Below are 115,731 nucleotides of genomic sequence, written 5' to 3'. Positions count from 1 at the left end.
GTCCACCCAGACACCCGAGAGAAGGCCAGGCCTCTCCCCTCACAGTGTCCAACAGAGTGGAATCTGGACATCTGCATCAGATATACCTGCGTTACCCACAATGCCTCCTGGCATCAGAAGACAACCCTTTCAGCATCAGGAAACTGATCCTGCTTCCTTCTGCCAGGCTGATTTCTACTCCTTGAAGTCTTCCTCCTCAAGTTCCCACCCTTATTTACTAAGCTAAACTTCAGATCATCTGGAAAACGGCACTCACCAGGTTACCAGCAGTGCAGATACCCTAATTCTAGCCTGTATCCTAGGCCCATGTCCCCTGCAGTGTTACCTGAGAGGACAGCAAGACCTGCAGCTCATGCATTATGAGGAGGAAGGCAGAGCTATGGCTCTGACTGGGGCTTGCCAAGCTGTCACAGGCAATTACAAAGGCCTAATTTACTCCCTAGCCATGACTGATTCACTGCAAGAATTTGATACTCATTCAATCAAGAATGATCTGGCATAAAATATAAAATACTTCAGTAGCCACCAAGAAGAAAAAAGTATGGAGAAAAAGCATTAACAATGGAGCAACATTCCCAAGTTAGAGACTGCTTCTATCCCAAAAGTAGTTTAGTTCTATTTTTGTAAATGTAAATCTGAATGGAAATTTAACATCACCATTTCCACCATGCAAAGGGCTTTTATAATTGCTGCCAAGTTCTACAATAGTCTAAATGCCGCATTGAATCACAGGCAGGGCTGAGGAGGCCTCACCTGTCTCAGCTGGAACCCATTCGTTTTACAGGTGAATAAGGAGTGTTCAGAAAGCAGGGACACTCCTAGAGGGCACTCCTGTCACTGCCCTCCTCTGTGCCTCAGTTGCCCCTCTGAAGTTTTCAAATCTTCCATCTCATATTTCTTTGAGTCGTGCCCACTCAAACAGTCCACTGCAGGTATCCTTTAAAATATGTGCTCTATGACCTCTTGCTACTGCCTAACACCCACAAGGGGATGGACTCTTCCACAGACGGGAACAGATGCCAACCGAGGGCGAGTGAAAGACAACATGGAAAGACTAGACTGTCTTACTGTCCAGGCAGCTGGCTCTCGGAATCTGGTGCCCTGTGCAGGCATCATCAGCCAACACCAATTCATGCTGCTCAGAAGAACATGCCTTCATAGTGGGCCAAGCCTAGAGACATCTGCCCAGCTGTTTGCCCACTACAAGTTCGTGGTAGCAGGTACATTTTTCTCAAGCCTCAGCTAGGACATAAGACCGTCAAAACATGTACTCATGGGCTCCGGCTGGCCGTATAAAGTGTACCACCTGGGCTCACTCCGGGAATCCACATGAAGTTGCAAGAAGAGATCACAAATTTTTCTTCTGACCTTTACATGAATTCTTTACCCCAACAACAACAAATCTTTTTTAAACATTTATTCTACCCAGCAGAGGAAAACTTGGCTTTTGCCAGCTCAGTATTTAGGCTTTCTTCTCCACCTTCTCTGGCATTTATCTAAGTTCCATGTCGTGGTGAAGGTTTTGGTGGGAGACTGGGCATGTGGTGGGCCTCATCCATGCTGCCATGTGCAGGAACATTTGTGTTCTCTCCTAACATTGACCTTCTTCGTGTCCTAGACCCACCCTGGTGACCATGCATGCCTCATCCTGATGTCTGTCCAGGCACAGGGGCTATTCCACCCCTGCTGTTAAGGGCTGAGCAAGGCCTTTCCAAACATCAGCGGGGGTGAGGGCACTCAGGCTGAAATACTGCACAATGACCATCTCTCCTCCATGGAGTATTACTGTGTAGGTAGCCTGGACCCAAGGCGCTCTGCTTTACTGACCAGTTCTAGAGACCATTTGTCTTTGAAGCCTGTGGGATGGGAGGGAGGCTATGGCTAGGACTTCTACCTAGTGACTTCAACCCCAAACACACTTCCCTTCTGCTGCCCTTTCTCATCACACCGGGGTCCATTTCCAAAAGATCTCCATTGGCATGAAAACTCAAATGTAGATAACTGACCACTGGGGTACTGCAGGAATCAGTCCTGGGAGTCACCAGGCTGGATAGCTTTTGTGAGTACTGGATTGGGGTGGAGACTGAGGAGAAAAAATGCCAGGCAAGAAATGGAAACTAAAAACGCCAAATGCCTTCCTGTCACTTACCTCGTGACCGATCCCGATGTTTTGTTCATCTGTTTGCCACTCCCAGTTTTTCTTGCCTGAACTGCTACAGTTAAAAGCTTTCCTGAATCTAACCATGCAGGAGTTTTGAGCCTTTCTTGAGTGTGCAGTCCAATGACTTAATTGGACTCTCTAGTGTGACTACAGTTACTTCATGTTACTTCAAGGGTTTCACCAATTCTCCACTTGGGAAAGTGGGGCTGAGGATGAGACAAGCCTACAGTCTGGGTTCTTCCTCCGTGCTGAGGCACTGAATGTGTTCTCATTTCCCCCTCATAACTTGAGTTTCAAGGGCCAACTACCCCTCTTTTACATCACAGTTTAAATGCTGCCTCCTCCAGGACATCAGCTCCTTCCATATGTGTATTTCTTGCCTTGCAGCGCTGATGTCAGACGGCTGCATGGCTCCCCTACCAGTCTGTGTGCTCTCCATGGTAGGACTGGCCTTCTGACGCACACCTCATGGGTGTTCATGAAATGATGGGTTACCAGCCAACCGGCATTAGATGCTACCAGAGGCAAAGTGGAGGAGGTGACAAGAGGCTCCTGACCCAAGAGGGAGACACTGTCCTGATCCACAACAGCCCTAACATTTTCCTATTTCTTTTCATTTTATTCCACCTTCCTGTTTAAAAACTATAAATAAATACAAATCAAGGCTATAAAGCAGCACAGGCTTTCAACTCTTCTATTTATTCACTGGTACTCCTAGGACTCAGAACTGGTCTGGTGAAGAACAAAGGAAACCACAGGCCTTCTACTGACCGCACTGTGCTCACCCACCCATGGCAGCATGCTTTACTTTTTTAAAAGGCAGTATAGAAACTTAAGAACTTGCAAAATTGGGTTTAGTGGGTTAACAGTGCTTTCCCATGACCTACTGCTGAGTCTGATCTTCAGAGCCCATGTAAAGTTGGAGGGTATGGCGGCACTGTTTCATAGTTCCCAGCCCTAGTCACAGGCAAAGATGAAGAGTGACATTATGTCAGTGAGTCAAGCCACTGACTGAGCATTCTGGGGAACACATGTGGGACAGCTCTATAATTTAGTAGGAGTTTCATCAAGGGAAGTCAAACTTTAGCTTCCTGAGTCCACGCTTTCTAAAAAATACAGGGGTTTAGAGGCACTGTGGGATATCTCATAACTGGGTACTAAATCCACCCCTAAAACTTATCTCTGGGTAAGGAAAAAAACCACAAATATATAACCTGATGTCCAAAATAGAGAACTCTATGAAGAAGAGAAAAAGGATAAGACAGATTTATATGTACCAACTTGGACACATCTAATAACCTAAAACAAGCAAACGGTAGAGGGGAAAACCCATACCTTATGATACAGTGTACCCCACAAACTAGAGGTCTCAATAACTATATACACACTGTGTATACATGCATGTGTCACACTGAAAGAATGGCATTGAACGCATCATAGCAATGACATCAACTGACGAAAGGAAAGAGTCAAATGACATTTTGCTTTATCTATATTATTTATAAATAGAAAGCACACGGTTCATTCAGTGAGATAGTACAGTGGTCTCCTGAACCCATAAAGGCAGAACTGACTCCATTGCAAGCACTGAGGCCCATATGCCCACACAATAATAAAAGCTATTTTTGAAAGCACATATGAGCCACTTTATAATTAAGACAAATCTTTTTTAAAAAAGGAGAGGTAGGGAGGTTAGAGATAAAGTAGCACATGGGATGGAAAGCAAGCCACCCGATTCTTCCCAGCAGGTTGATAAGTGCCACACACTGATAAATTTGTATAGTGCCTTTTAAGTAAGTATTTGTATGGCATGGTCCAAGCATCTGCCATGGATGGGCACAGTGCAGTAGAAGGCCTGTGTTTTCCTGATCACCTCTCACCAGGCTGGTCCCTGACTCCCGATCTTAGAAGTGGAGGTGACAAAAATACTTTGGTCCACAAAATTGCTGTGAAGACTGTTGTGTTGAGCTGGCCACACACCATGAAGTGCCAGCTGTGTGTTTATACTCCTACACACAGCGCTGGGGTTTCACTGCATGCGCATACCGTAAAATAAAGGAGACCAAGATTAATGAAATAGAAAAAAAGATGAACACGACTGATTTTAAAGTTACTGTTTATTTGACAACTCCCAAGTTGACTTGAAAATTTTATAGGATATTTTGAGCAAACTGTGGACCCCAGTGGCTACTTTTTCCTTCCTGCAGTGTCACACATGCTCAATCTAGTGCCCAAGCGACAAATTATGTCTACTCAAGGATTTCAAACTAATTTTAAATGTGACTCAAACTAGAAATAAAACTCAAATACCACACCAGACCAAAACCAAGTACAAAGAATAGTTTTTTGATACCATTTGACATTATTTCTACAAGAGAATAATTTATAAATAGTAATGCTTATAAATAAGGAGGAAGAGGACTTAGGATAACAGAAACGTAAAGTTTCTAAAGCAATGCAAATGTGAAATTACCTGGTCATAGTCATGAATTCAGTATCAAATTCACAAACTGAAACACATGGAACTGCACACTTAAACCCCAAGAACTTAGCCCCCATGATTGTGGGGAGCAGCAGGAAGGCAATAGTTAGCTTCTTCTGGCTGTAGCCTCAGTAAATAGCCCTATAACATACACAAACAATGGCACAGTGTTTAATCAGCATATCACTAAAGAGAATAAGCTGTTTTCCTAAGTGTTAAAGCGGGTCTCTAGAAGACAAACCACCTGCAGATAAAGGTCTGCATTTCGGTTCAGTGGGCACACTGAGTGTCCTGATTCCTACAGAAACTGGCTGCAACCCTTACAAACTTGCCGTACTAGTCCAGGAAAAAAAAAACAAAAAACAAAAAAACAAAAAACAGTTTACTCAGATTTCAATGTTTTTAAATGTTATACATAGTGAATCTGAGTTTGCTAAGGGAGCTTATTTCAGTTTGTTGCTTTTTTATTCCTTTAAGCCTAAGATATCAAATAAAGGATAGCAACAGAACACATTTTAAACCATTACCTGGAGACATGAGTTGATTTGTGGCTATATTTTCATGTGAATTATGGCTTTCTAGAACTCCACTCTAGGCTCCCAGAAGACCCCTATCCTGGCTGACACACCCTCATGCCACTCTTCTGCAAGCTGCATCTAGCCTAGATTCTCTTTCATTTGACATTCTCCTTATCTTCAGGCCCTCAACTGCTACCACACAGCAACAATTCCTAAGTAGCTAATTCCAGCTCCTGGATTTTCCCTAAGTTTCACACCTAGACTCAGAAGTTTTACCTGGGTATTTTTCCATGTACACTAAATTCTTTTAGAAGGAAACTCATTTACACCAGTAGCCCAACCCCCATCCCATCCTTTCATACAAGAGGAACAGAGACTAATCCACATATCTGGTCTCTGCCTTCCTGCTTTTCCTCATGTTAAACTCAGCCTTTGGTTCAAGATGCATTCTCCCAAGTCACCTAAACTCTACCTCCCAAACACTCTTCAAACACGTCATTGCATAGTTATCATCCCCAGTGCTATAGCTATCCACAGTATCTCAGCAGTGATTACTGCCATTCACATAGCTGCCTTGTCTTTTAAAACTTATTTTATTGCATTATTTCTTTGCAACAAAACCCCCTTGCCATCTCTCCATTCCCTGCAGAATGAACAATGCCCCAGTCAAACCTTGTGAATGAACTACAATGTTCCAATGTGCCTTCTGCCCCTTTGTCATTCCCTTTCCCATGTCTATGCTCCATCTGCACTGATCCACTCTAGTCTCAATGACCCCAATGCTTTTCTGTGTGACCCTGTGCATATCATAGACTTGGTAATTCTTTTACGGCTATGTTCCTCCAGCAAGAACTGGGGAGGGCTCCCCTCCTTGGAAAACGTTCCCACCCCCCTTCCCGGGGATGTCCCCTGCCAGAGTCCTCTTTTGCCACAGCACTTACAGTATAAAGAACTTGGTCTTACACTCAACTATGGCCCCCTTCCTGCGGTTTCTATTTCGGTACAGAGCCTGGGTCATAGTTAGTGCTCAAAACTGTCTGAGGAAAGAATGTGTAAAAGGCATGCGTCTGGCTGGTGGGATGCTCAAGAGATGAAAGTGCTCGCAACGCAGCCTGACAGCCTGTATTTTCCCCATGACAACGTGAAAGGAGAGAACCAGCTCACAAAAGTTGTCCCCTGACCTCCACTCTAAAAGAAGGCACATGGGTCACATATGAACCCATTACAAAACACCAGCCTATAATTTCCCTGCAAGCTCACACCTTATCCTACAGGCTTTTTTGCATTTACCCAATTCAAACCTAATCTTTTGCTTGTTCCTCACAAAGTTATACCTAGAATTGCCATATGAAATTCCTATTTATATCCTAGGTACACAGTCCCCCAACATGTAACATAGAGACTCGGGAACACATATGTTCATAGCAGCATTATTCACAATGATAGGAACAATCCAACATCCATCAACAAATGACAAGACAAGAAAAGCATAGCTACTATGCTCACAATAGAATCTTATCAGCCTCAAGAAGCAGTGGAATTCTGAGACATGCCACAACATGAATGGACCTTGAGAACATCATGCTAAGTGAAATGAGCCAGACCCCAAAAGACAAACACTGTATGCATACAAGGACCTAGAATAGGCAAATGCACAGAGGTATAAGGCACATCACCAGCGATGACAGAAAGGTAAACAGACAGTGGTGGTGATAACACCATCAAACTATTTAAAGTCACAGAACTGTACTTAGAAGTGGCTTAAATGAACTGGGCATAGTAGCTTAAATCCTAGCACTGGGGAGGAAGAAGTAGGTGAATCTCTTATGAGTTCAAGGCCAACCTGGTCTATAGAGTTAGTTCCAGGATGGTCAGGACTATATAGAGAAACTTTGTCTCAAAAAAAAAAAAAAAAAGAGGTATGTATCAGACAATATGACATGCCCTACAGCAGCCACTCACCCACCAACTCATGTCAACTCAGAGCTCTCTGTCTTCCTTCTGAATCGTCTCATTCACGTTTGCTAGGTGGTGGTGGGGCACACCTGTAATCCCAGAACTTGGGAGGCAGAGGCAGGTGGATCTCTGTGAGTTCAAGGCCAGCCTGGTCTACCGAGTGAGTTCCAGGACAGCCAGGGCTACACAGAGAAACCCTGTTAGGGGGGCAGGGGAAGGGGACTCAAATGGGAATTTTATGCTTATGTTATTTTTGTTTAAATCAAATTTGGCATAAGAGAAAAAGCCAAAAGAGCTGACTAGGAGGCCCTTACAGCTTCTATATCCAGCACAATGCAGGTAGTTTAATAATCATTTCCTGACTGTGCTTTCAGCCTTCTTCAAGATTTAACTTGCACTCACGGTTTAATGGTTAGATCAATCAGGAGAAGCCTTCGTTTCTACGGAGCCAACACTGCCTACTCATTCAGAATGAACAGCAAAGCTTATTCCATGCGCTCCCTTAATGCCAAGGATGAGTTTCCAGGAGCGGACTTGTCTTCCTAAGGCTTTCTTGATGATTGGTTTGCCCTGGCTGTTCTGGATCTAGCTCTATAGTCCAGGCTGGCTTTGTTTTATGTGTGTGTGTGCGCGCGCGCACGTGCGCGCGCGTGTGTTTAGATTTATTTATTTCATGTCTTTAAATGTTTTTCATGCACTGTCTGTGCACTATGTGCATGTCTGGTGTGTGTGCAGTATCTGTGTACTATGTGTATGTCTGTCTATGTGTATGTCTGGTGTCTGAGGCAGTCAGAAGAGACTGTTGAGGAGTCCCTGAAACTGAGTGATACATGGTTGTGAGCAGCTATGTAGGTACTGGGAATTGAACCTGGGTTCTCTGCAGGAACAAATGCTCTTAACTGGTGAGCCCCTAGTATTTTGTTTGTTTTGTTTTTTGAGACAGGCTCTCTCTAAGTAGATCAGGCTGGCCTCTAACTCATAGAGATCCACCTGTCTCTGCATCTGGAGTACTGGTGTTAAAGGCATGACCCATTGAGCCTAGTTTCTACTATTTTTTTTCATGACAGGTTTTGCTATGTATCCTACCTAGGCTGGCCTCCCAAGTGCTGGAACTACCAATATGTGCTTTCAAACTGAGATAGTATTCAAATTAAATGGACTTAAATTCTGCATATGAACAATTACTTTCATTAAATCATTGGAAATCTGTAAGCTTTTTATTTTGTTTTCTTTGAGTTGGGGCTGAAACATGGTCCATGAATAAGACACCTACAAAAGTGTGATGTGTAACTTACAATGGCAGTAAGGGTTGTAAGCATCAGGGAAGGCTGAAGAGAAAACATGAGATACGTAGCTATGAAGCATCTTAACAGATGCCAGAACTATAACTCAGTTAACAGAATGTTTCTCCAGCATGGAGCATGTATGAAGCCCTGGGTTCAATACCCAGTACCACACAGAAACTGATAGCATAGCACATGCCTAGAACCCTAGAACTTGGGAGGTGGAGGCAGACTGTCCTTGAATATCAAGTTTGAGACTATCTTGGCCTACATAAGACTTTTCAAAACACCACCAATAACAAAAAATAAAAGGAAGGAAGGAAGGAAGGAAGGAAGGAAGGAAGGAAGGAAGGAAAGAAGGAAGACAAAAACTGAGTTCTAACATATCCGACCTATATCTGTGAATACAACAGGTCCCATCATCTGAACTCTTCTTCTTTGCCCTCTTCCCCAAATGCCAAGCAATAGACACAGTGACCCTCACAAGGCAGATGTCCATTTATTTCATTGGTAAACTGTAGAGGAAGTGCCACATATCTCTAGCCATGCCTTCTGAGATGTCATTCCACGAAAAGACAGGGAGAACAAACATGTCTCATTTAGAAGCCACATAGATGGAGGTACTTACTAAATGAGCACTCAGCAAAGCAGTCACAACACACATGAGCAAACATGCTGACAGAAAAATATTCCAAAGACTTTCCCACATTACAGAGCAGCCTTGGAGTTGCATTTATTAAGACACCCAGTATCTTCATTTAATGCTACTATGAGGAAGCAGAGTAATATTTCTATTTCTGGGTGTAGCTGACATGAAAATATCTGACAAAAGTAGGTCAGAATCCCAAAGAATGGTGAGTGTGGGAGCTAATGTCTTGGAGCAGGCTACAAATCCTAACAAGTGACAGGATGTCCTTGGGGTCTCTGAAATTCCTCAGGGCAACCCCCACTTGGTTAAAAGCAGCAGCAGGTAAGTGTGGTAGCACATACCTTTAATCTTAGCACTCAGGAGGCAGAGGCAGGCATGGCTTTGTTGAGTTCTGGGGCAGCCTGATTGGTCATGCAGCAAGTGCCAGGCTAGTCAGGGCTATCCAGAGAGACCCTGTCTCAAAAATCAAAACCAACCAAACAAACAAAAAAACCAAAAAAATGAACAACAACAAAACCCTAGCAAATAAATACATAATAAATAAAAGCAGTATCAAAACAGAAAGTAAGGTTGGGGGAGGGTTTGGGGTCTGGCCTTCCCGATATGCTTCAGATAAAGAATGGTCCAGATGTTTCTAGTCGCTGGGTCTGCTTTCATAATGATGACAATTCTCCATTCCCCATTTATTTTTATTTATTTATTTATTTAAAGAGATAGGGTCTGTATTGCTCTAAGTGGTTCCCAACTCCTGGCCTTAAATTATTCTCCAGCCTCAGCCCTCTGGACAGCTGGAACTAAGAGCATGGATGGCTATGCTAGGCTTGCAGTGCAGCCTCTAAAGGGTGGAAAGTGCCCAACAAATGAGGAAATCCACAGGAAGTCTTTGGGTGTTTGTGGCCTTTTATTCTAGTCCAGATGCAATTTTCTTCATGGCTCACATATCTTTAGTAACAGTGACCTAAAGGAATTTTTTTTCTTTATTTTTACATTTCTTGTTTGTTTTGCTAAGGACTTCATGCATGTGCTAAAGCATGCCTTCTGTCTCTAACAGCACTCATGGCTACCTTGAAAGGTGCCTTCTTCTGAGTGTCTCTCTGTATGTTGTCGGGCTGTGGGTCTCTGTGTTAATCACCATCTACTGCAAGGAGAAGCTTCTCCAATGAAGGTGAGCAATGCACTGTCTACGGGTACAGTAATATATCATTAGAAGTCACTTTACTGCCACGTTCATTTAGCAGAATAATAGGAGTAGGTTTTCCCCTGGGCCCATGACCTAGCTAATCTTGGGTTCTTGCTTTCATTAATACTATCTCAGCCCTGGTTAGGGTGTCTATCATACCTCTCCCCTCAGGGCTCAGCATCCATGAGGAAAGCAGGGCAGAAAGATTATACAGGGGTGGTGGGTGATTTAAAGGAGAAGACATTTCCTAGACACAACAGGGCTGATGACCATATGAACTCACAGACTGTGACAGTACAGTGAGACCTGCACAAGCTCAGGGAGACAAACCCCAGCACTGAGAAGGGGAAGTGAACACAAAGCCCCATCCCAACCCAGAAACTATCTGCACCTGGCAGCTGCTGGGAGAGGGACAAGTCTTCACTGCAGTGACACTGAGGACACCAGCCCCAGTCCAGGGGTAAGTGGCCAACACAAATCAGATTCCATGTTTTCAGTGGCTTCTCCTTTTCCCTCTCTTCTTTCATCTCCCCCAATCTTTTCTCTTTCATTCAAGACAAAGAACATGAAGTAGGGTGGACAGGGAGAAGAAGAGCTGGGAGGAGTTGGGGAGCTGGGTGAATTCTCAGAGAATTAGGGCTGCAGAGATGCCCAGTGGTTGAGCAGTTGCTGCTTTTGCAGAGGCCCTGAGTTCAGTTCCTGGCACACAGCAGCTCACAGTCATCCATAACCCCAGTTCCAGGGGATCCAGGAAAGTGCCAGGAATGCATTTGGTAGATACATGCATGCACACAATACACTCATATGCATACTTTTTTTTTTTTTTAAGACATCTACTTTACCCGGTGGCCTAATAGGTTGTCAAGCAGTGTGGTGCTGATTCAGAATTTCTTGGGTGAAGCAGTCAGTGATGTGGACTCCCTCTGCTTATTAGGTTTAAATTTATTTTTCTTTATTTTTGAGACAAAGTCTTACTATATACAGCCTGGGATAATTTCCAACTCTCAATCCTCCTGCCTAGGTCTTCTCTATGCTGGGATTAAAAGAATAATGATTCCCAGTTTAAAACAGTTTTTGTTGTCTTTAGGATAGTAGAATGAGTGAGTCTAAAATACTACATATAATATATATATATAATATATATATATATATATATATATATATTTTCTTAGCAAATACTTATTATTATTAACCATACAGTGTACTACTTACTATTAAAGATTTTTTTTTAAATGTGTCAAACTCAACTACTTCTTACCTGGAATTTTCTTCTTTACAATTTTATATGGGGCTGGAAGGAGCTCAGTGGCAGAGTACTTGCCTAGGATGTGCTAGGTTCTGGGTTTGACCCCAAGCACCATGAAAGGAAAAGAAATGATGTTACTTTACCGCATGAATGCTAAAAGATTATGCTAGAAGTTTCAATATAGTCTATTTTATATCTTTAAGCACAAAATTTCAAATGTTACAATTATTTGGTATCAAACAAATGAAAGGCTCAAAACAATAACCCCCAAGTTTTCCCCATGTCCTGCCTCCTGTTGCAGTCCCGGAGACATTCCAGGTCAGGAGGCAGCCACCCAAGCGCACACTCCAGAGGCAGACAGAAACATAGACGGCAGAGACATACCTGCTAAAGGATACATTTAATTTTAACAGAGCAAAGACATGGCTTTTTGAAGGTCATGTGATGGCTTACCATTTCAGTGTCACCTGAAAAGATAAGGGACAAGTTCTTCTCTAACTGCTCCCAACAGTTCAAAGGAGACAGCGCATCAGAGTTTTGATGGTGCTGCAAACTTCCTTTAGGGACAAGGAGAATGCATTTTCATGAATGTTCGTTTTTAGTCTGGAGAGGCAGAGCGAGAGGAGGGAATGAGGAGAGGAGAATAAAAACTAATATTCCAGGCAGGGAAATACTTATAAAACCTTTTATGTCAAAGTTAGGATTTTAAAACATCACATACTAATGCAAAATCCAGTAGCACCTGTAGGATTGAAGGAAATGCTGCCATTGCTTAAATGCTTTAAATACCCTTAAAAGATTGAGAAAAAAAAGAGGAAGTACATTCTCCAGAGAACAAATGTATTTCAAAATAAAAACTGTATTTTTGCTTTTTTTTTCCAGTTTTTGCTTTTGTACAAGATTTCATAGTTATAATAATGTATACACAAATGGGATGACCTCTGCTCTCCTCCTGTGTCGCTGCAAGTCCACATGTTCAGGCTATAGTCCCCAACATTAGGTTCTGATCAATATGTTACCACAGTTTGATCTAAATATAGATACATTATATATTTATCTCTGGGAAAAATCAAATTTAATATGCAAATGTTTATATAATACAGCGATGGAAAAAGCTACAGTAGGCACACAACCTATGACTTAGAGGCGATGAGTTCTAAATGCTCCTCTAGTGTAAGTGAATGTTTGAAATAGTCATAAGAAGGTTTTATTTATATGTGCACTTGTGTCCACCTTCTCCCAAGTACTGTACATGTCTACTGACAAGCTGGGAAGTTACAGGTGCAGCCCTCAAGAAATTGTTAAATTACTAAAAAAAGAAACAATTAGGCTCTATTGGACATGGAAAACACTCACAAAATTTCCAATTTTAAATTTCACAACAGTAGGAAAATATTAAAAATAATTTCTGTATATACATATAGGTATATGTATATATTGAATTACACATATGCCTCACATTATCAGTACAATTCAAGTGGAGACATTTTGGTGAGTTATTTTCCCATTAAATGATCACTATCCCAAAATTTAAAAATATTTTATTACATCATTAAAATAATTCGCTTACCATATCAACAGCTTACACTGTTTTTTTTTTAAAGATTTTTTTAAAACTCTTTGTAACTAAATTCCCTGATCCCTAGTGTTAGTCCTCTATTTAAATTAAAACCTGATATTCTTTGATACTCAGAGACTCAGATAAAATCATATCTGTTTTCAAAATTCTATCCATCGCATAAATTTTATTACCTGATTTATCAGAGAAATATCTCAGCTCTGAGCATGTGTACCTAAATTATTCTCTCTATAATAAACAGGTAAGAAAAATACCCTAAAATAGATGGGGTGATTGGCATGATGTTATAGGACATATAATACATAATGATTAAGTGTCTGATACAGATTTTTCAGAGACACCTCACTGTTGAAACTAACTTTAGAAACAAACCATTTATTTTTCACTCTAATATAAATTGATATATATGTATGTATTTACATACATACACATAAATATAAAACAAAATCATTACTAAGAATCTGTTTATGAGTGAAAAAAATGGGTTAATCTGCTTACTTTGTACTTAACAATTCAATCATTTGGGGTACAAACAAAAAAATCAGTGCATTCATTGACTCCAGAGTTAGGTACTCAAGCATACACTAAAAAGAACCCTCTTCAACATCACAGGCATTGTACAGCAAGAATATACGTATTCCGATGCGATTCCTACTCAGGCAGAGCAGACAGCACTTGGCTTGCTTTTAAAATAGCTTTGTGAAAGAAATGTATCATATAAAGAAATGCATGTTTGCTAAATGTCTTAAAATTACATCAAAACAACACTAAAACCTGCTCTCCGGCGAAGAGCCTGTTGAAGGTATTTCCTGTCTGGAAATGCCTAGTTAACAGTTCAAAATATTGCCTTGTGAAGTTTGAATAAAGACATGGTTTCAGTGAAGACCCATCTGCCACGATCACAATTTAGATACAGTCCTCTGATTGGCTGCTAGGTGGAAGTGGACCTCCTTGAAATCAGCTATACACCTTAAAATTATGTATAATAAACAGTGCCCCCATAACCACTATTTTTTCATAAATTGAATTCATTGATCACTCAGAAAAGATTTCTTGCCAAATATATAAATAACTGTAACTGCATATTTTCTGTAAATATACTTAACATTGCTAGCCTAAACCACTAAGGACAGACTGCTGTATTTCAGTTGTGTGTGTCAAATTTACTATAAACTTAAAAAGAAAAATATCTGAGGGACTCAGCTGCCTTTGTTTAATTGGCTTTAAAATGTGTAATAAAGAGGGAGACAGTATCTTTTCATAAATACACGAATCAATATGGAAAAGTAAACTATACAGCAGACAAGATTGGAGAACAGCAGAATGTACCGGAGGAGCCACTTGAGTGAAAGACTCCAAGTACAAAGAGGAGGAATTGCAGACACCCATTTATAGGGCTTTTCAGTTAAAGACGTAGCTCTCTCCCACACCTGGCAAGAATTAATTGGTAATGGCCCTGCTTCTCAGCAGTGCAAAAATATCCTGAGAAATTATTCAGATAACAACAAAAGACAGGGCTCTCATTACTAAGTTTTTGCACAAACACAGCTGTAGATATCATAAATAAATTAATTTAAAAAGCAGATAATCTTCACTGTGTTGAACAAAAAAAGGAGAAAGGACCCAGATATTGTTAATTTTTCCATTGGCTAATGGGGGGGTTGATTGCATTAAGTGTTTACTTATAACTTTCTAGTTAACTATGGCCAATATACATGGAGGTAATTTGTAGTTCAAGTTTTTCATGTCTTTTTCTCCCCAACTAGCTACAAGCTAAATTCTAAAATTTATAATGAAATATACAATTCCAATTTTCAAAACACCCTCCTCCTGGAGGAAAAATATTCAAAAAATTTTGTGCAATCTTGGTGCAGAACCCAAACAGTCCTACGAAGACAGACAGTATATTTTCATCAATTGGCACTGAAATTTCACTCTCCTTAGCTGCATTCTAGTAGTTTGGCTAAATTATCTCGCAATTCTGTTAGTTCAAATATTTTCCCATCCAGGATTTCTAAGAGCGTCTTCAGGTTACTTCGGAAGGCCTCCTGCTCACTCTGGCTCTTCTCCAGGCGCTGCTCTAGGTCAGACAGCTGCCCCTCCAGGTCTTTATTTCGAATTTCAACTTCCTTCAGAAACAAAAGTTAACACAAATACACGTCAGTTCAGTGTTTAGATCAATACAACTTCCCGCTGTCCCTAGTGTCTTCTAAGTCTGACTTGCAGGCTGAGCCTCTGATGCTCAGGTTCATACATACACTTTAAGGAGATCTGGATTCAGCCATCTCAGAGAGCCAGGGCTTGACTGTGAATACATCTGTCCTCTCAGCAACACAGGGCTGCTACTCAGGGCTTCACTCAAGGTGAGGCTTCAGGCACTTCTCAGGACAGGCAGAACACCCACCTGAGCAGTATTTACATCTCACTTTTATTGCTGCGCATTTGTAACTGAGAAATCGGGTGAGAGTAGGCAGAGGCAAGAGAAAGTACTTTCTCCTAACAGGTAACTCTAAAGTAAGAGTTCAAAGAAAAGCGACAACCTGAAATGAGATTGTAAGACTGCCTGACACAGACACTGATCCTGCATTCAGGATCAAAGGGATGTTTGTGTAAGGATACACAATGGCTCAACTCTAAAGGCTATAAATAAGATACAGCAGCCGGGCATTGGTGGCACACACCTTTAATCCCAGCACTCGGGAGGCAGAGGCAGGCGGGTCACTGTGAGTTCGAGACTAGCCTGGTCTACAAGAGCTAGTACCAGGACAGCCTCCAAAGCCACAGGGAAACCCTGTCTCGAAAAACAAAAACAAAACAAAAAACAAACAAACAAACAAACAAAAAAGATACAGTAACTACATGAATCATAAGTATAAAACTGACAACTCCAGGCTGAAAATCCAGGAAGGAGAAAAGAATATTTTTTTAAAAAAAAAAGCAAAATTTTGTCATAATACAAAAATGTTTAAAAATTTTGATATTTGAATCAAATATCAAATTTGAAGCAAATCCATAAAACCAAAATTATATGAGTAATGATTTAACTTTAGTTTTAAAAATCCAATTTATAGATGGAACGATGGCTCAGTGGTTAAGAGCACTGGCTTCAATTCCCAGCACCCACATATCCTCTCACATCCATCAGTAACTCTAGTTCCATGAGATCCAAGGCCCTCTTCTGGCCTCCAAAGGCACTGCATACATGCAGTGCATAGACATACATGCAGACAAGACATGTATCGGAAGTATAAAGCTGACAATTCTAGGCTGAAAATCCAGGAAGGAGGAAAAATGACATATACATAAAAACAAAGATCTATTTGTTTTTTTTTAAAGGAAAGAATTTTGATGTTTGAATCATGAGTATTTTTCTCCATATTAATTTTTCATACAATTTTCTCAAAAATATAAGTTATCAGGGCTAAAAAGATAGCTCAACAGGTAAAAGCACTTCCAAAATTCACAACTTAAGCTGGTGTAGTGGTGCACACCTTTAATCCCAGTACGAGGGAGGCAGAGGAAGGTGGATCTCTATGAATTCTCAGCCAGCCTGGTCTACAGAGTGAGTTTCAGGACAGCCAGAGTCACATAGTGAGACCCTGTCACAACAACAAAGATGACTCACAACTTGAGTTCAGTCCCTGGGACACAGATGGTAGGAGAGGACAGAGTCCCAAAAGTTGTCCTCTGATATCCACACATTTACTATGACACACACACACACACACACACAAAAAAAAAAAAAAGTACATAAATAATAATAAATGTACATAATAAATACATAACTATAATAAAAACATTGAAGTCCTAAGAAAAAGAACTGGGCAAACTGACTTGAAAACATTAAAGAAAGTAAAAGTTGATAATTCTGAACACAATCACGTGATTTGATAGTGGTAATTCTGAACAAGGCTTGAGCAACATTATAATATTCCCCAGATAAGCTGCAATGTGTGGGAGAATTAAGAAAAAAACAGAACATGTATAATTTTTAGATGAAGAGTGTAAAGACCCGATCTAATCCCAAAGTGTTTGCTAGCTGGTGTTAGCCACATGTGTTTTTAATCATTCTTTGAATAATCTGCAGGGTGAAGATAACTAGTAAAAGAATCAGAAATTAAGTGTTTACAAATCTGGAAGCTAAATCCAGGGAGGCTGTGAACTTTTAGGGAGGAACAGATCCTGTGATCAAATGTAAAAATTCCACTCGTGACTACACAGAGTGCTCTCCTGCACTTCAGCAACAAGCTCAGGGACAGAGTGTTTCCAGCTACAGAAATAGACCAAGTGTCACTCACCAGCATGCCCACTTCACAGCCGTAGCCCAGTTTGCCCTCTGCAGTCTTCCTTGGAAATGAAAGACTCCCTTGTACTCCTTGCCAACCAACGAGATGCCCAAACATTTTAAATGGAACCACACAGAACACTATTCCCTCAGTTGTTAAAAGAGCCTTATACTCTCCAGAATGAATGTCCAACTCCAAGATTTGTCTCTATGGGAATTTTACTAGTTAAATAACCAATAGCACTGGCACAATGCAGATGGCGCTGATATATTTTTATATGGGGAGACTACATTTTGCAGGATAAGAATAACAACCTAGAAAACAGGAGCCAACTAGGTGTGACTGAAGTCACAGCCAGAACCTTTCCCCAGCCTCAGCACACACTCGTCAACCCCCTTTCTGGCCTGAGTTTGTTTCTCCAAGCTTGTCTTCTACCATCATTTTTGTCTATTGATTTCCTAGTCTTTTAAGGCACACAAGGGGCACCAATCTCAAAGTGTAGATGAAAGAAAGAAAGGAAGGAATCACTCTATTAGTCAGATTCTCAAATTCCTTTCAGAGGGCTTTAAAGGCCAAAACCCAAATTACAAAATTCTACTGGGCAAAGGTCATATGATATATGTGCTATATATTAGAATATTATAATTATATATATTACATATTATAAAAATTATAATATATTTTTAAAATTAGATAACTATAACCACCGCGATAAAGTATGTTTGATTTTCTCTACATTTAAATCCTGCACCATTCAATCTTTAAAAAAAGACAGACAAAAATTCTTTTATGGACACCCGCTTCACACCTTATACTTTAAGATATTAAGTCTGTAATTAACATTTATTAATGTCTTATTAGACTTTCCACATAACAGGACATTTAAATCAATAAGAGAAGCATCAACAACTCATTTCTACACAGAAAAAAATGGGTAAAAGAAATGTATGTATTTTGGAGAAGTTATTTAACAATTAGTTGTTAGACATCTTTTATTAGGCACTGGGAATAAATACTCAGCATTTAATACACCATGTTTTCTAGAGGAAGATATTGGCAATAAAGAAATAGAAGGTATTTCTGAATGGATGAGGTGTTAAGAATTTGTACACTGACATCTGCCAGTCATCTCCTACAAACCATATGAACACACAATGACAATAAAGTTGTGAAAATTTCAAGATATTACTAAAGACAAAGGACAACGCACTTTGTCAAATCACTGGCGGTCAGAGAACCTAAGTAACAATTTCTACAGGCCTGTTTCTCAAGCTGTCACTCTAATCCTTTCCAGAGGGCGGACGGGCTGTGCTGGGGACAGAAAGAGGAAGACCTCCGTGACTGCCCACACCAGGAACGATGGCTTGGTAGAACAGAGTTATTGTACATTTGAGGGACTTAACTGCAAAGCAACACCTCTTCAAAGAGAGTCAAAGGCAAGCAGCCTTGAGGTACAGCAAAGGACAAAAGAAGACAAAAAAAAAAAAAAACCCAAAAACAAAAACAAACAAACAAACAAAAAAACCAACTTTAAGCTCTTGATATATAAAGAAAAATTAAAACATTGAAACACATACAACCTTTCTATTACTGGCCCTCAAAGCAGGGTGTTTGAGCTATGAATTTATAAATCACCTTAAACTGCGATTCTGTCCACAAAAATGAAAAGGTATATAATATTCATTTATAAAACAATCAATAGAAAATACTAAGTAATGCAGTAAAAAAACAACAAAATATTCCCCCAATCAATTACAAAGCAGAAAAAAATTCTTAACATGATATTCCATGCTGAGTTATGGTTAGCATAAAAGTATTCAAAAGAGAGCTTGAATTAGGCACCCCAAATTAAGGGTTGGGGGCTGGACGGATGGCTCAGTGATTAAGAGCACTGGCTGCTCTTCCAGAGGGTCTGGATTTGGTTCCCAGCACCCACACAGCTGCTGACAGCTGTCTGTGACTCCAGTTCCAGAGCATTCAATGTCCTCTTCTGGCCTCTGATGGTACTACAAACATGTGATACACAGGCAGAACAAGCAAGCAAAACACCCATTAAGAGTAAAATGAAAAAAATTACTCAAAAGACAATAACAACCAAAAAATCTCCCCCAAACTACCAATGCTACATTGAAAAACAAGGGAGATGATTAAACTGGTGAAAGAAACAGGAAGAGAAAAAAAAAGGAAAACCCCATCAGAAATGAAGTATAAGGGGCCTACTAAAATAAAAAAGTTTTTTGCTAACACTTACAAATTCATTCACTGCTCCTTAGTTATATAAAAAAAATTTAAGAGAATGAAAGCAAATTAAGTAGAGAAAAACCTGAAAGGGTCTAAAATAGGAGACAAGGAAATTTACATATTAGATATGTTGCAGAAGAAAACTAACATATAAGAATATTTAAATTTATGTATGAAACATTTTATTGACTTTTGCAGGCAAAATAACAATATATCTATGTTAAAATGTTAAAAAAAAAAAAAGCTGGGATGTTCAGGTCTTGCTGGTGTGGAACCCGTAGTCTCTGGTGGTGTCACATTACTCTTTATGTTGTTGAATATGCTCTTGTACTATCTTCTACCATCTTTTCCTCCAGTGGGTGCAGGTGGGGCCTGTGATTCAGGGGGTCTCTTTTCTTCCAATTGGTGTAGGTGGGGCCTGTGGCTTAGGGGGTGAAGCCAAGACTCCAATGGTAGCACATGCAGTGCTGGGTGGTTTGGGGTGTAGGAAGGGTGCCCCCAAGTCTCTGAGGCTTCTCTCCCAGTGGTGGCAGGGTCAAGGAGTTAACGAGAAACCTGGCACTAGGGAAAGTCCAGGAATCCACAAGGATAATCCAACTAAGAATCTAAGCAATAGTGGAGAGGCTACCTTAAATGTCATCCTATGGTCTTCGTCTAGTAGCTGATGGAAGCAGAAGCAGAGATTCACAGCTAAGCACTGAGCCAAACTCCTGGAATCCAGTTGTAGAGGGGAAGGAGTGATGAACAAAGGGATCAAGACCAGGCTGGGGAAACCCACAGAAACAGCTGACTTAAGCAAGTGGGAGCTTACAGGCCCCAGTCTGACAGCTGGGGAACTCACACAGGACAGAACCAGGCCTTCTGAACATGGAGTGTCAGCTAGGAGGCCAGGGAAGTCTATAGGGCCTCTGGTAATGGATCAGTATTTATCTCTATTGCACAAATGGACTTCCAGAGCCCATTTCCCATGGAGGGTATACTCTCTCAGCTTAGATCCATGGGGGAGGGCCTAGGACCTGCCCCAAATGATGTGACAGACTTTGATGATCCCCCATGGGAGGCATCACACTCTCTGAGAAGTGGATGGGGGGTGGGATGGGGAGATGGTGGAGGAAATGGGAGGGTGGGAGGGAGAAGGAACTGAGATTGGTATGCAAAATAAGACTGTTTTCAATTTAAATAAAAAAATTTAAATGTAAAAAATAAGTAAAAAATTTAAAGTTATATATAAAATAAGTCCATAACAGACTCAAGACTATGAGTGCTATGATTTGAATTTGCCCTCTCATATTCAGTTGCCAAAACTTCATGGCCAATGTGATGATAGCTGAGTATTAAGAGATCTAGACAGCACTCAGGAGGCAGAGGCAGGCGGATCTCTGTGAGTTTGAGACCAGCCTTGTCTACAAGAGCTAGTTCCAGGACAGCCTCCAAAGCCACAGGGAAACCCTGTCTCGAAAAAACAAAAACAACCAAACCAAAACAACAAAAAAGAGCTCTAGAAAGAAGAGCTGGAGAGATGGCTCAGCGGCTAAGAGTGGAGTTCCACTTCCGGTACCACATCAGGTAGCTCAAAACCTCTGTAACTATAGCTCCAGAGGATCTGGCTTTCATGGGAACCTGTGTACACACACACCCCTACCCCACACAAACGCACACACCCCACACCACACCACACACGCACATACATACCACACACACACAAACACCACACACACACACACATACAAACACACCACAAACACAAACATACCCCACACACATACACACCCTTTTAAAATAAAGAAAAAAAAACAAGCAATCCAGAAAGAAAAAAAGTAATCTAGGGAGATTATCATCATCACTAAAAGACCATTAGTAAAATTTAACACTTCTGGGAAAAAAAGCACTCAAGAAAATAAGAATTAAAAATAAAAAGTTTGTATTTAGGGTTAAAACCAGTATTTTGTTCAGTGGAAAAACTTGAGAGACATCGCCACTAAGAGCAAAAACAGGTAAGTATGCTTGGTGGTGGCACATGCCTTTAATCTCAGCACTCAGGAGGCAAATGCAGGCTTATCTCTATTAGTTCAAGGTTAGCCTGGTCTACATAGGGAGTTCCAGGCCAGCCAGGGCTACACAGTGATACCTTGTCTCAAAAGAAAAAAAAATCACTATAAACTTATACAAAGATTTTCAGTATGTATTTTATATGAAAAATGCAAAGTATAATGGAATAATCTTGACTATGTTATTTGTATTACAAAAGGGAGGAAATACATACATATATATATATATATATATATATATATATATATTCCAGTATATATATATATATACTGGTTCACTTGCATAAGAAGAGACAAAGAAAGAACAAATCAGGTCACCCAGTGAGAATAATTACCTATAGGAGACAGAATTCTAGGCAGTGAAAAGGTGGGGAAATAGCAAGGCACTAGGTTGAAGGGATTGACAGGCCTTTGAAGATGCATTTTTGACTGGTACTGTCTTTGAGACCATGTCTGTTTCTCATATATTCAGTAAATACTAACACATTTAAAATTAAGAAGAATTGGGTAGGGGGATGACAATAGAATATAAAGATAAAAAAATTTAACTATTTTAATGAATAATTTATCCAACTGAGATCCCTTCAGTTGGGAAAACTAACCTAACTATTTTTCTTAATTTTTATTTATGCCCAAGTGTATGTGTAGGCATGTATGTGCTGATACCTGATGCCCGTGGAGGCCAGAAGGTGTCAGATCCCCCAGAACTAATTATAGGCAGTTGTGAGCTTCGTGACTTGGATGCTGGGAAATGATCTGGTCCTCAGGACGAGCAGGAAGTACCATTAACAGAAGAAGCAGCATTTCAGCTGAATTTGAAATGGTCTAGCCTCCCCTATTTCCATACTTAGAAACCTAGTTCCCATTTTCCACAGTATATCACCTGCTCAGTCCTAGACAGCCCAGAAAGTAGTTTCCGATTGACACCATGGTCAAACAAAAACAAAAATTCCAAACCTACTAACAACAGATTAAAACAATTACCTTTATCTTTAGTGTATATTCAAGTTAGTTGGTTTGGGGCTGGGGAAAGTTATCATTTGTCACCTATCACTGCACAGTATTCTACTGCAAAAGGAAGCTATAAGGATAATCTCAGCTTTTAAACACACACATAACCCTACTAAAAATGACATTGTGCAATACGGTTGTACTTAAGGTTACTAAGGAGGACTAGAAGTTACGATGCCACAATGGCAGCAAGAGCATATGTAGCCCAGATTTTGTTTCCTTTTGTTTGTTCTTTGGCAGTACTAGAGAATCAAATCCTGTGTTTCACATATGCTAGGCAAGCATTTTACCACTGAGATATATTCCCTGCCTTTACAGGCTGGCTGGCTTGCCCCCACTCTTTTCTTTCTTTTCCGAGACAGGGGTACTCTGTGCAGTCCTGGCTGGCCTGGAACTCCCTATATAGAACAGGTGGCCTCAAACTCAGAGATCTGCCTATCTCTGCTTCCCAAGTGCTAGGATTAAAGGCATGTACTACTACCATCTGGCTCAAATTAAAATAATATTTCCCAAAAGAGATTAGAGAGGGTCTTTAGAAAAAAATTGACTAATTCTGAACTGAGACAATAGTTCAATGGTTAAAACACTCAGAAGTGTGAGGTTGGAGTTTGAATCCCCAGAAGCCAGATAAATGCTGGGTAGGTAAACTGGCTGGTTTTGTGTGTCAACTCAACACAAGCTAGAGTCATCAGAGGAAGGAGCCTCAGCCAAGGAAATGCCTCCTTGAGATCCAACTGTAAGGCATTTTTCTCATTTAATGATCAATGGGGGAGGGCCCAGCCCATTGTGGGTGGTGCCATCCCTGGGCTGATGGTCCTAAGTTCTATAAGAAGGTGGGTTCAGCAAGCCATGGGAAGCAAGACAGTAAGCAGCTCCCCTCTGTGTCCTCTGCATCAGCTCCTGCCTCCAGGATCCTGCCCCATCTGAGTCCTGTCCTGACTTCCTTGGCCAAAGCTGGAACACCAATATAAACAGACATGACAAACAGATAGAACACCAGATCATGGAATGGATGGATTACTAGGCAGAAAGACTATTTGTAAATTTTCTTATAAAAGGGATTAAGGTGATTATATTTGACTAAGGCATGGATAAATAATTTCATGAATTTGATGGTTATGTAAGTGAAGATCTTTAGTTTTAGAAAAGAAACAATGAAGTATTTAGAGGGAAAATCATATGTGCCACTTATTCTCAAGAAGTTCAGGAAAGAAACATAACATAGATGCATATGGACAGTGAAAGAGAAGACAGGAAGGGGGTTGGGGGACAGCTACAAAATGATAAAACAAATAGCACAAATATATTAGGGTTTGGGAAAAGTAAGGGAAAGACATATAACTGAATTATTCTTGCAGCTTTTTCTCTAAGTCTAAAATTATTTCAAAATAAAAAGTTTAAAAATACACTGGAAATAAATAAGATCATTTCAAATGGTGATAACTACAAGATGGAGAATGAAGCCTGGTAACAGAACAAAGCATACTTGGGAATGGGGTACTTAGTAGGTATCGGAACAGCAGTGCTTAAGTGGGCAACACAGAGAAATTAACATCTGAACTAAGACTTGGATTGTAGGGAGAAGCCAGGCACTTGATGACCTGGCAGCTTAGGTTTTCAAGCAAGGACATCCCACGTGCTCTTAAGGTGAAAGCACAACTGGCACCCGAAAGATTGTATAAAGACCACAGGGCAGTGAGACGGCTCAGCAGGTAAAGGCGATTGCTATTCACCTCTGATTCAACTCCACAACTGCAGTGTGGGAGTTCATCCAGCACCACAGAATATAATTGTCTTCGTTCTCTAGACTTCTAATGGAGACTCAAGAGTACTGATACTTTTGGTAATAGATGTACAGTGTAGACTTTTCATGATAATACTTGATATTAAATGAAAGAAGTGCTAATGGCTGATACAATTTTAGGGGCTTGCCGTAAAATTAAGCTATTACTCAAATGACAAGAAGACAGACGTAGAAATATCAACATAGATGTTTAATATGAGTTTGATATGCTATGAAGATTTAAACATCTCAATTTTTCTTTGGAAGGGGGTCGCTGTCAATATGACAAAAATTTACAGTGACAAACATTTTAAAAGGAATCATTAGTAAAGTATTGTAAACACATTGCAGTGGTTAGATTGAGAATGGCCCCCATATATATGTGAATGCCCGGTCCCTAGTTGGTGGAACTGCTTTGGAAAGGGTTAAGAAGTGTGGCCTTGCTGGAGGCAGTTTGTCACTGGGGGTGGGCTTTGAGGTTTCAAAAGTGCATGCTTTTGGGCTAGTCACTCTCTGCCTGCTGCCTGTGAACAAGATGTAAGTTCTCAGCTGCTCCAGTACCAGGCTTGCCTGCTGCCACATTCCCTACTGTGATCATCATGGACTTATCCTCCAAAACTGTAAACAAGCCCCCAATTAAATGCTTCCTTTTATAAACTGCCTTGGTCATGGTGTCTTTTCACAGCAATAGACAGTAACTAAGACACATATAAAGAGTAGACTAGAATCAAACAAGAGAATCTTCAGTACTTTGTAGCTATGTGTCTTAATAACACCCGTCCTCTTCCCTCCAGCCCCAGTTGCATGCATCATACTCAGCCCCACCAGGGCCTCTCAGCCTCAGCACCCTGACATTTAGGGCCAGATGATAAACTCCGTTTAGCAGTATCACTGCCTTGACTACTAAGTGTTGGTAACACTCTCCTAGTAATGAAGCTATAAAATGTCTTCACACATTAGAAAGCGATCTTTAGGATACAGAGCTGCCAGCTGAGAATTGAAATCTAGAAATAACACTTTCTATGATAGACCCAAACAAGTAATCTCTCCTTCAGTCTGCTGAAGGGATCTGACAAGTGAAGCAAGGGAGTGGGGATGGGGCTGTTTCATGGAAGGAAACTGTTTTCTTTTTCTGCTTTTCCTTGAGACAGGGTTTCTGTATAGCCATGGCTGTCCTGGAACTCATAATCAGACCAGGCTGGCCTCAAACTCACAGAGATCCTTCTGCCCCTGCCTCCTAAGTGCTGGGATTAAAGGTGTATGAAACTATGCCTGGCCAAGTCTGTTTTCTTTCTGAAGGGTCACCACTGTTGCAGAGTTTGGTGGTCAAGGACAGAGGCATTAGAGTTTGATTGTCTTGAACTAAATATATGGGTTGGACAAGTTACTTTTTTTCTAAGCCCTGGGTTCCTCAGCATTGTACTGTGATATTCTGATATAGTATGAAGAGTGCTTGGCACAGCATCTATACACAGCAAGTACTGAGTAAACATTGCTGAGTCCTCCTATACACTGGTCATCTTTCTACTCCTGGGCTTCCAGGATCTCTTCATATGCCTCTGACAAAAAACTCCTCACTTTGTGATCACACTTGTTTCTGTTCTAAAGTACTTCTTTCTAGGGGCTGGAGAAATGGCTCAGTAGTTAAGAGCACTGGTTGCTCTTCCAGAGGTCCTGAGTTCAATTCCCAACAACCACATGGTGGCTCACAACCATCTGTAATGAGATCTGGTGCCCTCTTCTGACCTGCAGACATACATGCAGGCAGAACACTGTATACATAAATAAATCTTAGGGAAAAAAAAAAAGTACTTCCAACCCTTGAGGCAGCTAGCTTAAACTGCCAAAAGGCAGCTTACTAATGAATTTTGAAAAATCTTTCTACATTGACTCCCACCAGTACAGGATACATGTCAACTGGAGTCAGGAAGCATGTCAGCTATGCAGAAAAGTAGGCAAAATTGATTAAGGTCGATGAAAGGAAAAAGACACTGACTTGTGTTCCATTATGGTACAGGAATGCCAGATTTCAGACAGTAGCTCGGCACACTAAATGAAATCCATCTGAGATGTTTTCCCTTAAGTTTAAGATACCTTTAATGATAAAGGGAGAAATTTCCAAAGTACTATACTAACAACAATTTATAAATGACCACCAATGATTACAAACTACCTAAATGAAGTAATCAGGGAAAGTCTAGAACACTGAACATAAGGTATTAGGCATGAAGCACAGATATTAGAAAAAAAATAAAAATGAAGGCACAAAAAAAGCCATTATGATGTGAAAGAATGACTAATTCTTTCTGTATAATTAACAGAATCAATTAACATTTTTACTTAGCTCACCTGTAGTTTCTGAGTCAGAGAGTCCCTCTGTTCTTGGAGTTCTCTGGCATTATCGATTTCTTGTTTTAACCTTTCAATTTCCTGGAAAAGGTAAAGAAATGTCTTTAACAACATTTAACTTAAAATAAGGAGAGGGAAGAACTAATTTTCCCCTGAAATTATTTCCTAATTCTGGGGAAAGAGTAACTAAAAAACTACCCTTTATTGACTTTCAGAGAGATATGTGTCTGTATAGGTATGTTGCCTGGAACAGAGTAAAGTTTCCTTCTTCCTTTCTTGGAAGTGGGCAGGGTCTCACACTCTATTCCTTGAACTCACTACATACAAAAGCTGGCTTCAACTCAAGAGCTTCCGGTGTGGCCCCCAAATCCTGGGACTACAGGCACAGTATTATATGCCCAGTTCAGAAAGACTTTTACCATCAAGTATAATCTGATGGCTTTAGCATAGCACTAAATATACAGCTTCAAGTTTGAGATACAATTTTCCCCTTAGTACATAAAATAGTTCTTTTTTGACTAGAAACCAAAGAAAGCATCAACTTGCAAAAATTCATTTAATTTCTAATGGTTTCCTGTTGATTACATAACTCTCATACAAAAGGCAGCCATAGTTCAACACGGTTAATAATAACAACAGAAATATGACTGGGGAAAACATGAACAAGTTTCATAATATTCAGTACAAGTTTTATCTTTGAAACAAAAGCCCACAGTGTCACTCTACTTCAGAGTCTTCAGACCTGACAGTCTACTATGTTGTATACAGTGCTATCTGGATCATGGGGGACCAAGGAATGGTGCCTACCTCCTCCTTCACTTTCAGTGTCTCTTCCAGCTCTTGGACTGTCTGATTTAGTTCTGCCTTGTGGGTGTGCACAGCATTTGCTTGACTACTAACACACTCAAGCTCAGTGACCTGCAATTAAATGAGAACACAGGTTAAATTAAGTGGCAATTTCAAAGGGTTTCTTGAAGTCATAGTAAGCTCCTGAGAAGTTCATGAATTTTGAATTACTATATGAAAGACTATTAAGATTCTCAGCATAAAATAAATTGTTGAAAGATAAATATTTAAGGTGATGGCAAAAACCAAAGGATTATTAAATAGTTTGGGGACAATGAATTATCCAAATGCTAGTCAGAGCCAGGTTAGGGGAAACAAGTGACTAATCACTACAAAGAATCCCTGAGCCGGGCGTTGGTGGCCTTTAATCCCAGCACTCGGGAGGCAGAGGCAGGCGGATATCTGTGAGTTCGAGACCAGCCTGGTCTACAAGAGCTAGTTCCAGGACAGCCTCCAAAGCCACAGAGAAACCCTGTCTCGAAAAAACAAAAAAACACAAAGAATCCCTGTAAGGAAAGTTCCTTAGAATTTATACAAGTATAGCTATGACTGCTTTCCCCATTTGTAGTCTTCAGGTAAATATGAGTTCTGATAACTGGCCTTGCGGAAGTAAAGATTCTTTCAAATATATTTCCAAAATACGAGAGAATCTGAAATGAAAGATATGTTTAAAAACACCTTAAGAATCTGGATATTAGAATGACTTCATGTCAACTGTGCCTCTTATGGGAAAGACAACAGTTCTTCAGTCACTAAGACTATACCAAGAGCCAACAAATAATATTGTTTTTTAATGAGCACTTGACTCCTTTATAATAGAAAAGGTCAGTGTCCTTAAAAGGGATCCACCCCAGTTAATACAGGAAGAAATCATGGATACATTTATAGACACCCTACCATAACTTTTCATACAGCACACTCTCAAAGTTCTACTAACTAGGATAAAGCAAACTTGTCTTGAACCTTCAAAATAGCAAATTACCCTCTATATTCTGTTAAGTGTTTCTTTCACATCCTACTTCCTTTCTGCACAGGCACTAATATGCTTCCTAACAGAGACCTTTATTGCTTAGGACTGAACAAATGCAATGCTCCTGCAGCAGGTTTAATTACAACTGTGGTCTCTCTCTCTTCCTTGATATTCTGGAACTGCTAACAAATTAATCTTTCATTGTATGACATTCAAAGTCTTTTTATAATATTAAATCTTTTTTTTTCTTCTTTTCACCAATGAGGATTGAACGCAGGGCCTTTTACATGTGAAGCAAGCACTGTACCACTGGGCTGTATCACCAGACCACCATGGTAAATTACATCTTAGGGTCTTTCATTCAGTGGCTGCAGCCTATCTAATCATCTACTTTGGCCAAGGTGTATACTTTTAACTGTAACAGCAGGCAACTCTCTTTGACCTAAGAATAAATGGGGTTCATGTCCATCTTGACTGAACTAGAATGTGCCTCTGAAGACCATTCTGATCTTAACAGGGAGTCAACTCAGCACCCATTTTCTGAAAGCCAATCCCTTCTGTGGGAACCCTCAACACTCTCCTCTCCTTTGTTCACAATGTGGGGCATCTAATAAAAAACTACTGGGAATGGGTTGGGGGGATAGCTCCGCAGGAAAAGCGAGTGCCACACAAATATGACAACCTGAGTTCAGTCCCCAAAACCTCAACAGACGAGTGCCATCACACGAACACACCCACAACCACATGCAGACACACACACACATCTTTGCAAACACTTTATTGCTTAATGTACATCAGTTTGACTTGTACAAGTCAATATACAATTTATTTGATTAACTAAAAATATCTTAAAGGGAATTTCAGTGTTGGTAACAATGGAATGCTTTTAGTGAACTACCATTCTCACAGGTAAGAGAACAAAAAAACAAAAAACAAAAAAACCTGTGTGCAAAACAGACAAACCAAAACAAACAAACAAACAAAAAACTAACTAATAACAACAAACAACAACTAAAGTCCCAAACAGCCAATTCTAGAAGAGTAGTCACATTAGGTGTAGTGTCTAAAGGCACTGACCAGTACTGTACAGCTTGATGAACTCAAGCTGAAACCTTTAGCTTTATTTTCCTGAGTCATCCAAGCATTTTGGACTTCTAGAAATTAGGGGAATTAAATGTAAGGCAAATAGACCTCCCACAAATCTTCAGTGGACTCCACAGCTGAGTGTGCACAGTTAAAGGATAAGGGAGTAAAGGGTTGGGGTGAGGGGTTGGGGTTAGGTGTGGACAGAGAAAAACTGGACATTGGAAGGACTGAGCTGTAGTGGCATTTGCCATAGAGAAGGCAATTCGAAATCTTGTCAAATGAATGAGACCTTGAAAACACTTCAAGCTTTCCAGTGACACATCAAGCGGGTGGCATCTTAAGGATAAAGACAGCCTGGGACTAGACTAAGTGATTTTTTCCCCAAGACTGGTGAAAACTGAAATAAACTAAATCTATCAAAATAAAAATTCAAGGGATTTATTGCCTGCTGCTGCTGCTGATAATAATAATAATAATAATAATAATAATAATAATAATAATAACACTCATCAAAGGAACTAGAAGACTTTATAAAACCTCACCTATAATGTCCAATATGTACCTAAAAATGACTGCATGTGGGAAACAGGAAATGGAAGCAGTAGTCAGATAAGCCATCTAAAGCACAGCTGAGATAACTTGTTGCTGGTGTACCCACAGCACAATCCTAAAGGAACTGACACCAGCTACGAGGAGATGATGATGTAGCTGGGGCTATAGAGAAGCACCACCAGATGCTCCATCTGTGAGTCAATAAAGACTGCAGATTCCTTCCTCACTTCTCAAGTGTTAGGGTTACACATGTGTACTTTATGGATGCTTTAACATTCAATTCAACTGACTGCTGCAAGAGAACGTAACACATCTTCAATGGATATTTACCACCACTGATTTGTCATAAATTAGGTTTCCATTGTGATAAAAAAATTAACAAAAATTATCTTACTAATCATTAAGTATATCCATGTATTACAAACAGAGCTCCACAGCTTTCTCATCTTGCAAATCGAAAGTTAATTTTTATACACACGAAAGGACAGTATCTGTTCTGTTCTAACTTTGTCCCCTCGTCTCTATGCTTTTCCTATTTACTTCTCTGATATCTTGGCTCACACAGCTAATCGGTACAGTTGAAACTACAATCGGTTCATTTGTTTTCAAAAGCTGTTTAATCTTTATCTTCATTAAACTGTGAGAAATATTTTTCTTGGGACAGTAAAACAGGAAAACTTAGCTCACATATATTCCTGCTCACAAAGGGTATGCCTAGGTTTCCATGTCCTGCATCATCTCCCTTCCCCACAGAACCCTTTCTCCCCGGCGCTGTTGTGGCGCTGGCCTCACCCGCTTGTGCAGCCGCTCGGCTTCCTCCTGATATGCAGCTAGTTGTTGCTTCCATTGCTTCACATTGGCAGTGGACTCCAACAGGGCTGCAGTGAGTTTGGCATTGTTTCCTTTGAGGGTAGCTAGTTCAGCCTCCCAGTGCTTGCTGATTGCTGAACTAAAACAAAATAAGGAGAAAATTTTACCGTTTTCCTGAGTATTGTTTCTGAATGGACAACACTATTTAATTCTATTATCCAGCTTATAGATGATTTCAAAGACAACCCCAAACAATAAAAACAAAAAGTACTTCTAGAATGCAATACTTCTAACAGGCAAATGTGATACACATATATGTTAATATATATTATACACATATCATATACCCAAAGCCAAAAATAATACCTAACAATGTAGCATACTGTTTAAGGGCACCAAAGTCCACTATAGTTTCATTCCTCAGTGGGGACATATGAGGATGCTTTCATGACAATAAGGTTGGAACAGGTGGTGTAGTATTTTTTTAAATTACTGATTTGTATCTTTATATTCAGAATTTTTAAATGTTCTAATACAGAAATGTATTATAATAATTATAATAAAATGATTTCATATGATATACTAGCTCAAGAAATTAGTTCTAAGAACTTCTATTGCAAAAGCAATTCTATTCATCGGGAAGGCCCCTCTCTTGACAATTATTCTGTTAACTTTCCAACGGAGAATTGTCTTATTTGAAAGAAAACGATGGTTTCTCCTTTTCATTATTGAATTTATTCCAATTAATAAAATTCTACTAACTCTATCCCATTAACCAGTGATGCTTACAGCTTTCTTTACTCAATGATTTTGTATGTAGTATCAGTTTTCATCGAAAGGCATGTTTTATAGACTGATATTTTATAATAATTGCAATATATTAAAGGCAGTTTCCATCATCAAAATTTCTAAAGCTTAATATCAGTTTTAAGATATATCCACATTATAACCCCCTGACAGGACAGAAGAGGACAGCAGATCATTTCCAATGACAGTCTTAAAAGAAGCAAACAAACTCAAAATGTTAATAAAATAAGAAAAAAAAATATAAACCCAAATTTAAGGACATTCTTCAAAATAATTCACCGAAATACTTAAAAAATATGAAGAAAAGACTAAGGACCAGAACAGAGTCTGGAGATAACAATGAAAATGGGAAGGGAACATTGGGGCTGCAGGTGTAGTTTAGTGGTAAGGTACTTGCCTAGCATGGGAGAGGCCCTGGGTTCGATCCCCAGCACTGCCAAAGAAACAACAAAAAGAAGAATCGTGAGTGAAAGGCCAATACTTAGTTGGTATTATTGCAATAGTGCTGACCCCCAAAGTTCGATGGTTATACTGCAATCATGTAAGACATTAACTATAGAATACCGGGTGAAGGGTATTTGGGACTGCAGATTCATAACTTTGCTGTAAATCTAAAATTAGCTTTAATTATTTCTAAAGTTTACCAGTTAACAGTATCTCGTCAAAACATTAAAGGACAGAATGAAGCAATAAATGAAGTTATCAACCTAGCCAACTACTTTTATTCTCAAAAAAGAAACTCTTCAAATTCTTCCTTTGTGGAATGACATTTTAGATTTAGGTTTTGTACAAAAAAAAACATGTTAACTATTCACCTGCTCTAAAGGAATTAGTTTTTATTAAAACTACCTACCAGCTTCCCCCAGAAGTATTTCATTTAAATAGACTCTCCAATCAGATAACTGAAATCTTACTGAACTAATTTAAACATTTGCTCTATGCAATTGTCAAACCTATTTAAAATTAAAAATTAAAATGACTTTAAAGGCTTATTTCTAAAATCTACAGGTCAGAAAACAATACCATTCTAAAGATGAACTACAACATCTTTATAGAGAAAGAATGAGGGCATTTTAATACATATTATCTCAGTTTTGTTTTATATTCTATTGGTAGAAACTCCATTAAGAATTTGGTAACTATTTATTTCAATTATTATGACTGTGGTACTAGACCCATATCTTAACTTTATTGATCCTCCAGTCTTTACATGTTAAAGAAAGAGATTAGTCAAGCATTATTCAAATGTTATCCACGGCTGCATGTGGTTATTTATATTATTCAATATTAATAAAATTAAAAACTCACTTTTCAGTCTCATTAGGCACACTTCATACAGTCAATAGCCACAAGCTGCACATTACTAGTGGTTAGCAGAGACACAGAACATTTCATTGTAGCACAAGGCTTTGTTGGACACTGTCATCCTGCGGGATCTCTACATTCGAACTAGGTTTTCAGTGTCTTTTGTTACAGGTTAAGTAGCCCTACAACCTAAATTTATATATTGGAATCCTAACTTTTAGAGTATCACAGTATGATTGATACTAGAGAAATAGGGTTAAATGAGCTCTTTAGGGTGAATCTAATTTATCTGACCAATATACTTATTAAAAAAGATATGACCATCAAAGTATATATTTAAAGTAGGTTAGCAATATTTTCCAATTTATCCTAGGATTTTCTAGTGTCTTGGTTAGAGTTTCTATTACTGCAATGAAGCACCATGACCAAAACAAGCTGGGGAGGAAAGGGTTTATGTGGCTTACACCATATTGTAGTCAATCACTGAAGAAAGTCAAGACAGGAACTCAGGCAAGGCTACAACCTGGAGGCAGGAGCTAATGTTGACGCCAGGGAGGGGTGCTACCTACTGGCCTGTTCCCCATTGACCCTTCAGCCTGCTTTTTTATAGAATCAAGGACCACCAGGATGGCACCACCCACAATGGGCTGGGCTCTCCCCATCAATCATTAATTAAGAAAATGCCCCACAGGCTTACCTACAACCTGATCTTTTTTTTAAATTATTATGTATGCAGTCTTTTGCCTGCATCTATGCCTGCAGGCCAGAAGAGGGCACTAGATCTTATTACCACCATGGTGTGAGCCACCATGTGGGTGCTGGGAATTGAACTCAGGACCTCTGGAAGAGTAGCCAGTGCTCTTGACCACTGAGCTCTCTCTGCCTACAACCTGATCTTATGGAGGCATTTCTCAGTTGAGGTGCCTCCTTTCACATGACTCTAGCTTGTGTCAAGCTAACAAAAAACTATTCAGCACATCCAATATCTTCAAATTTGCTGGTTAGATTCAAGGCTCAAGTTTAAAACATAACCCTAAATATCCAGTATACTATGGTTAAATCTGGGTAAATGTATTTATTCTTTATGTCAACAAAATAATGATACGATTTTACCCATGATTGATATTTGTTTGTGAGCAAGAATGCTACGAAAGGTTCTTACCCAGCTGGTCCTGTGGCCCTTGAGCCGCAAATAAACACGTGGACGCTATATTAGTTACGAAACTGTTGGCTGGTGACTAGGGCTTCTTATTGGCTAGCTCTGTCTTAATTATTAACCCATTTCTATTAATCTAAGTATTTCCATGTGGTTTTATCTTACTGGAGAAGGGTCCGGTGAGTCCTATCCTCCCAGTCTCCACATGGTGACTCCTGTCTGCCTACACTCCCCAGAATTCTCCTCATCTCCTAGTCCAGCCTATCTCCTTGCCTCTATTGGCCACAGTGTTTTATTCATCAACCAAAAAGAGAAACATATACACAGAAGGACTTCCCCAATAACAAGAAAGTTATTAAAAAGCATCTCTAAGATTCTTGGAAGACACACACATGGGCCAAGAGAAGTGTTATACTCTCCTGACAGCTCTTCACCACAGTCTTCTGCCAGAAGCAGCATTAGTGAAAGACTGGAAGCAAAGAGGAGACAAGAGAGGCCTGGATGAAGGGAGATACCCTCACTGTGTGAAGGCTATACAGGCTGCCCAGGATTAGAAAAAGGTAATCTCAAACTGTCCCCCTACTTCTTTGGGCACAGGGGATGACCTATTACTGTTAGGAACCAAGAGAACAAACCTCTAGATCCTAGGAAGAGCAGAACAGTCCAGGATTCAGGTATTCAATCTCTGTGAGAGGGGTAAGAAATTCCCATAGAAGACCCTTGGAAAAAACAAGGTAGCATTTACCTGCTACCAAAAGGTAGTTGGGTTCTTTCCACCAAGTTGACAGCAACTTCCCATTGTGAAGGGGATGAATCATAAGACAACCCAAAAGCTAAGGAGGTATCAGGAACTGTGGGAAAATCTCTCCAGAAGGTCAGCATTGACCCTAAGTACAAAGTAATACTAGAGGTGGGTGAAAAGCTAAACAAAATCAAAATCTAGTTTAACCCCTAAGTAGAATGACTTAACTCCTATGCTAACATAACAGTCATGCCCAAGTATAGGAGGAAATATAGTAGCTGGCCTTCCATATCTATAGGTCCCATATCTGTGATCTCAATCAATTACTGACTGGAAAGATTAGGAACAACTAATTTTATTTGTACTGTACATATACAGACTTTCCCTTATCATTATTTCCTAAATAGAAAAGCATTAACTATTTATATATTATATATACTGCATCAGTCTATTTCATCTAGAGGTTAAGTGTACAGGAGGATATATATGCAAACACTATGCCACTTGACATAGGGTACTTGAGTACCCACAGATTTGGGTATTGACAAGAGGTCCTGAAACCAATCCCCCATGGATAAAGGGACAACCACTATGAACTGCTGCTGCTTTTTTTTAATGTAATATTTGACATTCAGTTGTAGTGTGTACCAAAGAGCAATAAATGAAGCCAGTGACAAAAGAGAAAGCAATGCATGGCTTTTTACTCAGAGATGCAGGAAATGCTAAGCAAGGAAAGCAAATAGCCCTCTGAGGCTTTAGTCAACAAGGACACACCAAGCTTGATCAGATTGTGAATTTCAGCAGCGAATGGGAAACTACAAGGACGAGTCAAGTGACAGTATCAGAAATAATGTAATAGAGATAAAGAATGGTTTTGACAGATTCAGGGAATGTGGCATAACTGCAGAAATTTTTAGAAATCAGTTGAACTGAAACACACAGAGAAAAAGGGAAACACAAAACATGTAGATTAATGTCAAGCTACCTAACAAAATGTGCTGACTAACAAAAGAGGGTTGAAGAAATATTTTAAGATATAAAGGCTGAAAAATAAAATACCCACTCTCATAAGAGGGTTAGTCACAGTAGTCAAAAGGTATAAGCAACCCAATGTCCCTCAGTGGTGGCTGGAAGTGTACATGTAATGGAAGGAAATTCTAAATATACTGTAACAGACGAACCTCAAGGACATCATGTTACATACAAAAGGCCAGCCCTCCAAAAGACAGATACTGTATGTCTCCACTCAATTTTGAGGTACATAGTCAAGACCAGGGAACACAAAAATGCTGCCAAGGGGTATGGGGCTACTTTTTATTGAGTATTGTATATCAGATTTGCAAAATGAAAAATAAATTACAGAAAGACAGTGGGATTGACTACAAAAGAGCACAGAGAATCAGTTAACCTTTTGTCTGTAGCTTTACAAGTGTACAAACTATCAAAATGTATACAAATTTATACATTAAAAATGGGGAATGGCTCTGTATGTAGCTCCTTTAATAAAGTATGTCACAATAAAAGGCTTTCTATGTGCTTTGTATGTCCTTTCTGTGACTGAATGGTGACAAATAATAGGAGGAGCTGGAAAGCCTCTTCAGCTCGGCAGTACTATCTCATAACAGAATTGCTCCATGAGCTCTGCTTTCTTGGCATGGGAAGAGATTGGGTGGGGAGGAAGCAGACTGGCTGTGCTACAGGATAGGAAAAGGGGGTGCACCCGACATTGGAGATGGTGAGAAGAAACAGATGGGTAGAGAAGGATTAAAGATTCAGGGATATGCAAAAGAAAAGTGACACAGACAAGGCACAAATAGCAAGTGCCTGGGGTGGCAAGAAACTGAAGAAAGGTCACAGAAATAGGATAGAAAAGGTTGAAGGTACCAGTCCCTTAATGTACTTGAGTCCCAGTGTAGTAAATGGTGAACCCTGACACTGTCAAGATGTCTAAGGGATTTTCATTTTTTTACTCTTCAGGGCCCCAAAACATAGTACGGTGCACAAGGCCACAGTGCACGGTCACACTTGTGTAGCCTGGAATGAGCACATAGGGAAACAGCTTAAAGTTTTTATGTTTTTACAATTGCTTCTTTATTGTCTTATGTGTATGATAAATGTATGTCTGTGCACCACTTATACGAAGTGCCCAAGGAAGCCAGAGAAGTGTTGGATCCCCTGGAACTGGCATTACAGTGAGCTGCCATATGGATGCTGAGAATCAAACCAGGCTCCTCTGAAGAGCATCCAGTGCTTTTAATTGCCGAGCCATCTCTCCAGCCCCAGGGTCTACACTTTCTTACACTGATTAAAAGGTAAATGAATACATGATCTAAGAGTTATTTGCCTATTAACCAAAATTCACCCCATGAATCTGAGTTTTTCAGAGAATACTCCTATTTCCTCTTCTTTGAGCTATTCCTTGGGTCATCACATTTCTCAGGCACAGTGAAATACAATTTAGTGTGTGTGCTTATCAGTCTCTGCTTTCTTCCCGTGGCTATACACATATTCCTTTGGCTACCAAGTAGGTGAAACTTCTATTATGTCTTACACAGTTTCGACTTCCATAAATGCCAAAGATTGTCATACTAAAGAAAGTTCTACAAACGAGTTATCTCAGATTCTTATGTGCATGTAAATATTTTGATATTTTTCCCAATTTTGAAAAAAGTATGTTCCTTTATCTTCAACTCTAAGATGTTTAGTAGTAATTGGTATCTTTGGATTAACTTGGATAGCGTAATTTTAAGTTAGCATTTTTCATTTCAGAAAAACCTGTTTAAAAAATGTGGGAGAGGTTGCTCCCGCCCTGTATATGCAGGGCCCTAAGTCTGATTTCCACCAACACAAAAACATTGAGGGTATTCTTGGGGGATGATTTGGTCTTTTACCATAGACACAGTTTTGAAAGTTAGATCTTAACTACCCAGGAGAAAGAAAATTTGTTCAATGATTAGAGACAACCAAAACATTATGAATGCTGGGATAAGGCAAAATAATTCTTCATTCTTGTGTTTGCTTCTGGTTGTTCAGTAAAGTTTCCCTTCACAAAGGACCACCTAGTTTTCTCTTGGCTCCAAATCTACAAGGCACTCAGAACACTTCAAAACCATCACCAAATGCTTAATTTCAAATTCAGTTTCCCTTTATTTTAGAGTCAAAGTTTTGTGAGGAAAGTATTAAGCTTCATTAAAGTATTACATTAATATAGATGAAGAAGAAAATTACTTCAAAAATGAAAGCCTGGTGCATAAACAGCATATTTATTTATTTAACCTCTGAACAAGCCAATGTGAATGGTTACTTGCAAGTTTGAAGACAGGTTTCCAGGGATCTGGAGCTGTCACTGGAGTCTCTAAAATGGTTACCCCTTGCCTGTACTCTACACTTTAATAATGTAGCACTAAGAAAAATATTTATGTAATATTTTTCAAAATACTTAAAAATAGGTTACCAACAGCCTTTTTTTTAAAATATGCTTCTCAATATCAAGAGTGAAGCCAGTTCCCAGTGGAAGTGCCCCAATGCAGTGCCTACCATTTGGTTCTTCACATCCCACACCAAATGCGGAGAATGGAAGTGACAAATACTGACCCAAACATGCTTGTGTTCTTGCTGACTAGGTGTTTTTGTATTGACTACTGGCCCCAAGCTAGTTCCACTTAAAAACAACAAAAAGATTCATTCAAAAGCTTAGGGCCAGGATCAATCTATCCTTCCTTCCTTCCTTCCTTCCTTCCTTCCTTCCTTCCTTCCTTCCTTCCTCCCTCCCTCCTCCCTCCCTCCTTCCCTCCCTTCCCCTTATTCTCCCTCCCTTCCATTCTTTCTTTGAGAGAAGATCTCTCTACACAGCCCTGGCTGTCCTGTGAAAAATCACTATGTAGACCAGGCTGGCCTCAACTCCCTGGCTGGCTAGTCTAGCCAAAATGGTGAGGCCTGATTCAGTGAAAGACTGTCAAAAATTTAGCTGGAAAGCAAAACAGGGAGACAAACAATATAAATGTTTGGCCTCCAAATGCACACATGTGCATGTACCCCCCCCCACAGGCACACATAAACCACACACAATTTTAATTTTAAAAAGTAGCTTGTATTAACATTTTTATCTGTCTAAAAGACCTATCAGTTACAATTTACACATTTTCCTTTGCAAAATGCAATATATATTTTATAATCAAAGGCATCTTAGAGATGAACTAAAATACAAAATTTACTTAGCTTTTGTAAAGAAAGTAAAGTATCACTGGCCTTAAGGAACTTATGAAATTGATAAAGTTGTTTCCAAATGTACAAGGAGGGCCTTTGTATCAGTTTAAAAATATGTCTAAGCTGTGAAGAATATACACAGTAGGCAAGAGCTGACTGTTGAAACTAGTGGGTCAAGCACAGGCTTGGGAATATGATGGCTCCAACATCCACTAGTTAGTTATGAGGTCTTGGTTTCATCACTTAGCCTCACTGTTTCATCTGTAAAACAAGGATTAACAACAACTATCTTCATAGGCTAATTCTCAGGAGTAAGTGGTGTGTATGAAGTATTAAAAAATAAGGGCTTTCCCTATATGAATAAGCAATTAATAGTCTTAAAAGCATCTTCAATGAGCTAAGAAAAGCTAACGATTTAATGTTAAATATTTTAAAGGGACTCTTTTTGATCAGTGATGTAAATGACCGAAATAGATATTTTAATTCAAATCAACATTTGGTACTCACTGAATGATTTAAGCTTCCTTCCTTGGTACTGTAGATAAATTATGACAAGTCTAAACCTTTGGTGTAGACCTCAATAACCTCAGCAAGTTAATGAAGGAGTAAGAAAATAAATGAACAGAATTCATTGTCAGAAGCACAGCCTGTGTTTGACTTCTGATGGTGAAAGGGGAGACACAGTGAAACCCAAATCTGAATCTCATGTGTTCAGCTCATAAAAGATTCAGAACTACTGTGAAGCCTCCTATTAGATTTTGGAAAGCACAAAAATATCTAGCTAGTTCTTGCTTTATTTTCACTTAGATGGAGACAGTCATGGTGGCTCTCAGAAATGTCCTGGATCCCCTAATTGTGCTCTGTGTAGCGTAAATGTTTCTATATAGATCTCTAGACATGTACTACGGATGTGTGCCACATCTGTACACTTCTGGCTTGGCCTCCTGTGGCTAGGGCTTTCTGTCCTAATGTGTCTGTGGCTGGGGAAGACTTACAGCTCAAAGGCCATAGCAAGTCCCAATTTTATGGTCACTTTCTAGTCTCACTGCTGGCACCTAATGTCAGGTATTAAATCCCACAGAGATTCTAAGAAAATTTACAACAGTCTATTTTCTGTAAGGAACCAGATGTGAACACTAAATTCTTTCTCAATCATGTTTACTTGTAAATACCATAACATAAAAATAGTTTTCCTGTATCAGTAAATTTAGAGGATTGGGAGCCCATCCAAAAGAGGGTAACTATTTACTCCATTCATTGGTAACTTGTAGCAGAGACTACAAAAGATTTGGGCCAAGCTGATACTACAAATTACAAATCTATTATATTAATAAAAGCCAGTGTTTATGTTGATTTACCTTTGGAAAACAAACAACAAAACAAGTATTTACTAAGAGCCTTCTTTAGAAACTTTTCCCCAGAATTCTCTACTGAGGAGGTCTCCAGGTCATGAGGCTTTATTTATTAGGTGAAAAATGATGCTTCTTTCAACTCTCATGAATATGTATCTATCTTTTGCAAAAGTGAGGTCTACTAAATTCAAGCCTGTCCTCTGTTTGCTAGATTATAACATATAATTATAACCTATTCAAGATAAAATAAATATTTTAACTATATGCTGATTGGGCTTACAAAGGACATGAAAATCAACTTCCTTGCAAAGCAAGTCCTTAAGGAAAATTCACTGTTAAAACTGCTTGGTGGGACTGGAGAGGTGGCTCAGTAGTTAATGGCACTGTCTGCTCTTCCAGAGGATCTGAGTTCAAGTCCCTGCAGCCATATGGCAGCTCACTACTGTATCTTTAGTTCCATGGGATCCACCACCCTCACACAGACAAACATTCAGGTAAAACACATGAAAGTAAAAAAAAAAAAAAAAAGAAAGAAAGAAGCAAAAAAGCCTGCTTGGCATGCCATTAAGTATTGCTGGAGAAAAACATGAGTAACAGAAATCATTCCAGATACTGGCAGAAATAAAGAGACAGCATTAACAGAGATTTTGTCAAAGCCATAATTGGGTGGAAGAAAATGGATATTTTATAGTAAAATTTGTTTCCCGATATTTTGCCATAAAACATTTTTATCTTTTGGAGACTAGTAGCAATCAATATTTTAATGGCCATTATTTTGTATTCAGAATCAGACTTAATTTTGCTTTTGAAGAGGCTATAATCAAAAGTCAAAACTAGATAATGCTTGAACAAAAGTCTGTTTCTGTTGTCATTAAGGCAGATTATCACTAACTGTGAGTGCACATTTAAGCTACGTAAATAATATGCAAAGATAAGAGCACTGATCAAGGCATATGCAAATGACCCAAAGGGTAAATGATAGAGAATTAATAATAGCTTAGTTTATTATGAATGCTATTATTGTCAAGGGCAGCTTTTTTGTTTATATACTTAAGCCTCCCTGATCAGCCTAGGCAGTGGCAAAAGCCTCCACAGCCCTGAAAGCTGACTTTACTTGCCAAGGTGATGGCACACTGGTTCCACCCCAAGTTAGTTCAGCAAGAGCCAATATTTCAGCTGTAGGATAATATACAACTGACATGCCAGGGAAAATTTTCTTTGCTGTTAACAGTGACAAACTTGAGCATACTTATCACAAAAATTGTCTTCCTTGATCTAAATAATCCTTTTAGTAATTTGTGATTTTTTCTTAAAGAACTTATTTTGTTTGTCTGATTTTGTTTTGTTTTTGAGACAGGGTCTCACTGTGAGCCCTGGCTGACCCGGCACTCTTATGTAGAACAGACTGGTCTCAGAATCAGAGATCCACATACTCTGTCTTCTAAGTGCTGGGATTAAAGATGTGTGCCATCACATTTACCTTTTCAAAGAATTTTTCACATGACACAATCACATTACAACTAAGTTTCAATACTATTAATTTGAATTAATACAGACTATCATATGCAAAGGCTGATGAAGACCAACTTCCAGATATGCTGAAGGACCAGGTCTTGAACTAGACGCCTGTTTTACAGTTTGTTTAACTGAGCTGTAACTTCTTTTTCACATGTTCCCTTTGTTTCATTTCCTAAAAGATAATCTATAATTGGCTGTATGTAGTCATATGGCAGGGTATTGAGAATAAATGCTATGCAGAAATCATTTAAAAACTACTACTTTCCAATGAATTTAGGATACAGATCAGTAAAAACTGAATGAGATCAGAGTATGCTGGTCAGAAATAAAAACATTCAAGCTGGGGTGAAATTCTTTTTGCTTTTAAAATTTATTTTATGTATATGAGTGTTCTGCCCGCTTGTATGTCAGTGTACCTGCTGCCCTTGGAGGCCAGAAGAGGGGGCTAGATCCCCCTAGAAACTGGAATTACAGACTGTTATGAGCTGCTATGTAGGTGCAGGAAACTGAACTTGGGTCCTTTGGAAGGGCGAGGAGTGCTTTTAAGCCTGGGCTCTCTCTCCAACCCCTGGGATGAAATTCTTAAGTAGTTTGAAGACTTTACATTATGGAAATGGACTGCAAAATACACAGATATATACATGCAAGTAAAAAGTTTTACAATATATTTGAATGCAGACTGCCCATAGTGCTATTTTACTTCTATTAATACCTGTAGGCTGGTTTCTATGGATGAATGAGGGCTGTGGTAAAACTAGGAGCTCATTACTAAACATAGATTCAGAGGTTTACTTAGTCAGCATCTTTCAAAAAGCACCCCGAAACCCACAAATTCAAAGCCTTTATAGATGATATTCACCCATATAAACAGTCTGCTGGAATGAACACCTTCTCGTTTATGCTGTGACAACTGACTGCTTACTTCTCATCAGGTAAACTGTACCTTTATAATTACCACTTTAGGTGAAACTATGAGTGCAGACCTGGAAGTCTAGCTGCCATGCTTGTTCTTTAAGAACAGACAACTTAAACCCAGGGGTTCATGTGTGTTGGGCAGTTGTTCTGTCACTGAACTCTACACCACAAAAGCATTTATCTTTTGAAAGTAAAATTTTACTTTCAGATAATTTTCATAAAAGAAAATAAATAAATATAAGAAGATAAACTTATTTTAGATGGTACTTACTGATACTACTTATAGTATACCCACAGAAGACCTCAGCAGTGCTAAATGGTATTCAGAGCTTAATATAATCAGAAGTGCTTCTCTCTCACAAAATTTCAGCAATTTAGGATTGTCTGACAAATTTGAGAAAAAATTGGGCATTTATGTATTTTTGGCTTCTGAGTTTTATATGAAGATGATGTAAACTATGTAAAGAGGTTTAGCTCAGTTAGTATCTACATTTAAGATTTGCATCTTAGGAGGAAAGAACATGCTGTCAAAGCCTCCTGGGAGCCAAGATGCTATTACCAGGAGCTGCAAAGGTTTGATAAGGGTGCTGCAGAGTTCGGCGTATGTTCTGCTGGTTTTCAGTCTTCCTGGGTATGCCCCAATTCTCCCTTTGTAGAATAGGAATGTGTACTCTAGGCCACTGTATATTACCAGCAGGTAACTTGTTTATTTTACAGGGGCTCACAGCTAAGTCTGCCATGAGTCTCAGCAAAGACTGGAACTGTAGGAGTGCAGAACCTTCAGAAGCTGAACTGAATGCCTTTGCATTAGGAGATGGCTTGAATGCTATATGGTGTGAACTCACACGGTTCCCCTTGGGCTTGTGTATTTGGTACTTGGTCTGCAGCTGGTGCTTCTGCTTTGGGGACCTTTAAGGGGTGGGGCAGAGTTGGAGAGAGCAGACTGCTGGGAAGGGGCACAGGGCGGGTTAGGGCCAGGCTCTACCCGTGTCCTGAGCTGTTTTTGCAGCTGTGCTGTCCCTGCCATGACAGACTATACACTTTCATATGGTGAGGAAAAAAAAAAAAAAATCAGTGCTTTCCTTTCCTCTCATGAGAACAGTATGCTGATCAAGCAACCTGCCTTTCCTTTCTTCTTTCCCCACTCCTTTCATCTCCTTCATTCTTTTCCTGCCCCACACTTCAATAATGGCAATGCAAGTTGAAATTGTACAGAGATTTAGACTTAAACTTGTAAATACAAAAACATCAAGTATGGGAGGAAAATAAAAATGATGACTTCAATAGATTACTCTGTACCTGAAAACAAGAAGGAAAATGAATGCTTTTTATCCCTTCAAGTGCATTTCCTTAGCACCTATAACTCAGTTAAAAAGATGGACTGAAATGAATGTTTCTGTTTGTAATTTCCAAGATGACTTTGGGTAAATGACTTATACTCTGTTCTGCAAGTTCTCCTGTTTTTAAAGTGGCACAACACTACTTATTACAAACTACAATTCCTACTGATGTTGGAAGGATTAAAACTAATGTTTTTAAAGTTCAGATAACTCCTAACTACTCAATATGCATTTGAGCACCATGGTCAAAGACTTACATTTTTATTTTATTGAGATATGTAATGTTACATTTTGATGATTACTAAGTAGTCAGCCTAACAGTTTATATATTTTACAAACTTAATTCAAGCAGTCAATGTATTAAATTAGTAAGTCAAAAGTATTTTCTAATATTTTCTAGGTGTAAGATATTTCCATCATCCTTAAGGCTTTCTACCTTAACAGGGAAGAAGAAAAAAGGTCTAATATAGAAGAAACAACCAGTCACCTGATCAACAGATGTTTATTATGCCTCCACAATGTGTCATGTACCATAACAGGCAGGGAGAGTCAAGGATGGATAAACATGGCAAAGGTCCTCAAAAAACTTCGGAGGATAGAAAACTAAAACTACATTTTCTCTCCTATTCTTTTACTCTTAAAGCTAAGCAGGAAAGAATTCTCACTTCTTCCAAGTCTTTATCTTTCCAGATGCCATTTCTATGATCTCAAGATGAGGGCAAAACTATGCTGAACTTACACAAATATACTACGCTGGTCAAGTCAAGCATGAACAGGCCTTCCTGGCAGCATCCATTCATCTATCTCAATACTTGTTTGTTAGAAAGCATGTATCAAGCATCTATGAAGGTAGATGACATTGTTCTTAGGAGTACCATGAGGGCGGTAGAATATGTAAGCAGTGTGCATAATGACTTTGCACTCATGACATGTCAAATGACATTCAGTACATGAGGTTACACACACACACACACACACACATTAAATACTACACAGACATTATTGTGCCTTCCAGATACCCCTAACTTCTAAACACACTCATTTTGCAAAATACCTTTGCAGCTATGTTGGAAGATTCAACTTCTTATGGTGTCTCTCTAGATTCTCTTGGTTGCAATATGCTTACATGAAAATCTGAGAACTCTTAGGACATGTGTGCCAATGTCCGCTGATCCTATGATGATTTCAGGAACATATCACTTAGCTCTATGCCAAGATCTAAAATCGAAGACTAACAGCTAGCTACTTGGCAAATGTACAGAATGTAGTCTTAGTACTAATTACCTAATCATAGAGCAAAGAAATCACATATTAGGACATTTACTGTGGCCTATACTCTCATAAATTGTCCAAACAAAGATCCCCTAAGAATTATCTGAAAATATAAACTAATAATCAAGACTTTGACTACAAACACAAAAGCATATACACTAGACTCTAAGATACATGTCAATTACAATTATAAAATGGACATGATGTCAAACCTTTAAAAATATTTGTTTATACCCAGAGATTAATGCTGTTCTCAACCTTACACAGACAAGTTTCTTTTTGCAGTGGGCCGAGTTAAGGCAGAACGCATCTGGTCATGGTGCTCAGAGTGACTGTTGAGTGCTCAGCTCTAAATGGGACCTCTTTTCACCACCCCTCCATAAAGAGTCAGTTAACATTAAAGAAGGGGAATAGAAAACAATTTAAGAGACAGAAGATGGGAAAGAGTATTGTGAAATGTCTTTTGGACAAGGCATGGCCACTGCCACATGAATTCAACAGCAGTAATGGTTATCTGAACAAAATGAGAGTCTGTCAACATTCCAGGATGGATAAGGGAAGAACATATGAGGCAACCCCCTTAGCTATGGAGTTAATGGCTGCTAGGGGTGGACGAGCCATTTTTCCTCAGGGGTGTAGCCACTGGTAAACTGCCCATGATCCAGTAAATTATAGTATTATACCCATGCACATGCAAACACCCCTTATTAAGTTTTGTAGGTTATTGGTGGGGGGGACGGGACACAAATAGCCCTGAAAGTAGAAGGGAAAGTAGTGGGCTCCAGAGAGACTGGGGGTGGGGATTAAGAGAAGGGGATGGAGGGAAACATGATCAAATATATTAATTATCAAGAATAAGAAATGATTAAATAAATGAACATGACCATATGGGTTTAACCTAAATGCACATCATGTCCTCAAATGAATAAATGTCTACAGACTCAATACTCACTGCACTTCAATTTTACTTTTTAGGCAATCCTAACCTATTTTTGTGCCAAATAATGAGTAAATTCTGTTAATTATTATTTTGATGTTTGGTCTCCTTTAAAGACTTAAAATTTCTTCACAACAGACCAAGGGAAAGAATAAACAGAGCCATAGAGGATGAGTCAAAGTTCTAATTCTGATTCCTCCAGATTTGTAAAAGTTCCCTAACCTGGATATGGCTAGTGGTAGGCTGCCCAGGTTCCTATAAATGGTCCTACAGCCATGCTCACTGAGACTGCATGAACTGGACTCAGTGGGTTGAGGGAAAGGAAAGGAAAGAAAGAAAGGAAGGAGGGAGGAAGGGAGATAGAAGGTGTGAAGGGGAAATTTGGGATTGATGATGACTAAGATACATCGTATACATGTATGAAATGTTCTAAGAATAAAAAAAAATACTTAAGTTAGTTTCTTTTAAATCCCTAACATTTCCATGTTTCAGTTTTTGTCCTCTGAAAAAAATGGGTAATCATATCTGTTCTATTTTTCATGAGACAACAGAAAACAAAATTTTATAAAAACACAGGATAAATATAAACCTGGCTACTCTTTAATGAGTAGATTTCTACATACTCCATTACCACTTACTCTTTAAAAGAACCTGGCATCCAGACTCTGGTACTAGCATTCATAAATAAATAATTACAAAATATCTCCCCAGTAAGAAAATTAAAAAGATGGCATTTCATTTGATATTACAAAATTTCAGTAAATTAAACACAAAGGGTGACTTTTGTTGGCCCTTGTGGGAAATACTTTACTTCTATAAACTAGTCTAGAACTTGTGCTGGACAGGTAGGTATGACTAACATGTAGTATCAATTAGTAATATTTAGGGTGCTAAAGTGTATACTACTTTTCCAGATACAGTAATACATCACTCATTAAAGGTTTACATCTTGCTTGCCCAAAGAATGTATATGCTATACCATTGTTTTCCATAGATTGGTGAAAGCCACTTTAGGGAGCAAAATTATTTTCAGCTGGCAAATTATTTATTTATTTATTTATTGTGTTGTGCACGCACACATGCTCATGCACGAGCATGTGCTTAGGACTGAACATAACCTAGTGGGGACTTCACTGAACAACATTCCCAGCCTAACTATTACTAATACTGCTAAACTCCAAATTTGCAAGTGTAGGAGATCTAATTCAACCTACAAGCTATTTATCACCTTTGTTTCAATCTTTAAGTCTAGTTACCAGATAGCAATGTTTCTGAAACTTTTCTCATTATAATAATCCATTCCAAGAGCTTATGAATTCATCCCATGTCTTAGGCTAGTGCTATAATTTTACATGAATCTATGTTGAAAAGTAGTGACTGATATATTTTACATTTTGAATCTTAGTGCCATCTGGGAGGAATTTAAATAATTTCAACTATGTGTGCACACTATGCCAAAGCATAGGATACTACTTTTTCCTAATGTTATATTTAAAGACAGAGCTAGCTAACTTGCTGTATGAAAAGGGTTCCTTTATATAGCACAGCAACATTACATGGCTTAACAATTATAAAGCCACTACTGAATCTCAGGCACAGCCACAGAAGACAGTCATCTCTTGGCTAAAGACGGGGTCACATTAAGATAATCAAGTCCTTTCTCTCTTACCTAACAGATAAAAACTGTTGCTCAGAGAGACAAAGTCATTTGTTTAAATGAACAGTTACAGGTGGCTGAGCCAGAAGAACCCAAGTACAATCCCTACATTCTTGAGATGATTAAGAACAGTCTTTATCTTTAGAGACCAAAATGATGACAAAACCATTACATTACAGGTTAAAGTAGCCTTCTCTAAACTACTTGGAACTAGAAGTGTTTCAACCTTAAAACATTTTTCATATGCATAATGATTTTCATATACATAATGGGGTATTTTGGGAATGAAAGTTATTTATGTTTTATATACATTTTACTTGCAGTCTGAAGATAATTTTACACAGGATTTTTGGTCTGCCTGAATGTTGACTATGAGTTACCACATGTGGTCAGATGCATAATTGTCAGTTTGTGGCATCATATTGACACTTGAAAAAAGTTCCAGATTTTGAAGTATTTTATATTCCAAAATTCTTAATCAAGGATATTCACTCTAAATTCATATTTTCCCATAAAATCAATTCCTTTTTTAATTAAATTAGGTTCGTGATGCATCCTACAAATTAGTCCCATGGTAAAACAGGTGGAAGAAAGCATTGTTTTAAATACTAGACAAATTAATACTGCTAAAGTAGTGATCAGTACTATTGTATGCTGCCATTGTTTCTGAAGCACATGTTCATAAACTTTAATACTGTTTCCATAACACATCAACTAGAAAAGCAAGCATATGTTAGATGCATTACGGGGGATACTTTTTTTTCAAATATAGTTTTTAAAAGATTTATGTATTTATTATGTATACAGTGTTCTGCCTGCATGTATGCCTGCATGCCAGAAGAGGGCACCAGATCTCATTACAGATGGTTATGAGTCACCATGTGGTTGCTGGGAATTGAACTCAGGACCCCTGGAAGAGCAGCCAGTGCTTTTAACCTCCGAGCCATCTCTTCAGTCCTATGATACTTTTTAAACAATTATCTTAAGCAATAATTGACCTCTTAAAGTTAAAATTACATTTTTGGCATATAAAAAGCAAGGTTCAGATTAATTTTGAAGTTTATTAATTCTTATACATAGTTTTATCAATGATCTCATGAATTGTTTTCAAATTCACTGTATAGTTCACTGTTTACATAATTTTTAGTAAGAGAACAAAATTCCCTCAAATATGCTTGTTGTAGTATTCAAATGTGTATACTAAAGTGGATATGGAAAACTACAGTATGGACCACTTTCGCCTACTTAGCTCTATAGATATACATAAAAAGTTTAAATGACTGTGGATCATAAAACTATTAAATGAGCAATCAGGCTGTGGACAAAGCTCATTGGTAGAAAGCTTATTGAACATGTAAAGATGCTAGGTATGATTCTCAGCACTGCAAAAACAAAAGCAAACAAATACACACATGCACACATAGGGGTTGGGGAAGAGAATGCAACAGGTGGGAGGGAAATTGATTAATTTTTTTTTTTCACTAAACTGAGTCAGCAAAAGAACGGTTCCTTCTATAGTTCCCATTCCTACATGTTTATCCTTTTGAGTGATCTAGGGTGCATGGGGTAGTTACGCAGTAGGTTTCTAGTGAAGTTTCTAAAGTTTATTAAAAGATATTATGGACAAGGGTATGTCTCAGTATTAGGAGTGCCTGCCTAGCACATGTGACCTACTGGGTCCTACCTCTCCAGTACTGCAAAACCAACCAAACAACCAGACCACCACCTTCAACACTATTCCCCTAGAGCAGTGAACTACTGCTGCATCCTTTTAATACAGTTCCTCATGCTGTGGTGAGCCCCAACCATTTTGTTACTACTTCATAACAGTAATTTTGCAGCTATGAATTTTAATGTAAATACTATGTTTTCCGATGGTCTTAGGCTACTCCTATAAAAGGGTTGTTTGACCCCAAGAGGCCACAACCTATAGGTTGACAGCTACTGCCCAAGAGCTATGTTTGTTTCTCTTTTTTATGGCATGTAGGTTTAGTCATAAAATAAGTATTTCAATGATGCAATCCTATAGGAAAGAATTATTTGTTTACAAATATCAGCGGATAAGCTTGAATCCTTCAATTCACCTCCTGATTTCCCCTGATTTAATAGATACAAATTTTCTTTCTCTGTATTACGAAGTATTCATCAAATCTTTATTCGTATAGTAATACCAACTAAATAAAAGGGGAACCCAGACATTTTTACTATAGCTTTTATTATTATTGTATAAAAGCTCATTTGTAAAAGAATCAATTTAATACTTCAAGCAGCCAAATTAATCTTTACACAAGGATGTTCACTGATGAATCAAATACAATGCCATTATCTTTCAAAAGGTTACCTAATATTCATTCATAGATATAATAAAAAACTTATAAATTTTTAAATAAACAGAAACTATCAACAAAGAGATAGGCATGAATTACTATTTATAAACATTTCTTGGGAAGACTTAAAATTTGCCTCACAACATCCCTGTGAGGTAGGGAGGTAGATTCACGACAACATATATACTTGAGCAATGTTACATGTGCCAAGATTACATAGAGAAAAGTAGCTATATTTGCTAACTTCCAAAAGAAATAACATCTATGAATCAGTTTTATTTAGAAGTCCGAGAAAACCAGGTTGCTTGTTCTTTTCTTTTAACTACTTCCATCAGGAAGCTATTTTGATTTTCAATAAACAGTTTTTCCCCCCCTCCATCAAGGGCTTTTCAAGTCTTCTGAAAATTAGTGAAGCAAGTATTACGGCATTTTCCAAAGTTCTAAAACATGAAATATCTTCCCAAGTCCCTGTCTTCTTTCTCTAGGTGGCGATAGTTTAGATGTTCTCCCCACACAGAATTCAAGCAGGTGTCTTCTTTAAAATAACTACTTTCTTTTCATTCTTCAATGTTAAAATTGCATGGCTGGGTCTTTTAAACTGTCATGTTTCTTTCAGGAGCTTCTCAGTCAGGGATCATTTGTATCTTTTCAATTAGAGTAAACTGCAGATCTGCTTCTTCCAAGGGAATTAGGGACTGTGTTAAAAAATAACCAGGGCCAGAAAAGTTCTCTGGCAAGGAAAATTGGCTGTCTTCACAGTAGGGGAAAAAAAGTCCATCTTGGAGAACTGATTTTTTTTTTTTTTTAAACTTGAAAAAAAAAACCACTATCCAGTAAGTATAGGATGAAAGAGAATAAAGAGTCCAACTTTTCCATAAAAAGAAAAAAATAATCAAGTAGAATTTATTTAAAAAGTGGCAGTTGGGGAAAAGGATAGGAATCTATTTAGATTTTGTGTTTTGTTGTAGATTGTGGTGTTTTGTATTTATTTCTCACTAGCAGTAAATCCCAAATATGTTCCTCTGACTAGTATGAGATCAAGGCTCAACTACTAGCAGAGCCTGTATGTGGAAGGCTTCTAAAATCCCATTAAAGATCTTTCTCTTTCTTTTTCATGGCACCTAAGACTTTGTGGCCATGTGTAATGGTGTCAAGACAGTTAATACTTGAAAAAGGTATGACTACCAGCTGGGTGTGGGTAAACTCCTGTAATTCCAGCATTTGGAAAGCTAAGATGAAGAAAATACAAGGCCAGTCTGAGCTACATAGCCAGATCCTGTCTCACAAAACAAAGCAAAAGCAAAAAGCAAAGCAAAGCACAGCAAAGCAAAGGGTATATACAACAGCAGTGTGCTTGGCACTGGACAATGCACAGTTTGTTTCATTACATAACTTAACAAATTAATACTACACATTCTCTGTATTGGATGGGGGAGAACTGTATTTTGTAGAGCATGAGAAAGTCTTTTAATAATAGGTTAGCTTATAAATAAGCATACCTTAGAAAAATTTAGTCACAAAAATGTGTTATGCCACAGGAATAAACATGTTTTCTAAAAACACATTTTCTAATGAGCAATGCCATTAACCTCACATTTATAGACACCAAAGCTATAACCTTGGATTAAGAAGTATTTTGCAGAACTACATCTAACATTGCAGTTTATGAGTGTCATGAACTACTTTTATTGTTGAAAATTTAAACAAAGCCCTTTGGTATCTCAAGTAAAAGTTTTTAATATTAATTTCTTTAAGACTTCCTATTCCACTATGCATGCAAAGCTTTTAAAATGTCCTATGAGATAACCTTTGCTTTCCTGCATTGCTTGAAGATAAACACAGAAGTTTACTAAACTCTTAAAATTCCTGTGCTCCAAAACACAAACCCTCCAAAGCAAACCGGTAGAACATTGTCAAAAAAATAAGTATTGATCATATAAGTGATCATTTAAGACAACCACCCCACATAGTACAACAAGAAAAAAGAACTGATCATATAAACGATCATTTAAAACACTGACATAGTGCAATAAAAAAGCCATTTGTAGAGCAATAATTATACTAGAAATCAATTATCTGAAATGAATAACTTTAATATACAAAACAACAATACACCTTAAAAATCAGGTAGCAAGTGAACTCTATTTATATTCTCTCTATAAAAGAACTACTTCCTCTATGATGGAGAGAGAAAAAGAAGACAAGAAATCTTCACCTTTGAACACAGTAAAAGTGATACCTAGTGCTATGTTCTTTAAAAATATTAATATTTTTGTAAGAATCTTTCCTATCAAGTTTTGTTTTTCCTTTGAAATAACCCATGGATACTGCTAACATTGCTAATGCATAAAACAGTAAAACCATAACATTGTGGGGGCATAAACAAAGAACTCACTAACAGGAATTAGTATGATGGAAAAACACTAAAAATCTAGAAATGGAGGGAAACTTGTTTACCCTAATAAATAGTATCTACAAAAACTGCACAGCTGAAATTTGGTGAAAGGCTGAATGTTTCACCTAAGATCAGAAACAAGGAAAGGGCTTCCACTGTTCTTAGTACTTAATACTGTACTAGCAGGGCCATTAGTCAGGAAAGTGAAATACAAGGCACCCAGATGAACGGTAATACAATAAAGCTATATCAATTGGCAGAAAATTAAATTTTATCCATAGAAAATCCTAAGGAATCCACTTTAAAACTACTAAAATTAACACATTAATTTTAATAAAACCTTATCAGAATCCCAAACAGTTTCTCTGTAGGAATCTAGAGGGAGTTTCATATATATATATATGTATATATATATATATATACATATATATATATATGTGCATGCATGTATTTTTATTACTTTTTAAAAATCAAGCAACACATTTTTCCCACTCCCCTTCCTTTCTCCCCTCTCCACTTCCACCCTACCCTGTCCCCCAAGTCCCCAATGTACTCAGGAGGTCTTTTTCCCCTGCCTAGGCCAATCCATATATCTCTCTCAGGGTCCTCTTTGTTACCTAGGTATAGAGGGAATTACTATAGGATTAACTTTGCTTACAACGTTTAGGGACTAAAGAGTCACCATTTAAAAAGAAGAAAAAAGCTAATCAAATCATATTTCCCAATTTGGAAGATTAATCAAAGCTAATATCATGAAGGCAATGAAATACTGATATAAGGATAGAATGTATCAATGGGCCAGAACTGATAACCCAGAAATAAATTTCCATTTTTATGGTCTTTGTTCAGAATGCCAAGATATTTTAATATTTTAAATAAAGGAATGGCCTTTAAAAAAAATAGTGCTGGGAAAACTAGATAATCACATAAAAGAATGAAGGCAAGTCTCTACCTCATATCACATGTAAAAACTGAATCATAGATTAAAACTGAAGAGCTGAAACTCAGAAGAACGTATGTGTTGTAAAGCTTTTGACTGATTTCTTAATATATGACATCAAAAACAGAAGCAACTAATGAAAAAAATATAAATAAATCAGAAATAAAGAAATGTTAAAACTTTTATACAGCAAAGCACATCAAAAAAGAGACAGCCTACTGAATTAGAGAAAACATTTGCAAATCATTTACATGGTAAGAGTTTAATATCTAGACTATATAAAGGACTCCCACAAGTCAAAAATAAAGAGACAAATCTCAACTGAAAGTGGGTAGAGGACTGAGTAGCATTTCTCTGAAGATACACAAGTGGTCTACAGGCATATCAAAGATGCCATTAAGGAAATTAAAATCACAATAAAATACAAATGCATCCCAGAGGAGGGTGCTCATAAAAAGACGAGGGAGAAGGTGCTGCTCAGTGCAGTGCTGACATTTGGGGCTCTGGGTTCAAAGCCAGCACCAGACGGGTTGAAGGAGACAAGCAATAACAAGTCCTGGTGCTATGTAAAGGAAAGAACCCTTATAGTCTGGAGAAGGAAGTGCAAATCAGTGCAGCTGCTTGCCACAACCATCTGGCGATTCCTCTAAAGCGTAACCACTGATTGAACATACGACTCAGTGCACATTATATGAGTTCTTACATGAAATGTACAGAAAGAAGCCCGCACAGGCAGAGTAGATTCATGACTGTTTATGTGTTGGAGATGAAAGGGAGTACGTATGTGCAAGCAAAGTGGGTAATCCCTGATGGGTACAGGTTTGGTTTTACCTTGGACAAGGTGCAGGAGAGTGGTGAAAATTCATTATAGTTAAGGATGCACAACTATGTGAATATATTAAAACTGCTGAATTGTACATTTTAATATGTGAATATTAAACAGCATGTTAAATATTGTTTAGCTTGTGAATTCCTTCTCTAAAAAGGGGCCATTAACAATAGTAAAGGGGGTCTGGAGAGATGACTCAGGTTAAGAGCACTGGCTGTTCTTCCAGAGGTTCTGAGTTCAATTCCCAGCAAACACATCTAGGCTCACAAGCATCTATAAAGAGATCTGGTGCCCTCCTCTGGCCTGCAGGCATACATGCAGGCAGAATACTGCATATGTAATTAATAAAAAATTTTTAAAAATACAGTAAAGGGAACCTAATGGTGGTGATGCATGCCTTTAATCCCAGCACTTGGGAGGCAGAGGCAGGCAGATCTTTGTGAGTTTGAGGTCAGCCTGGTCTACAAAGTGAGTTCCAGGGCAGCCTGCTCTACAGAAATAAATAAATAAATAGATAGATAGATAGTAAAGGGGATATTATCAGCCTTTTGTTAGAATTATGACATTAAGCTGACTATTCTTCAAATATGTATCTTTGCTAGTTCTACTAAATATGTGTGTGCATACGTTAATGAACAAGTTGAACCACTTTGATGTATCTTGTTCTATTATCCCAGTTAATAATTGGAAAAGCAAAAGGTCATTTATTTGTTCAAAAAACTATTCATTATTTACTGTTTACCTAAAATAAGTAGAAATATATGAAGGATAATTAGGAATTAAGGCCAGTGAGGCCTAGTTTGGAAGTTGGGAATTCCAGAGTAGGGAGTTAAACACGCAGAGGCAAACGTTGAAGAGGGTGTGTTTGAAAAGTGGCACTCTTATAGATTATACAGAGAGAACTCCCTTAGCCAGATTAGACTCTAATGGTCCAAACTTGTGGAGAACTCTCTGACACAATCCAGCCACTCAGCAGATAAGGTTACACAACACCGATTCTGTTCGACCTTTGTAAAATGAAGAGGCTTCTGAACTATGTAACAGCCAAAGTTCCTTCTATCTCCAAAGTCCTAATATTTTAAACTTCAATTCAGGAAAGGTCATAAAAATTAATATATTGATCAATAAGCTAAATTGTCAATGGAAAAATGGCAAACTGATATAAATGAACACAGTGTATGGTCATTTCAACAGTTTTCAGACCTGTAAGTTCTATACTCCATAAGGAAGGCAGCTGCTGGAGCATGCTTTCAACACACTTTAGCAAACTGTCATTTTATTTTCATGTGGTGTGAGACTAATGTAAGAAACGAGCATTTGTCTGATCCTTACAGGTTGGTTTCAAAGGTCTAGATGAGAAATCAGCTGGCCACTAGATGGTATCCCTGTAGCTTCACTTCTAAAAACTTCAGTATCCTGCACACTCTACTTAACCACAGACCTCATCATTCTTTACCATCACCTATACCACAAATTTCACCTATGTATGTGGCTTGCCTGCCTCTCTCTAGGTGTGTTATATCTTGGTCTTAACCCTTAATACTCTTAAAAGTAAAGTCAAATAGAAACAAAAGCATTTTCCTTATGTGTCAGAGCAGACTTGTCCAAATCACAAACCTCTCTCCAATGGAATCCACACAACAGTTTGCTAAGAACAGAAAGAGGAGTTTTTAAAAGTTTTAAAAATTATCTACAATCTCATCCATGGCCAGTTACCACATAGCTAATTCCAGCCACACAGCTGTAAAAAGAAGCTGACAGCCACTAGAGATGAACTACTCAATACCTTTCTTCACTACTAGTAACAGCAGGGAAGGGAAGGGAAAGGGACTAAAATCCATCATGAAGTAGCTTAGAAATATCTGAATCTCACAGAGATAACCTATATTGAGTGAGATTGCCTCACAAAAGGCTTTGGCAAATTTTAACATTTCTACAAAATCTAGGATGACTTCAGAAAATGAAAAGTAGTTTTCCAAAAATTTAAGAGAGAAAATTAGGTGTATCTATTCAGAAAACTACTTAACAATCTTGGTCGATGAACTATATTCTTTGTTTCATTTTATTTTAAAAGATATAAATTGCTTCTTGGCGTACGAAGAATGCAGATCAGTATTTAAATAGCAAATTAACAAGACAGCACTTGTTATACAATGCTACCCCCTTTCACAATTATGGTAAATTCTGTGTATCTAAATTGCTAAGTTATGATCTCAAGTTATCTTAGCTTTCATATTAATTCTGAAAAATCTAGTATAATTTTAAGGTTTGACAATGCAAACTCACAACTATAGCAGTTAAGGGAACTGTACAATATAAAATCTTTGTCTATAATTTTATCAGTGGTAAAAATCACTTATGAAATTAAATCAAAGCTTTATAGATTTGCCCCAACAAAAATTATCCACAGCAATTATTTTTACTTTAGCTCATAACTATAACCTTCGAAGTTCTATTTACTTCTTAAAAAGGAAGGAAATATATGCCTGGATGTACGTATGTGATAAATTAGACCCCTTTTTGAGACAATGTCCCACTACATAACCCAGGCTGGTCTGGAACTCATGGAGATCTGCCTGCCTCTGTCTCCAGAGTGCTAGGAGTAAAGGTGTGTGCCAGCACGACAGGTGGTTCTTAGACCTCTTAACACTATTCAGTTTTTCTGATTTGTAACATCTGCAAATAAGTACAAACTGTATTTAATTTATAAAAAGTACATTTTGGAATACTTTAGCTCACTTAAACATAAATACTTTAATTTTTAATAAATTGATTAAAATGTTACCTAAAATATCCAATGAAATTTAGCTTTTGAAATTGCACAAAAACCTCTACATAAGATTTCAATCTAGTCCCTTTCTGAAGCTTAGATAATACATATAAATGGAGTGGATTAACCCAGGTATTTATTATTATACTGTTTTATAGCAAAAAGCAATATACTAGAAAATATTTCTGCATACACCTTTTAATGAGTTGTTGCAAACACACAAGAAGTGACAGAAAAATCTCTACAGAATAGAAGATACATGCAGTACCTCCAAAATGCATAAAGTCCATCAGCACCATGAGAATATATTATCTAAACATTAGAAGAATTCAAATATTATCAGTGCTTAAAAGAGCCTATTGTCCATTACAGTAGCCAAACTTATCAAAATTTGCCAGTACAAAAATAGCTTCACAAACTGCTGATATTTGTTCTGAACTCTCAAAAAGATGATAGCAGTTATTTATCAATATAATACTGTATCACTGAGAATTAAAGTTATAATTAACAAAATAAAAATTTTAATTTTCAGTAGTATATTTCAGTGTCACATTCCAACAGCACTACAATAATAAAAAACTAACTACTTTTGAGAGAATTTTGGTTGTCTCAAATCTTATTAAAAAATCCAACCACTTATTGAGATGACACATTTTAGAATCCCACACAAATGACACCAGGAAGCAAACAATTACCTTAAATGAGAGAGGACAACTTTTTTTACACGCAAACATACAGGTTAGTCTATTAGGATCTAACTACATTTTAGATCCCGCTAGTTTAAGACTATGGTCTCAAATTACACCCTAAAAAGTCACTTCAGTTTGTCAATGAGTTTTTGTTCAACCTTAAGAGGATATTATCATTTAATTTAAAAATAATTTTTAAAGAAAAAAACAATTTAGAAAAGATTTAATAGCATGCCCTCAAAGAAATTAGCAAACATTTACTCTCAAGGTCTTCCTGTTTTACATCTCCTAAGCTTTTGAAAACATTTAAAGAAGTATATCAAAGAGTGTTCATTCCTCAAAACATATCTGATTAGACTATTATTGCATAGTATATGACAGAGACATAAAACAGTACTATAACACTTAATTAAATAGTACATAAGAGCCCATATGTTTACACTTTAAGAGTACAGTTCTTAAAAACCAAAGAAAGTAGCAAATGATTCAAGGTAGGGCATTATGCCACTAAATTAGGTAAAACAAAAACTGTCACAGCTTAATTATATTTCCTTAAAAGTTCAAGATAGTTTTAAGAAACTAATGTGGATGAAATTATGTATCTAGGATTTACTTTTAAAATAATACAATGGAGGCTGGGGAGTTGGCTCAGTTCGTAAGAGCACTTGTTGCTCTCATAGAGGATGAAGAGTCAGATCCCAACACCCACATGGTGGCTCACAACCATCTATAAGTCCAGTTCTAGGTGATCTGACACTCTCTTCTGGCTTCTATGGGTACCAGACATGGACATGCCTGCATGCAAAACACCCATAATTTTTAAAAAATTATTGTGTATATATTATGATATGTATACATATATACATATTAGAGCAGGGTCAGAAGAATTGAGCTATCAAATCAAAGTCATTACTAATGAGTAACTGGACCTAGGACACATAAACTAAATTTTAGGAATTGGTTTTCTCATAAGCCAAAGGCATGTGCTTTCAAACTGTGAAGCTTTACATTGTAATTCAATGTGTGTGCGCCCGCGCACCACACACACACAACACTGAAACACTACAGTGAGCTTCACTGATGTTTTCTACTTGAATCTTTTTTCAGAAGCCATGAAAAACCCATGAAGTTGATTTGAAACTACCACAGTTTGGAAATCTTGAATAATACCATCTCTGAGGATCCCTATCTTCTTGACAATCGGGAATTCTTACAGTAGCTGTAAAAAACCTACCTCCCATGAGAATCTTTTTTTCAGCCAAAGAAGCAGATGAATGCTGAATCATGTATCATTGAACTCAAAGGAATACTTTTATAAAATCCTATAGTTGGGAATTCTTAAGATAATAAAAAACTGTATGATTATAAAATGTCTTTAACATAAATTAATCTCCTAGGTTTTCTATTTAGAAAACTGTCAAATCCTCCATGACAAGTTATGGAAGTCACAGAAGCAATATCTTTAAGGAAAAAGTGATTCCCAATAGCCACTCAAAAACACAGGAAAAAAAAAGTAGATGAGGATCAATTTTAGGGAAGTAATATCAACATTAAGGATTAGTAAAACAGTAAACATTTAGAAAATTTTAAGTTTATAAACTAGAAGTATCTTCTACAAATGTTAAATTTAAAAGTTATTTCTAAATGCCACATTATTCAGTATAGATGGTTCAATTTAGGTGTTAAATTAAGTATAAAATTACAATCAATGCAGTTCAGTCTTTTAAATGGAAATGTTAAATATTACTTAATACAAAGGAAATTTTTCCTCAACTAAATTGTTAAGATATTTTAAAATTCTATCCTACAATATCATTTTTTATAATCAAATAATGTAATTTTTGTGATACTATCAAAGAATTGCAGTCTTGCTAAAAGACTGCTCACTAAATCAACATGAATATCTGGTAGTAAGATTGAGGGAATGAAAGTTTTCCTGAGTTCAGCTGTCTGCAGAGCTAGAGAAAGAAAGCACTTGCAGCTTACTTCAAAATCTCTTATTATCTTATGTATAATTAATATTAATGCATCCTTAATTCAAAATTTCCCATTTATTCTTAAAAGTCATTCCTGATTTCCTTCCACCTCAGTCTGATGTGATTCCTCAGTATTTATTGAATATGTTTAATCCTATGCCCCTATTATTTAATATAGCCCAATCAAAATTAATATTCACATAATACAGTTTGAAATATCTCACTTTGTAACTTTTAATCTGTCAAAGAATTTAATTTTCTAAAACTTGGCCCTTCCAACAAATGTGCAGTAAAAAGCATTCAAATAAGAGTAAAAATTAATATTAGGCAGATTACAGATAGCCTTTGTTAAAAAAAATATTTTCAATAGTACGATTTCACATTCCTCTCTACAGTCTAATAATAGCAGTGTGGTCAATAATTAATATAACTAGTTTATAATACATTTAGGATACACTGTATCTTTTAGAATACTGAATACTTTGATAAATTCAGAAGCAATTCAAGCTTTCTCTCCTGTTGGTACACAAAACAATCTGCCATTACTGTTCATAGCCGCATGCCTGGTCTACTGTCTTCTGTGAAACCATGCTATGCCACCTCTAGGACGATGGTAAAGCTTATACAATGTATAAGTCTTAAGTTACAAACATGAAAACAGAAAACTGGTTAACAAACGGGGTCTTTAAAAAATAGAAGGGTTTTATGTTTTGTTCTATTAAAAAAGTTTCTCCTATAACTAACTCAATTATCCCCTTTTCCACACATATCGGAAAATATTCAGTCAGCCAAAAACAATAAATTAAAGAAGTCTGACCTAGGATTTTCACTCAAAGGTTGTAACTTCAAGAGTTTCAGAAACCAAATAAGCGTCTACATTTATGCATCTTATTTAATCATGATTGCTGAATTGAACGTGTACCTATGTGCAAATGGCAATGCATTCTGAGCTGGTTCAGCCCTTGGCTCTGAGTTCTGTGTCACATCAGGTGTTCTTTCGTCATCTGTCCCATTGATGCTTTCTGGTGTTAAAGGAGACTGAAGATCTCCACCTGCTGATTCCTTTAAAACAACAGAAAGAGAGACAAGAGAGTAAGAGACTTTTAAAAACTGTTACACTTTTGTTTAAGAACACAATGTCATCTAAATTAATTGCTTGTGATGAATCAAATAGCAATTGAAATTTGAATTAGATTTTAAAGAAAGACAATTATTTTGCAGGAAAGCAACTAATAAGAAAATTAACCAAAATATAATTAAAAATTATAAAGATAGCAATTCAGAAAGTATCTGGATTAATTCAAGCAACTAGATAGAATAAATGACACACACAGAATTACTTCAGAATGAGTAATGGCAGCTGGGCACTTAAGAGGATGATGAGGCAGGAGGAGAGTGTCTTAAGGCCAGCTGAGCAGCACATCTCAGGAAAACCAAAGAATAGTACACCTACTCCAGGGTAAGGCGGGGTGGGGCACTAGTAGCTCCATCCTTCCTCACCAGACTGTACTAATTCTAATAAAGCCTGAAATGAAATTTCCTTAGTTTCATTCTTTTTAGCTAAACCAAAACAGGCCCTTTATTATTTAATAAACATTCACGAAAGACTCATTCTGCCTCATTCATACTTCAGTAAAACTGTCAATACCTCTCTTTACTGTGCACAAGTTTGACAGGGAAATCTGGGGGAGAAACTTCATGATTTTGATACATAAAGATGATAGAGTTAAGATTTCAGGCAAGCATCCCGGTATCCTCTGGTGTAAATTATTCCCTATGTTCTGTCACCATTCAGAGCCACCACTCTGAAATCCCAGTTCCTGACAACTGTAACAGTTCTTGCACAGGGCACAGTGTGTGCCCAGCATGGAGCGAGGCCATGGGTTTCCTCTGATTCTATCTGACAGGAATCACCTTTACTTTGAAGATACTGCTTCTGTGACAGCCGAAATTAATACTTTTCATAGAGGTTTTTTTTTTTTTTTTTTTAATCGAGTTCTAAATATAAAGTCTAGAAGACTAAGAAACTTTTAATTATGTTAAAGGCCTTTTATAATTCTATGTCAACACTAAAGATTAGCAAAATAATAAACATTTATAAACAATGCACCCCTTCCCTACCCCCCCAAAAAAACTGGGGAAGAAGAGGAATAGAAAGGAAAAGAAAAATAAAATCTGAATCTGAACTAACCCATATTATTTTTTAAAAAAGATTTATTTCCTAATTTAAGTGTAAATATATATGTTTGTGTGAGTATATGCATGTGACCACAGAGCCCAGAAGAGATTGCTGTACCCCTAGAACTGAAGTTACTTGGGGTTGCAAGCTCTCTGACATTGGTGCTGGAAACTGAACTCTGGCCCTTTGTAAGAACAATTAAGTGCTCTTAAGTGCTGAGCCATCTTTCCAGGCCTAATTAATATTGTAAGATGTACTAACAGATTGAAGCTGATGACTAACAGGTCAATCTTCATTCTGCTTATATAATTTTGCACCCAGTAACTGCATTAAATACCTAATGGGAGCCAGCTGTATTTGCCTTCAAGACTGTTTATGCCAACTGTACTTAGATAATTAATAATTAGATTAAACATTATGAAATTTGAAAAACTAGAGTGGTTATTTTAACTAAAACCAAATGAAATGCTTTAAAATATCTGAAAAGCAAATGGTTATAAAGTAAAATAAAATTCACAGGTGAATTAAACATATATAATACACTTTGTATTTTTACATAATATTGTATATACTACCATATATCAGAGAAATGATATAAAATAGGATATTCAGATATCTTTGCAACTGCCAAGGTTTAGCTCTATTTAACAACCTAGAATTCATCTCTCTGCCTCCTGCCTTCAGATGCAATGTATCCAGCAGCCTCACGTTCTCTGCGGTAATGAACACATATCCCTTTGAATTGCAAGCCAAAATAAACCCACCTTTAAAAACAAAAACAAAACAAAGCAAAAAGCCAACCACAAAACTGAAGAAAACTTGCAGAGAAGCCAGGAAAGTTAAGCTCACAGTTGATCTCTTCAGAGCGAAAAGACACTTGGCTAATCTCCCAGAATCGTGGGGAACATGTAGTTTACAACCTGGTGATCCTTTGCCACCTGTTGAACCAGGTTCTGCCCACAATGCTCAGAATATTACATTTGTTAATCCCAGACCTTTCCTCCTAAAACCTTGAGCACTGCTTCTAGGCCATAAAACTCATCTTTGTGAGAGATTTCATTTGTACTTTACAACTGCCCAAGTGACTTTTATGTTATCTTAGGGCCAGTTCAAATTCTGACTCCCACAGGGATTGTTTACTTTAATCATTCTCCCTAGACCTTATCTTGAACACTGTTTCTAAGTTAACAGAATAATTTCAGGGATGAAGCCTATGTACTTTGCAAAGTTTCAATGTAAACATCTTGAGTTTTGTGTACCCACGAGATTGAGTTAATTGTTATTTGAAAACTTTTTTCCAAAATTGTGCTATGCTTAAATATGGCAAAACATACAAGCTGATGTCGGACTCTAAGAAATCTTGGCCCAGCACTGGTTACCTAAATCAGGCTGAACCAAATTTCATTCTTCCCTCACCAGCATTATTTCCCTGCTGGCTTTACAGCCTGCAGAGACCTCCCACAACAACTAACTGTTGGTTTACTTAGTCTATTAGAATCAAAACATAGAAGATAAATGTAGGGTTCAAGCCAACAGCACATTCAAATATTTTAGATTAAAATATTGCAGAACTAAAATTATTGAATGTTAACATAAAAATTTTAAGTAAGAATCCTTTAAAATGTTTCCTCACATTTTCCGCAACAATGGGGACTGATAGGGCCTCCTGCATATTCAGCAAGCACTGGATCACTGAGCTACAGCTCGACCCTGTTTTTCACTTACTGCTATGTTAAGATAGGATCTCACTCATTTAAGTTCTCCAGACTGGCTCTAAACTCAGTCTGTAGCCCCGACATACTTTACAATCCTCTTGCCTCTATCTCCAGAGTACCTGGGATTACAGACCTGTTTTTCATGTCTTAGCTCTCTTTCTTGATTAACAGATCAACTGTTGGTTTTGATTCCAACAGACAAAAAGAGCCTGTACCCTTCATTCTCCTGCACTCCAATCTGTTCCACTCCCTTTCTACTGTTCTAGACTTACTGTCCATACATACTAACAGTAACAGTGCTACTTTGTCAGGCTCACTCTAGCTTTAATTCTCTCCATACTAAGGCAGAAGTATATATAGCCTTAGTTCAAGAGTGTAAGAATATGAAGTGGCTAACTTCTGTCTAAATGCCAGATTCCTTTCATTTCAGGGTTTGAAGGTAGATGGAATGACTTGTTTATTTATAGAATCCCTTACCTTAACCAGTTGCATCAGTATTTCCTGAAAAGGAATCAGAAATACAAATATCTGGGTTTCATCTTTGACCTATTAAATAAGAAACTATACTGTGCTTTAATAAGTCTTCAAGAGAATTCTGATGTATGTAATGCTGGTTGCTGTTTGTCAACTTAACAAAGCTAATCTTCTGAGAAGAGGGGATCTCAATTAAGAACTGTCTCTATCAGACTGGCCTGTAGGCAAGCCTGCTAGGCATTTTCTTGACTAACAATTGATGTGGGAGGGCCTAATCCACCGTGGGCAGTGCTAACTCTAAGCAGGTGGTCCTGGTCATGTAAGAAAGCAACTTGAGCAGATTATGAGGAACAAGCCAATAAGCAGTACCCCTCCTGGCTTCTACTTCAGTTCCTGCCTCCAGGTTCCTGCCTTGATTTCCCTCAATGGACTGTGACCTGGGATGTGTAAACCAAATAAATGCTCTCCTCTGCAAGTTGCTTTTAGTCATAGCTTTACCAAAGCAACAGAAATGCTAAAACACATGGCATCTATGTTTTCCTAACAACTGTTATGTGCCAGACACTATTTAAAGACTTTGCAATTGTTATTCTCACCATTATAACCACATCAACAGCAACAGGTGCCTATATTTCCTAAGAATGTACTATCTATAAGCATTTTCTAATCCTTACTGAAGTCTCACAACAACCCTGAGAATATGTTGGTCTCATTCCTATTTTTCGTGTGCAATCCCTCCACCCCCACTTACTCGCCTAATTCATAAAGCTAATAAAGGTTAGTGCCAAGATTCAAACCCGGCTCTAGCATGCACACCATTCACTAACCATGAGTTGCCATCATCCTTATCATACTCACCTCTCTCAATAAAGTGATATAATATTCATGCTAAGATGTATGAACACACTTGAGTTAAGTCATTCCTCCAGTCACAGAAAAAATACTAAAGTTTGTCTGACTTGAAAGTGTTTATGCTTTGTTTTGTGTTTTATTGTTTGTTGTGTATTTGTTGAGGTAGAAGGGAAAGGAAAGTTCAGAGGGACAGAGAAGCAGAGGGAGGGAATAAAGAAGGGCACATGAATGTTACAGCATGAGGGTTAGGGTCAAGAGTTGGGTCTCTCCTTCCACCCCGTGGGTTCTGGGGATCAGTTCTAGGCTATCAGGCTTGCCCAACAAGTGATTTCATATGCTGAGCCATCTTGTGCTCCCCATGTGGTTTTGTTTTGTGGTGTTGGGCATCTAGCCTAGAGTCTGGTATGCAAGCAGTCTCTTTCTATCACTGAGCTATATTCCCATCCCACACTTAAATATTCTTAACTAATGTAGCATACCTCCTCAAAATTAACGGTTTTGACCATCTACTTTCACCAGTTATTCCATTTAAATTATTCCATTCAAACAAAAAGAAGCATTAGATTGTCACAAATGCAGGGAAGAGGAGGAAGGGGAAATTGTTTTTTCTACTTTTCTCTCTGACTCCCACAGTTAATAGGCTTCAAATATTTGAAAAGATAAATTAAATCTTTTCAATGTATCTCAATGCTGATCAAATTAAGATTATTCATTCTTTTTATATCATAGCATTTTCAAGTATGATCATCTTTTCTATATCTGTTTGATCAAACCAAAAGCTTAAAGACATTCCTTCCATCAAAGACAAGAAATTAGCTTACTAACTTATGGTTTATAAGCAATTAAACACAATGTTAAGTTATAAAATGGTAACTAAATACAATGACAATGTATCTTTCACTACAATTTTATTGATATTTTTGTGTATTTACATACTGAAATTGCTTTTTGCTGTATCTTTTGGTAACAACAAATTCATTCTCCTAAAGAATCAAAATTCCCAATACACATGGGCACATAATTTTAAATGGCTTTTATGCTTAAAGGAATCACTGGAGTACCAGAGCATTTGAAAAAGAGATGCAACACAGTTTCACAAAATCACCCACATTATCCCAGGTTGCTGCAAGTAAGGAAGAATGGGCTTTGGTTTCTCACAATACTCATTTAGTCTGTGACGAAAGCACATTCAGCAGAACTCTTCTAATTAAAATAAAAATGAACTCTTTATATTTAGTGAGGCTTAGCAAATAGATGTAAGTAGATTTTAAGATCAGGAAGAATGTTTTAAATTTTGTAATGTTTTGATTTTTAAATTATTGTTATTTATTATTGTATGGTGGGGTGATGCACAAGCTATAGCAGGTATGTGGGGTACAAAGAACATGGGTATTGGGGGGTGCACAAGCTATGGCAAGCATGTAGGGTATAGACGACATGGATGTTGGTCCTCTCCTACCACCTTGTGAGTTCTGGGGAGAGAACTCAGGTTGTTAAACTTGCACATAAGCAACTCTACTCATCACAACTATACAATATGTTGTAACAGTCTGGCTAGATAAACTATTTCTCTCCCCTAGAACTAGCCAATACTTAGAGAAACCAGGAGCCTAAAGGGGAACAGGCCTTTGATGTCAAACTAACCATGCTAGTATCAAACAAACCAGTTTTCTTTATTTGCCTTGTACTGCAGAAACATATTTCTTAGTCTTAATCACTCCAGAGTTAGATTAAAGCCAACAGAAACTGAGAGCCTATGAAATTGATTAAACTAGCTAATCCTAAACTATTTTTATTGTTCCTCCACATGAAATCCCAATAGAAAGTCTGGCATAGATTTCCTTTGCTCTTTCTGCCTCTTAACTACTCCCTTCCTGCTTTCCCTTGTGGGTCTTCTTGGTGTGTCACACCTAGCTTCTAGGACATGAATGCATTTTTGTTTGTTTTCTGAGCCTCTCCTTTAGTTCCTCTAGGTGGCCAAATTTGTCTTACCATTACCTGCATAAAAGAACACGAACAAACACACAGGTGATCATCTTGTGCTTTTGTTCTTCTGTTGTTAGGTACTGTGTTGGTTTGAAAGAAGATGGCCCCCAAAGGGAATGACACTATTAGGAGATGTGGCCTTGTTGGAGAAAGTGTGTCATTGTGGGGGTGGGCTTTGAGGTCTCCTTTGCTCAAGCTTCTTTCGGTGTGACATTCAGCTGACTTCCTGTTGCAAGATGTAGGACTCTCAGCTCCAGCACATCTGCCTGTATGTCGCCATGCTCCCCACCAAAAGACTGAACCTCTGAAACAGTGAGCCCCTCAATTAAATGTTTAACTTCTTAAGAGTTGCTGTGGTCATGGTATCTTTTCACAACAATAAAAACTCAAACTAAGACAGAAGTTGGTACCAGGAGTGGAATATTTCTGTTAAAGGCCTGACCATGTGTTTGTTTGGAGGAATATAGACTTTGGTACTTTGGGTTTGGAAAGCAGTGGAATACTTTAAGCACTGCTTAAAGGGCCATACTAGGAAAACCATGGAATATGGTGCTAAGAGTTATTTGAACTATCGGAGGCTCACTCAAGAGGATTCAGAGAACAAGAACCAAGTCTGCCTACACACCACCATATTCCCCACCATAATGATAACAGACTGAACCTTTGAAACTGTAAGTAAACCACTTCAATTAAATATTTTACTTTTTAAGAGTTGGCATGGTGTCTCTTTGCAGAAATAAAAACTCAAACTAAGACAGGTACATAAAGGTTATCTGGGTTAATATTGATTTTTAAAATTATTCTTATAGACAATGATATATTTTCTGCCAGAGAATAATTAAACAGTGTACTTCTATAACTACTTTGGTAATTAATCTTGCCATCATTCCAAGTTTCACTCTGGCATAGAAGATACGAAGGTCTGAAGTGACGAAGGCTCACCCATAAAAGCAGATCAATGACACCCACCTGTGAAGGTGTACTGGTCAGTTCCATCTTCTCCTGTGACTTCTCCTTTGCAAGACGAGCAGCTTCTTTAAATTCCTGAAACTTTTCTGCAAACTGAACGCACAGAGACTATATACATTAACCAAGTAGCAGTATGCCACAGAGCCCATTTTTCCTTGGTTTTCCTTTATTTTCTGAACTGACTCTTACATAAGCAGCACAGCCTCCCAACAAGCACAGCTTGAAATATGAAAATGATGGGAAAAGAAGCCTAAACCCCAAACACTGTACATAAGTACTGTAATAAATCTTATTCAAAATATCACCACATAAAGAAGTTAGAATTTGGTCAGGCAGTGGTGATGCACACCTTTAATCCCAGTACTTGGGAGGCAGAGGCAGGCAGATCTCTGTGAGTCTACAAGAGCTAGTTCCAGGACAGCTTCCAAAAAGCCACAGAAAAACTCTATCTCAAAAAGCAAAAAAAATAAATAAATAAATAAAAATAAAGAAGAAGAAGAAGAAGAAGAAGAAGAAGAAGAAGAAGAAGAAGAAGGTAGAAGTTGGCAAGTTGGTTTATCTATATTCTCCTCTGGTTATTAAGAAACAATTTATTAAGACTCATATGAGTCGGTAGACAGGCATATATTATGCTTTTTTAAAAAGTTACTAAGTATCTATTTGTACATCCAAATACTAAGAAAAAGCTTTTAACTATTAATAGAATATAAATAATGTCTGTATTATATATCATACAGATATATATCATTATATTTATGATTATCATTAACAACTAAAAAACTCATTAGCAAAGAGTTCTAAACTGCCAATTCAGTAATAGAAAGCAATAATATAAAGTTAAAAAAGAATAACATAAAAGGTTACTAGGATGAAAAATTATTCATGAAATGCTAATTCTTAGAAACCCCTTAGAACCCTGTCACACACAGTGCCTATTTGTTCGGGACATGGAAGCTATTCTATCACTATATTCAGATGGAGTAAGGTGGGCTACAAAATAAACCTGAAAACTTTATTCTCCATATAACTTAAAACACCCGTTGGATTTGGCAATAAAAAATATGAATTATATCACATTATTCAACATTGAATCAAAACTCAAAAATGCTAGGGGTTACAACTAGTAAACATATTATAACTTGAAGAGGAAAAAAAATTCTTAAAACATAAAAGCCATTCCCAGACACACACCCCAAATAACAAATAAGAGGAGGCAAGATGAGACTGTATGATTGACAGGTTTTAAATGACTATTCCTTTACTATATTTGCTAGCTACTCAGTAACTTGGAAACATGTAATGAAGGATTTGATTTATTGTCAAAATTACTTAAGCTTAAAAGACATTTCATGAAAGTTTATTTCAGAAATCAACTTACAATTTAGCTCTTTGTTGTGAAAGACCATGAAATTCATGTGTTAAAACATTTCTCCCTATTAGCAAAGAATGTTCTATAAAGTGTCTGATTAACCCCTAATGTGTTAGAGTATGCATATAACTTTTCAAGGAGATCATTTCTGGAAGTTTAATATTCAGCCAGATTGCTTTATGAGAAACTTTAATCTAAAACTCATACCTATGTCACAGGTCAAAATATATTTAGAAAGTAAGACTTGCTAAGAGGAGTCCTATCAGGCCACACACACACACACACACACACACACACACACACACACACAGACTATAAGTGCTTTATAGAGAATGGTTTATAATTACAAAAATAATAGTTAAAATAGCTTCAAAATTTGAGCCTTAAACTTTTATATTGAAAAGGAATAAAAAGGAATGTTTACAAGAAAACCAAGTAGATTATTTCAACTACTAAACTATCTAATTATAAATCAAGTCAATAAATATTCACAAAGGTGTAAGACATTTAAAGTAACTCATTTTAAAGGATCTCAACAATTCATACAATTAATAAACTTAAGGTTTAACATACATATGAACTGCATTTATCTACAAGAATCTGTTACCATGCATTCAAATAATTTAATTTTCAGATGCTGTTTATACTAAATCTCATGAAAACATCTGAAATTCTGTTAAAAGGGCAAACTCTTTAAACAGAATAGTTAGCACAGAAGTTTTAGCATAAATCTTTATGCCTTATGGACACAGAATCTAGAGAGCAAGGTGAGTAATAGTCATCATAATCTGTGGTGATATTTTATTTATGATTAACAAATAAAGCTTGCCTGAAGATCAGAGTGCAAAGCTAGCCATACTAGTTAGCTATAGAGGTCAGGCAATGGTGGTACACACCTTTACTCCCAGCACTTAGGAGACAGAGGCAGGCAGGTCTCTGTTAATTCAAGGCCACCCTGAGCTACAGGAAATTGATCCAGTCTAAAAGAGAAACAGAGCTCACACAAAGGTGATCTCAGCACCTGGGATCCCATGCCTTTAATCCCAGCACTAGAGAGAAATATAAGGCAGGAGAAGACAGATGCTCAGTAGAGTCTGAGGTTTGGTGGAGACAGATGCAGTCCGAGGACAAGATTGCCCCTTTGGTCTGAGCATTGGTAGAGGTGAAAACTGTCTAGTGGCTTTGCTTCTCTGGTCTTCAGCTTTAATTCCAGTATCTGTCTCTGGGTTTTTAATTATTAAGACCAACTAGAATTCGTGCTACACTAATCATCCTAGTATCTTGTGATTATGTCTTTCCTGCGTACTTTTCCAACTCTCTATATCCATTCTTTCTGTATAAGATGCACAGGAACTCAAGAAGCTCCTGATGTAAGCATGGGGTGGCTTTCTTTATAGGCAGGACAATTGTTTATTTCTAGTATTTAGCCTGGTGATGCTCTGCATTTTATAACTCTTTCTGGCCATTGTAATTCATTTTATCAGCATCATCCAAGAAATTCCCTTTGGTGCTGACATTCAGAGAGTCTACATCCAAACAAATCACAGTTTTCTCAACAACTTACATATGACTGTTGCCATATTAAGGAACAAACAAGAATAACAAAATCCACTTGAAATCTATATTCCTGTCAACTGTATTTTCACAATTTGGAAGAGTTTGCTTATCTTGAAGACCATCTCCAAATGAAGGGTACTAATTTTTTTCAGCAAAATCCCTTCTGGAGAGGTAATTCCCACCTTTTACTTCCTGCCACACAGATAATTCACTACAAGAAATCTTATTAACCAGTGGTGAATATTCTGGATGTGTATAATAAATCTTCATGCAAAATTATGAAGAATCCAATTATATTTTTATGTTACTATTATGCTTGTACTTATTTATGTAACATTTAATATAATATTAATATTTGTATTTTAAAGTCACTATAGTTCTCTCACCATAGAAATTAAATAGATTTCTCCTGTATTTTGCAATTTCCAATTGCTATTACATATATAAGACACACAAATTAGAGATAAAGATTTTCTTAGAGACTACAGAAATAACTTACTTTGGAAAGATGATGCTCAGAGGAGAATCCCAATCCATAAACAGTATTTGCCCGGCTATCAGCCCACTGGCCAAACTTTTGAGATGTTTTAGTAAATGTCATATTTGGAGTGATGGTGCTATTTATTATTGCCTGAAAAATAAAACAAAAGTCACCAGGCAAAATAAGCAAATAGGTATTTAAATACAAGACCATTTCAGCTATATAAAACCAGGGTCATTTGTAACCCATAAACATATAAAAATAATTGCAGTGGTAGCAATACAGAAATACATAACTAGTAGAACTAACTATAGATACATTTTTAATGATCCAAAGACCTCAAAGGTTTTTGTGGGTATGTGTTGGGGTAAGGGTGTGTGTGTGTGTGTACATGTGTGTGCCTGTGCAGGATAGACAACCTCAGATGTTACTCCTCAAAAGCTGTTTGACTTGGTTTTTGAGACAGTGTCTCCCACTAGGTTAAACTGGCTGGCTAGCAAGGGTTTGTCACTTGTCTCCACCTTCCCAGTGCTACATGGATGCTAGGGACAGATCCATGTCTGCACAAGTAAGCACTTTACTGATTGAGCTAGCACCCAAGTCCCCTAAGATGTATCCTGTAAATCTACGCTTTTTACAAGTTGGTAATGGACAAATATTAGCAGCTACTTTTATCTTGCTTTTAGTGCAATTGGACTTTTTGGTGGAGTGGTCATCAAACTCGGGACCTTGCATATACTAGGCAAGTGCTCAACCACTAAGCCTTCAAACAGTTTTGAATGTGGTCAACTTCTTCCCTCTGAATGTTGAGGATCAATATTCATTAACTTTAGATGCTATTCTCTGGAAACAAACAGGCTTTACTCTTAAGAGAATCTTTCAGAAAAATGTATAAGGGGCTGGCGAAATATCTAAGTAGTTAAGAGGGTTAAGAGAACTGGCTATTTTTTCAAAAGACTGGATTCAATTTCTAGCGCCTACATTAGCAGCTCACAATTGTCTGGGACTCCAGTTCCAGGGGACCTGACACCTTCTATTTGAGTTTCCAAGCAACCAACATGAATGTGGTGCACTGGCATGAATGCAGGCAAAACACCCACATATGTAAAATAAAATTAAATCAAAAACAAAATAATGTATTAATAAATATACATGATTTTGATATTTTAATGTATAACCAAGCTTTTTACAATCTTATTTACACAAAACATATTTTCATACAAAAGAAAAGACTTTCAGTCACTTAGCAGGCCTTTTCTCTACTCAAGGAAACAACAAACTCTTAAGAAGTATTTTCACTTTATTTCTCACAAAATACAGATTGGTAGCAATATCATTTCTATTTCACACATAATTTCTTGGAAAACATAGCATTTTTAACATGTTAATAAAGACTAACTTAACACATTACAGTTATTATAAAATATTAATTCATGTTTTCTGCCAGTGTTGGAAAGGAAAGGATCATTTATAGTTGGGTAGTCTGGTGCCCCCTAAAACTCAGAACTATAATTGCACCAATAACAAAAACATTTATGTTGTCAACTTTGAAATTATCATCTAGCAAACTAGTAAATGTGCAATGAAAGTCTGACATTTTCTGAAAATGTAAATTCATTTACCAAGTGAAACTCTACAAATATAAATGTTCATGTACTATCAGGAACTGATAAAGTTTTAGCAAGGATATATGGACATGTATATCCTGCTAAAGAAAAAGAAGATGGCACAACAGAAACTGGCTACTTCCTTTCTCGCAGGAAATAGATGTTATCTATTATTGTATGAGAGCTTTATCTTTGTATAAAATTTCTATATGTACATTCTAAAGCTTCCTCACTATTTAGTTCAAAACAGCTTCCACTAGCATATCTTTTAGGTATGTAAACCATGCTAACGATTTTTTTAACTTGTGGAGCAGTCATCAGATAAAAGTCTAGGGGCTGGAGAGGTGGGTAAGCAGTTTAGAGCATTTACTGCTCTTGCAGAGGACCTGGATTCGATTCCCTGAACCCACGTGGCAGCTTACAACCATATAACTCCAGTAACGGGATCTGATGCTCTTTTGTCCTCTTCAGGCACCAGGCAAGCACATGGTACACATACACACATGCAGGCAAAACAATAAATAAAATAAAATAATCTTAAAAAAATTTAAAAGAAGGACTAACTAGAAAGAAGATTATAAACAAGCAATAATAAAAGATCAATGATTTGTTTGATGTTCTCTGAGTACCTATTAGCTACCAAGCACAATTCAAGAAATTTGAGATACAACAGTAAGAGAGGCAATTCAGTTATAGAGTTCATCCTATAAGAGTTGGTTAGGGAAAAGTGAAGAAATAGCTAACAATGGAATTTCAGAGCATCAATAGCTGTGAAGCTCCTAGAAGGATATGACAGAGAGTGGAGGAAATCAAATAAAGACCAACAAGCATTGTTCTAGATTAGGTGATCCTTCAGTGTTCTCCAAGAAACATTTAAGGAAGGTCCTAGGTCAGAAGAGCACTTGGCATCAAACCCCATTAAAAGGTGGTGATACTACATTTAATAAGCAACAAGAAAAACTGACCAATGTGATGGTGGACACTAGGGCTCATTTCAGCCATTTCAAATTAACTTCATTGTGTCTTGTTAAAGAGATCCATTCAAATCTCCATTTTGATTTCTCCTTGCTTCTGTATTATTAGTCCTTCAATCACTGAAGAAAAACTTAAAATAATCCTATGCTTGAAAATCTATTTCTTAAATTTTTTGGCTAGAACACAACTAAGAAATTTTTTGGTTTTTTGAGGCAGGGTTTCTCTGTGTTTCCCTGGCTATCTTGGAACTCACTTTGTAGACAAGGCTGGCCTTGAGCTTAGAGATCCGCCTGCCTCAGCCATCAGAGTGCTGGGGTTAAAGGCGTGCACCACCGCTCTTTTTTTTTTCTTTCTTCTTTATCTTTTGGTAGAACTAAGAACTTTTTAAAAGAAAAAATTAGTGCTTTAAATAAAAAATTAGTGCTTTAAATAAAAAGTTCTCAAACCTAGAATTTTTGCCCTTTCAAGATGAAGAGGTAGAAAAGTGTGTCATTTCAAATCAGAAATGTTTTGAACCTGGCTAAGCCAAGCTAGGGTCTCTCTATCACCATCAGAAAACTAAAGCAATACAATGCTGCTATACAACTTTAATTCGAGAATTTGGGAGAACTTTTGAGTTCAAGGAGATCGAGACACAGAGACAGAGACAGAGAGAGACAGAGTCACAGAGAGAGTGTGAGATAGAGAGACAGACAGACAGAGACAGAGACAGAGAGAACAAAGCCAAAGAAAAAACCCTTTTTCTTGTATACAGTTCAAGCACAAAGAAAGAACGGATGAACATTTTCTACTTAGGGTACTCTGGGCTTTTTGAGGCAATTATGAAACAGAAGGATAGAGATTCGATAGTAGAAAACTTGAAAAAACTTCAAGGACATTAATTACGTCAGTGTAGTTTTTCTTCTTAAACATGGACTACTTCAGTTATCCTCTATTTCCATTTAACCCTTTTTGAACCCTATCTAATAAGAAAGTACATTATACTTGTAGTTTATGTCAAGTGATACAATAAGTTACAGAAACTGAAAGTTCAAGTAGGAAAAATAAATTAGCAGTCTACAGCTGAGATAACATTTAATATCTGTTGTACTTCACTAAACCAAACAGTGATGAGCAGCTCCTCTTCATTAAGTAACACTTCACAGAAATGAACTAGCATCATCTCAAGTCTTTTAAGACCAATGATTTGGAGAAACACAGGTTAATCACTTATATGTAAGACACAAAATACATATAGCCCTGAGGTCCTATAATCTAGTAAGACTTCAATACAAGGTCTGCTCCTGAAATAAATCTACTATCCCAGCCCGCCTTCTTTTTCTTTGTGGTAGTGGTGGTGACTGACACAAACCAAAGGCTTTATGCATGGTACACCTCCACCCTCCCTATAATATAGTTAAAAAGACAAGGAATGAGCATAATGAAAAATCAGACTACAAGTTTAGCATTAAATTAAATGTACTTTAGTCCTCAAACCATACTAGGTCATATGTAAAATTATGAGCCTAGTAATATTAATAATAAGTATATGTACAGCAACTGCCATAAACATTGTACTTTTTGTTGTTGTTGCTACTCAAAAATGTGGTTATAGTATGTGTATGTGTACATGTATGCCCTGTAGGTCATGGGGCAATTTAGCCTTCAAAACTATAAGCTAAATAAATCTTTTTCTCCACAAGTAAACAATAACTGGCATTGTTATAATAATGAAAAAGTGACTAATATGGAAATTTGCTGTTCACCACTATTTTCTTATTATTTAACATCAATACAATACAGAGATGCTAGGAATACTCATTAAATAAACTAATCTACCATAAATCTAAAAAACCCGTTTCCTCATGAAACCCAATATAATAAGGAGTTAATTTATTCAAAAACTTTGATGTTGCTACTCTAAGAATGATCACTTTTTGTTTCTTAAAGTTAAGCTTCAAAATTTAAAATGGAATATTTTAATGAAAATAAAAATATGAATGAAATTGAAGTTCAACAAAGCAAGGGAGTAACATTATCTGAAGTAAATGTGACTTACCTTTGAGCCATCTAAACTGATTATCCTATATACATTTCTTGTGCTGTCATAAAAATAAGATACAGTAACTGCATGCTTGCTGGTGGGTACCCAGTTCTTCTTTGTGTTTGGGTCAATCTGGAAGACATGAGCTCGAGTGCTGAAGATAGGTTGTTCCCTGAGCAAAGAAAGAAAAAGAATAACTGAAAACAGTTGTATTTCATTAGACAAGAAGACACAAAAACAATAAAGATGACTACATTACTAGAAACTTACACATACCCACAAATAAAAGAATCTTTCTTTCTGATATGAATAGTGTAAATATACCATTATAAATTTCTTTAAATCAATTAGAGCCAGTTCTCGATATGCAGAGATTCTGTACACATGATTTAGCTACTCACTAGAAGTCATCAGTGACACCATGTGGGTTTCTGCCAACTTGACACACACTAGAGTCACCTGGGAAGAGAACCTCAACTGAGGAATTGCATGTATCAGAATGGCCTTTGGACATGTCTCTGAGGGATTTTCTTGATTAATGGTTGATGGGGGAGGGGAGGCCTGACCCACTGTCAGCTGTGCTGCCTCCAGACAGGTGGTCCTGGGTTGTAGCAAGCTGGGCCAGCCAGTAAGCACTATTTCTCTGTAGATTCTGCTTTCAGTGCCTGCCCTGGCTTTCCTCAATAATGGATGGAAGCTGAAGCCAAACAAACAAATTTCTTCCTCAAGCTTTTGATTACTGTTTTATCACAGCAATAAAGAACCAAACTAATAGACACTCCTGTCACCATCTTACAGAGCTGTAGAAAAATGTGAGTCACCTAACACATGCACTCTTCCACCGGAAGATGAACAAGACAATATCATCGTCTTGTTTTAGCACTCATACAAGCAGGTGTCTTTTTAGTGGTCTGTTTAGTGCCATGGTTTTTGCACTGCTGTGCTATTATAGATGTTTTTACTGCTTAAAATGGCCTCTAAGCATAATGCTGAAGTGTTCCTAAGTGTTATATACTCAAAGATGCAAAGCTAATGTGCCTTATGAAGAAAAATAGGTGTTAGATAAGCTTGACTTAGGCACAAGTCAGGCTATAATTGGTCACATGTTCACAATGTTAAAACAGTGATAATAATAAATGGAATTACACATTAACTGGGTGTACTGTGGCATACCTACAATCTTAGCATTTGGGAAGCAGAGTTAGGGTATCTTGTAAGTTCAAGCCTCAAGCAAACATAACAAGACCATGTCTATAAATAAATAAGTAAATACATGAAAGAAACGTACATGAAACACTATAAAAATAAAAGAATCCTTCTATTTGACTCTAATGTTTTATGCACTTACAACTACATCATTCTGTAATAACTGAAGAATCCCATTCAATATACTATCCTTTCATAAGCTATACTGGAAAGTATATGGAGGAGATATTCAAAACCATTGTCAATACTCTTCTTAAATCAAGTAGGATCTTAACAATGTACAAGAAGGTTTTACAAACAGAGAGAACAAACACTAATCACTACTCAAAACTAGTGTAGAAAAGAAGGCACAAGGCAATCTGCTCATAACAGGAGCACTATAGCCAAAGTTGCCAAGTTTCGAATAAACTTGCTTTGGAAACAACACTCACCAGGTGGTCTTTACAGCTCTTTTTCCTTAGTCCAAACAAGAGCATGTATGTATGTATATACATATGTATGTATGTATCCATCTATCTATAGAGAAAGTAGCCCAGGCTAGTCTTGAACTCAAGATCCTCCTTCCCTAGCCTCCTGAGTGCTGAGGTTACAAGAAGTAAGCCACCATGCTGGCTAAAATGTTGACCTTTTAATTGACAATATTTAATGTTTAAATCTAAATAAATCAAATTTTATTTTAAATAATTTAAAGTATTTTTTAAAGAGTAAGTGTAAAGAAAACTGTATAGGAAAAAGAAAAACAAGACAAAGAAGTGAACAAAGTGGTGACAGGAAATCTGGTCTGTGGTAAATGGCTCTTCAGATTGAGCCTCATGAATGTGACAGCATGTCTCCCTCTATCCACTTTAGCACTTACAGTGTTGGTAAAATAAAGGTTCCTTCCCTGCAGGTAAGCTGCCTCTTTCCCAGTTTTATTTCTAGAAATAACACCAGGCCCCACTTTTATTAAAGCTTTTTTGTTGTTGTTTTATTTTTTTTTTTTTAAGGAGTAATACATTTGTGCCAGTCCCTAAAAAACAAAGTGTTAACTGGTATTAGATGGATTCCTTAACTGAGATGCACTGGTCTGGCAAGGTGGTGCACGGAGAATTTTGAACTGGTAAGGTCTTAAGACATTCCCTCTTTGGCATGTTCACTCCTTTGTTCATAGGGAAGCTGGCCTTACAACAAGATTTATTTGTCAAAAATTCTGCAGCCCCTGTCTTTCCTTTTTCAACAGGCTAAAGTACAGTTGATCAGACCATGGCTAGCTCCAATTTACACGGAAAGTGAGTCAGGCACAACTTTATGAAGGTTTATAGAGAAGGGAGGTGGGCCATTATATTAACTAGAATTCCAACCCCCTCCCCTTTAGGTTAGGGTAGTTTAGGACAGGTAGCCCTATCTGTCCTTGAACTCACAGAGATCCACCTGCCTCTGCCTCCCAACTGCTGAGATTAAAGGTTTGCATCACTACCATACTATTGACTGGATTTTTTGTTGTTGTTTACAACTGACAGAAGAAATTTATAGTTCAGACTAGTGATCATAGAAATATATGGTAAGCCAGGCATTGGTGGCACACACCTTTAATCCCAGCACTCAGGAGGCAGAGGCAGATAGATCTCTGTGTGTTCAAGACCAGCCTGGTCTACAGATCGAGTTCCAGGACAGGCTCTAAAACAGACAGAGAAACCCTGTCTCAAAAAACAAACAAACAACAAAAAAGAGAAATATATGCTAATAAACATTTTCTAAGAAACTAAATGAGTAATTAAACTAATGATACTGTTCCATCAAGCTTTCTATCAATTGACAAATCTATACTCACTGGAAATACAATGTCTTAAGTAAAGATTTTCTATATATTAACTTCCTCAATTTACATTAATTCCTTCAGTAACATCTGCTAACTAGTTATCTTATAAGCAAAAGACATTTGAATATCAACTAAGTATACACTTTGTTCAATATTCTAAATAAAAGTTCAAATTAAGATTTTTGTTCAAAAGCTAACTTATCAATGTCTGGATAATACAGACTAGGGAAATAATGGTCACTAATACAAAGAGGAAAATTCGTAGAACTTATGAGACCAGTACAACATCTGATATAGCATACAAGCACAAGATTAAGAAATATCTATTACATGCCAAGAACTGAGCTAGAGGCTGGAGATGGTAGGACACACACATTTTAAAAAATAAAACATTCGCCCGGCGGTGGTGGCATACACCTTTAATCCCAGCACTCAGGAGGCAGAGGCAGGCGGATGGTTTGAGACCAGCCTGGTCTACAAGAACTAGTTCCAGGACAGCCTCCAAAGTCACAGAGAAACCCTGTCTTGAAAAAACAAACAAACAAAAATCAATCAATTAATTAATTAAAATAAAAAATAAATAAAACATTCTTGAGCATGATAGATTATCTGAAAAATGATAAAATGAGGATTCTCATGGAAAAAAACAATCATGGAACAATTGGGAAGAAGACATAGTACACTGTGTGTTTAGCAAGAACCTCAGTGTTTAAGAGTACTGGCTGCTCTTCCAGAAGATGGGGCTCAGTTTCCAGCACCCACATGGCAGATCATAACTACCTATAATTCAAGACCCAGGGGATCTGACACCTTCTGCTGGTCTCCTTGGGCATGCACACATGTGGTTCAAACAATCATATCCACAGTTTTTTTTTAATTAAATAAGAATTTTAGAGTATACAAGACCCAAAAGTGAAGAAATAGAAAAAATGGGAATCTCCACTGGAAGCAACTGAAATCATTAAGGAAGTACGTGTGTGCTTTAAGGAAGATATAAAGTTGGCAGCATTACACTTGCCTATCAGGCAGGAAATGCATAAAGCTTTAGGTTCAGTTCTTAGAACTGGGGGGTTGGGTGAGGGGAGAGGAGTATGTCCTGTTGCTATGTAATGGGTAACAGACAGGATGTTATTAAACACCTACAATGTATAGGACAGCAAAGACTTATCTAGCCCAAAATGTCAATGGTGTGATACAAATCCTAATAAAAGAGTAACCCAAGTTTCCTGGATTTCTATTTTGCGGGACCGAAAATAATAGTACTGTTAGCCAGAGTAGTCAATAGAACAGAGGATTTGAGACTGGAAGATGAGAAGCAGAGTTCAATCTTGACCAAATCCAGATGACTAAGAGGTGTAAAGTGTATAAGGTTGAGAGATATCAAACAATAGCTTTGGATGGTAATGTAAGTTATTAAAGAAAGTAAATTAAGTACAAGACTTTGGACTCATCAAGATAGGATAATGGAATATTTTTTTTGAGTTTGTCAAATGTAAATAGACTAGACATTGCTGACATATTTATTGCCTGTATATACTGTTTATAGTTATTGTGCTTACTTGTACTTACTGTATATAGTTTTTCTTATATTAGTTATAGCCTTTTTTATTTTAGACAAAGAAGGGGGAATATGGTGATATTTTGTTTATGCTATAACAAAGAAAGCTTGCCTGAAGATCAGAGCGCAGAGCTAGCCACACTAGTTAACAATAGAGGTCAGGCAGTGACGGCACACACCTTTAATCCCAGCACTTGGGAGACAGGCAGGCATGTCTCTGTTAAAGGCCACCCTGGGCTACATGAGACTGAATCTGTCTAAAAAAGAAATAGAGCTCACACAAAGGTGATCCCAGCACTTGGGATCTCACACCTTTAATCCCAACACTAGGAAGGTGGAGAGAAGAATATAAGGTCGGAGGAGACAAGAAGCGCATAGCAGTCTGAGCAGTCAGTCTGAGGATGCAGTCTGAAGCAGTCAGTCTGAAGCAGCAGTCTGAGGACAGGATTGCTCCTTTGGTCTGAGCATTGGTTGAGGTAAAAACTCCAGTAGCTGGCTGCTCTGCATCTCTGATCTTTCAGTTTTCACACCCTGATAGCTGAGTTTTTATTGACCAAAGAGAATTTATGCTATACATGCCTCTACAATTCCATTCTTCCCAGAAGTTGGTCAATAAATGAATCTCTGAAGCAATGATTATGGTCAATGAAATAACTCAAAAGTTTGCTGGAAGTTTCTAAGGATACTCACCAAGAGATAACACATAAGAAGGAGTCTTGTCTTAAACACTACAGGCATATATACCTGAAGAAGTCATCCTAAAATGGTAAGGGAAACACAACTGCACACACAAGCAACATTCTTCGTTAATATTATATTGGAAATCAAAGAATCTAGTTCTGTCATTGTGTCACTAAAGAAATGAGTCAGCCTCCCTGCAGGCTTCTGCTGTGGTAAAACAGGTTTCCTAAGTGAAATAGTTGCTACCTAAAATATATACACAAAAAGGAATGGAAGAGGTTAATGTATAAATGAGCTACGGTAACTTGTTTCACCCCTTTCTGCTCCAATATGATTACTGGTCCTGCACAATTCCAGCCTAGCTAACTACAGACTAACAGTTGTCATCATCTTCTTAACCACTCCACAGTACATATGATTGGGGGGCCCTCTTTAAAATTGTAGTATACCTCAATAGCTGAAATTATAACTGCTCTGAAATTAACAGGGAGGAAGGAGGAAGAAGTAGAAAGGAGAATGTGGAATGTTGCCACTGTTTCTCCCAGTTGACTTTCTATCACAGAGATTTAACACCCAAAACTATTAATCAGAACACAGCAGCTTAAGAGCTATGCAGGACAACCACCAAAAGAAATAAGTTACTGGAACTGTAAAAAGCAGCTGCCCACCTTGGCGATGGGGTTGGGTGAAGGAGGGTATGGGACAGGGAACTGACTACTTCTGTTTATATTCCTTTAACTACTATTGAATTTTTCTAACCTTGGAGAAGTACTACAGTATCTTTAAAAATGTCACTGTGGAAAAGTTACAAATTTATGTAACTTGAGAAAAGGATGCTTTAGAGAACATTTTTCAAAGACTACCAAAGAGCCAGTGAATGGCAGGTTTTAGCACCTTAGAGTTCGATGGACTTCAGAGTATCTGGCAAAAAAGCATTTCTATTATTCACAGTGAAGAAAAAAGGAGAGTAAAGGAGCAGAAACTTAAACCTGCCTGACAGCATGACTGAAGTACAGAAAGTACACCCAACTTCTGACAAAAATGCTCCCCTTGATTAGAGTAAAATAACAAAACAAAATCTCTAGTTTGGACTTTATCTGATGCAGCAAGAGAAAAATGGCACTTGGTGAGATTAAAACTCAGAACAAGCACAAGGCTAAATCAAGGTGTGGACAGATGCTGTCTACCATGCATTAACTTTCTGCAGGTCTGAGAACAAACTCAGTGTGTACCTGAGGTGGCTAGCACAGTTTGAATCCGTCAAACAGGGGCAGAAGCACTGACATCTCTAAGATTTATCTTTCCAAATTCATAATATAAACTGCTTATCTACAGAACTAAATCTCAATTCATTCCCTTCCCCTACCCCAACATACCTAACAAAAATCTTGACTAAAATGTCTGGTGTTTCTTGTACAAACCAAGAAAAACGTACTACATAAGAGCTCTTATTGCTATGTTATATTTAACTGGGGTTTCCTTATTTAAGGAATGTTCTACTAAAAAACAAGTCTATTGTGAGGAAAATGATTCTACCAATGCCTACCCAACAAAGTTACACTGTAAGAACTCCATCTAGTGATGAACCAAACATACAACAGGTGGTGCATTATAAAACCTGCAAGTAACTATGTGGCAAATACAAAGTTACAGCATGACCTTGCCATACAAGAGGGAGATAAACAGACTTAAAAGTGGCCAACTGATGTCTCTGCTTCTCCACTCATTTGAAACACAATTAAAAGACGATGGGTTTAAAATGCATCAGGAGTTGTAACATTTGGATTTATGTATGAAATTGGTATTATCAGTTTTATTATACTTTATATGTTCTTTTCTGGCCTAATGATTTCCTCTAAATAAAGTAAAATTCTGAGAACAGTATGCCTTAGGGAAATCTGAGAAGATTTCTTGGTAGACATTCAGTTCTTTAAACTTTAAAAATGACTGAAACATTAAAAGGCCACTTAAGGTCTAAAAGCACCTCCAAAGAAAAAGATAATTCTCAACTATATTAAATTGATCAGTGGAGACACAGGTGTTACATATACACACAAATAAAAAATGTTTTTTAAATTACTCAAATAATAAAATGTGTCACCATTTCTAATTTTATTCACATTGCAAAATCTGATTATGTATATTTCATTTTATACATATGCAGGCAATTTAACTGTTACAAAATAGTACCTCTACGATAATCAGACTGCACAATCTAACATGGTAGACACTAGCCACATTACTATTGAGCATTTGAAGAATAGTACTACTGAGGTTAAGTTTAAACTCTCACATTCATTTCAGTTACCAGAAGAAAAAAATGCAAGTAACAACTTTGGTATGAGATTTTTTTTCCCAAGAATAAATTTCATGAAATTTAAATTCAGATGAAGTACTTCCAATGAAAACAGCTAAGTACAAATGTGCACTAAATGCACATAATAGATTTCAAAATTCACATTTTTCTTTCTACACTAATTACATGTTTAATGTACTGTCTCAAAATACATTGAAATTGGTTATGTTTTGAAATTCAAAAGTGATTTAAGATGACATAACTCACATCATATACCTAGCTGTACTAGACAATACTGTATGTAGCCATTTCCTTACTGATAACACAAGTTGCTCCAATTTTTTCACTATTATGAACAATGCTTCCCTGTGTTTTCTTGTGCACATTCCAGAAGCAGAATTCCTGGCATGGGATATGCACTACAACAGATATCCAAATTAGTCTTCATAGCATTTGTGTACCAATTGATACTGATTGGTCCCTACTGCACTCTACCGACATTTGGTTTCTTGGACATAGTGTCCAAGAAACATCTTTAATTTTTGCCAACTTGATGGGCATGAAATGGCATTTCAAAGCTGCTTTAAGTTTGCATGTCCCTGATGACAGTGAGGCTAAACAGTTCTTCATATACTTATGGATCATTTGGGCCAATGGATATCTCCACTCATTTCTAAGCTTGCTTAGACTCCTATTTTAAAATTCAGAATCTGAAGCAACCTCTGACCACACATATGGGAATATCTCCTATATGTAGTATTAACTATTTATTATAAAGACAGTAATTAAGGCCAACACTCCAAATAGTAGTACCTTATTTTTCTAATTTGGTGGCATCTGTTTAAAGAACAATGTAGCAGTGGTTCTCAACCTTCCTAATGCTGGGATCCTTAATACAGTTCCTTATGTTATAGTGACCCCTAACAATAAAATTATTTCATTGCTACTTCCTAACTGTAATTTTGCTACTGATATGAATTGGTAATGTAAATATCTGATATGTAGGATATCTGATATGCCACTCCCAAAAGGGTCACGACCCACAGGCTGAGAACCACTGCAATATAGTGTAGATAGGACAGATATACTCTGTTCCTTTCCCAAAGAAAAATTGTTCCTTGAATATAAAACAGTTTTTATTTTTTTATTGTTTTTTGGTTTTTCGAGACAGGGTTTCTCTTGGCTTTGGAGGATGTCCTGGAACTAGCTCTTGTAGATCAGGCTGGTCTCGAACTCACAGAGATCCACCTGCCTCTGCCTCCCTAGTGCTGGGATTACAGGCCTGCACCACCACCGCCTGGTACTTTTGTCATGTTTTCCGGTAACAAAAATCACATGTGAAATTCTTTTATCAATGATGTTTCTCAGTTATGGAGTCTGCAAATATAATCCCTGTAATGTGTTATTTCTGCTCAAATACATTAGCTACATCTCCCAGCAGTTATGTTAATGGTTGGTCAGTACAGCACCAAACATTACATTATAGACTCAAATATATTTAGAATTTATTACGGGAATACAGCTCTACTAGAAGTGGTTTACTGGCCGTAAGGGAAACTGACTTCCCAGGTACTGGGTGATCACAATAGATAGAAGACCCAGCAGGACACAACTTAGAGCAGTGTTTTGCAAACTTTAGGCCACAACCAGAAGGTTGTAATCAATAGTGGTCAGTAAGGAATTTATAAAATGTATAAAGTTTACAAATATAAGCTCTCAAAACAATTCAGATTTGATAAGGGGATATGCATTTTCCATGAAACTTCTAGTTACAAAAAACTATGTACCACAAGCAATGGGGCCAGGCGTTGGTGGCGCATGCCTTTAATCCCAGCACTCAGGGGCAGAGGAAGGTGGATCTCTGTAGTTCGAGGCCAGCCTGGTATCCAGAGCAAGTGCCAGGATAGGCTCCAAAGCTACACAGAGAAACCCTGTCTTGAAAAACCAAAAAAAAAAAAAAAAAAAAAACCAAAAAAAAAACAAAACAAAAAAAAAAAACCTATGTACCACGGGCAAAAAGTTTAAAACTCTCAATTTTAAAAAAAGCTTTAATATTCATGAATATTAAAGCCTATGAAGCAAGTGTACAAGATAAAACAAAGGTCCTAAGTGACTTAAAGTCGCACAGCCAGCAACTTATACAATTATTTTTAATGTAAATAAGAGAGAACTTAAGTCTATCTCATTAGAAATCAAAGAACTGCAAATGGAGCCATGCATTACCTTTCACCTATCAAAACAATTTTAAAACAAACACCTGACAAAATTCAGCATGAGAGTTAAGGGAAACAGACACTTTCTGAAGCAGTCAGTCACTGCAGTCTTTCTGGAAAACATCTGACAATACATTTCAAAGCATTTAGATTTCTGTATGTACCCTTTAACAAAGCAATTTTATTCAAGTAATTTATCTTATGTAACTAATCACAGAAATGTAGCATGAAAAATAAAAGACCCAGAGACTGATATTGGGGTTCAAACTTCAAGCTGAAAAATCAGAAAAGCAAATCAGCCTGAGGTAGAGGAAAGAGCGAGTCTTTAATCCCAGCATTCAGGAGGCAGAGGCCTCTGTGAGTTAAGAAGCCAGCCTGGTCTACAGAGCAAGTTCCAGGACAGACTCCAAAGCTACAGAAAACCCCTTTCTCAAAAAACCAAAACCAAACAAACAAACTAGCATTAAAATATTCTAGAGAAAAGGATGGGAGAAGGGGCAAAATAAAGTCAGCAAATGTGGTAACATGCAGATGGCTATTGAAACAGTTAGTAGCTACTTTTCTATGTCTGGGAAATTTCCTAATACATACTGGTTTTAAAATAAGAAAACCGGAGACGGGAGGAAAATTCCTCCAAACTCTCCATGAGCTTCAACATCTCCTTTCTTAATGTAACCTAGTGATTTTTTGCTACTATTTCTCAACCCTGGCTGCACAATAGAAACTGACCTCCCTTCATCACAGCACCAGCAAACACACACACACACACACACACACACACACACACACACACACACAGTAAATCTGAGTTAAGAGATTTTTCACTTGACAGAATAGAAGATGTCTTAATTTTTAAAATTAGTCCCAGTTAAAAATATTATAGCTCTATGGTTATTAGATCCATCAAGAAAATAAAGACTTGAAGACACTCTTACCTATAAAATGTTTCCAAAAGAAACCAGCCCCAAATCTTCATTGATGCAAGCCTTTCCCATCAATTCTGCCAGCTCAGAGTTATAACAAAGCTGGCACTACCGTCCCCAACAAGAAGTCTACGGCTGCTTATGTGGCTAACAGTAAACCTGCAAGCTCACCCTAAGGGATGCCACAACCAGTAAGAAAACCAACCACCTAAGAAGAAAGCAAGCAAAGCAATCATCTAAAACCAAAGAGGGTTTCCAGACTAGCTCTCAACTGTAGAAGATGATGATTTAACTAACTGCAGACACTTGTTTAACCAATTTACAAGGAAAAGCATCAATTCTAAAGCCTTTGTGCCTGGCAGGCATTTCTAGAACATTTAAATATTATCCAAACCCCAATTGACATTATCTCATCCAACCATTTAAAAAAGTTATTTTTAGATCCATAAAAGCACAAACTGGAGACTAAATAAAGTAATATCTAAGCTTAAATTTTACCTTGTAACAAAGTTATTCAAAAAAGAACTCTTAAGTCTCAGTCCTGTGTTCTTCTGGAACACTTGAGAACAGTAAATTATTAAATGAGGAAGGTATTAATTAAACAATAAAGGTGCTATGAACAATAGAATAGCATCACAGCATGCTACAACAACCATACACTTCAGAATTTTAAAGACGTGAAGAACGCAAAGTTTACATAATTTATAACCCACAATGAAATACTATTTCCATGCTACTTCTATTATCCTAAATGAATTCACTCTTCTGCTATTAAAGTTGTCTCCCTGTATCCACAGAAGATGTGACTCCAGCACCCACATGGGTGAAAAATCCAAATTCCTGTATATAAACTGGTATAGTATTTGTATCCAGTCCCCAACACATCTCTCCCAAACACTTTATCTCTCGATTGCTTATAATACAGAATATAAATGAGATAATATAAATGTTATATAGTTATCATTCTGATTTAGGAAATGACAAGAAAGTCTATACATATTCAGTATAGCCTTGCTTTTTTCAAATGTTTTTAATTCACAGTTGATTGAATTATCAGATGCAGAATTATGAAGTGTTTATTTAATGGCATGCAAACTATTCAATTTTTTTAAAATCCTAAGTTCTATAGAAGAGAAATAGATAAGATGCATTCACTAAGTTAAGATTTTTAGTTCTCAGGTGGGCATGGGAGCACAAGCCTATAAGCCCAGCACTCAAAGAGCTGAGGTAGCCTCCTGCATATTCAAAGCCATCCTGAGGTTACAAACAAAACCCTATACTTAATAAAAGAAAGTTCCAGAAAGGAACCATGGGTGGGGGCATAAAACAGGAAAATAGTAGAATACAGTAATATGAAAGCAAAGTAGGGAATACTAAGTTAGAAAGGTTTAAGGGATGGGCCTGGGAAAGAAGGAAGTACAGAGTGCAAGAGAGAGAGAGAAAGAGAGAGGGAGAGAGAGACAGAGAGAGACAGAGAGAGAGAGAGAGAGAGAGACAGACAGACAGACAGACAGAGAGAGACAGAGAGAGACAGAGACAGAGAGACAGAGAGAGAGGGTGTGTGTGTGTGTGTGTGTGTGTGTGTGTGTGTGTGTTAACCTAACTAAACATATATGAAAAAGCCACATGGAAACCTAATAGTCTGTAAGCTAGTGAAAAAATGTTAAGATTATGAGAGTATGGATTTAATTATCCTGCACAGATGGATAATATTGCTCCCAGAATCCATATATTACTAAACAAAAATCCAGTGCCAAGTATAGAACACCTCCTCATGAATGGTTTGGCCAAGGACCCAGAAACCCCAAAACAATACAGGCTGTTTATTATATTGTATAACATTGCTCCTGACTGCCAACTAAAACTGAGTGGTATGAACCTATTGCTGAAGATATCACCCCCTTGGGCTGCAGGACACAGAGGGATAAGCTTCACTCCTGCTGGCTAACTTTCATATCCAGGAAGGTGCTGTGAAGGCAGCTAGAGAAGAAAAGTCATCAATGGAAAAAGAAGCTTCTCTGACCAAGGCTGAGAACAGCATCAATTTGTGAGTATAAACAAGAATATTTAGAAGACAATTTGATAATACATCCGTTTAGCACAACAGCAATAGAAGGTTTCATCTTAAAGCCTATCGCCTACTAGCCATGGACTTCTGACCAGGTTTGCAGTGCCAGACATTAATTTGTTTTGTGGAACAGGCTTCAAATCTCAAAAGAAAATAGTTGGTTACCCTCAACAATAGTCATGCCCCTATTGCACCAGGGGTACATCTTGTTTGAAAAATCAGTATTGTAGCTTCTTTTTCTATGGTGCAGTAATGAAGAAACAGTAACTGTGCCAAGATTTAGTGACTGTTGAGTGCTGACCTATCAAAGACTAGGGGAACATTTGAGAAGAGGAAGTGGAAAGACTATGAAGAGCCCAGGGATGAGGAAAAGATAATATGTCCTTTGGAAGACATTGCCATTACATTCATGAAATCACAGCAGCTATCTATGGGAATTTGCATAAGACTAGACCCATAAATTTCCATCGTAGCCACTAGTAAGTTGCTATTTCCAGGGTTGCTGAAGATGACCTTGAACTCCCCACCATTTTGCCTCTGCCTCCCAAGTAGTAGAATTACAAATATGTGGCACTACACACAGACTCAACACTCTACTTTTCAACTCTCCAGTTTTGTAGTATTAGTTTAAAAACTAACAAAAATTTTCTGTAGAAACTAAGCCTGTGTAATAAGGGTCAAGACCAAATATAATAATAACTGAATGGCTTAAATACCAGATATTGAGCCAAAAAGGTTAATAGTTACAGGAAAATCTTGACAGTTTTAATCCCTTTTGCAGTTGGAATTAAGTGGCATCTCAACATTATTCATCTCAAAAATCAAGATGCACACAACAAACCATTCAATAACTTCAATCACTTGCGCCAGAGGGAAGTCACAAATCAGATAATGCAAACTAAAATATTTGAATATGCTTCTCTGAAACCTGAAAACAAAAGCCTACATTTACAAGATGTGGTAAATTATTTGGTCACAGTGAACAATTTCCAGATTTTCTACTTGAACACACATGATTCTGAACACTATTTGCAATAATCTCTTCAACCTTTGTGAATAGTTACTATTACCCCCATATGAAGATGAGGTACATTGGATGAATAGAGTATGTAATTAGCTGGGTACATTGTATCACCAACATTCACATACAGTCTGGTTCTACAGCCATACACCAAATCACTTGATGATAGAATTATAATAGAAACCTGAATTCGCTGTTGTCACCAAACCTATACCTTGCCTAGGGAGAGGGGGTGGTATTCAATAAATGCTGGAAGAGTAAATTCTTGGTGTTTTTACCAGGGAGAAATAAAATCAAAGTAGGAAAAATAGTGATGGTAAAATTAGAAAGCACTGCCACATATATAAAGCTTATTTTTAATCAAAATATGCATATGCCTCCTACCATGTTATAATTTTCAGGCCTGTCATGAAATCCAACCAATGGTTGAACCAGATATGGGACACTTTGTTGCAGAAGTAAAATTATTCTTTCAAAATTCAAATGAGAGTTTCCACTGCAGAAGGAAGGAAACTCTATGATCACTGTTATAACTAAAAGTAAGTTTTTTGGCTCTTCCAAACTAATCCAGTTCAATACTGTAGTAAGAATTGTGTTCAAAATACAAGTAAAAGTCTATCAGTGCACATATACAGATCTAATGAAATCCTTAATTTACTTTTTAAAAAGTGTTTACCATACACAATAACTGAAGTTATATTGCTGGGCTATCACATTTCTGTCAGCAACATTCCAGCAGAGAGAACTATGAACCAAATAAGCCAAACTTCTTTAATGAGGCCCTTTCACAACAGTTTCAACCTTCCCAATGTGAATAAAATTTCTTAGATGATAACCTTTAAATATGAAACATGGTAGCATCTTATTCATTCCTCCGCCCACATTTATTAGCATGTACTATCTCCTGGTATTGTTAGGCACAATGACAAGCTAAACAGACAAGGCACTCTTCAAACTGTCCAGGAGGAAAGAGACATTACTGAATAACCAAGAGTCACAATTGTGACAACGATACTGAAAGAATGATTAAAAGAAAATTTAAAAGACAAGCATCATCAGTTCTGTTTGCTACACATAAAGCAAAGTAGTCTAGCTAATTTTGAATAACTTATGATGATTATCTAAAAACCTGTCCACATTCTGTCTTCCTCACTGCTTGTCTACCATCATCATAACCCAGATAAACTTCACTGGTCACACCACTTTAGTGACACCTCTCAATTACTTTAAAAAAAAAAAATCTCTACACGTATTTAAGGGTCTTAAGGATCTACTCCCAGAGCTTGATGAAAGAGCAGGGACTGGATCTATCCTCCTATCTAAATATTATAATAATGAATAAAACACATGAAGTGTATTTTCAGACACTGACAATAGGTAGAATGGCATAGTGTTTCCTGAGAAAAAGGAATACTGCCACTCATTGGAGAGGGTTTGCAGACATTTAGCACACAGAAATTTACAGTGCCCCATGTTTAGGACAGTATAAAAAGTTGGAAAGGCAAAGCAACTAGATGTAACAGGACAAAGTATTAGAGGAGAGAGAGCTAACCACAGAGGAAAGTTGCACCGAGAGGACACTCTGGGTATCTAGAGGGCTGTTCTTGTGTCCATAGCTCAAGAGTGTTCAGGACATTCGATGAGGAGCAAATAAAATACTACCCTCAATAAGCAAAAAAGAAAGATAAAGTCAACCAATACATACATGCCCCAAATAACAGATAACTGGTTAGCAAACAAGAACTGAGTCAGTATTAGAGTTATAATTTACATTTTAAGAAGGTAAAGGAGCCCGGCATTTGTGGCACACGCCTTTAATCCCAGGCGGATCTCTGTGAGTTCAAGGCCAGCCTAGTCTCCAGAGCGAGTGCCAGGATAGGCTCCAAGAGAAACCCTGTCTCGGAAAAACCAAAAAGAAGGCAAAGGAAAACATAAGTAGATAGAGATCTGAATGCTTTCAGATCTATTTTTTTAAAGATAAAAAAAAATATACTGGAAGACCAGCCAATTAGGCACTGCAAAATAAATTTAAAAAAAAATCTATTTAACTGGAAGGTACAGGAACAGAAATGAAATGTGTTAGGTGTTGTTTATTTTTTGTTTTTTCTTGTTGTTTGAAGAGAAGAAAAGAATACCAAAGAACTTAACTTTGGAGCCAAGTCTGAGGTGAGACACTTAAGAAAGTCCTGGTGATAAATGGAATAAAGGGGCTGGTGCCCTCAAAGCAAGAGACCACCTCACTAATTCTGCAACTTGTGAAAATAAAAGGTCTAAGGAATTGTCTGTTCCTAAAGAGCAACAACAAAACAGTTTATGCAAATGTAATTCAAGGAAGGGTTCCAATGCAAGCAGGCAGCAAAACTGGGCAGCATTGGCTAGACTGGCTGGCCACTAAGCTCCAGGAATTGTTCTGTCTCTACCTATTCTCCTACAGTACCACCTCACTTGGCTTTATGTGCTTCTGTACATCTGAACTTAGCCTCATGCTTGTGTCTCAGGCACTTTACCAACTGAGTCACATCCCAGGTTCTTTTCCCTAAAAGCAGTACTATAGATGGAACCTAGAGACTCATGCATACTAGGCAAGCACTCTACCACCAATGAGCTATAATCCCCATCCTATCTCCCAGACATAGATAATTCCCCCTCTCCAACTGTTTTGCCTCTCCACCTCATCTTTGCCCTGAGTTAAGAAATAGGTAATGGAACACAAGAAAGACTTCTAATGTTTCTATTGTGTCTGTTGTGCAAGTGAAATAATGTGTTTGGATTTCTAAATAAAAAATAATACACTTTATTTTATTTATTTTTTATTTTTTGGTTTTTTTGAGTCAGGGTTTCCCTGAATTGTCCTGGAACTCACTGGCCTCAAACTCAGATAGGTATCTACCTGCCTCTACCTCTTGGGTGCTGGGATTAAAGGCGTGCTGCTCCATCATGCCTGGAACATTTTACTATTTCAACAGGTACAATATCAGGTATTGGATATATGACAGGATCTAATCCTCATGCCAAATACAGCACAGTAAGAACAGAAGAAGGGGAATCTAATTAGCAGAGGAGAGGGAATCTGAGAAATATTTGCAATTCTGATTCAAATAACAGCATATGGAATGTCTAAAGGCAGCTAAAATGTTATCTCTGTTCCCTCTTCTGAAACCATGCCATCTCACTATCAGAAAGTAGAACACTGGATGAGTCTTTAATGACTCATCAATAAGATGGTAAAAGTTGCAAAGGGTCCTTCTGAGATTGGGCTACAATAGGCTACCCAACTCAGCCTGTTTGTTGTTTTGTTTTTTTCTTTTTTAAGGGCCCAGCCACTATACTGTGTAGCAACCAAGCATCAAGAAATCAAGGCCCCAATCCCAGCTGACTGCCCAGTTAAGAGTCAACATTAGCTTACCATGCACATGAGTAACCCCACAGCCCAGCCAAAACCATATAAGACAGAAGCAAACCATCCCCCAAAAGTCCTTCCTAAGTTCCAAATTCATAAGCTAAACAAATGGCTGCAAATATTTAAGCTACTAAATTCTAGGATCATTTGTAATACAGTAAGCAATAATGGAAACAATTTGCCAAGATCTTGAGGCTGACAACTGCTTAACAGGCCCAGAAACTTCAAAGTACAGTGTGATTAGAACAGAAAGAAGGAAAACAATTGCACTAGTGCACCACCAGCAGCAACCAGGACAGATAAAAATCATGTTATACACTTATTAGATATTAACAATCTGTGAAGAGGCTGGACATTTTTGGTACTATAGCATTATGAAAATTTTTATTTTAAGAACACTTGTTGTAACTTAATGATCATATACTTAGTTATTTATAGGTGAAATATATTGTTTTAGAATATGCTTTAAAATAATCCATTGACCAGGTGTAGTGGCATACTCCTTTAATCCCAGCACTTGGGAGGCAGAAGCAGGTGGATCTCTGTGTTCAAGGCCAGCCTGGTCTACACGGTAAGTTCCAGGACAGCAAGGACAACATAATAGAGACCCTGTCTCAAAAAGAACAATAAAAAAACAAACAAACAAATAAATAAAATAATCTAGAGAAGGACAAACAATATAGATTAAACAATGCAGATTATATGTTAATTACTAAAGCTAGCTAATGGATGTAGAGGTATTAAACATATATCATCTTTTGGTTTTTGTATGTTTAAATTCATTACAACATTTATAATACAAAACTTAAATTCTAAAAATTTAGGAATGTGTGTAAGCTCCCCAAATCTAACAACAGTCAGGCTGCAAACCCAGGAAAAATTGATAGACTAATGACTAAGTATAAAACTGGGGGGGGGTGGAAAATGGCTTAGCAGTTAACAGCACTGGCTACTCTTCCAGAGGATCTGGGTTCAATTTCCAGCATCCATACTGCAGTTCACAACCACCTATAACTCAGTCCCAGGGATCTAATACCCTCTTCCATGGCCTCTAAGTATGCACAGGACAGACATATATGCATGGGAAACACCCATATAGATATTTTTAAAAATTAGCTATTATTGTGTGTGCATGTGTCTGTGCACATGGGCCAGAGCACAGATATGGAGGTCAAAGGACAACTTTGTGAAAGCGGTTCTCTCCTTCCACCTTTATATGGACTCAGAGCATCAGACTCAAGCCACCAGGCCCCACAACAAATGCTTTGACCTGCTGAGCTGTCTCACTAGACCCTATACTTTCCTTATTCACGAAACAGAGCTGAGAAATATTTGCAATTCTGATTCTACTTCCTCACCTGTTCATTTCAAGTGCAAAAGACAAACAAAAAACAAAACCACCCTACAATGAAAACTAAAAATCAGAGTAATAACAGCTATCACTAGTCATTAATAAGTATTTAATAAGTATTGTTTAAACAACCTTTTAAACACTTTATCTATTTGTCTTCATAATTCTATCCCCATTTACAGATATGAAAACTGAGGCACACAATACTTAGGTAACTTGCTCAAGATCACAGTGCTACTCTCTGACTCTGGAAACCCCACCTGTCGGCACTATGCTACTCTGCAATTACAGCTTAGGTAGCCTAAATCCCTATCCAAGATTTAAAAAGAGATGGTGCATTAGAAGCTTCACAATGAAATTGTTTTTATAGAACAAACAATAAACTCTTCAACAATATAAAACCTCTATCTCTTATTTACTATTGATTTAATAATGACAAGTTACCATGTACTCCTTTAGCATGCCAGTCCATCACAAAAGTAAAACACTATCCAAGCTATCATGTTAAGATCAGAATTAGTACAGGGTACAAGTTCTTTGAGTGATTTAGAAAGAAAGTTAAGGTTTACCTTGTCCATAAAAGGACTGAAAATATTTACCAAGAAAAAGAAAGACAACTTGGAAAGGTTTCTAACATAATAGTCTACTAAGTTTTCAGTAGGAGTTGGAGCATCATTTAAGCACTACACTGCTGACCTTTAGAGCTTCCTAGATAGGGAAGAAAAAGCCTTACTCATGGTGTTACACACTTTTATTCACCATGAATAAATGTGCTGTATATGTGTGGGAAAAAACTATTAAATATATTAAATATGGCCTCGGCCTTCAAAAAAGCTTTAAGACTTTTTACAGGACTTGGTTTCAAGATGTTTCAACTGGTGGCTGGGTTTATGGTTTAGCTCAGTGGCAGTGAGCTTTCTTAGCCTGTGTAAAATCTTGGGTTCAGTCCACAGTACCTGGGGGAAGGGGAAAGGGAGAGTTGGAAAGAGGAAGGAAGAAAAAGAAGGGATTGACATTTTTCCAGCAGACTCTATTTATGAAGTTGATCTTCCAAGATTACAGAATGTTCTCTAAGAAGAAATCAGGCAGCTAAAGGGAAAATACTAAAATAAAGTTGAGGCCAGGTGTGGTAGCCAATACCTTTAACCCAACAACTGGGGGACAGAGGCAGACAGATTTCCATGAGTTTGAGACCAGTCTCACCTACACAGCAAATTCCAAGCCACCCAGTTACCCTGTCTCAAACCACAAATCAAAACAAAAATCCTGAGTAGAACACTAAAAAATTAGACACAGTCTTTCATGCTTTAATAGAATGGAAACCATGAAAACTCTTCCATCTACTTGGGTAGAAAGTAGTTACCTACACTTAAACCGCTTTCAAAGATCAACAAAACCTATGGCCACTTACCCTACTTGGGCACTTTAAGCTACCCACTGGCCATGGTTAGCAATCTCTCCCAGGCTTCCCTCTCTTTCCAAGGCTCTGAGTAACTATATTCTCTACATTCAGCAGATGGCTGTGTCATTTATCATCCACTAGATTCTAGTGACTAGAATATAACACTCATAAAGGCAAGGCTTTGTTTATAGATGGATCTCATATATTTAGAACAGTTCCTGGCACATTATTTGTTAGATGAACCAGTAAACAAATTGACAAAGTGGAGACTATCAACTAAAGAACTCCCAAGGATTTCCTGTCCCTCAAGGTACAAACAATACAGTCATGCCTTCCTTTCCCTCCTCCAGTCAATGATGAAGACCTCTCTCTTACTAACACTTAACTATTTCACCTATGTGACACATCACATCCTGCCCCACCTCTCTACAATACTTATCCATTTATCGTTATTTTAAAAGTACCTCCAACTACTTATTCCTTCTCAAAGAATGTTTGTCCATATTTTTGTGAACAAAACTCAACTTCCCGAACCTTAGAGAATTTTGAAACTATACTATTTCACAGACATTCTTGACTCTGTGTGTGTGTGTGTGTGTGTGTGTGTGTGTGTGTGTGTGTGTGTGTGTGTGTGTGTGTGTCAGTCAGTCTGTCTTCCTGTCTGTTTGAGAGGGAGAGAGAATGTGTGTGTGGTGGTGTGTGTTCTGCTCTTTGATGTTCTGCTTTATTCCCTTGAGATGGGTCTCTCACTGAACCTGGAACCAGCTGTTTGCCAGCAAGCCCAGGGAACCTGGAAACTAGTGAGGTTATAGCCCTGTAACCACTCTAGGCTTTTCTTCGAGGATTTGAACTCAGGCCCTTGTGTGAATGCACTTATCACGACCATCTTCCTAGCCCCATTACTTTCCCTTAAAGTAGATGTCTACGTTTCTAATTTGCTTCATCCTTCCCTCTCACTCTATAGGATTCACAGAGTTTTGAAGGTAAAGCCTTTAAAAACTATCAGACCAAATCCACTTACCTCATTTGGTCATTCTACTCATCTTGTCCCAGGTACTCCTTTCTTCAAGCTCATTTTCTTAATTTGTGTGACATATTCTCTCGGTTCCTCTGCCTACTCCTAAAATGATGATTCCCAGAGAAGCTTAGCCTGTTCTTTTCTATAAATACCCTGAGTGAACTCATCCACATTCACAGCATCAACCAATACTTATATAGTCTAATGATTCCACAAACTCAATCCCTAGCTAAGTTCGGTTTTTACTAACTGTCAGACTTGAATATCCAATTATAAGATATCCCCAATTCGGATGACCATAAATACATCAACTTTCAATCAATCACCACCTCTTTCCAATGTAAATTTGCCTCTCTCCTCCTGGTTCTCGACCTCAATTCATGGTTACTAACTAAAGTCAAATCCTTTATTCCCTTATCCTCCAAATCTGTCTAGTTTATGTCAGCTCTAAGAGACAGTCACTACTTAAATCTCTTGAGGCCATGCCCTAGGATAGTGTTTTAATTCAAATAATTATGCCTGACTAAACTGCTGCAGCTAACCTACTTTGGAAATAAATTTAAGTGTCTTTTGATCCAAGTTACTTCTTACACACACACCCTGCCTTGAATAACACTTGCCCACAATGTAGTCTGAATGGCTAATCTAAAATGCAAGGCTGGTAATAAGTAGTTGGAAATTGTTCTTCTGGTCACCACTACTTAAAGCAATAGCTTTGGTTTTCCTCTTCTTTCATGTCTACTTTTATGTTTTATTATATATAAATATGCCTATTATATAAGTAATGTGCCTTCTATACAAAACGTACTTACATAAATATACACACACAAACATATAGGACATATAACTTATAAATATATATGCATGAAGGAAGATGCTTCAAATCTTTTATGGATATGGGCACATAAAAAACACATGAAAACCACTAACCTAAGGGAAACGTCCTCTTAACATGGAGGTCATGAACCGGCCCAAATACCTTTCTACTCACATATCTCTTAATCACCTTACCTTTCTAACAAGCGTACTTATACTCGGAAACTACACTCAGGTCTTCCCACCTGACACATCCTAACCACCTTCCTCACATCTTCCTCCAATTTTTGTGTTTTTCAAGTCTCAACTCAACTTAGCTGACCATCCAAGGAGTTCCCCTCTCTGCATGCTCAAACTCAGTGTACACTTCTATCACAGCATTTAAGTCACGGTAATATAATTTCTTGTTTATATGTCTATCTATTCCTCTTTGTACTTACTGCCAGTGCCTAGCATGACTCATGACACAAACTAAGTGTTTATTTTTGTTTTGTTTTGTTTTGTTTTTTAACAAGTGCTCAAGAAGCATAGAGTTAGTGGGCAACCGGAACTTTGGTTAGTCTAACTCAGAAGGGAGAACAAGTACTCTTATGCTGAGTGCTGTTTTTCAGTTTTTGTTTTGTTTTAAATAGTTAAGCATGGTGGTGTATGTTCTTTCTCTAAATTACTTTTATTTTATTTATGTGTATGAGAGTTTTGCTTTTAAATATGTCCATGCACCATGCGTGCATCTTCTAGTACCCAAGGAGACCAGAAGAGGGCATCAGATCCCCTGAAATGGGAAGTTGTAGTTGGTTGTAAGTCATCATGTGGCTGTTGGGAATCGAACCCAGGACCTCTGAAAGAGGGCCTTTGAAAGATCAACAAGTGCTCTTAACCACTAAGCCATCATTCCATGCCCCAATTTCAACCTTTTAATTTTAAAATGTACTTAAATTATACTTGAGTTTTCAGCTGTTAGTCAAGAGATTTTTTAGAATATTTTTGTCATCTACCAAACCCCAGTCAATTAATCAATAGTTTCAACACATTCTGAAAGATGCCTGATATAAATTCAAGATCTGAAGGCTCAGTAATTCTGATCTAATGCCAGACATTTATCGTCCTTTTCTAAAATTCTATTCAAGCCAAAATGAAGGGAAAAGAAAGTATAAATCCATAATACCAAAAAAACAGAAAGTGAATGTTTCAAGTATGGAAAACAAATTATATAGTCCCTAAGCTAGCAAAACAAGGAAGTGTGAAAATATCTGCAAAGACAGGGCTAAGTGAACAACCGCTGGCCATAACAGAAGCAAGGTGATTGCACAGGAGTATAAGGTGTGGGACTTAAAACTGGGGACTGGCCGAAATTTTAATAGCAAGCAATGAGCTCTCAACCTCAAGCCTATCTTTTAACTACCTTTCCCACAAACAGGAACAGTACTTGAAACAGGAGCATTAAGAAAAGGCTACAAATGGACCCAGGTCCCCTAAAAACAAAACAAAAACCCTTCCCCTATTCATGTAATGGGAAATATATTTACCTTATCTCAGAATGCTACAAGGTATGAGTACGTGTGTGCAATAAATCTTCTTTAAAGAAATTAAAATAGCATGCAAGAATGAAAAGAGGTTTATCATTCAACAATCAGGCAGAAGATAAAGAGCAAAGAGAAAATGGGCAAGAAAATATTTCTAGCCGGGCTTGGCAACACATATCTATAATCCCAGGACTCAGAAGGCTGAGGCAGGATAGTTTAAAGCAATGGGCTACAGGGTAAAACCTTGGCATGGGAAGTAGGCAGAAAGGGAGAAAAATTATCCCTTAAAAATACAAGGAATTTTCCAAATTTAGGAAAGTGAATTGCCAGATTTTTAAGAGACCACTAGACTACTAAAGAACAAATGATTAGAAAGTAAAAACAAAAGCAGACCTGGGAATATAGCTCAGGGGCAGAGCACTTGCCCAACCTTTTGGAGGCCCTGGGTTCAATCCACAACACTGCAAAGAAACAGATAAATAAACAACAGCATTGAAGAAAAGCACCCCATGAAATATCATCATAAAGATTCAGAGCATCAATACTACACATCAAAAAAAACAAGAAGCAGAAAAAAATCAGCTTCAACAGCAGTGGAAACTAATAGAACATTATAAGTTAGGGAGGGGCTTTACAACAGTAAGAGGAAGATGTTTGTTTGTTTCTCTATATAAATACACCGAACAACTAGGAAAGAACAATTTCACATACTTAATATAGTGTCTGAAAAAAAAGTTATATTCTATCTAGTCCTTGATAAGAAATTTATTATAGAAAAATGTGTTGTCAAAACACATAGTATCCAGTAAATGAGATAAAATTATAAGGGAAGATCTGGAATGCATAGAGTACCCATTCCATATAAAAGTAGGAGTACAGAAGGCTATTCTTAAAAGTTAAAGACTTGGAAAAAGGAAGCATTAGGTGGTGCTAATATAGGCTCACAACTAATCTAGTATTAATTTCTACCAATATCATACTATGATCTAGTCATCTTCTTGCTATAGCCAACAGGTAATACATTTCAAAACTGTATCTTACCTAGCTAACATATCACACTTGCTTTAATAAAAGAAGCCTGTAGAATAAATAAGAGGGGCTGGAGAAATGGCTCAGAGGTTAAAAGCACTGCTTGTTCTTCCAAAGGTCCTGAGTTCAATTCTCAGCAACCACATGGTGGCTCACAACCATCTATAATGAAATCTGGTGCCCTCCTCTGGTCTGCAGGCAACATGCAGGCAGAACACTGTACACATAATAAATAAATAAATCTTAGAAGAAGAAGAAGAAGAAGAAGAAGAAGAAGAGGAGGAGGAGGAGGAGGAGGAGGAGGAGGAGGAGGAGCTTGGGTTTCAGAGAAGGAAGAGGAGAGAGAGTTTTTTTTTTTGTAAAGAATAAATAAGAGATCAGGTTAGAGATGTGATTTCTTGACTAGAAGGTTTTTAGAACAATGTGTTTAGGGAAGAGTATATTCTCTTCACTTTCTCACAGTCTTCACTAATCTCAACACCTTTTACCCTACACCATCATTTGTTATTCTGATTAGCTAATGACTGCATTAGAAGTTAGGAAAAGGTAACTCCAAAAGGACAAATTTGGGGGCTAGAAAGATGGCTCAGCACTTAAGAGCATGTGTTGCTCTTAGAGGACCTGAGGATTCTTTTCCCAGAACCCACATGGCAGCTGACAACAGTCTGTAAATTGAGTTACAAGGAATCCCTCTTCTGGCCTCCACAGGCACCAGGTTAAGTGTGTGGTGTACATGTGTTCATGCAACCAAACATTCATATACATGAAATAAAAATAAAAAGAATAATGACAAATTTAAATCTGGTACAATATGGGCCAGCTTTTTCTTATAGAGTAGAAAATCAAGTAACAGAAACCATGTCATTCAGAAACTGCAATATGCTATATCCTGGCCCTCCACTTGTAGATCTGTGATTTTAAGCATAGGGAAAAAATTCCAAAATAACATCTCAAGTGTCCCTCCTCCCCCTACCAGTCTGAGATTTTCAGAGAAACAGATTCTATCTGCATAAGTATTCCAGAGACTGAAATGCCCAATAACTACAATGAGGGTTAGCTTATAAAAATTTCAATTTAAAGTCAACAGTGGAAATATTATAGCAAACCTGTATGATGATGTCAAAACTTTAAGTAGTTCAATATTTCCAAAATATAATGCATTAAGCAGATTTAAATACATTAAAAGTAAAATGTAAGGTTTTCATCATCTTAAAGACAAGAAACATGCATTTAAGGAACTCACCAAGAAGCAAGCTTGCACTAAATTTGAATTTTCTAGAAGAACTATGAAGGATTAAACACAGCTTTCCAAAGCAATCACTGAGCATCCATTTAGGTTCCCTGAACTAATGACAAGAGCTCCTGGCAGCTGCAAAATTCAACACATGCTCTATCATTTCACAGTTGTAGAACGTTCCATTAGTCAAATGTTCCTTTGGAGCTCTTTCTCCATAAAGATGGAGACAATATTAATGTTCTGATAACTGTCAACAGAATAATCCTTACACTTAAAACAGTTTTTGCTGGACAAGCAAGGTAACTACTTCTTTAGTCAATCTTGAAAATAGTAATGAACTACATGAAAGATTTTACATGTAGAAGCTAAAACTGATACAAATGCCTATAAAACTGTATGTATGAAGTTACTGACTGTCGTAGTATTTACTATAGATATTAACATTGTTTAAATACTTTCACTCTGAAATCCCAAGAGAAAACACTAAAAGTTAATGTACTCATTTTAGAGAAACTAAACAGTTTAGAAAGACTCACAAACACAGTTGGTCTTCCTTGAAATATGGTGGCACTCTAAAGCCTCTTTCCCACCTTTTTTTTTTTTGTATATGCAAACAATTTATGCATGCTGTGCTAAAACATACACACTCTTGTACATGTTATTTATTTAATTACTTTATGTGTTTGCCTGCATGCCTATTTGTACACTACATGCATGCCTGGTACCCAGAGGCCAGAAGAAAACATCAAATCCCCTAAACTGGAGTTATAGATGGCTGTGAGCTGCCTGTAGGTGTTGGGAATAAAACCCAGGCCCTCTTGGAAGAGCAGCCAGTGATCTTAACCATTGAGCCATCTCTCCAGCTCCATTATACTTTTGCACCATGGCAAACTCCACCATCTTTGAAAATATTCTTTAGACTGGCTTCCTCCCACAATAAAAGCCTGAAACTTCACCTATGGACTAAATACTGATTACTCAGAACACACTGTCATTAATATCCTATACTTTACCCCCAGATTAACATTGAAATAGTAATGCATACACCTATACTTAACACTAACAAAATACCAAATGAAAGAAATGAAAAACCACAATTACAATTCTGTAGATTACTTATATTAAGCTAAATAGATATGTAACCAAACTGCCTTCTAAATGTTTATAGTTCTATCCTTAGATTAACACTGCTGTCCACCTTGGCCAGAGAAGCTTCCTTTTACAATGGGTAACATTCAACATAGAGACTCTTAACTGTTAAATGCTCAGCCCTAAACTGGAGAGCTGTATCCTCCCCTCCAAGACTCAGGGAACATTGAGGAAAGGGGAACAGAAACTGTGTTAGGTGCTAGAAAGTGATTCTCAACCTGTCCGTCTCAACTCCTTTGAGAAACCCTTATTTCCAAAAATATTTACATTATTATTCACAACAGTAGCAAAACTACAGTTATGAAGTAGCAACAAAAATAATTTTATGGTTGGAGGTCACCAGAACTGTATTAAAGAGTCACAGCACTGGGAAGGTTGAGAAGCACTGTGCTTGAGGATAGGAAGCCTACAAAATGCCACTTTCTAGATATGACAAGGGCAATCTCATCAAGAATTAACACACAGCAGCTATGACTTCCTGCATGCTTTCACGCCTGCACGAACACACACACACACACACACACACACACACACCACATGAAAGCAAGAGGGAACTAGTTGGGAAGGGAGAGGCTGTCTGTAAGAGAGGAAAGGTTACAGGAAAGGGCAATGGGGTGAATATGTTCACAATACATTCCATACATGCACAAATTTACCAAAGATTTAAAAAAAAAAATAACAATTTGACTATCAGCAGAGAAGGTAAAGGAACTTCCTGCAAGATCTAGAACTATTTTTGCTTTTTTAATCAACAAAGACTGAAGAAACTTGGGTTAGAGTGATGAAACTCTTCTCACTGTTTATTGTTTTTGTTTTGAGTAAAGGTTTCTTTCTCTGTGTAGCCCTGGAACTCAGTCTACAGACCAGGCTGGCCTTGAACTCAGAGATCTGCCTCCTTAGTGCAGGGACTAAAAGCATGTGCCACCCCACCCAGCTCTTCTCAGTTGAACCTATACAGTGATCCCTGGTAATACTATGAGTAGCTGGAGTCCTTATTAAGTAGTATGATGGAAGCTGGCAGGGTAATTAAGCAAACCACACACATTTCAATGTTAAAAGCCAAAAGACGGAGCCACCTTTAATCCCAGAACTCAGGAGGCAGAGGCAGGCAGATCTCTGTCAGTTCAAGGCCAGCCTAGTTAACAGAGCGAGTTCCAGGACAACCACCAAAGCAATACAGAGAAACTCTGGGGGGGGCCCCCCCGCAAAAGATGGACATTTGAAACAACAGAATAAGATAGGAAACAACACCATTTTACAAAAGAACACGCAAAAAAGCACACAAAAAGCTAAAGAGATGGTAGGTTCAAAATAACTGTCCTAAGTTTAAGAATATGGGAGGACATGGATAACAATTTCTAAGTAGAGACGTTAAGATCTTTAATAGTTAATTCAAGATAATTTACTAGTGATCATTATTAAGAGCCTAATTAAGGAGAAACTGAAAGTACCAGGGATGAAAATTCCAAATTACAGAATAACCCTTAGGCTTCTCACAAATATTTAAGAAAATCAGGAAAGCAATAAAAAGTTCTCAAGTATACCTGAGAAATACTTAAGCACAAAAAAATCTAACAATCCACCTCTATAAAAAATAATTCCTGACATATCCAAATTACTAGAAAGCAGGATATTTCTGTATACTAAAAACTGGTCTTAATTCACTCAAATCCTTTCAGCTAATTTTGCAAGTGTGGTGCTGTGTCACAAGCTCATCTGTATGAAGCGCAACGAACTTTTAGCTGTGAAAATACTTGTCAGAGCTAAGGCAGCCCGTGCTGTCTCCTTGAGGTAGTAGTGGAAGAACTGAATCCGGGACCTCAGCTTGCTGGGCAAGTTGCTCCATCATTGAGCTATACTCCCAGGACCTCTGGGCACTATGTTATTAAGACTCAACAACTAAAATCAGTGTGGAACTAGACAAAAGTCTTTCTACAATAAAGTCAAGGACGATCTCTTTTAGTCTTTTGGAGTGCAGCATGTGAACACATGGGTCCAGATATGCCATTAAACATAAGATGTGGTAACAATGACTTTAAGCAACTCTATACAGTAATGAAAATTGTTATCTATGCATGTTATCCATGATTCTAAATCGTTTGATTTTCACTTCCATTCTAATTCTTGTTTGGTTGTTTTACAAAAAGCTGCCAATTCTTACAACTTTTCTGCCTTAGGACTTGGTACTAACCCTTTCATTTCAAAGATAATGTAGAAGAGCTCTTTATGCTTTACTGAATACTAAAAGAAAACATCCAGAGCTAGAAAGATGGTTCCATGGGTTAAAGGCTTGCCCAGCATCCCCAGAACCCACATAAAAACAAGGTGAGTGGGATAACCCCAGATCTTGGGAGGGGAACAAGGAGACAGGGAATCCCTAAAGCAAGCTGGCTAGCTAGACTAGCCAAAACCAATGAGCTCCAGGTTCAACAAGAGACCCTGTGGCAGTTTTAGGTAGAGAGCTATCAAGGAAGACCCTGATACAACCTCAGGCCTCCACAAGCACACCAGCACACAATTATGTAAACCCAGACACATACACCTTTCCGAAAGACAGGAAAACACACATACATACACACCACACACACACACACACACACACACACACACACAACACACACATACACATTCACTTTAAAAAAAAAAAAAGATACCCCTAGGGCACAGTTAATTTTATGGCAATATTAGTTAATGGAGTTTAAGATGACTGTCCAAAAGTTGGAAAAAACTGCAAGGTTTAACCGTATTACGAGGATAAAACACTGATTAGACATTTTCTAGATTTCATAAGCAACTTTATTTTCTAATAAAAAAATGAGAAAAAATGATCAGCCCACCTTAAAAAGAGAAAAGATAGTTAAGTATAAATGTAATTCAGTTTTATGCATTAAAAGTTACTTTTGCTAAACACTGAACTGAACTGGAATCCAGTTGCAGAGAAGGAGGAGTGATGAGCAAAAGGGCTCCAGACCAGGCTGGTGAAACCCACAGAAACAGCTGACCTGAACAAGGGAGAGCTCTTGGTAGCTGGGATACCAGCATGGGACTGATCCAGACCCAATGAACGTGAGTGTCAGTGAGGAGACCTCAGAAATCCATGGGGCCTCTATCCCTAGCATAGGAATGTACTTTGGGAGCCCATTCCACATAGAGGGAGACTCCCTGAGCCTAGACACATGGAGAAGGGCCTAGGCCCTATCCCAAAGGATACGACAGACTCTGAAGACTCCCTATGGAAGGCCTCACCCTCCCTGGGGAGCAGAAAGAGTATAGGATAGGTAGGTGTTAGTTGGGGGTGTGGGAGCAGGGGAGGAGGGAGGGAGAGGGAACTGAGATTGACATGTAAAACAATCTTGTTTCTAATTCAAATAAAAAAAATGGAGAAAAAATTATTTTTGCTATACAAGAGCCATAATGGATTTAAGATTCATTATTATAGATTTTTTGTCAAGTTTAAAAACAAGATAAAAAATAAAGTGAAAATGGAGGAAAAAGTCAAAATATATAAAAGATATGCATGCCAATTACTCCAATCTCTTTTCTCTTGCAAATATTTAAGAACAAAAACAAGGAACAAGGGTTAGTTCTACACCACCACCACCACCACCACCCCGCCCCACCCCCATTCCTTAGACACCTAGGAACACAAAATGGATCAACATGCTAGATTTACAATGGATAGGGAAGACTATCAGTAAGTATGAATTGCTAAATTAAGAACATAAATTCAAGCTGAGTGCCATAGCACACTCCCAACACTCAAGGACTGAGGATGCAAGCTATGAACCACAGAGTTCAGGTTGCCCGGGCTACGTGATAAGCCTCTTTCATACATGAGGAGTGTTGAGAGGGAGAGGGAAAGAGGAAGGACAGAAGGAAGATGTTGAAGTAAGGAGAAAATGGGGTATAAATTTTAAGATTTTTTTGACCTAAAAGAAAGATTCTGGATACACAGATTTTATTCATACACTGTTGACTGGGTTTTTGCTGTTGAGTTTCATCTATACTCCTGTATGATTCAGGAAGGGTTGAAGGTCTTATGGGGTGTGGAATACACACCTGTAATGCTAGTACTCTGGGATAGTCAATCTGAGCTACTTAGCAAGACCCTGTGTCTCAAGGAAAAAAAGATCTCATTTTTTTTGTTTGTTTCATTCTCAAGTCTTATTCACAGATTAAACCTACTTAAAATTACCTTATTACATACAAATTCTTCTGTAATTAACTTGAACACTTACAATACCTCCAAATCACTCAGTTAAAAAAAAAGTCTTTCTGACCTACAGGAAAATCTTGTTTCTTCTACAAACATAATGTATCTTGCAAACTGCATTGTCACCAATAAGTGCATGAGCCACAAATCATAAGATACTACAAACAAGCAACACAAAGGCCTATTTGACTGCACAGGTCCTAACCAAACATACTAGGGCTACTTAAAACAGTCACTTAAACCTTATAGTAGGACCTGACGATTCCAGATAACACTAAATATTTGGGATTCCTGTTCTTCTATTCAGTTAACAATATCCAAGACAGAGAGAAAACTCAAATGGCAGAACAGAGATCTGATCTTTTGAGACGTTAATGCCTTTTAATCTTGACTGTCAGTAACATAAGCCAAGAAAATAAGTGCAAGGGGAGTTCAGTTTCTCCTGTTAACTCTAATTCATTCTTTCACAGCTCCCTCTTTGAGCACACCACTGCAGTTTCCAACATTTTTTCCTCTGTACTTGAAAATTCCTAGTTCTAAAGCCTGACTCTAATGGCCAACACATTTCTCAACCACTCCCTCTAAATAGTGGGACTTCCCAGAGCCTGTCCAATTATTCACTTCCTTTACCCAGCAGAGTTCATTGTTTTAGCTTGGTGTTTCTATATTCCCAAAAGTGTTCCTACCATACCACCAAGAGCAATGTTTTTTCAAATTGCCAGTTGCTACCATGGGTTTGTTAAATCTAAGTAGTGGGTCTTCACATTTCTCCTTGAAAATGAAATGGAATATAATTGAATAGAAAGTATTAAACTGTATCATATAAATTATTTTGTGTCATTTTATCATTTGAATATGAGAATACTAGGTCACAGCATAAAAATGTATGCTGCCAATGGGTATATTCTGTTTTAAAAATTGTCTGGCTTTAAAAAAAAAAAAAAAAAAGCAAAGCAGTCTCTTTCTATAGCCCAGGCTGGTCTCAAACTCCAGATCCTCCTCCTGCCTCAGTTTTCCAAGGACTAGATGTGTAGGGCACGCCACACCAGGCTGGGTCATCTCTCTTGAGTTTTAAAGACTGGTCTACAGCATAACACCATCTTTCATTGGCCTACAACACTCTAACCTGATGCTGGAGACTTACTCTTCTATATCCTAAGGAGTTCATGCAATCCAGGCTTTTATGCAGGGTTCTGCCAATCACTATTCTACCTAAATGCTGTCCAATTGGTCTACAAGGCCTACCTGTACTCACCTTTTAGCATTTACTATTAGCTGCTTCAAAGTCTTGTTCTCCTTCCTATAGCAGCAAATGTCCCCTCGTACAAACACACTACGTGCCTCTACAAAATGCCCCCTTTACTGCTCTTTCATTATATCCCATCTACTTTAACAGGATTCCCCAGTTCTAACCTAAGAACTCCTTTAGGGAGAAGTACATTTCATTGGCTGTTCAACAACACTCAGCTAAGTACATGCCACATAATTGGTGTTGAATGTAAAATTAACAAAGAATTCACTCAGGACTTAAATTGTTAGGAACAGTAAGATGAATGCCTTTACAAAGTGCACTCCTATTGTGCGGGTGTATCAACATTTCCACATTTTTGCTGCCACCCCTAGAGCCTTAAGTAAAAATGGACTCAGTTTCTCATCTGTCAGCAAAGAAGCAACTCAAGGTAACAATGTAGCAGCAGCAACTTCCATTCTTCAAGAGTTTAAGTCAAAAAGAAAAAGCTCAAAGTTTGCAAAGTCTGGTAGACATCACAAAAATCTCATCATCCATTAGTAGGGAAGCCCCCACTTTGTACATAAGTATAACTTAATAGAGTCAGCATTACCAAACTAAGTAAAAACAAAAGGTAGCTCAAAATAACTGGCTGAAGTGACTTGATATGGTTGCCTTACAAGTGTTCTGGAAGCGCTCCAGACTCACTAAGTACATTATGATATGATCCTGAGTGCGCACAACCTAACAGGTATTCCTCACTGAGAGGATCATGGGTTTCATCTTACATGTACAATTGTTGTTTATTTGTAAGGTGTCTGATACACCTATTTTTACACAGCCACACTTGAGCTGACCTCACCCTAATTAAAAACAGTGCATGCAACTTTGACAGACTCTGCCAACTGCTGGTTTCAGCTGTTCCTTTCCTTTTCCATAGTTCATAAACTAGTATTACAGGAATCATTTTTCCTGCCTAATCATTTATTTTAGTTTAAGAAAATAATTCATTTACCTCTTAACTACACCTACAATTAAAGCTAATGTAAATCCATCTGTAGTATATAAACTTCTTTATCCATGTGAAATCTTGGATATTCGTCCAAGTACGGTAATTTGGGACTGCCTGGGAAAACTTTAAAGGTCATATACTATTAACATGTTTCAAAGAGGCCCAGATGGCTATGCTTACACTTACAAAGGGCAGAAACTTCTGCAAATGCCTTTGCTGTATGACATTCTCTTCTATTTCCACCAACTCTTCATCTTTCAACAACATAGAAAAACCAAGTCACCCCAACAAGAAAGAGTCACATAAATAACAGTAAGTGCTCTTAATTACTGAGCCATCTCTCCAGCTCTTTTTTCCAGATCTCTCAATACTCAGCTACCATCGCATTGGCCATGAAGTTTTGGCACCTGAATTTTAAAGGGGTAAATTCAAATCATAGTACTCACCAGTCTCCACTCTATTACAGCCTTATTTTATATGTCATTTTAAAACTTTTATTTATTTTTCAATTTTTAATTTCTGTGCATTATCAGTGTTTTGCCTGCATATATGTATGTGCACCACTTGCAATCCTGGCGCCTGTGGTGGTCAGAAAAGGGTATCAGATCCCTGGGAACTGGAGTTACAGAGGGTTGTGAACCACCATGTGGGTGCTGGGAATTGAAACTAGGTCCTCTGAAAGAGCAACAACTGCTCTTCACCCCTGAGCCATCGCTCCAGCCTCTTAAAATATTTTTAGCAAAAAGGCTAGTGAGTTGTTTATAAACAAATTATGCTAAGTGTCTAAATGTGTTTCATGTAAGTAGCTTAGATTCACATTTCAAAGGATAGTCTCCTTTAGTATTAAGTTAATCTCACTCTTCACTTGGTAAAACAGTGGACATTCATGTAATATAAGAGACACAGAAAACTGGTTCTCTTCTATGTTACCACTCCAGTCTGGAGAATGCAATCTTCTCAATAAAAAACTGCCACTTGATTTTGTGTGTAGGTTCGAGTACACGTGACACTCCAACAAGCCTTAAACAATGCATTTTAAACTGTGGAGCTGCATAAAATTACGGGAAGCCATATTTCAAAGGTTTACAATATTAATATTTTTTAGTATTTTCTCATTTAAAAATTGATGCAACTGATTCAAAATATTTTCAAACACCATTATTTCCTAGTGTTTAGAAGAAAAAAGCCAGCTACTGACTATTAAATGAGGGAAGGAGGGAAAAAAAATTCATTTTTACAGGCTGGAAAACTTCTAAATTCCTTATTTTACAGGTAAGAATACAGTTCATAAAGGTTAAATGATTTGCAGGTCACCAAGCTACTAGCAGCACCAGAAATAGAAGGTATTTTAATTACATTTATATCCTGGTCATTTAAGTATTAAACATAATTATCAACTCGTAATTAATTTCTGAGGAAGGACTCCTGTGACACGTGCTCTACATTTTCAAAGTTGTATATGCTAATAAACTTCAAATTTTAACTGCCAGAACAAAAAGAAACTACTCTCGAACTTTAAAGAAAACTGTGTGCTGCTAATAAACCATCACAAAGAATTTCAAAATCCATTATTTCAAACTTTGTCCCTCAACTATATATTTACCGCTGTTAATTCGACCACAGGAAGAATGCAGAGACAGCATCGACCATCCACTGAAGAAATGAACAGATCGCCACTCCCATAACACGGGTTTCCAGCTTAAATAAAGAAGAGCTCCTAACATTAGAATTAAAAGTTTGGGAAATGCACTCTTGGCTGGCTTATGTCGAAGATGTAAATCTGACACTGCTGACACAGCTAAAAGTCTAAGCTTAAAAGAGAAAATCAGAAAAAGTGAACACGTTCCTTCAACCAAAAGCTTTCTCGCTTTAGCAACCACACTGTGGAGACCGCAACAGTGAGAAACTGAGATTCTCGTTTTAATGCCCAATAAACCCAATGCTGTGCAGTTAGCTTCGGATGTTCAAGGATAAAACACAGGGCACAGTGAGGGCGACAACTTACAAGGGATCAGTTTCAAGGACTGTAGTCTAACTAGTCATTACAATCGTCCCTTTGTGCAACTGATTGTTTCTACAAAGTACTGGAAGAATGCAGCCCTTCTCTTTGAACGTTACCGGTCAACCAAACCTAAGATGGCAAGATTTTGGTAACCTATACAGCGGCTTCATCAATTAAGAGGTACAGGGTAGACTTAATGCATTGTCTTCATACATGTCATTAATAAGACTATAACTGAGTTACAAACAACATTACACGTTCTAATTAGGACCTCTGGCGTCGCTCTACAATAATACAAATATAATCTCTATTTTAAAGTAGTACTCGTTTAGCAAGGGGTAGAATTATAAACAGTCACCACCACCGCAAGACTGCACACACACACAAACAGATTTAAAGCTGTGGTAAGCACAAAATCCTTACCCCATTTTGCCCAATGAAAACTTGCTCTGAAGTTTCTGCTCTTATGCTACAGAAATAACTTCCAAGGAATTTTCTCCGTCTGTTATTTTGCAGCTGCTTTTCCACCCCCGAGATCTTTTCCGGAGGTAATTCAACGATGCTGACAATTCAGTTAGTTCTTGTCGGTAAAAGGAATTCACTCGCGCTGATACCAAAGCGTTCAAACATTTGCTTATTTGGAATTTGAAAAGGTTGCGCGGAGAATATAGCACTCAACTATTCCATAAAATCAGTGTACATGTAGGTAAACGCAAAACCCAGCTTCACCGAGTCTTATAAAAAACGAGTTCGCTGGTCATTTCGCTCACGTCCTCTCGACACTCCAGGGAGCCAGGTAACTCGGCCTTCTCTGGGCTAAGGCGGTGGGTTCAAATTTCACCACACCAGGTCCCTAGGGGTGGAGCGTGCAACCCAACGCGACGTGCACTTTAATAAAAATCCTACAGGCAGCAATGCCACTGTCTGCCTTCGCTTACACTTAAAAAAAAAATTATAAAGAAAAAAATCTCAAGTGCAAACCGCGGCCGCTCGCGATGTGCACAGCACACCACATCGGAATCTGTCCTTTGAATGTTCGTCCTCCTAAGACTCGGAGCGGAGAGGCGGTGGAGAGCAAGCAGAAAAGGCTGGGAAGGATCGATTCGTTCTCTCGAGGAGCATCAGCGGAGCCATTTCCAGGCTGGCGGCTAGCTGGGGGCGCAGCGGCCGCCGGGGAGCAGCGCAGGGGGCCCAAGCCCACCTCCCTCAGCTTCCCGGCCCCCGCCGAGCACAATGGAGCCCCGCTCACAGCCGCCCCCTCTTCCCGCCTCTCCTCGCAGCACCGGCGGCCTCGGGCTCCAGGCAGCGGAGAATGAATGAATCAGAGAGAACCCAGCCCCGCGCGGTCCCCGGCACCCAGCCCCCAGCTCCTAGCGGCCGCGCGCTGAGGCGAGTGGCACGCGGCTCGTCCGAGGCACAGCAGCCGCGGCTCGTACCCCCACCCCGGCTCGTCTCTCCCGCTCCGTGCCGCCTCACATGCCCCGGGCCGCCGCTGCCTCCTCACACTCCCCTCAGCGGCAGCCTCCGCCGGCCCCGGGCGGCCTGGCACCCGTCGCTGCCTCCTCTGCCACCACAGAGCGGCTCCGAAACGAGCGCAGCTGACGGCGCCGCTGCCCGGTCCGCGCCGCCGGCGTGAGGCGAGCGCACGAGCGGAGAGGGGAGGGGGGCGGGCGGGGCGGGGCGAAGAGCGCGGCCCTCCCGGCTCGAGGGGCGGAGCGCCGCCGCCGCCGCAGGCCGGCGGAGGAGGTGGGGCGCGGCGGAGGCGGGGCCCAGGCTCGGAGCTGGGAGGTGAGGGACCAGCCCGGAGGGGATTAGCCGGCTGGTCCTTCGGTCCGTCCCTTTTTCCTTCCCCAACCCTAGCGGTCGGCGGCGGCGGATGGGCGAAGCGCTCGACTCCAGCGCTGACTCCGGGCAGCCACAGCCTCCTCCGCTCCGCACTCCGGGTTCTCGCGCTGTGTCTCCATCCTCCCCGCAGGAGGACCTTTAAATAGCAACGTCAGCGCGCTCCTCTCCGCACACACGTCACCCTCCGCTCACGTCACCCTGTGCGGGGGATGATGTCACGCGGCCGGAAGTACTGCTAAATTAGGGAAAGAGCAGGGGGGAGGAGGGCTGGGCCAGCTGCTGTGTGCCCACCTGCTCTCGCTTCTTAAAGGCCAAAGCGCCTGAGACAGTCGGAGGAGAGCTTGGAGAAGGAAGCGGCAGGAGGAGGTTTCCTTGACACAAATGTGCCAAACGCGAGTGAATCACTCTTAGCAACAGTGCCGAAGTGTCGCCGGTAATGTCCTGTCTCCCTCTCCCACTGGGTTTGCAGCAGCATCCCTGGGCTGCTAACATTCCAACCTGCAGAGAAACGTGGGAGGGAGAGTGATCACTACTGGTAGACTTGGGGGAAATCACCGTTAATTTTAGGAGTCCTGAATACCATTCTGAACATAGATAACTTTTAAACTCCCCCTCCCTCCATGGCATGGACTTTTTTTTTTTTTTAAGTGGAGTTAAGAACAAACCTCTTACAAACGTTAAATTAAATTAAGGCAGAGGGGGATTCTAAATGTTGCGGTTCACAACATAAGCATGGTTCGGCATGGCATAATGAGTCAAATTCATTAAAGTAAAACTTAGATCCCTCAGATAATTATCGTTCTGCAGCATCGCAAATGCTAATGAATCCCTTCAGTTCTGACCTACCAAGAATATCAATTACAGTCTGGATGCAAAGGTCTGTCACCCAATCCTTTTAATTCACAAACATACATTAACATGTTTTTGAGTCTTGTAACCACAATAACTCTCAAGTACATTTACATTTTCTATATGGCAAGGATGATTAACCATCCATAATTTTATAGCTATATACGTGAAAATCGTGTTTTTAAAATCATACAGTTTTAAAGTGGTCTCATTATCCTAAGATAGCCATTTATTAGGTCGATTCACAGGCTGGACTTAACTTTTATTTGATTTAACTTGACAATCATGGCCCAGAAATAGAATTGCTGCATACTGCTAAGGGCCATTATTTCAGTTACTTTATAAATTCAGTGACCATATTTTACAAACTGAAGTCATTTGACATTAAACAGATTATTCAAAATCTGAAGTGGCCTGGAAAATCCAGGACATAATAGTATTACCAAATCATGAAGTTGTCCTTAGAAAAATAATAAATCAATACCAATGCAGTTCAAAATAAAATGAGCTAAAACTCTATAGACTCAGCCAGGACTAGTTTTGCTTGTTTGTTTGTTTGTTTGTTTTTGTTTTGATTAAGACAGGGTCTCAGTAATTTAGCCCAAGATGACTTAAGATTCGGAGTCTCCCTTGAGCAATGCAATTGCAGGAGTGTCACATGCTTGCCTGCTACATGTGGATTTTGAGACATGTTTTTAATGTTAACACTTAATTCTGAATTAAGGAACAATGATTTTACATTTTTTTTTTGCATTGACATTTTCTTGCTTTAGCTTGGAACCCAAGATTAAAGGAAATCAGCAAAAACTGATAGGACAAATTTGCAACTGATCACTGCCTGGTCATTTATCTTCACATTATAAAACTGTGATCTTGCTTTACTTTGAAATTTTAAGAACTCTGGGAGCTTTTTTTCTTTTTTTCTCACAGGTATGTATTTGTTATGTGTGTGTGTGTGTGTGTGTGTGTGTGCATGTGCATGTATTTGTGTATGCTAGCACATGTGTGCATGACAAGAGTAGAGGCCAGAGGTTTACTGTCAGGAATCTTCCTTGATTGATGTCTCTCTCTCTCTCTCTCTCTCTCTCTCTCTCTCTCTCTCTCTCTCTCTCTCTCCTAAACTCAGAGCTTGTCGGTAGATTTAATCTAATTAGCCAGCTTACTCTGAACATCCAGTCTTTGCCTTTCCAGTGCTGAAATTACAGATGGAATGTCATCCTACCCAGCACATACATGGATGTTGGGGACCCCAACTCTCATCTTCACGCTTGTGTGGTAACTAAGGGGTACTGGTTTTGTAAGCATTATAATGAAAGGCTAATGAAAAGCAAGTATCTGCTTGCCGGTTTGTCTGATATGTATTATCATCATACTTACAGAAACTGGTATATTTCAGATAAATTGAGTTTTTTACTTAAATATAAAATACTAAAACAATGAAACTGCAATTCTTCAAATAATGTTGTTGTTGTTTGTTTGTTTGTTTGGATTTTTGAGACAGTTTCTCTGTGTAGCTTTGGAGCCTATCCTGGCATTC

At 37.9% G+C, this 115,731-nt stretch overlaps 1 protein-coding gene across 1 annotated transcript; it reads right to left on the bottom strand.

The window, feature by feature from the left end:
* Positions 1-11,860: 11,860 nt before the first annotated feature.
* On the bottom strand, positions 11,861-113,158 carry Homer1 (homer scaffold protein 1). The gene is made up of 10 exons (XM_027401723.2): positions 111,924-113,158; positions 76,372-76,528; positions 71,770-71,901; positions 68,345-68,437; positions 61,092-61,231; positions 32,241-32,276; positions 31,019-31,175; positions 27,580-27,690; positions 26,773-26,853; positions 11,861-15,183 (listed from the first exon to the last, which is right to left on the bottom strand). Exons 1-10 carry the CDS (start codon positions 111,926-111,928, stop codon positions 14,995-14,997), a joined length of 1,101 nt encoding a protein of 366 aa, XP_027257524.1. The 5' UTR covers positions 111,929-113,158; the 3' UTR covers positions 11,861-14,994.
* Between the last annotated feature and the right edge of the window lie 2,573 nt (positions 113,159-115,731).

The sequence above is a fragment of the Cricetulus griseus genome, chromosome 2, assembly GCF_003668045.3.
Source record: "Cricetulus griseus strain 17A/GY chromosome 2, alternate assembly CriGri-PICRH-1.0, whole genome shotgun sequence".
NCBI classification, from domain to species: Eukaryota; Metazoa; Chordata; class Mammalia; order Rodentia; family Cricetidae; genus Cricetulus; species Cricetulus griseus.
This window is presented reverse-complemented; position numbering and strand designations above follow the sequence as displayed.

What these genes read in the sequence shown, in the direction of transcription:
- Homer1 (XM_027401723.2), bottom strand. An exon ending in TCAGTTTAGATGGCTCAAAG is followed by an intron (nt 71,902 to 76,371) that starts GTAAGTCACATT and finishes TTTATTTTTCAG; the next exon opens with GCAATAATAAATAGCACCAT. An exon ending in CTGAGCATCATCTTTCCAAA is followed by an intron (nt 68,438 to 71,769) that starts GTAAGTTATTTC and finishes CTGTGCGTTCAG; the next exon opens with TTTGCAGAAAAGTTTCAGGA.